We start from the raw sequence: 144,179 nt of genomic DNA on the forward strand, positions 1-144,179 counted from the left end.
CACATACTTTGGACATCTTAACAGCTGAGCATAGTCCCTAGAGAAGGATATCATACTTGGTAAAGTGGAGTGGTGAAAAAAAGAAGAAGGTCCTCAATGGGATGAATTGGCATACTGGCTGCAAAAATGGTCTCCAACATTAACTGTGAGGAAACAGGCTGTGGGTGCTATGAGTTAGAGCCAAATTAACAGTGTCTAACAATGACAACTCCCCTCCCGCGCCCCATCTGTCAATTTGCTGCACTGTGGTAGCTTGTGCTTTGCTGTGATGCTGGGAGTTAGTCCACTAGTACTTCAAATACCAGGCAGGATCACCCACGGTGAACAGATTTCAACACAGCTTCCAGACTAAGAACTGACAGGACGACAAAACAATCAGTCCACTTCTGAGGGATTCACCATTGAAAACTTTATGCATAGCAGTAAAATATTGTCTGATATAATGCCAGAAAATGAGTCCCTCAGATTGCAAAACAATCAAAATATCACCGAGAAAGAGAGCTTCCTCAAAGTAGAGTCCACCTTAATGATAACTCAAAACCTCACAACTAGAGCTGTAGATAACATCATAATAAATGGAGAAAATATTGAAGTTATCAAGGATTTCGTCTTGCTTAGATTCACAGCTAATGCTCATGGAAACAACAATCAAAAAAACCAAATAACATATTGCATTAGGCAAATCTACTGCACATAACCACTTTAAAGTACTGAAGATCAAGAATTTCACTTAGGATTAAGTTGCGCCTGGCCCAAGGCATGGCATTTTCCGCCACACCTTATGCATGTGAAATTTGAACATTGAATGAGAACGACTGAAGGAGAACTGGTGCATTTGAATTAAGGTACTGACAAAAAAATACTGAAAGTACCACGGGTGGAGAGAAGAACAAACAAATCTGTCTGAGAAGAAGTGCAGCTAAATGTTCCTTGGCAGATAGGATGGCGAGACTTCATCTCATGTACTTTGCAGATGTTATCAGGACAGACCAGTCCCTGGAGGACATCATACACATTACAGTGGAGGGGTTGCAAAAAGAGGAAGACACCCGATCAAATGGATCGAGACAATTCCTACAACAATGGACTCAAACATAACAAAATTTTTGAGTATGGGGCAGGACCAGGCAATGTTTCATTCTGTTGTGTAGGCATTATTATGAGACAGAACTGACTTGAAGGCATCTAGCAACAAAGTGTACTAAAGCTTCTTCTGGCACCTTCATTTGCTAATGGATTATAATTCAAAATGAGAAAAATCATTGCAACCATTCATTAATAATCAGAACATGAAACGTGCAAAATAAGAATCTAGGAAAATTGGAAATCATAAAAAAACATAATCTGACCTACAAAGATCAATATCCTAGGCATTGGTGAGTTGAAATAGTCCCTTTGAATCTTAAAATGATAAGAATGACTATGCTGACAATGACAAATTCAAAAGAATGTCTCTTTCATCCTCAAAAAGAGCATTTTTAGATCTATCTTGAAGTGCAATGCTGCCTGTGACAGAATAATATTTATCTTCATACACAAGGAAGGCCGGTTAATAGAACCATTATTCAAATTTTCTCACAAACCACTAAAGCCAATGAAGAATTGTACCAACTTCTTTAGTCTGAAATTGACCACACATGTACTGAAAATGCATTAATAATTGCTGACAATTGGAATGCACACATGGAAACAAAAAGGAAGGAAGAGTAATTAGAAACTATGGCTTTGGGGATCGAAAAGAAGCTGAAGACTGCATGAAAGAATTCTGCAAGAGCAATAACTTCCTCATTGCAAACACCTTTATTCAACAACAGGAGCGGCATATATACATGTGGAATACACAGGAATGGAACTGATTAAATCTGTGGGAAGACAGGATAGAGAAGCTCAATATCATTGAGACAAAACAAGACCGGGGGCCAACTATGTAAAAGACTATCAATTACTAATATGCAAGTTCAAATCAAACCTGAAGAAAATTAAAATAAGAACGCAAAAGAGCCCAAATACAGTCTATATTATATCTGTGGTCGGCTGGGGTTTCTAGAGAAACAAACCAGTGATACTGATACATGTAGAAGAAGGAAATTTATATCAATAAGAATTTTACATTAAGAAGTCCACACAACAAGAAACCCCAGTCCAACTCCAGCCCATAAATCAGATGCAAACTAGAGGCCCTTCCAGACTCCTGAAGCTGTTGGAGGAATAGCCCAAGAAACAGGAAAACCACAGGTTGGTGGAAGCAGAGTTGGGAGAGTCCAATGTCAACAGGCAGTTGGCAGGCCACAGACAGCTCTTAGGGTCAGCAGGTCTCATGGTGATTGCCATCCCAAGAAGCCAGACGTAGGGTCCAGGGTCATTTCATCAGGAAGAAAAAGAGTGAGCCCATTCTCCACAGTCTACTTATAGCTATGAAATAGGTCATACCCCCAAGGAGAGTGTGAGCTGCACCTTCTGAAGATCCTGGTCAAGCTAAATTGACACCAAACCTTACTATCACAATATCTCACCTGAATTTAGAGCCTATCTCAAGAATGGTTCGGACATATTGAACATTAATGATCAGCTACCAGAAGACTTGTGAAATAGCATAAAGGTCATCAATCTTTTTTTTTGTCATGTCACCTGTGGCTATTTATTTATTTATCATAAATCATTTTATTGGGGGCTCCTCAAAAAGATCATTAATAATACAGGAAAGAAAGAAAATACTACAGTGGATATCAGAGGAGACTGGGAAACTTGCTCTTGAACCTAAAGCAGTTAAAGCAAATGGAAGAAATGATGAAATAAAAGAGTTGAACAGAAAAATTTGAAAGGCCAGCTTGAGAAGATAAAGTAAAGAATTATATTGTAACGTGTAAAGACCTGGAATTAGGAAAGCAAAAGGAATGAGTACAGTCAGCATATCATAAATTGAAAGAACAGAAGAAAAAATCCAAGCCTCGGATTACAATGTTCAAGGATTATTTATCAAACTATTGAATGATGTAGGGAGAATCCAAAGAATATGGACGGAGTGTCCAGAGTCTCTGTTCCCAAGAATTAGTTGAGGTTCTACTAGTTCAAAAGGCCAAGAGGAAGTTGAAGCTGCAATGTAAGCATTAGTGAAAAGCAAGGAAGGGATAGGAATGGAAATATTTCAACACGCTCATGCAGTGATAGTCCATGTCAAGAAATTTGGAAGATAGCTATCTGGCCAACCAACTGGAAGTGATTAATTTTTGTGTCCACTCTAAAGAAATATGACGCAACAAAATCTGCAAATTAATTTAAAATAACATTAATATGACATGCAAGTACAATTTTATTGATGATACCTTTAAAAGTAGTTATAGCAATATGTCAACAGGAAGCTGCCAGAAATCCAGGCTGTATTAAAAGAGGGCATGGGGCAAGGTATATCAATGCTGGTTTCAGATGGACCGTGGCTGAAAACAGAGGATACAAGGAAAATGCTTACTTATGTACTATTGACTATGCAGAGGATTTTACTGTGTATCATAACAAACTTTGGGTAGCATATGAATACATATGAGAACAATGGGAATTCCCGTACATTTAATTGTGCTCCTGTGGTACCTGTACACAAACCAACAGGAAGTGGTTCGAATAGAACAAGTGGATAGTGCGTGGTTTAAAATCAGGAGAGTGTGTGTTGTGGTTATATCCTTTCACCATATGTGTTAGACAGGGTTCTCTAGAGAAACAAAACCAGGACATTTATGATTTGATAGATAGATAGAACACGAAGGAATATAACAACTAATTAGTCCACATAGCAGTACAAAGGACTCAGTTTAACTCACTTCCATGCAACAGTAAATATGGCAGTACAGCCAGGCAGCAAACTGCAGAACTAGGTAAGGCAGCCACACACTGGTCTGATCACCAGAGAGCAACTGAGAGATAGGTGTGGCTTGCTGAGCCATTTATCTCTTTGCCCACGAATCAAACTGCGAACTTATTAATCCCACATGTTCTTATTGGCCAGGTTGGCACTATAAACCTACCTATCTATCACACTATACTTATTCAAATAATCTGAGAAGCTGCTCTGTATGAAGAAGTTGAGGCATCTGGTTTGGAGGAAGAATCATTAACAACCTGTATTATGCAGATGACCCAATCTTGCTGGCTGAAAGTCAATAGGCCTTGAAGTACTTACTGATAAAGCTCATATAGTACACCTTCAGTATGAATTAGTCTTCAACACTAAGAATACAAATGTCTTCTCAACTTGACAAATATAAACACACAACATCATTACAAATAGAGAAATGTAGCTAAACTCTATTTTACTTGGACCCACAATCAATACTCACAGAAGCAGCAGTCAATAAATCAACGTATTTCATTGGAAAAATCTGTTGTAAAAGACCTCTTTAAAATGTGAAAGAGCAAATGTTTTACTCTGGGGATTAGCAAATTATGCCTGCTTTTAGCCTTGATATTTTTAATCACCTTAGATGCATGTGAAAGGAGTCTTAATTTCAGTGTCTGGTATGGGTTGAATGACTAACAGCAAGGTTGGTGGTTCAACCCACTTGCTGCTCCACAGAAGAAAGAGGAAGCTATTTGACCCTGTAAAGATTTACAGCCTTGGAAACCCTATATGGTCACTATGAATAAGAATAGACTTGATGGTAATGTTTGACATATGCATGTGAAAGATGGACCATAAATAAGGAAGACTGAAGAAAATATGATGCCTTTAAAATATGATGTTGCAAATAATATTGAATATGCCATGAATGCCCAGCAGAACAAAGAGGTCTACCCCGGAAGAAGTACAGCCAGAATGTATTTTAGAAGTGAGGATGGTAAAACTCCATTTCATATACTTTGAACATGGTATCAGGAGAAATTAGTCCCTAGAAAAGGACAAAATACTTGGTAGAGCATCGTCAAAAAACAGGTAAGCCCTGAATGAGATGGATCAACACAGTGGCTGTAACAATAGGCTAAAATATGACCATTGTGAGGATGTCACAGGACTAGAAAGGCTTTTATTCTATTGTGCATAGGGTCACTATAAGTGGCAGTGCGTGAGTTTTTGTTGATTAACAACACTGGGATATGAGCAATGTGCCCATGGCATATGCTAAACTGTCACCATGCTGGACACAGTTGATCTTTGTGGCTTTAGAGGGTAATTATTTAGAGGGTTATGATTCCACTGAATTTTTTTCTGTGTATTCAAACTATTCCATCCTAAGATTCCACAGATCTATCCAAACCAAGCTCACTGCCATTGAATCAATGCTAACTCATATCGACCCTACAGGACATGGGTAAAATTGTACCTGTGAGGTTCTGAGACTGTACCTCTTTACAGAGTAGAGTCCCATCTTTCTCCCGAAGAGCAGCCGGTGATTTCAAAATACCGACCGTGCAATTAGCAGCCCAATGTGTAACCAAGAACTATTCAGGGAAGCTAGAGGGAGAGCATGAAAAGAAATGAGTAGTTGAGGTGGTTGGATGCGCATCCATCCCTTTGTTCTACTCTCTATGACTTTTTCTGAGTTCATTCAAAATGTAAATTAAGACACAAAATAGAATTCTACCCAACCCTGCTATATGCCTAAACAGTATCCATTTTTCTCATTCTTACTACTCATAGAAGCTCAGTTTTGTTTAGGGTGATAATGTACCTACTTAAATCGCTCCCTCCTAGGCTCCCTTGCAGCTATGCATAAGCATTTGACCCAGTTTGGGCCAAATATGTGTGGCTGAAAGATACTGAGTAGGACTCCCAAGAAAGTTTTTGTTGTTGTTTAAGGCAAAACACTTGTCTGGCATAACCCATTTCATTTTTGTCCTTGGCTCTTCTGCTGTCATGCTCCCTAGTCAGAATATTGAAAGATGAGAGAGTCACATAGGTTGCATGAGTTTGGCAGACCAAAAAGCATGCATTCTCCTATATCCAAGATGAGTCCCTGAGCAAATACGCCAGACCTAGGCTACCTATTTCAAGACTTACTATTGTATAAGGCAAACCCCTGTGTGGTGCAAAGGGTTAACACAATTCACTGCTAAGACAAAGATGCCTTGGAAGAAAAACCTGGCAATCTACATTTAAAAATTCAGCCCTTGAAAACCTCATGGGGCACAGTTCTACCCTGAATCATATGGGGTAACTGTAAATCAGAATCAATTCAGTGGCAACTGGTTTGGTATTTTTGGTGTTAATATAAGAAAAATGAAGCTTTTGTGATTAGACCACTAGTGTCGGTTTGTTTTTTCCCATGTAGCCAGATGCAATTTGGACTGATAGAGAAATAATTAAAAGAATTTAGAGTTAAGTAAGTGTAATGATTATGGAACTAATCATTTAGCAATGGGCTGTTACGGTGTATCATATGAGGTCAGCCAGCGGGCCTTGGGGGCCCTTCCCATTATCCATAGATATTTGAAATAAATGGAGGCCCTCAGCAAGATGGGCTGCAGACACCTCCAGGACTCACTTGATCCTTGGGAAGCTCCCTTAGCCTTAGGACACCACCTGCTGGATCTGTGGCTTTGCTGCCTCTCCTGGCTCTCAACTTCCCTCCTAGAGGACTCCAGCCACCCTTCTCCTTCCAGATCCTTCCAGCAGGAGGCAGATATTGGTCTCTATGCTTTTGCATGTGGCCAGTTTTCTAGGGACAGATCAGCCTCTCCCAAGAATTTGGGTTGACCAGAGTGAGCGTGCCCACAAGTCTGCAGAGCATACAGCCAGGCCTCTGAAGAGAGAACTGCTGGAAGATTTGCCCCTTTTCAAAAGCGCTAATTCCATAGTTGAGAGCTCGTCTCCTGGGGACTCAGCTTGAGTCTTAAGGAGCACATCCCCTTTGACACTGCTGGCAACTCGAGGTGCTGTGGATCATTTTCTTGCCTTTGAGGAGTGCAAGGGAAATGTTACAATCTGTCCCTTCACATGAACCACCAATCCTTATCTGGAGAACTCTCCGAGATGACAGGGATGGGAGGGAGATGTTTCTGGGGCACGCTTTCACCTGCACATCTCTCAGGTGAGTCAAACATTTGACCCCCCAAAAGTTGAGTGTGATGGTGAGAGTTCAGGCTGGGAGATAGAGTGTCTGGGTTCAAATCAAGAGACTGCACATCTCAGCTCCCATGGTTCTCCTGCATAAAACCCAAGCCAAGCAGTTTATCACTTCCCTGCTGAGCATCCTACTGAGGCCAGCTAAACTCAATCTTTGCTGATGACAACGTTGCTTGTACCAAATGGCTTTGCCATGTAGCCCTTAGCAATGGCCAGAAGGGCTGCTCATCAAACCGCAGAGCAGGGCTTCTGGCGCACATGTTAAGAAGGGGGCTATTCACAACAAAGTCGGTAGTTCAGAACCCACTAGCTGTTTCTCTGGAGAAAAACTGTGGCTGTGTGCTTCCATAAAGATGCCCAGCCATGGAACCCCCCTGGAGAGGGCCATGATGAGCTGGAGTGAGCTCTACAGGAGTGGGATTTTTTACTGTGGATGTAATCCCACCCGGGCAGAGATTTTCTTTGTGACATTAAAGAGGCTGTACCTTACACCAATCACTTGGCTGATACAAAAGGATTCAATTCAACACTGAAGCAAACCAACTCCAAGGGAAGAAGGCAGAGAGCTCCAAGGACCACCAACCATGGAGGTTTTTGAAGTCAAAACAAGAATACCGCCCACGAGCCCTCAGCCCCCAGGGATGGATAAAGAGAGCCTGCCCATCAAGCTGGTGCACTGGCATGATGCTGTCAGCCTCCGGTGCTGTGAGAACATTGACTTTAGTGTGTTAAAGGCACCCACTTGCGGTATGTTTGTGATGTCAGCGTGTGGAAACTATGGCAAGCCCCCCTCCCTGCCTCACAGCAGCAAAGCCTTGGCATTAAAACCCCGTGCCTTCTGTGGCGCTTGCCAGCTGTGAGAGGGCAGTAAATGCCCTTGGCTTTTCTGCTCCTTGTTGCGAACTCCCGCTGAGGCAGGGAGCAGAGGATGTGAGGTTGGAATCTGTTTTGTTTCATCACTACCCTTTGTCATCTCTCTGAACACTGTCATGTGCTCCTCACCAGTGCTTCGCCCTCTCTATCACCAAGCCATGTGCTCTTTAAAACATGCACACACACACACACACACACCTGATGTTCACATTTTGAGGCACATTTGTCTTTAATTCACTAATAATAACCATAATTATTCAAGCCCCTTTACCATCTGAAAAGAAATCTCTATGCATACACTTAGATCATGGATGCCAACTGCCTTCTTAAGAACATTTCCCAATGAAATATTCAGCAGCGATTATATTAAGCCTGAAGCTGTTCATCCAGTTTGTGTTAATCAAAACAAAAACAAGAGACGAAGGGATCCAAAAGGACATGTAAGATCATAGACTGAAAGTAGCCCCCTCGAGCACCAAAGGCTTGTCCAGAAGGGCAGAGCCACAGGTAAAAGCTATGTCTCTCTGGAGTTGCTGGCATTTAACTAGATGCAAAATGTCAGCGCAGGAAATTGCTTGCCCAATGCAAATACTAACAAGGGAGGCATGTGTTCCTGTGTAAATGGAGCTTCTGCCACTCCGGGCCTTCAGGATCCAGCTCCCATCGCAGCATCCACGGGAAGCACCAGGGGAATGTTCCGTTTGCTTATTTTCCCTCTCTTTGCTAAGAAGAAAAAGAGCCTTTGTGGCCTAGTGGCTACAGGTTGGGCTGCTAATTGCTATAACAGCAGTTTGAAACTACCAGCTGCTTTGTGTGAGAAAGATAAGGCATTCGGCTCCCATAAAGAGTTCGAGTTTCAGACATTCACAGGGGCAAACTTACAGGGGCAGTTCTACTCTGCCCTATAAGTTGGCTGTGAGTCAGCATGGATTCGATGGCAATGAGTTTTCTAAGAGTAAGGAGTATCTAGGGGTGTAAACAGTTAATGAGCTCTGCTATTAAGGGAAAAGTTGTCATTCCCAACCCACTTAGAGGAGCTGTGAAAGAGAAGCCTGGCAATCTTCTTCAGAATCCTCGGCCATTGAAAAGTTTATAGAATGTATTGGCCTTGGTTGTTAAATAAATCCAGGTATATGGTGGAGCATACAGGGCCCAATGTCATAAAACTGGGTGGGGGTGGAAAAAATCTCTGAGACAGATGCAAAAACTGTGAGGGAATTAGTTGTTGAGCCTGGGGGATCAGGACCATCGTCTCTGGGATTTTCAAAGTTCCTGAGCAATCAGGAAAGGGGCAACAGTTGGTCTCTCCCCATCCAGAGGACAGCAGAAGAGGAGAACTGATTGAGAACAATGAATTAATGACTAGTGACTCAAGCAACGATCACCCTCCACCACTGGAGACCAGAAGAACTAGATGGTGCCTAGCTCTCACTATCGACTGCTATGAAAGAGATCACATTAGAAGGGCTTGATTAGAGTAGAAGGGAAATGTGGGGCAAAACTCAAAATCATGATAAAACACCAAGCTTACTGTTTGGATAAAGGCTGGTGAAATTGCAAGACTATGGTGCTTAGTTACCCTGCAGGTCTGGAACTGAACTCATCATGGCTCGATGTTCAACCAAACAATAGACAGGTCTATAATGGGAACAATGACATTAGAGACATACAAATACCGTAGAATAATTGATCACATGAGATCAAAAGACAGCATTCCCCCAAGAACGAAGTTCAAAAAAGTTGAGAATGAAGGCAGCTTGGAGACAAGAAACAAGAAGATGTGGGGGAAGTGATGGTACATTGTGGGAATTGCTGTCAATGACATGAAACAAAATGTGTATGCATTGCTCAATGGACAGCTGAGCTGCTCTTTAACCTTCACCCAAATCACAATAAAAATGTTTTTAATCAAACAAAACTTCATGGTTCACTTCTACTCTGACACACACGGGGTGATGAGGAAAGAGTGTCAACCGGGTTTGCTGTGGTCCAACCACCAGACATGTGCTTATGGGAGAAAGAGCATGATGACGCTGGCAATACCGAGCAGGACCAAGATGGTTTTATTTGCCTGCATCATGAAGATGGTAGCCTGGTGGTGAGATGATTCAGAGCTCAAGTGCTAACCAAGAAGCCACCCAGTTTAAACTCACCCAGCCCTACTGAAGGAGATTTCCCTCCTCAAAGGTGTTGTTGGTTGTTATGTGCCATTGAGGCGATTCTGACTCCCTGTGACGGGAAGGAAAGGCACACTGTGCTATAGTGTTAGGGTTTTCAGCGGCTACTTCCTCTGAAGTGGGCAGTGGGACCCTTCTTTGTATTCTGTTCTTAGCCTGGAAGTTTCCCTGACACCTCTTCACTTGGGGTAACCCTGCTGGCATTTGAAATACCAGTCACGTGGCTTCCAGCATCACAGTAACACACAACTCACCACAGCACCACAAATGGACAGACAACAACAGGCTAGGAGTCTTCATGGGAGCAGGCAGTCACGTCTTCACTCTCTCAATGGGGATCAGCGCTTTCAAACTGCCAGTCTCTCTGTTACAGCCGCACATGCAACCCCTTTTCTGCTAGGTACATTTCCTTAAAATTCTGCCTAGAAAAATCTGTGGAACAGTTCTTCTCTGTCACAGAGGGTCACTGTGAGCCAGGATGGGCTCTGAGACACACAAATGCAACACCATGAAGCCACCTTACTCTGTCCTGCTCTTATTTAACTCTATTCTTTTCTGAGCTATCTTTTCCATATATTCAGAAGAGACTGGCACTGAGCAGTGTTAATTCCACCAAGGCCAGGAAGGAGGTCAAAGAGTCACAAAGGACTATCTCTTTGCTCTCATGCCACTGCACTAAGGAGGCTTGGGTGGCAGCTGGAAGCTGCACATTTCACTCCCTGTCCCTACACTCCTGGCTGAGTCTCCTCAGAGTGAGACTGCCCCTTTACCCAGCTCACTGCATTGGCTGTCTTGCTCTGAAAAGAGAATTCGCACATGTGAGTCTGACTTGGTGACAGATGGGAATCTTAATGCTGCTCTTTGGAATATGAAAGGCCTCCGATCAGAGTGCTGCAGGGGAGTGATGTCTGCAGAAGACCTGCTGGTCTCCCAGTTAGAAAGAAGCCTTCCCCTTTGCCTCAGAGGTGCGTTCACTGTGGGTGGCAAGTCAGATCCTTGGGCTGGCACTCTCAGTAAACAGATCATATGGGCACCTTGAGAAGCGCTTGCTCACTGACCCAGCTCCCCAAGGATGTAAATATACCAACCAGGATGACTAAGGACACCAGTGCCAAGAATGATCACATTCTTTGCATGTGTACAAATGAGGTGGGCAGCCACCTTCGCTGATGGTGGCTGCACAGTGAGTGTCTGGAATCACACCTGGCTAGGTGGACCATTGAAAGAGTTGGTGACATGATAATAGGGAGTACACCCCCTTGCCAGTAAAGCTGAGGAAATGGCATTTGAGGAAGCAGGGGCAGCCGGGTCGCCAGAATGAGGTCAGCGAGAACCTTGCTTGTGCCTCCTTTGTTCACTGGTGGCTGCTGGCATCTGGGTAGTGAGGACACCATGGCTACTGCCAGAATTCTCCATGGTCCCTGGTTCCACTCTCAAGTCGCTGGCTTCATCACTACCACTGCCATCGAGTCGATTCTGACTCACAGCAACCCGAAAGGACAGAGTAGAACTGCGGCTGGTGGGTCTGCGGGGACTGTGGATCATTATGAGAGCATTTCTATCTCGCAGTAGCTAAAGGGTCCAAAATGCTGACCTTATGGTTAGCAGCCCAACATAACCCACTTGGTCATGAACCTTTGCCAGCTGATCCAGGGAGTCCATTCCCAAGTGCATATCTAAAAGAATGAAAGACGAGTACCCAGATGGATGCTGTACTAATCACTATGGGCAAAAGGTAAACAATAAGCCAACAATACCCATCAGTAGAAGAATAGAGAAAATATGATCTACACAGAGTGGGGTATACATATAGTCTGTCACAAGAAAACTAAGGCCTTTGATTCGGACAGACTCTGTAACACAGGTGAATGCAAGACATGAAGTGAAAGACGCCAAACACCAAATGCCATGTATTGTGAGTCCATTTAGAGGAAAAATGCTGGACAGGTAAATCCCGTAGAGCCATAGAGTAGATTGGTGGTTTCCCAGGGTGGGGTGGGAGGGGCAATGGGGAATGACTGCTTAATGGCTGCAGGGTCGATGAAAATGTTCTGGAACTGGATGGTGGGAAGCTTTCACAGTGTCCTTAAAACTACTCTTAAAAAGGGGAGAGAAATAATCTGCAGAAAGCACAGTTCTGATTGACTCACATGAATGTGATCACCAAGAATTGGAATCCACTAGAATTGGAATGGCAGCTAGACTATTGTTTCCTTGGGAGGTGCCTCCAGGAAGGACCAGTAGAGAAGGGTAATACTGATAGAGCAAAGGAGGGGGCCGATAAAGAAATATCATTGAGTAGGTTCCCAGAGACAGTATAAATCCTCTTGTAGTTGTCCCACCCAAAGGCTGAGGGAACTGGAGTGTGGCTCCACCTATCCTCATGTGTCATTGGTTAAAGTGGCATTAGGTCCTGGAGGATGTCAACTTCCCTGTCTGCTCAATGACTGTTCCCTGTGTGGGGAGTTACATGTGCTTCCTGTGAGACCATTGGCATTTATGGGAGTGGTGGATGCCAAGTGCTAATACATGGGCACATTAGCAGCTGCTACAGCAAGTGTTGTACATTTTTAGCTGCTTGAGTGACAGGTGGGCCCTACCTCCTGCCTATATTCAGTGGTAGGGTGTTCAGATGGGGGGCATTCGAAAAATAACAAGGCCCTATTCTTTGCAAATAGACATTATTATTATTTTAATCTGTCCCAACCCCCTTTCTTATCTGTCCCTGTGAACTACCTCACTGGCTGAAATATCAGTTCCCTGGGGAAGACACCACATTTCAATACGGTCACAAGGCTGTTTTCATTGGCCCAGTGGAGACACTGACATAAGATGGGTCAACTAGATGCTTTTTCTGGAGCATTTCCAACCAAAAAACGAAAAAGAAAGTCCCGCTTTTGAAAGTGGCCTGGCATCTAAGAAGCATAATTCAGAAGCACATGTCCTGCCACGTGGAGGAGGCGGTCTATGTTGCGAGATTACAGCATGTGCCCTGAGAGACAGACACAAAGAACACAGGAACATGCCAGTGGTGGTCAGGAACGGTCGACAGAGCCAGCTGTCCTCTTGTTCTCCCCACCTTTCCATTCTCCTAGGATTCTCTCTTCCAAGTATTGGTCTCTTTGCCTGTTTACAACCAAATGAGCCCCAAATAAGATCCAGATCATAGAAATAGAAGGAGGAAGTTGGATGGAGACAGCAGTTCATACTCACTGGAAGCCATTCAGACTCCCTGCAAGAAGGAGACACTGTGATGGAATTAGCTCTGGATTCCTGACATTTATTGAGGAATGCGCAGGGAATAAGCACCTGTGGGGGGAATCAAGGAAGGGCACAAAAGGGAAATCTCAACAGAGGTCTCAGCCCTACCTATGGAGAGTGTCATAGTCAGTGTTCCCTAGAGAAACCAAACCAGTTATATAGCTGTAACTGGAGATATCGATATATCCACCAGGGCTCCTATGGTTAACCACTGCACCAGCCACTCATTGCCATCAAGGTGGACTCAAAGTGACTGTGTAAAACAGTATAGAACTGACCTTTTGGGCGTTGGAGACTGTAACTCTTCAGGAGATAATGAAGCTTCATCTTTCCCTCAAGGAGCCCTTGGTGTTTTCAAACTGCTGTCCTGGCTGTTGGATGCCCAATGGGCCACCCACTATGACACCAGTGCCCCAGAGAGTGAGGCTTATTTCTAGGAATTGGCTCACATAGGGGAATGGCAAGTTCCAAATTCAGAGGTTAGGCAACAGCCTAAAGAGCTCTGTAGATGTTCATCCTAAAATCGATAGGTTAGGTGATGGGAAAAGACAAGAATAAGAATGGTCAGAACACACCCTAGGGAAACTCCCTTTCTGCGCTGAAGGCCTTTGGCTGAAAGGTATACCCCTTCCCACATTATGGAAGGTATTCTATTTTGCTTGAGACCAACTCCTTCATAAGAGCAAATAGATGAGGTGAACAAGCGGCCATCTAGCTCAGAAGCAATAAAGCCCACCTGGAAGAAGCACACCAGCCGGTGCGATCACGAGGTGCCAAAGGGACCATGTATAAGGCATCATGCAAAAATAAAAGAATATATATATATATATATATCTGTGTGTATATGGGTATATATATATACCATAGAGAATGAAGGGGGAAGTGCAGAGTGGAGACCAGAGCCCCAAATGTCGACCACTGGAGATCCCCTCATAGAGGGCTTTATGAGAGGAGATGGGTCAGTCAGGGTGCGATGTAGTACCGATGAAGAACACAGTTTTCCCCCAGATCCTGGATGCTTCCTCTCCCCAACTACCAGGATCCAAATTCTACCTAGCAGGACTGGATAGGGCAGAGGCTGTACACTGGTGCATATGGGAGCTGGAGGCACAAGGAATCCAGGGTGGACGATACCTTCAGGACCAGGGGTGTGAGGGGTGATACTGGGAGAGTGGAGGGTGAGTGGGTTGGAATGGGGGAACTGATTACAAGGATCCATATGTGACCTCCTCCCTGGGAGATGGACGGCAGAGAAGGGGGGAAGGGAGACTCCGGAAAGGGCAAGAGATGACAAAATAACAATCTGTGGATTATCAAGGGCTCATGAGGGAGGGAGGAGCGGGGAGGGAGGGGACAAAAAAAGAGGACCTGATGCAGAGGGCTTAAGTGAAGAGCAAATGCTTTGAGAGTGATTAGGGCAAAGAATGTACAGATGTGCAGACCTTCAGATAGGGCTTTGGTTAACAGGCTCATGGCCAAGAGTCTCTCTTTGTGAATAAAATTCTATCAGCACACGGCTATGTCCTTCTCTACTGCTTGCTGCTATTTTCACACTCCATCAGTTGGGTTCAGTAATAGTCTCCAAGAGTATATGACCAGTGGAATCATAAAGTATGATTTTCAGGCCTTTTTCAAAAAAGAAATTTGCTGATCCTTGATCTAGGGGAAGAGTCAGGAAGAAAAACAGCAAGACTTTCGGAAATATATAATTTTAAACTATAATGATTATTTGACAGAATATAATATTTTAAAATTTTCACTTGAATGGATAGGTAAGAACTACCTACCATGGTTGTACAGTGGTGACTTGCCCAGTAGTTAAATGAAAAGTCAATCATTCAGACCCAGCAACTGCTCTGTGGGAGAAATTTTTGGTAGAATAACCTCATAAGGAACTACAGGCTTGGTATTCTTATATGAGAAGTTCTCATCTGTCCTATAGGATTACTAGGAGTTGGAAATGATCAGTTTTAGCAGACTTTTAGTTTGGGTGAAAAGCAACTTTTTTCAATATATTATACTTGAATAAATGACACCAATTTTCAAACCACCAACTTTACAGCCATTAGTTGAGTCCTTAACAGTTAGCACTACCCAGGAACTTCACTGAGTCTGCCTGAAAGCTATTCGACTGTGGCAGTTAAGTGATTTCCTGTCAACTTGCAAAGGAATGAACTCTAGCCTGTCAATCAGTTTGCAGCTAAATGACCTATTTTGGAGGTGCAAATAAGATAAACATCTCACTAGAGGCCACATACATTCTCTCCATGCGAGGCATTCCTGTTCACAAGTCACATGGAGCTACGCAAATAGCAGCCAGAGCCTTGGAGCTGGAGGAGTCCCATGGAAACCCATGTTAGCACTAAGATGCTTTCAAGGCCACTGGATCCACAAGACCTTCCACCCACTAACTAGCCTGTGATCTGCCTGTACTCAGCGTTGTTGCATATGTTGCATGAATCGAGAGGAATTTACAGATTGGTGTCAGACATATGGACTACTATTGGACTTATAAGTTTGATCTGTCCTGGGCTGGTATGCTTTCTCAATTTACAATTGCTGCTTCTATAAAGCTCTTTCTATACACATAGAAGTGCCTATGAATTGATTTCTACAATCCACCCAGACTAACATACTGACCTCAAGACATATGCTGATCACCCCTGACAGAGTAATATACACTCCCTGTAGAACAAGCTCATTTGTTTGTTTTCCTCTCCAACAGAATGTTTTCTCTTCTTACAACTTTGAATCCACAAACATTAAGGGTAGGCACTGAATCATAAACAATATAGATTCCAAGTGGGAAACTATGAGATGAAGAACCCTGGATCAAAGTAAGAAACCTGACTTGAAACTCCCTCTCCAAATGCTCCAGAGTCAGAATGCTTCCTTCTTTTCAGGCCCTTACAGCACCCTACAATACACAGCTCCCTCCCTGCATGGGCGGTTCGTATCTGTACTCACACTGACTTCCCTCCGTGTGTCTTACCCACCGTAATACATGGAATTGTGATTGACTTTTAGACTGTCCATTCGCTGATACAGTGTGTTCTTGGCAATGTTTCTAGAGATGGTACACCAGCCTTCACGGAATCTACATAATATGCGATAGCAACAGTACTAATATGTGAAACCCACTGTAGGCCTGGAGCATGACTGATACAGGTCACAGCAGTGCTACTGAAAGTGAATCCAGAGATTGCACAAAAGAATCTCAAAGACATCTTAAGCTCCCTCAAGTCTCCTTCAGACCCAGCCGGTTGCACATTAGTGTTGACACTTGCAAACACAGAATATGCTGGTCATGAAAACCATGACATATTTCCAGTCTCCTGCTCCACACACTAGCTCTCAATAAAATGACTTGTTAAAATACCTGAGTGAGACAAGTCTGTGTTCATACAAACTACTGAATGGGCTTACCTGGGGACTCTGGTACTGAGGATCTTTTCCCAGAGCTGTATGGTTGGGAATGGTGTGGATTTTATTAGCAGAAGGGGGGGGGCGGTATTTGCATATCTTCCTAATATACAGTGGCAACTATGGCTGAATATTTTCAAAATGCTCACTGTTCCACCTTAAACGTAAATGAGTCTCCCAGAAGGATTCATTGGGATTATTACTTGGAAATGGTTCCTTATTATGTGATTGCGATACACAGAATACAGTCCTGTTCATATTGTTTCATACACAATAAGCGATTTATATATAGCTGATTTAAGACAGTATGTATGCTCATTTGCTTAACATATTTCACTCAATTTATTTCATTTATGTGGCAATAGACCCATAAGTTTATATCTAGTCAGCATGAAATGATTTTAATGCTTAACATCTTAGAGAAGGAACACGCATATACTACAATTTATCTCTTTTTAGACATTTAGGTTATTTCTCATTTCTGGTTTTATAATGAAAGTTACTATTTGGGTTGAAATAAAAGAGAAGAGAAAAAAGCATTCACATTAATATTACAAGAAATCACAGTAACAGACATGGCCTTACAGTAAACTTTTCTTCAACACAATTGTAATATTAACAATAAATATCATATTTTTAGTGAGAGCGTTCCCATTAGGACAGAAACACACCAAAGTCTTAACTTTGCTAGAGAAGATGTCTTAGATGACATTGGAACTGCATAAAGATTTTTCTAAAATATTTAATAGTTTAAAGCCTCTTGTGTCAAAGTCAATAGGATCTCCCAGAAGCACAGACTTACGACAATACTTGTTTTATTGCAGAACATATCTTAAGATGTAGATAACAAATGTGGCGAAGAAAGCTGATGTTGCCTGGCTATCGAAAGAGATAGTGTCTTGGGTCTTAAAGGCTTGAAGGTGAACAAGCGGTCATGTAGCTCAGAAGCAACAAAACCCACATGGAAGAAGCACACCAGCCTGGGCGATCACGAGATGCCAAAGGGACCAGGTATAAGGCATCATGCAAAAAAAATGTGTATATATATGTGTGTGTGTATATATATACATACCATAGTGAATGAAGGGGGAAGTGCAGAGTGGAGACCCAAGGCCCATTTACCGGCCACTGGAGATCCCCTCACAGAGGGGTTTAGGAGAGGAGATGGGTCAGTCAGGGTGTGATGTAGTACTGATGAAGAGCACAGCTTTCCCCAGATCCAGCATGCTTCCTCCCCCAACTACCATGATCCGAATTCTACCTTGCAGGACTGGATTGGGCAGAGGTTGTACACTGGTGCATATGGGAGCTGGAGGCACAGGGAATCCAGGGTGGATGATACCTTCAGGAGCAGGGGTGTGAGAGGTGATACTAGGAGAGTAGAGGGTGAGTGGGTTGGAAAGGGGGAACTGATTATAATGATCCACATGTGACCTCCTCCCTGGGAGCTGGATGGCAGAGAAGGGGGGGTAGGGATACTCCAGATAGGACAAGATATGACAAAATAACAATCTATAAAATATCAAGAGCTCATGAGGGAGGGGGGAGCAGGGAGGGAGGGGAAAAAAAGAGAACCCGTTGCAAAGGGCTTAAGTGGAGAGCAAATGCTTTGAAAATGATTAGGGCAAAGAATGTACGGATGTGCTTTATACAATTGATGTTTTTATATGTATGTACTGTGATAAGAGTTGTATGAGCCCCTAATAAAATATAAAAAAAAGAGGTAAGTAACAAACAAAATTGATTTCCTTCTAATCGCTTGATGGTGGCTAGGGTAGCCGGAGAGTAATCACTGACAAAATGCAACCAAACTTACTTCTCCTGAAACTCAACAGAATAAAATCACTGAAAGGCTAGGTGTACATTCATAAAAATCTATATCTGACACAGATAAGAACAAATCTGAAATTATGTCCAGAAGTTACTCTTCAGTTTGTTTGTGTATGAAGTCTTCCATTTCAAGAGGAACATAGACATTTGTAGCTGAAAATATTTTTCAACAAGGGAAAAAGGAAAGGGCAGGCACAGCTTCTCGACCTTTGCAGGAGGAAAGAAACAACGAGAAAGTCGTATCTCAGATGCAGGTTCTAAAAGGAAAGAAATGGGCTTACTTCAGGCAATGGTAGTTACCTGGACTTGAGGTGGGTGATCTTCAGTGGGGCCTTATACCCTGGGTACCATCAATCCTCCAAGGCCAAGCCAAGCAGCTCTTCTACTGAGGCATCTTGAGCAGGTTGCTCCGGAGGTGTAGTGGAATAAACTGTACCACACACTTTGTGTTCAGTGGGGCAGTCATTTCCCCAGCAACCTTTCTGTTCATACTATGGACATTACTATCTTGGAGGTAACAAATTAGGACATACATTTGCCCATGGCCCCGAGTGGGAGCATCTGAAGCAGGGTGCTCATGGTTCACTCGTGGGCGGCCCAATAACTAGTTTAGATACACCCACTCGGTCCTGGAGGGCACTTGCTAACATTTGAAATTTAACCTTAAGTCTTGATAGCTTATATAACTTTTCCTGATCCTCGCTACTGTTGAAAACTTTGAATGCTGCACTGCGATCTTGCTGTGAAGTCTGGGGTCCACAGTCTAACTTTTTAAGGTTTCTTTTAATGTCTGGAGCTGATTGTGAGATGAAATTTGAGTGACGTACAATGATCCCTTTTGGTGTAGTAGGGTCTACTTTCATGTATTTAAACCTTCTGGAAGATGATGTGACAGAAATTTGGCAGAATTTTCATTTGGTTCCTAAATGATTTCCCTAATTTTGTCATAATTGGCTGCTTTATTTGAGGCTTTTGGCAAGCCCTCAATGAGATGAAAATCATATCATTTTGAAGAATTGGGTGCTCATGATCATCTGATAATTCTAATTAGGGTTGTGCTTGGGAACTGCCTTGAAGTCCACGGGCTTAACCCAGTCTGGGCATACCCTTCATCAGCTCTCTTTGTGCAGCTATCCAGATTCTCTCCCGATCTTCAGGGGTCAAGGTAGTTGTTAAAATCATATGGATGTCATGGCAGGTAAGATCATATGACTGAGTGACATATTTAAATTATTTTATTGTTTATCTTTTATTTCATAATCATAAACTTAACTCTGCTTTCCAGCTGGACACAGGAGAAATAAGGAAAGTAGGAAACCCGAGTAACTGGAGGGAGAGCACAAGATTAAACGATACTGCAATCACATTGGGAACAGAAGGGTGATTTCTCAAGCTACAAAAGGAATGGTCTGGTGCTTAAGATAAAACATGAAAATTCAGATCAAATTTAATTAGAGTTGTCCACAGTCAGCAATGGTGATCTTCTTGCTGGTTTTGCCATTCATGGAACCAAAACGCTCCATGGCTTCCACAATATTCATGCCTTCTTTCACCAGACCATCCAACCACTCAGTCTTTGCGGGACAGATAACTGACTGGGAACCGTTCGTAGTGGGCCCAGTATTTGCATAGACAGGGTGCCAGGACTTGTGTGCTTCAGGATGAAGTTCTCATCTTCAAATTTCTCTCTATAGATGGACTTGCACCAGTGCCATTATGGCATGTGAAATCACCACCCTGGCAAATGAACTCTGGAATGCGCCTGTGAAAGAAGGAGCCTTTAGAACCAAAGCCTTTCCCCTCAGTACTCAGAGTGCGGAAGTTTTCTGCTGTCTTTGAAACTTGTCTGCAAACAGCTTGAAAGAGATGCAGCCGAGGGGCTCACCATTGACAGCTATGTCGAAAAACACAGTAGGGGTGACCGTGGCTGGACCAGAAACCCTAAAAATTCAAGCAGCAGCATCTGCAAAGCCGATATTTAAATTCTTTAATGTAAGTGTCTGGGTCCAATGTATAGCATCTAAGATGTTTTCCTAAGCCTGAAAAATAATTTAACAAAAAAGGGATCTGAATTTTTACTAGCCTCTCTGCTCCTGCAACATCACAGAGGGTACTGAGGGGGGATAGGATTGAGCATGGATGCTTTGGATTTGAAGGAGCTGTCTTTGTGCTGGAGAGGGCTGGACATAAAAGAATGAGAGGTGGAGATGGTGCTGGCAGTAGGGGACAGGTGTCAGATGTCTTATAACATGGCAAGGGTGGGAGGGGAACTGGTGACAGAGAGGTGGGAGGACTGGACAATCATGGTATGGACAAGGGAGGAGTTTGGGTAGAAAGTGTATGAGGTAACAGGGTAGGGGATACTGGATTACAGAGTGTGGGCTCAGAGGTGGTGGGAGGGTGTTGAAACAAGGCAGGAGTGGGAGGAGGTGGTGAGGAGGAAGGCTGAAGAAGAATGAGACACTATAGCAAGAGATATAGGGTTACAGTCTGGCAACTGGGAGAATGTAGCAGCATCCTGTGGGTTGGAGAAACCTGAAGGAGGTTGTAAAGGGGAGGGGAGAAAGAAGGCACAGCTGCAGTTTGGTCAGAGACAATAGGCACTGAAATTGGCGGCATATCATGAACAGAAGGATCACAGACTGATTCTTAGTCTGAGAGAGGAACATTCTCCTGAACCAGTAGGACTTGCATAGTGGAACAATTCTGAAATAAATGAGGTTGAGCACAAAGGAGAAAACTTGGATATACGGAATATCAGAATATATTTTGTAGATTAAAAAGAAATTATTGAGATCTTGAAAAAATTTAAAATCAAGTATACCACCTGGTGACCATCTTGAATTGTTGTCCAATTTGTACTGCAGTCATGCATTATTACATGAGAAAATCAATTTTCCCCTATGAATAACTGATTTAAGACCGAGTGAATTGAAGTTTGCCAGTACACAAACTAGAAGTATTTTATGCCATTGCTTAGTGTGGTAGTTATATAAACATTTGACAATTTGATGATTAAGACTGAAGGGGTGGAGTCCAGCCTGCCAATCAAAATATAACCAATGGCCCCTGTGTGGGTACGGCCTTCTCCTGACAATTTTGGAATTCCGGAATTTCCTTCTTGGAGGCAGGAGCCAGTCTCTCTCTCTCTCTCTCTCTCTCTCTCTCTCTCTCTCTCTCTCTCTCTCTCTCTCTCTCTCTCTCTCTCTCTTTCTCGGCTCACTCTCTTAGAGACGCTCTACTGACCAGACACATGATACTATGCTGATAGACCCCATGCCCTGGGAACTAGAGAAGCCACATGGAGACCCCTGCCAATGCTGAGATGCTTACACCACCACTGAATCCAGACTTTCTACCCACTGGCCTGTGATTATCCTGCATTCAGCATCATTGCATGTGTTTCTTACGTCTGAAGGGGACTTCATGGATTGGTATCGGACATATGGGCTAATATCAGACTTATGGGCTTGAACTGGACTGGGTGGGAATGCTTTGTTAATGTACAATTTCTCTTTATATAAACCTCTTATACACACGACTTTCTATGAATTTCTCTAGCCTACCTGGACTAACACACTGAGCAGTCTTACAACCCATTTTAAAATGCTGAGTGAAAATGTGAGCTCTGTTATATGAGGTAGTAAAACAGGAGAGCATCCTTACACTGGGTAATTACCACCTAAGCCCCCGGGGCTGGGAAGACAATCTGACTGAGCAAAGCTTTCTGGTACGTGGACATTTTCAGAAAGGCCAAGAGAAAATGAGCAGATGACCTTGAAGTAGGGAGCTTTGGATTTAACACTCACCAATGTGTTGTCAGAGGGTCTTTAGCTGAAGATGTGGAGATCCCTCTGTTAGGCTCACTGCCTTGAAGGGGGTCGAGGAAGGCTGCTGGGAACTTTAGAGGCTAGGGAAAGGAAAGTGCCACTCCAGTCCTAGCCTCGACAGCCCCCCACCTCCCCCGTGCAGGCCACCATATCTCAGGTTTTACAGAGATAAGAGACAGAGTGAGACCTTTAATTTATAGATTTATTGAGGGAGGTGTGGTTTGTAGGGAACAGGAAATCATAGGGGTTTAGAATAGTTAGGTAAGAAAGGTTAGAGCTGGCCCTTCATCTAAAGCCAGAGGATTAGCTAAATTAAAATGTGTAAAATCCATGAGACCCACTATTACATAAGAGAACATGAACGAACTACAGTAGAATTGGTGAGGAAGGGGTTAAACAGCTCTAATGTCTGCTGCAGAACCTGCAGAAAGAATCTAAGTGGGAGGGAGAGCCAGCCTTACAGGTAGAGAGAAGAGGTGAGAGCAAAAGAGGCCAGAGCAGCAGGAGGGTAGAAGGAGCCCAATCCAATCCAGGCTCAATTTGAGTGTGTAAGTCTTTGGGATATCTGTACTCTTTTTGATAGGAGGGTTCCCCCACATCTTTGTGGGTGGTCTGGATAACTCCAATGGACTGGCTGCCAGCTTCCACAGACTGACAACACAGCTGGGTGGCAAGATAGATGGAGGAAGCTTTGTAAACATAAGAAACCTATGCTTTCCTTAGTAAAGGCTTCCAACGAACCCTAGAAGGGTTCTGGCCCTTCTAGAGACCTATAAGCTTTTCCCCAAAATACTGGGTCTCCCTTTGACTGAGTTCCAGGTCACTGAACCCAATCTTTCTAGGGTGGGGTGTGTCTCTTCTTCTCCTGCCAGCTGCCAAGGTGTTCACTAAGAGCCACCGAACTGGGCCATCTCCTTGAGGCCCCATTCCTGGAAGGGCTTAGCCCAGCAACCTGGGAATGCCAATCAGTTTCAGTGCATGGTGGCTGCACTGGAATACCACTTCTACACCCACAAGGCTGAGGCTCCCTGCGGCCACACAACAGCTGGCACTAAGAGCCAGGGAGTTTCTAGAACTGGACCTTGGGTTCTCCCCCGGCCCTGCTTCAGAAGAAGGTACCGCACAGGTGACAAGTCTTAGCAAACCTCCGGAGGAAGCCCTAATGTTTTGCGCACCAGCTGCAGCCACTAGCTTCTGGAGACGCGTGCTCTTCTTCGTAGTGAGAGAAACAACAGACCCCAGGGCTCACCGTTGAGCTGATGAGGTGCAAAGAGTCTCTGGGAGAAGGTATCGATGTATGGAAACAATGAAAAGGGGGGTGAGCAGAAACCCACAAGGCAACGAACCTGGGAACCTCGAAGACAAGACCCCCAGCCTGGGATTACCTTTCTCCAACAGGGATTTCCACCAAGAACCCCAACCAATCCAAAAGTTGGCGGATGGGACACCAGCTCACCTCTCACCAGGAGAGGAGCGTCCCCTGGGGAAGGTGAGGAGAAGAGAAAGGTCGCTTACACCCCAGCAGGACTTCTGTGTGCACCAGGGTACCCCAAACTGGCTGCTGCCCACACGCACATACTTGGGAAAGAGCGCCCCTCACCTGGGAGCGCTGGCTACTACGCAGAGCTAAGGTACCAGGAGGTTCTCTCTCACCACATGCAGCGCACAGTAAGTAGGACGCTAGGACGCGCCCAATAAGCCACACTTCCGGCTGGGACATCGCCACTTCCACCCCATCTCTGAGCACCCGGGTTAGGAGGAGCCGGCGGGGTTGGTCTCTGCCTTCACTTCACCTTTGAGGCGGTTCTGGACCGGACCATTGGCTTGGATGCACACACCCAGGTGTCTGGGGAAGGGAAGAACCAGAGTGCTGTTTAGGCTGGGGGCGGGGCCAGAGGCGGGGCCTGGGGCGGCGCGGGGAGGAGCCAGTGATAGTCCTCCCACAACAATGGGCCCTCAGACTTTGATAATGATGGCCAAGTCACCTGAGGGCAGAAACGGTACTTTCTCCCAGCACCGAGAGTGTGCATGTGAGACATAAAACGATGTACAACGTACGTGGACTGTGTAAGCTTGTGATCAGATTCCCCAGATGGGGCATCCTCCTCACTAACATGAACCATCCAGCCATTCAACCCTGCCACGGTGTTAATGGTGCTGACGCAAGAACCGAAACTAATGACCTTTGAGGTGAAGGGCCATTCTGCTCCCCAAAGCATTGTCATGTATGAAGACTGCCTTTAGGAAAAAAGAAGTAGCTGCCATCAAATGCTCTAGGTAAATTTTATGTCAGAGTAACAAAATTTAAATATAAAACAAGCGGGAGCACTAAAACGTGATGGGAGAAGGGGGAGGGGAGTTGTTAAACTTGACTGTCCTTAGAGTTGGAGTTTGTACTTTTATCTTGTTTTATTTTGCTTGAATGCTATTGGGGCAGTTAAACATGACAGTTCGATTCAATTATGCATATCATGATTTCCCCACTCTGCTAATTTAATTTATCACTCACCAGAGGTTCTATCAATCCAATGGTTTCAAGTGCATGGGCAGAATATTTGTAGAGACTCTTCCAAATTGCGAGGTCTGGAATTTAAATTTAATTCCTCCAAGTAACTCTTGTCTGTTGGGTCTCTCACAACAAGTGCTTATGGGACAGATCAAAGTGAAGCATGTCCCTATTAATTTGCATCCATAAAGACTATGCTTCTTTTATGGCTGTTATACTAGATAATTTCATTATGAAAGTTCTAGTCAGATTCCAAAGTTGCTGGCTGAAAATGGAGATACAAGTATTTCAATATTGTTACATTTCCCAATTTGGTGAGATCATTCCACAGACGATGGAAAACTGTCGCCTAACTTTATAAGGAATCAAAAAAACAGTCACTTATCAGCAAATATTTACTGAATTAAACTGATTTATGTTGCCAGTTCTGATGGACTCGCCATATCTTTAAATCTTGGGAAACAGAGACTAGATTTTGCAAAGAAAAGGGGACTTCTCTTGAAATACCTGCCCTGTTCGACTGGGTAGGCTAGAGAAACAAATCCAGGGACACTCATAATGTATACGAAAGAGCTTTATATCAAAGTGTAATTGGATATCAAGAAAACATCTCAGCCCAGTCCAGACCAAGTCCATAAGTCTGATATTAGCCCATTACTCCAATACTAGTCCATATATTCCTCTTCAGACTCATGCACCACATGCAATGATGCTGAATGCAGAAGGATCACAGGTCGGTGGCTGAAAATTCTTGTGTATCCAATGGCAGTAGACTTTCTTAGTGCTGGCTCAGGTCTCTATGTGGCTCTTTTGGCTCTCTGAACAGTGTGAAGGTGAATCAGAGAGAAAGAAGTTGGCCAACTTCCAGGGAGAAAGAGTGGAAGTTCCCAGAATTCTCATGAGAAGGTCAAGCCCACCAGGAAGCATCATGGAGCTGTGACATGAATGACAGGCTAACCTTCACCCCTAGACTAATTTATCAGGTGAATATGAAATTATGTAACTACTACACCTGCTTTCATGTGAGGTTTTCTGCCCCCATGGATAAATCATGAATTGTCAAAAAAATAAAACAAGCAAACAAAAAAATCAATCACTGCGATCGAGTCAATATGGACTCAGAGGGATGCTTATAGGACAGGGTAGAACTGCCCTTGTGAGTTTCCAATTCAGCGTCCAAATTAAGTTCCCATGGTTCAGATGTTTACATATTTTTGCAGTAGTTGATTTCACAGTGCATGATTTTACATTTACCCTGTAATTATAATTCATGAAGTGTTGTTTTACTTCCAGTATTGCTGCTTCCAACCCAGTAGCTGCTTTTAACAGACTAGATACTTTCAACACAGCAGCTGCTCTCTACAAAGTAGCTGCTCTCTACACATGTGTTACTGGTAAGCAAAAGCACATTATGGCACTAACCCTGTCACACACACTTGCATTTGTACGGGGTGTATGTGATTGGGTTGGAGTTATGATATCATTATGCCAGTTACTCATATGTGGGTGTTTTTTGCATGTGGGAGGATCTGCCTGGAGACAGATAGAGGATTGGTGTCTTGGTTCCTAAGACCATCAGAAATATGTGTTTTCTGATGGTCTTAGGCGATCCCTGCAAAACGGTGTTTGTCTGGGTATTTTAGAGAAACAAATCCAAAGAAACTCGTGTATCAGAGAGAGTTTTATATAAAGGTTAAGTACACATCGAGAAAATATACCAACCCAGTGGTACCCAAGCCCACAAGTCCAAGATTAACCCTTATGTCTGACACCAATCCATTAAGTCCTCCTCCACCTCACAAAATACACACAATGACTGGAGGAAAGCCAAATCAGAGAACATGTAAACATCTCAGTGCTGGAAGGGGTCTGCCACGGCTGCTCCAGGGCTGTATTGGGGTAGGTCCATGCGACTTCTCCTTGGGGATGTCTTGCAGGAAGTGAACCTTGTCAGCTTAAGCAGAGAACTGGCCAAGGCCACTGCACCCTGGTCCGACCATCACAACGCAAGAGACCTGGGAACTAGAAAGGCAAGGCTCACCGAGTCATTTATCCCTCGGCCCTTCAAACAATCCCACATGTGTTTATCGGCCAGGTAGGCACAATAAACTAATTACCTTGAGTAGTTCGACCTTCAAAGGGGTATCGACCCTCCAAGTTGAGAACCAGTGCTCTATAGGGTTTATATCAGTCTTAAGTGACTGGACAGATGTGAATTGTATGTTTGGGGTCCAGCCTCTAGCGTTGCACCTGAGATAGACCCAAGGTAACAAGGACAATCACAGTTAGCCATGTGTTCAAGAGGAGCATCTCCCCACTCTCATGTCTGAATTCCTAAGGTACTCTCCTCTGGAAACAGCTCCCAGAATGGACTCACTTGATTTGATTTTTCTAAATATAAATCAACCAGTTTTTAGGGAAGAGGCTGAAAAGAATTTATTTCTACATAAGTCCAATGGTCACAAATCATAATATGCTTCATAAAGGAAAGGCAGATGAACCACTCAAGAGAGATTTGAAAACAGTTTCCCCTTGCAAATTAATGGATTGAAACCTGAGGACACAGGCTTGAATGACCCAGCAAACTATAGTGAAGAGCAGTCATTGTGAACTCCAATGAGGCTAACCCTACTCTCTACCCCTGGTTTTTCCAGCTTTCCACCTGACCACTTTTTAGCACTTATTTCATGGAATATATTTGTTTTCCCTTTCCACAACGTTTTACCTTATGCTACTATTTCCTTTCTAAAGCTTTACAGCAATCCCTTTCTCGTTGTTGTTCTACTAATTCTACTACTTCTGCTTCTTCTTCGTTTTCTTTTACATTAAGAGAAAATAGAATGGTTCCTACTGGAATTCCTACTAAATCTGTTGCTAAAATCCAAATTTTGTTTGAACAAAATAAACTAAAAACCACAGCAGACCATCCTATTTGTGCTCTCACTTGCACCTACTCCTGGATCCTGGGCCTGTGCTTTTGGGGCCTGAGCACACCCATTACCCTGAATTCCCTTCAGTTCAACCCCAACCCTGTGCTGCAGGGTGGTTTATATGGGAACTCACATTAACTTTCCCTCACTGTGTCTTCTTGCACAGTCATACGCAGCCGGGTCCTCCACGGTCACAGTGCTCAGGTGCAGGGAGAACTGGTTCTTGGATGTGTCTGGGTTGATGAATAGATGATCTCTGAAGGATGATGTGTATTCGCTAAACCACTCTTACCTGTAGAAGCTCCTTCCTATCCACCCAGGGCCTCTCCCAGGGCTGCCTGATCTGCTCCCAAATAGCGCTGGTTCTGGAGCCTGAGTCCCCAGTGATGGTGCAAGTGTGCGTGAGGGTCTGTGATGCCCTCACCACCTCATGGTCTGACTCCTGCAGCTTCACTTTGGACGGGACACAAGGAGACTTACAAAACAAGTATTAAATATCCCACCTGTCATTAAAACTGCTGTGACCTACTGTATCTCCCTGCCACTGACACGATGGGAGACACAGTACCATCAAAATGAGAAAAAGAATGCAAGCAGACCTTTCTGTATCAGAGTCTCCCTGGTACAGCAGGCTCTGGAATTCTGCTGGTTCCAGAGGGGAATCTTGAGGGTGGGGTGGGTGTTCATATCATTTAAATAATAAACCACACCAGGCTTTTGCTTATGAGTGTTACTGGCTGTTATCAGAGGGTCAGAGGATGACTATTAAGAGTGTGCTAATTGACAGGGCTCACAGCTCCACATGGAAGCTTCTCCAGAGCTGGTTCTTGAAGCACGTTGTATGGCAGTGATATGTAAGCAATGAGAGTGGGGTGGCCCACAGGCATACACTGAATTTATACCCTCCCAGATCCTAATATTTGCAATCATAAAATTATCCGAGTTCCAGTGTACCTTGTATTGTTTGATTTGAAAAAATGCATCCACTAGTGTGTGCATTAATTTATTCATTTGAGTTCTGAGAGCTATGAACACGCCAGACATTCTTCTGCACTGAGGGAAAATCAGTAAACCACGCAACTGAGCTAGGAAATGAATGATCTCTTCCTCAAAAACTAAACCCACTGCGAGTGCACCTGTCCTGATTCATGGGAACCTTATAAGATTGATTAAAGCTGCTCATAGAAATTCTCTGACTGTAAATAATAACAGGAAAAGACAACCTCATCTTACTTAGGAGGAATGGTTGGCTGGTTTGTGGTGAGCAACCCAATACTTATCCCATTACATCACCACATCTCTGTATATCTTTATACTAAGAAGCCCATATTAAGGGCTTTTTAAATGTCACTTTGAGAAGCCAAGTGGTGATACTTTCAATATTATTATATGAATATGAGCCCTGGACTATGAATAAGGGGGTCCATAACCAAATTTATGGCCATTCACTTACCTTTTGGAAAAGAATGTTGAAAGTACCATGGACTGGGCTATCAATATAACAAGCAGATCTCTTGTGAGGGAAACATAGCCTGGGAGTTCCTTAGAATGAAGGATGGTGAGACTTAGTTTCATGTACTTGAACATGTTATCATGACACCAGTCCATTGAGAAAGACATCATCAATGATAAAGGGGATCAGTAAAGAAGAAGGTGATGGACTGACACAGTGGCTGTAACAATGGGCTCAAACATTTATTGTGATAATGGTGCTGAACTAGGCATTATTCAGTTCTGTTTTGCGTTGAATCACTGAGATTTGAAATTGATTCTGTGGCACTTAACATCATCAAAATTAAATGAAAAGACACAATATTCTTCCAAAGTTGAATGACAGTGCTAGGGAAAGGATATATGTTTTATTTTCCGTAGCAAAAGGAAATATGTAACAGACTACACTCTTTATAATTGTTCTTATGTGGAATTTCATTTTGCCTTGGTTAAATATTGGTTGCAAAAGTCTTGTCTTCGTATTTATAGAACATTAAGCATCCAAGGTTGTTTGGGTGCAGGAACATAAAGACTCTTAGTGACCCTACATGAAAGAGAACTCTCTGAAAGGATTTTCTTTTCTGTAATAATGATGGGATAACCTTATCAGGTCTTTAACCAACTGAGTCACCATGTGGTTTTGAACTGCCAACCTTTTGGCTAGAAGTTGAGCATTTAATCATGCCCACATAGTTTCGTGGTCCAGGTTCTACTACATATAATTTACATGTATCTACTTTTACTTCCTACAGGTGAATATTTATGTGTATGTTGACTGGTCTTAAGACATTATGTAGAGTTCTTCTAGGTCAATACTATTACTATTATTTGTTCCTTGAGTGTTTAATATGGGATTCTGTCCAATGCATTGTGTGATTTTAGTAGTAACCCTGGGCACCGTCTTCAGTGCCAGAAACACCTCCCAGAATTGTGAAAACTAAGAGTGACTCCTGTAATGGCCAAATACCCCATAAGACATATCAAGGAATTGATGCATTTGGGTTATGTTGTGGCAGTTTCATCATCTCTTGTCAACTTGGGAAGGGATGGAGTCTAGCCTGTCAATGAGATCTCAGCTTGATGACTTCATTTGTAGGTGCAAAGGAGATGAATATCTCCCTGGAAGCCAGACCCAGATAGCATCTCTTCTTGTTGAGACATTCCTGTTTACAAAGCCACATGGAGCTACACTGATGCAGCTAGAGCCCTGGAACTGGAGGGGCCATGTGCAGACCCATGACAGTGCTGAGATGCTTCCATCACCATAAGAACCACAAGACTTTCCACCCACCGGCCTGTGATCTACATCATTGCATGTGTTTCATGAATCTGAAGAAGAATTTATAGACTGATATCAGACATAGGGGCTAATATTGGACTTATGGACTTGATCTAAGCTGGGATGTTTTCTTAATATACAAATACTCTTTGATATAAAGCTCTTTCTTACACACATGTGAGTTTCTCCCTGGATTTGTTTCTCTAGTATACCCAGAATAGCACATGGTGTTAGAGAATAATATTAAATCTGTCATGGGCTGCCTGAAGGACAAGCAGGTCTGTCTTGGAGTAAACACATCTTGTTTAATTCTTGTAATCATTCAAATAAGATTGTAACTCACTTATTTGGGCATGACATTAAGGAGAACCAGAACCCAGAGAATGATCTTGTACTTGGTAAAGTAGAATGTCAATGAAAATGTGAGAGACTTTCAATGGGACTGATTGTCCTAAGGCTGCAATGATGAGTCCAAAGAGAGGGATGATTGTAAGGATGGCGCACTTTCGGGCAGTATTTCATCCTGTTTGTATTAGTCTGGGTACTTTAGAGAAACAAATCCAACGAAACTCATATGTATAAGAGAGTTTTATATAAAGGCAAGTGCACATCAAGAAAACATCCCCAACCGGTGCTGCCCAGGCCCACAAGTCCAACATTAGCCCATACGTTCAACACCAATCCACAAAGTCCATTTCCATCTCAAAAATACATGTATTGACACCGACTGCAGGAGGAAAGCTGAGTCAATTAATGTGTAAGCATCTCAGCTCTGGCAGAGGTCTCAACATGGCTGCTCCAGTATCTAGGGTGCATTGGGGTGGGTTCATGTGGCTTCTTCTCAGGGATGTCTTGCAGGAAGTAACCCTTGCCAGCTGAAGCAGGGAACTGGCTAAGGCAGCTGCACCTTGGTCCAACCATCAGAAAACAAGAGACCCGAGAACTAGAAAGATGAGGCTCACCGAGCCATTTAGCACTCTGCCCTTCAATTAACACCACGTGTTTATCCGCTACATTGCACAATAAACTAACCACCTCACTGTTGTTCATGTGATCACTGTGAACTTAAGCCAACTTAAAGATCCCTAACAAAATATTATGCAGGTTATTGTAAGTTAAAATTATTACATAAACATATATTTGTGAGTATTCACTGGAAGGAAAATATTGGACATGCAGCTGATGGATTGGAGAAAATTTGAGGCTCACATAAGAATTTTATACTGCATTAATATTTTTATAAGGAGTTTTGGTGGCATAGTGGTTATGCATTGTGCTAAGATTTGCATTCACCAGTTTGCAACTACTAGCCACTCCATGGAAGAAAGACAGGGGATTCTACATCAGTAAAAATCAGAAACTCACTATAAATTGGCATTGAAATAATGGCAGTGGGTTTGGGTTTGGTTTTCTTTTAATATTTTTAACTTGACAACAAATGGCACTACTTAGTGTCCTGAATTGTAAACTGAGATCTGAGTACATATTGTTGTGAAGTCTGCCTTTGGGTAGATGGTAAATAAAGGCCATCCCTATAAAAAGAAGTATGGTCAGATGCCTGGAGATTCCCTAGAATCACACTCTGCACAATGGTCCCTAGAGAGGTGCTGACAAGGCGAGGGAACCACAGCTTCTGAGAGGAAAGCATCACTGACCTAAGTCTCTTGCATCTGCTTAAACCATGACCTGATGTACTAAGGTTTGTGTCTGGGCTCACACTGACTTCCCATCACTGTGTCTCTAGCACAGTAATACACGGCTGTGTCCTCAGGATTCACAGAGCTCAGTTTTAAATAAACTTGGCTCTTGGAGGTGCCCAGGTGATGCTGACTTGGGCCTGGAGAGCTGGATTATAGTCTGTGCTCCCATCACCCCGTATATCACCAACTCACTCCAGTCCTTTTCCTGGGGCCTGGCAGATCCAGTACACACCATAGCTGGTTAAAGAGAATCCAGAGACAGTACAGGTGAGAGACAGGGTCTGTGAGGGCTTCACCAGTCCAAGACCTGACTCATAATTGCACCTTGGCCAGGATACCTGGGTATAAAGACAAACACAGTGAGTCGTGTGCTCAAATGCTGTAATCTCAGACTTCATGTACGAATCTCTGAAGCACTCACCTCCCAGAGTTGCCACCAGAAACAAGAAAAGCCATACACAATTCATGTTCATGTGGCTGAGATTCATGATAAAGGAATGCTCTCCAGGGTGAGAAGGCATATGACTTTAAGTACATGTATGCTGTGGTTTCATCTGAATGCATATTAGGTATTTGCATGTGGGAGGTGCGGTTGTATGTAAAAAGGTGGAAAGGGCAGAATGGTGGTGTCCAAGTGTGTAATCTAAAAAGACTTTCCCCCAGCTTTGTCTTCCCTAAAAATATGCCAAACATTAGAGGCTATTTGCCAGCGTATTGTGGGAGGTAATTGTTTCCATGGAGAGCCAGAGAAGTGGTCAAACCTGCTCAGTGACATCCAAAGTTAGGCTGCCATCCTGAATCTGAGATCCGTCCATCTTGGCACAGGTATACCCCAATCCCTCCCCTTCCTATTGCCTGTATACCCCTAGATTTTCATCCTCTCATTACTGTATTACCTATAGTATGACCCCTCCCTGTGATGTGTGTCTTTACCTGAAATTAGGGGGCTTGCACACCCTCAAAGGTATATAAATCTTGGTTAGAAATAAAGAATCTCTCTCCCGTGGTGCTCTCCTCTGCGGTCCTCGCTTCCGTGTCCCCTCTCCCCTTGTTCTCCTTCCCCTCACTCTCCTGCCCTCAGGTCTCCCATCTCTATGGGAATCACCGAGCGGGGCTACGGTGAGCATGCTAACATGAAATTTGTCTGATTCCATCATTTTACTCTTTCTTCTATCGCCTGTATTTCTCTATGAGTTTACTATAATCTTTAATTATTATCACTGTACAATTGTGCCTACCAGACCTGGGATGATTTGTGAGGCGCTGGCTACCCTGACAGCCATGGGAGAATACAGTCTTCTCCCTGAGGTCTTCACTCTAGCAATCATACAAACATCTGTGCAGATTTCATGTTTAATGTAGCTTTATGTCATTTCCATCAAAATACCCAGATGTTCTATTGAAATTAAAGACAATCTCTATCCTCACGATATTTAGGTAACAAGACCAGGCCTACCTGAATCTTTCCATACATCTGAACACATAGGGAAACTAGAGTATGTCATCCATAAAGCTCCTTGGCCCTATGATATTTCAGAATATTTAGAAAGGAGTAAAAATACTTTAACCCTATCTTCTAGATTTAGAGTTGGAATAAAAGGTTTCCTAACAATATGGTTATTGTGTGGTTAAAAGAAACCACAGAAATAAGAAAAAGTGCATTTATCCTCTCATGAGTTATTACCGAGGGTGGGCATTGGGCTCAGTGTATTTTGAGAGGCGCCTGCTAACAGCGAGAGGCGTTTCCTGGACTTACACTGTCTTCCACAACTGTGGGTACCTCAGCAACATTCTTTTCTGGTACTGAGCTTTCAGACTCTTGGTCAGGAGTATTACCTGGAGTTGTCTCTGCAGGTTTCCTGCCATGGGCAGTAGAGCTACCATAGTGGTCAGCACAGCAGTTCTAGCTGACCAGGCACTGCAGTCCTTACCCAGACTCCTGTCTTCACTTCTATCTTCTCTTGGTCCAGAGCTGGTGGGTCCTTAGCATCCATGCAAGTCTGCTTTCTCCCTGAGACTGGTTTTCTGTCTGGACTCACACTGACTCTCACTCACCGTGAAAAGCTTGGGCCATAGAGAATGATACAAGTTGCGAACACTCTGAATTGGTTGCAGTGAAATGAAGTGAGATCGATTCATGTAGATATTTATATAGATATTGTTATGAGATATATGCCACAATAAAATATCAATCAAGAAAGACATTTGCCTGAAAGACAATCAAAGTATTAAACAGAGGTTAGGGTTCATTCTGTCCACAGAAATAGGAACCATACTTAAAGCAGATTTCTATTCAAAGTAATTCAAGCAAGAGAGTTATAGAGTTATTTATTCCATGTTAAGGAAGAAATTGTCAAGTGAGAATTCTTTTTATGGGTTTCTGTGATGCGTTTGGGAGGGAATTTTGCAGCTGTTGGTAATTGTTGAACACAATAATAATCTAATGCCATTTGTGTTAGTCTGGGTACATTAGATAAATGATCCACAGAAACTCATATGTATAAGAGAGTTTTATATAAAGGTAAAGTGCACATCAAGAAAACATCCTAACTCAGTGGTACCCAAGCCCACAATTCCAACATTAGCCCATATGCCCAACACCAATCCACAAAGTCTTCTTCCATCTCACAAAACATGCACAATGAGGCCGATGGCAGGAAGAAAGCCAAGTAAGAGAATGTGTAAGCATCTCAGCACAGGCAGGGTCACCCCTCAGCTGTTCTAGCACTCAGGGCTTCATGGGGGTAGGTCCATGCAGCTTCTCTTAAGGGATGTTCTTGCAGGAAGTGAGCCTTGCCAGATGAAGCAGGGAACTGTCTAAGGCAGCTGCACCCTTGTCTGACCATCAGAAAACAAGTGACCCTAGAACTAGAAAGGCGAGGCTCACCAAGCCATTTATCCCTCGGCCCTTCAATTGACCCCATAAGTGTTTATCGGCCAGGTTGGCACAATAAACTATGTACCTCTCCATTGAATTATGTATGAGAAGAATGTTGAAAATATTATTTTGTAGCACATATATGATAAAAATAACTTAGAATATGACATAGTTTTCATTTTTTACTCACAATTAGAAACTGATGGAGAGTGTTGCTGGTACAACATTTCAAAAGACTAGCTAAAATATTCAATCAGAAAAGAGATTATGATATAAGCCAGAAATTTGAATTTATAAAAAGTGTTAGCAATGGAATAAATATTCTTTATTTAATATTTTATTTATTGTCTCACTTTTCCTCCAAAACTGTTTTATTGGGAGCAAATGCAGTTGTCATATCCATCCGTAGTTCAAGTGCATCAAGCAGTATTATACAACTGCTACCCCAATTAGCTTGAAAACATCATCTTCCTTTCTCAACTAGTGGCACCATCTCCCTTTATTCCACCACCACCACCACTCCACTGTAGTCCCAGAAACCCCTATTCTACTTGCTGTCTCTTTATGTTAATCAATTCTGGCTTTCATCTACCATCAAAAAGAAAAACATATCGCTGAAATTCAAGAATGCTATCCCCCAATGACAAAATACATGAGATAAACTCCAATAAGAATTTAAATTGAGGAAGCAGGCAGTCCAAGTGCAGTCAGCAGCCCTTCCTCGGAATCCATAACAGACCTAGGTGTGCTTCGGATGTGTAAGTCTGGCTACTGGAATGTGAGGATCTTGTCAGTTGACTGCCTTTCTCAGGATATTCTGGATCCAAAAGCACTCTTTAGTAGCTGGTGTCCTGCAACACGCCCTGTGGCTCATGCTGAACACGCAAACTGCTTGTCATATGCATGATATTGAATACAGCAAGAAACAACAAAAAACACCTACTCCCTGCCTTCAAGGAGATTTCAGCTCACAGCACAGCCTTATTTCTCTATGTTTGCTGTTCTTCAACTGCAGCACAAAGGAGGGATGCTTGCAAACCTCCCTCCCTGCACTGGCCACAGAGTGAAACCACTGGCTGTGAGGACTGCTGCCTACTCTGATGGTGAGCCGGCTCTGTCTCTTCTCTGTGAGCAAACTACTGTTGCACACAGAGCCTGTGTGTGAGCTGAGCTTTTGTCAGTGACTTCCGACACTGGTTTAACAGAAATCAACAGTTATATGTGTGCAGTACACAAGAAGGGGAGTAATTCAACTTGAAGGGAGAATAAGGTTATTTTTTATAAAAGAACCTTGTAAATTGAAGCACAATCAGGAAAAATATATTTAAAAGGAAAACCATTAACATGTTAAGAAAGATTTTTAAAATAATATAAAAGATGTCACAGAAAAGGATGATATAATTAAAATGAGAATACGATATATGAAGTTTTGTGGAGACCAGGATGATGGAAAAAATAGAACAATTTTTAAAAATAGAACAATTCCTGATAATAATATGAAGTATGATTAAACACAATGCAGAATACACAGAAAACAAATTAATGGACATAAATAAACAAAACAAGATGCAAATTCAGAAATTCGATAACAATAAGCCATTGGCACCGTTGAATCCCGAATCACAGTGATTCTAGGACAGAGTAGAACTGCTCCGTAGGGTGTCAGACACTGTTAATCTTTTGGAGGAGCAAACAGCCTCATCTTTCTCGCTTGGAGGAGCTGGTGATTTCAAACTACTGACATTGAACTTTGCATCCCAATGTAAAATAGATAAAAAGATGGCAAAATGAAAACCTGTGCCAGGGGAGGCTAAGAGTTAAGTGAGAAAGCCCTAATTCCAACAGGAAATCCTCCCTGTCATCCATCTGTGCCTGTCTAAGGCTGGGTTCTCTGCGCCCCCTGCTGCCCAGTGTCTTCCCTGCAGGGGAGGTTTGTGTCTGGGCTCACACTGACTTCCCCTCACTGTGCTCCTTGCACAGTAATACGTAGCCGTGTCCTCAGCGGTCACGGAGCTCAGCTGCCGGGAGAACTGATTCTTCGATGTGTCTCTGGTGATGGAGAGTCGGCTTTGGAAGGACGGGTTATAACCTGTATTACCACCATAATCTATGCACCCCATCCACTGCAGCCCCTTCCCCGAGGTCTGGCGGATCCAGCTCCAACAGTAACCACTGCTTGTTATGGAGAAACCAGAGACAATGCAGGTGAGGGACAGCTTCTGGGACGGCTTCACCAGTCCTGGACCCGACTCCTGAAGCTGCACCTGGGACAGGACGCCTGCAAATTAAAAAAAGAAAATTCCATGTCAGTCACAACTATCTCCATAGACCCAGGTCGGATATCTGAATCTCTCACCTTGGGGAACTGTCACAGGCACAGCAGAACACACAGCAATAGCATCTTTAGACCACAGCTCTGTTTCCCAAGAGACCCACAGCCCTGTCTGAAGAGAACTGATAGTTTTCCCACCCCAAGGGTGAAATTGTACCCTAGTGCCTGAAAGATAATTTGCATATGAGGGAGTCCTGTCCTTATAAAACAGAAAGTGATAGAGGCCAGGCCCCCCTTTATCTTCTGAGCCCATGGTACGGTAACTGTTTGAACTCATATGTTAAGCAGGGACCCTCAGTTCTTGCTTCAGCCCCATTAACACTTTGGCAGAGTTGGGGGGTTGGGTGTTTCCAGTTTGTTAGGAGGATACACATCCACACCCAACGTACATGGTTCTATCTCAACCATGTCACCCATGCACTCCCTCTGCAAAGGGCCAAATTACTGGTGCCTCAGCCATTGTTATCTGAGTCTTTGCCGCTGGAGTTTCAGCCACAGGTGTGGACCCTTTGGCGTGGACCGCCTCTCTCCTCTCTGGCTCCTCCCCGAGCCCCGCCCCAAGCCGGCCAGGCCCCGCCCACCCCCTCACCAGGCGCCTGTGCTGGCATCTCAGCAGAAATGGGCGGGGAAAGAGCTGCCTTGAGAGGAAGTGAAGGCAGACCCCTACCCCTCTCTGACCCCGCCAGCTCCTCCCACCCCGGGTCACGCCCAGACAGGGCCGGAAGTGGCGGTGTCTTATTCTGAACTGCAACTCACTGCAAGGATTCCACTGTCGGTGCTCTGCTTGCGGTGCCAGAGAAGCGCCCACAGCCTGAGCACCCTGTTGCCGGCGCTCCCAGGTGGGAGGCTCTGGGCTCCGGGACATGTATGTGGGCGGAGGCTGTTTTAGTCCAGCTGACTAGGGTGCAAGCGCCCTTTCTCTCCCCCAGGAACCCTGCCAGCGCTTCTCTTGGTGAGAGGTGGGCGGGTGTCCCCAAGGCCGGTCCTATTTCCCTGCTTTCAGATTGGTTGTGGTTCATGGTGGGAGTCCCTGTTGGAGAAAGGGGATCCCGGCTGGGGTTTGGGGCTTCGGGGTTCCCTGATTCTCTCTTTGCGGGTCTCCTAACCCCCCTCCCTTGTTTCCTTCCGCACAGCGATGCCTCCTCCCGAGACTCCTTGCGCCTCCTCAGCTCAAAGGTGAGCCCGGGATCTTGTTCTGCTGACCTCTCTCTGGACCCGACCAGAGTCTGTTCTAGGCGCAAGATCTCTTGCTGGTCCGTGACAGAAACGTCTTCCCTGGCTTTAAAATATTGGTGGCCGCCCTTTCTTCTTACTCTTTGTTTTTATTTCTATCTATATATTACTAAGGTTTTAAAAATCATTCCCATTTCATTTCCTTTCTATTCTTCATTGTTTCTGTTGGGTTCAGTTTGTGAAGCACAAAAGGAGTGGATGCCTAGAGATGAAATAACATGCGAGTGTCTGTAAGGATGCCTGGGTGGGGTCGGGGTGGGTCGCTGGCGGAGTTGGGGAGGGTGAGGGGACTTGGGGAGTAAGAATGAAGGATTGAGGGGACTGAACACTACAACTGAAGGTGACTAATAAGTCTGCTTAAAGGCGATTTAATCATAGTGGGAAAATAGACGATGTGAAATCGATTGTGGTAATGATTGTGGAATGCTTAAGATGGCTGAATTGTGGGATTATGTGGGATATGTGGATTAAGTGCCCCAAAACATGTTAAAAAGAAAGAAAGATGCTCTCCATCACAAAAGTAATCTAACTAAACTATGCACAGAAGAATCAAAAACCAAACTGAAACAAAGGAACCAAAAACAAGGTAATGTTAAGGTGTTCAACCTCTATTTGGGGGATGAAACTGGAAGTGACCCTGAAATGGGCCCTTGGCGTTTGAACGTTGTGAGGCTGAAGGACAATTTATTTGGGGCTGGTGTAGTGGGCGTTGGCCCTGGGGCCCTTGGCCAAGGCGCCTCTGCCAGCTGTCCAGGCAGCAGCAGGCTCATGGTCACCAGGATGTCGCAGGCTGTGATGGTGGAGTAGTTTGGAATGTGCCAGTTGAGATGCCTGGTCGGCGATGTGCCCAAAGGTGTCTTTGATCAACGAGTGCACAACGCTCATGGCCCTGAACGAGATACTGGAGTCTGAGTGGACCTACTGGAGCATCTTGTGCACATAACACACAGTAGGTCTCCTTGCCGCTGCATTGGCATTTCTTGCTGTGCTCCCTTTGAGCCTTAGCTGCAGCCTCCTTGGGACTCCTCCCTGGAGCAGGCAGGGACTTAGCAGGGTCAGGTGGGTTGTTTGACTGGGACGGTACACCTGGTAAAGGTAATGTAGGTGTCCTAAGGCGAGCTGAGGGAGGACAGAAACCTCCCCTGGAGCAGAAATTGTTGAAGCTCACTGGATCTTGATTTTTAGTAGGAATTTAGACCATGAAAGAAGGACCTCTAGATCCCTCTGACCTGTTGGGGTTTCAGCAGGAAGTGTTGGAAAAGTTACCACAGGGATAACTGGCTTGTGGTGGCCAAGTGTTCATAGTGATGTCACTTTTTAATCCTTCAATGTCGGATGATTTGATCTAATCTTCCTTGTAAGATGGGGGTGGAGGGGTGAGGGGCAGGAGTAGAGGAGGGAGGACAGGAGAGAGGAAGGAGGTGAGAGGGAATGATTGGAGCTGCCTCCACACTCCCTGATCGCCCCTAGCCTTGAACCCCGGGCAGCCACCTGCTGGAAAAGGTGTGTAGGCCAGCCACTGAGTGGGGACTTGTTTTTCTCGACACTACCTAGGTGGTCAATGAGGAGGTCCTGTTAGGAAAATGGGTTGGAGATGCTCACATTGTGCACTTGTGTGTCAGCATGCCGTTTGGATCCCTGGCCCGCTGTCGGCACTCTCCCACCCTGGGGTCCCCAGGCTTTCCCACCTGTCTCACAAACTTGAATAGTTGAGTTGGATCCCATTTTATTTTTGTAGATCTTATCATTGTTTCAAAATGTTTCACACACAAAAATCTATTTTCAATTTCATTATTTATGTGATTTTGGTGTGTACATAAGTGCATGTGTGTGTACCATACACATGTTTTTGTAGTATCCTTTTTGATAACAACTAAGGATGTTTACCAGTAGTTTTGTTAGGGCAAAATGTGTGCTACCTGCTAACTGCATATATAAATCTCCTAGTACTGCTTTTGCCCATTTTAGCCCTGCAGGCAGGCTGGCCGGCTCTCCCTGCTCCCTGGCAAACAGCATCACCTCCTCCTCCTCTTGTGTTTTAGAAGGGTATAGGTGTGTTTGAAAGATGGTCAGCATCTTAATATGTAAGGGTTAATGGTTTGGGAGTTGGAGATTAGCAGTTTATCATTAGGGATTTAAGTACCAAGTATTTTTGTGTGTTGAAATGTTGCCTAGAACATTTTAACATTTACTACCTATATATAGTATTTATGACCTATTTGGCAACATTTAAAAAATTTAATAAATCTTTTTATTGGGGCTCATACAACCCTTATCACAATGCATAAATATATCAATTGAGTAAAGCACCCTTATACATTAGTTGCCCTCGTTATTCTCAAAATTCTCCTTCCACTTGGGTTCCTGGAATCAGCTCGTTTTCCTTTTTATCCCTTCCCTTCCCTCCCCGCTCTCCCCTCCCCCATGAACCCTTAATAGTTTATAAATTATTATGTTATCTTATACTTCCAGGCCTCTCCCCTCACCCACCTTCCCATTGCCCATCCCCCAGAGATTAGAGGAAGGTCATCACACAATGATGGTTTTTGTTCTTGGTGTCTGCCACCTGGTCCGTTCAACACCTTGTATTCGCTTAGGTTGCGCACTTCTCTGTGGGCTTTGTTGTTTCCGAGCTAGATGGCCGCTTGTTTGCCTTCAATTGGCAACTTTTTTACATGACATCTTCAATTTATGATGAATAAGGAATTTTCTTTTCTTCTTTTTGGAAGTCATTTTCTTCTTTTTATTAATTCTTTTTTTCTGATCAATCTAGCTAGTATCATTTTTAATATGAGTGGTGAAAATGGATATGTATGTTTATCCTGATTCTGCGATGGGGTGAACTTTTTTCTCTTTCTCTTACATGTGACATTTTCAAAGTTTTTTTTACAAGAATGTATATTAGCATATTGAGTTTTACCTATTTCATGTTAGATTTGTAGTTGTTTTTTTTTTAACATGAAAAGCTTTTTACTTTGTTTATTATTCATTCTGTGTCAATTTAGATAATTGACTTTTCCCCCATCACTAGGCATATTTGAGTGTTCATTTTCTTGTGTTAAATCAATTCTGGGATGAATTAGAATTAATCTTGATGCATGCTTATTTTAATATATTGTCTGACTCAGTTTCCTATTTTAAAAATAACTTTTTCATTCAGATCCATTATCAACACTCGTCTATAGTTTTCTTAAAATATCGTCATCTGACATGGGTATCAGGTTATTTCTTGTCTCATAGAAAATGTTACTAAGTGCTCTAAAAACTATTGTTATGTTGGAACCCAATAAGTTGAACTTAAGCAACAAAACAGTAAAAAAGTGCTTCTTAATCTTATGTGACTACTCTAGCTGCCAGAATTTTTAGTTTTCATCTATCTTACAGTTAGGCTGGAAGTTTCTCAAGAAATTTTATTTTGATTCAATTGATTATAGACCTTCTAAGCATCCTGCAATCCAGTGAGTAATTATTGTCAGTCTCTTGCTCTGCTGGATCCTCTGAACTTCCAGCTGAACCCTCAGTGTACAGGACTGCATGATTTACAGTTTCCCAGACAGACAAATAGCTGCTCACCACTTAGTGAGTGTGTTGTTTTAGACTAGAGCCCATGTTCCTGAAAGTACTCTGCCACCTGGCATGCTGTGAGGCCCTTAGAGAACTGCCTTCAGCTCACCAAAAGAATGGACTAATGAGGGGTGGAAATGCCTCAGTGATTTTGTTGTCACCTTGTTTGTTCCAAAATTTTTTAACTGAAGAAACCTCTTCCCTTTTTTTCATGAGAGAAATAATATCTTTTGTAAACATAAAACACTAATGTCTTTGTGTTTGCGCTGGGTGTATATTTGTGGTTTCTGAGACTGTTGTCATATCAGCTGTCATTGAGTCAGTGCCATCTCACTGGGACCCATTGCACAACAGAACAAAACATTGCACTCTCCTGTGCCATCCTCATAATTGAGGATGAACGCATGTTTTTAAAAAATTTATTTATTTTAACTCATTTTATCATGGGCTTGTACAGCTTGTATTACAATCCATGCATATATCAATTGTGTTACACACATTTGTACATGTTGCTATCATCACTTTCAAAACATTTTCTTTCTACTTGAGCGCTGTATCAGCTCATTTTATTCTTCCCTCATGAAGCCCTGATAAATTATAATTTTTTATTGCTTTTTCGTGTCTTATACTGTCTGATGTCTCCCTTCACCCACTTTTCTGTTGTCCATCCCCCTGAGAAGGGGTTATATGTAGATCATTGTGTTCATTTCCCCTTTCACCCCTCACCTACCCCTTACTCTCCTGGTATTGCCACTCTGATTATTGGTCCTGATGGGTTTATCTGCCCTTGATTCCCTGTGTTTCTAGCTCTTTTCGGTACCCATGTGCATTCTCTGGTCTAGCCAGTTTCGTACAGTAGATTTGGGGTCATGATTGTGGGGTGGGGGGAGCACTAAACAACTAGAGAAAAGTTGTATGTTTCATAGGTGTTATACTGAACCCTAACTGGCTCATCCTTGTGACCCATTCTGATAGGTTAGTTTATTGTGCCAACCTGGCTCATAGGAACATGGTATAAATAATGTTGCAGTTTGATTGGAGGGCAAAGAGATAAATGGCTAGGCAAACCGTGCCTCTCTCTCTCTTGCACTCTTCTCATCAGATCAGGGTGCGCCTGCTAGTTCTCTGCCACAACTTGTGAGCTACACTAAGTGTTGGCCTAACAACCTGTGGATCATGTCGCTAGAGCTTGAGGTTCCTTTGAGAAGTGCTTCATCATGTTGCTGATGTATGCATCACTTGAGCTTGGGACTGTTGGATCCTATCTTCTTGCTCTTTGTTGATGATCTGCCCTTTGTTTGCTGCCTGTGTCCAGACTGCCTGCATTGCCGTACATAAGACTCACCTGTCTGCTTCCTTGACCTTGGACCCAGTGGCCCTCATGAGTTGAAGGACTTCCAGTATATTAAATGTTTCACGGAAGTGAGTTGAACTGAGCACTCTGGACAGCTGTGTGAACAAATTAGCTGCTATATTCTTTTGTGCTTTATATGTCTATCCATTATATAGAATATATAATAATATATAATGATTATATATAATGGTTTTATATATAATGATTATATATTGTATATGTAATAGATGTATGTATGCACATATCTATATATATTCACAAGTGTCCTGGTTTTGTTTCTGTGTAACACACCCTTCTGTAAGGGGGTGTCCAATTGCCTACAGATGGACTTTGGGTCTCACTCCACACTACCCCTCTTTCAAATTGATAGGATTTTTTGTTCTGTGTCTCTGATGCCAGATTCCTGATCCTATTGACACCTCATGATCACACAGGCTTGTGTGCTTCTTCCATGAGGACTTTGTAGCTTCTCAGTTTGATGGCCTTTAGGACCCCAGAAGCTATATCTTTTGATAGCCAGGCAGCATCAACTTTCTACACCATATTTGCTTCTGCACCATTTTGTCTTAATCGATTGTGTCAGGAAGCTGAGCATCATGGAATGCCAGGTTATTAGAACAAAGTCTTCTTTCATTGAGAGAGTACTGGGGTAGAGGTCCAATGTCTATCTGCTACTTTTATACTTAAAATTTAAATATATTTACATAGATATGTTACCCCTTTGTCATATATATGTGTACATATGTAAATGACTGTATTTAGAACTCTATAAATGCCCTTTGTCTCCTACTTCTTTCCTCTATTTCCTTTTACTTTCCTCTTGTCCCACTATCATGTTTGGCCTTCATCAGTTTTCAGTAATTCCTCTCATTACATTGCCCTTGATCACGCCCTACCAGGCATCCTACACTCTCCTCAACGTCGATTTTAGATCACTTGTTGTGCCCTTGACCCCAGGCTTACAGCCACTTCCTTTCCCCCACTTCCCTGTTTCCTTTATCCCCCCCCCCCCCAGAACCATCAGCCCCATTGTTGTCTCCTCTGGTGTGTTTATCCTGCCAATCTTATCTAGATAGACATGCGGAGACAATAATAAGCACAGAAACAAGACAGAGCAAAATAACAACAACAAAAAAGGAAGCAACCACCGGAAAAAAAGAGAAAAGACTTAAGAATCATTCCAGGTTTGTTCGTTGATCATTAGGAGTATTTTACTGTTGGTTGAGTCTGATGTGGTACCATGCCTTGGCCACTCAGTCTGTTTTTTTGTATTTCCCGGGCACTTCATTGCTTTGCTCCTCTTGCTGCTCTGTTGCATGCCTTTAGAGTTTTGCCCCAGTGTGGTGAAGTCAGATCGAGCACATTTCCCACAGTGTGCCACAGTGTTGTCCCTCATAGCGCTGTGGGTCATTAAGGGATGCCGTGTCTTGTGATTGGGATGGCCCTATGGTCCTCTCTGTGCATTAGGCAATTTGAGCAGGAATATCATTCTTCGGGTTTGGTGAACCATTTGTCGCAGTCACTTTGTTAATCCATTTGGTAGTGGGATTCATGTTTTTCACTGCCCGTCATCTTTACCAAACAAAATATCCTTTTCGAGGAATGATCTTTTCTGATATATGTCCAAAGTATATAATATGAACTCTCACCATCCTTGCCTCTAAGTAGCACTCTGACATTACATCTTCCAAAACAGACTTGTTTGTCCTTTGCATGTCCATGGTATGTGGGACATTCTTGTCCAGAACTACAATTCTAATATATTCATTCTTCTTCAGCCTTCCTTTGTTCATCTTTCAAATGCACAAGAGTCAATTGACAATAGCCTGCTTTGGTCAGGTGAAACCAGTCCTCCAGGTAATATCTTTTCCTTTCAATACTCTAAAGAGGCATTGTTCAGCAGATTTATCTAATGCAATGATTGATCTCTTGACTGTTATACTTTCAGTATTCAGGATATTTGTTTGGTCTTTTTTCTATACACCAACCAATTTTTTTCTGGAAGGAGTTAAAATTTACTCAAGCTTTAGATTAAGAATTTTGATCAAGGAGGGGCTGTCGTAGCCAGCTCAGGAGTCAAACCGTCCTGAAAGAGGGGGAATGATTATTAGGGTAAAAAGAAGAGATTAAAAGTATTGGGAGGGCAACAGTGAATACTGAAGCTTCGGGTTTGTTTTACATACTCCTTTTATCCATGCAGAAACAACCCGGGGTTTATTATCTCATTGTTAAGCAAGCACATTTGCTACACATAGCAATTTTGTCTTCTGCCAAGGCAGACATCCCTGAGAAAATTAAACAACGTATCTTCCCAGACTTTGCATACTTTCTTGTTCTTTTTTTTTGTTGTTCTTGTTCTTAACAGTATGTTCAAAACGTAAAGTCACAGAAGAAATCAGCAAACACTGACACATAGTTCATGAGAGTTATCAGCTGTTTCAAAGCTGAGTCTTAATGGCCTTCAACAGCCCCCGCTTTTTTATTTACTGAAGACGTCTTTACTCAAAACGTCAGCAGATCACTGTGTCTGTCTTAGGTTGTGAAGTCCTGAAATCGCCCTTACCCGTCATCAGTCACTGTCTGCAGGAGACTATGACCTGTCTTAGGTTGGAATACTCAGACTCGATTTTACCCGTCTGACTAACCAGCCTCTGCCTTATACTCCTGTTTGGGGAGGGAGTGAAGTATGCAGGTGTACTTCCTGTAATTTTGTTCCTAAAGCCAATAATTCAACCATAACCTTGTGCAGTATCATAGGGAGTATGCATAAGATAAACAATACACACACTCCCGCTGTGACTAGAGAAAAAGCATGTGAGGTAGGCCTCTGAGATTTCCTAACGAAGGGAAAGAATTTTGAAAATGCTGGAGCCAATCCTCAGCAACCTTGTCGACATCAAAATAAAGAGACTTAGCATCTTTTATGGCTAATATTTCTTGATGGAGTTGTAATCAATCTAAAGACTCATTAGCATTGTGCCAAGTACCTTGAAGATGATTCTACACTTTAATCCAGCTATACTGACTGTTAGTGTACTATTTAGGTGTAACACAGATCCATGTATGTACAGCATGGCACTGTAGACTAGACCTGGCCTTAAGCCCCTGCACCTCGTCTCCTAAATACATGACCATGTCATAAAGAGCATTTACTTTTTGTTCTAACTTCCTGTCTATATCTTCTTGAGTACCCAAAACATTAGTCACATCTTTGGATAATTCATTTCCACAGTGGGCAGTTTGTAAGATTTGTGAAAGTACAATTGCTGCAGTAGTAGCAGTAGCAACTAAACTTAATATAGCTAAAATACTTGCTATAAGCAAACCTACAAAACACTTAAATCTGGTTGATGCCTTTTCAGTCTCTTCTAATACCTGTAACCCTCTTTCTGAATACCAAGGCCCAGTAATATTCACTGGCAGCATAACAAAAGAAGGTTGATATAAAATGGCGATGACAATACCTTCAGGGGACCAGGTAATACAATTAGACAAATTGCAGTTATTACAAGACCTGATAAACTTAGAGTCATCATGATCTATAGTAATATTCCCTGCCAAAAGTACATAAGGCGATGGTACGCAGGCAGTAACATTTCCCTGTGGTCTGGAGGTAGGGCCCATAAGCTTCATGTCCCCCTAAGCAGCCCCTATTTTCCACCACTGAGTTTGTGGAAAACCCAAATCTGACCACCAAAGCCCTGCAGACAGCCCCTTTTCCCATTTGGCAGTGTTTTTTTTTGAGTATTGTCCTGGTTGACAGACCAATCGATGATATATCTCTCTTTTGTGACGTTATACCTGATGGGCTTGTCTGTGAGACATGATCTCCACAATATGGTTTTATTATTCTTTTGAATCTCTAGTCTACATGAGGAAAAAGACTGTGGAGTGGGTGGAATAACATTTCCTTCACTTTGTACAGGGAGGGCGTGAGTCATTAACCCACATCTTGATTTCCAGACCTTCCCAGACAGCAGGAAGTAAGAGTGGTGGATCAGAAACTTAAGCCTAGTACTTCTCACTGAGCCATGTCCCCAGAAGCACTCTGAGGCAAATTACCATCTGCATGGTTTGCAAACTGCACCAACCATTCAGGCAGCCCCCATGCTCCATCAGCATCCTGTGTAAAAACCCAAACATGCCCTCCTCCCCATAATAATAGCGGGTTGGGGCCATTCCTCCAGGCAAAACAAGCCAATGATATCTCTTCATAGGCTCTTTGAAGTTGGTGGAAGGGACACTAAAGGCAAATCTTTTACAATATTTTGGATCCAAGGGCGTGGTATAAAAACAATCTTTTAAATCTAAAATGAACTTATATGTATTGGCTGGAATAGCAGAGGGGGAAGGGAGCCCAGCCTGCAGGGCTCCCATAAGTTCCATAGTATCATTAACCCTCCTTTACTGTTTTTCCTTACAAAGCAGCTGCTATCGCAAGCCCCTGAGTAAAGAAAGGTTCAATGTCTGAGCATAGTCTGATATAATCGGACAGGTTGCCCTTTTTTCCAAAAGGTCTCAGCGCTGCCTGGCAGGCAGTATTTGCATTTTCAAAAGCCAATTGTTTCCATTCTGCGGCGGGAAGCACCTCGAAGGACAGTGTATCTAATAAAGATTGAGTAAAAGAGGCAGTTGGGCCATATTGGGCACAAGCAACCTTGAGTTCTTTTAGCTGTTTGAAAGGAATAGGAGTAAGCCCTCTCCAATAGTTTGTGTTATTTTTCATCAGTTAACCTTATTTAGAGAGCTTGAACCCCATTCTCTGGGCAAAGATGATGGAAGATAAGTCATCCTTTTCCTTGATCCATCTCATTTACCTTTAAACTTCTGCATTCACGTTGGCTCTTGGCATCACCCATGTACCTACAACTAGACATCCTTTGAGTGTAGCGTGCATTCTTTTACAAAGGCTTTATCATTGCCATCCATAAACACAAGAGCTTCAGAGAGGAGAAAATAAACATCCCTCTGGGCCTGTTTCCTAGTTAAGGATGTCTCTGCATTGACTAGTTCACCTCTAGGATTTGCTGTTCATGTCCTTCTGTTTCTTATTGTCCACTTTAAAAAGAAGTTTCACTGATTAGCGTACTCTGCTGTGCATATTACTATGGGCCTCTAATGGATTCCCCCAAGCTTAGTAATTTCTTAACACTCAATAAAGTATTTTATTCAAGGAGATGTGAGCTCATAAAGTTTGAAGAGCTCACATGGGTTGGACTGAACACACGCAAGCAGGAAACTCACATAATGACATTTGTGTTTTAACAGTCATATTAACATACACATGCCTACTATGAACAAATCAGCACATATACTAGAACTAACAAATCTTCATACAATACCCTCAGATTAATAAATATACATGCATTTACTTAAGAAAAAAACCCACAAAGACACACTAAAATATACTAGAATTATAATAATAGAATCAATGCAGAACAGACTACAAGTTCTGTCACATAGTATAACATATTAAGGCACAGAGTAGTTCATGTGTACTAGCACATACAAAAAAACAAACAAAGTGCATACAAGAATATACACACTGAGCTACAAGAATGTGGAGGTGTGTGGCAGAGACATTTTCTCTGCAGGTAGAGGAAATAGGTACCTAATTTAACTAATCCTTCTTAGGCTCCTCTACATTTCTCCCCTGAGGGTCCCTGTTATCTGTGGGCTTGAGTGACCCCTGAGCCCCGCCCTCTCCCTGTATGGGTGTATGTGTCTGGGTTCCCATAGCCTTTCCCTCTGTGTGTGCCTGACTCAGAAATATGTGATCATAACTACAGCAGTCACAGTACTGATTGACAGAAAATCAGTCCCTGGGCATGTCTCTAGAGAAGGATATTCTGACAGAACTTGAAGGGAACCTGTGGGTGCCCTGTACAGAATAGGATGCTTATAGCCCATGCTTAAGGGGACATAGGGCAGGAAGGGAGGTGAGGTCTGGGGAGGCATGTTGAGACTAAGCATAAAATGTGTCTTATCTCCCTTTTCCTACTCTTGTATCAATATGCACAACTGCTAAATTAAACAGCCTTTGGAGAAAAAAAAACTGACTTTCAAATTAGCCTGTGGTGGACAAGGACAGACAGGAGCTGTGAATGAATAAAATGAATGAACTCAGAGAAGAAAGTCTCCGTTTGGATGAATGGAGAGAGGTGACTTGATCTAGGATTGGGCTACTGGTGGTAAGTTCATGTAGTATGTTGTGTGGAAATATATATATATATATATACACACACACACACATACAAAGATAATAAAGTGAGATCCTTTGCACAGCAGGGACTGTTATCCCGAGGAAGGAGGGAATACAGGAGGGTTATTGAAAGCAAGGGATAAAGTTTTTGATGAAGCCGATGATTTGAACAGAATTTGTCCTAGATGCAGGAATTACCAATTACATGGGAAATTTGAGACAATTCAAGGGAAAAATGAAACAAGCTAAGTTTGAAATCATCCTATCATCAGAGGGAGATTGGGTGAGTGTTTCAGAAAGACGGGAGGAGATGCACTGATTCCCTGAGGGATGCTGAGAAGGAGAAGAATCCCCAGACACAACAGGAAGCCAGTAGTGAAGCTCCATTTGGACCTGCTCCTGGGTCTGAGTCCTGTGCTCTGCAGATCCTGAGGGGTTCCTGCAGCCTAACCTCTTCCACTAGGGTACATTCATGTCTGGGTTAACTCTGACTTCTCACTGTGTGCGTTGGTCTGGGTAGACTAGAGAAACCAATCCATAGACACACGTATATTGTGTATAAGAGATTTAATATAAAGGGCAATTGTACATTTAGAAACCATCTTAACCCCAGTTAGGTCCAAGCCCATAAGTCCATTATTAGCCCATGTGTCGGATACCAATGTATAAATTCCTCTTCATACTTATGAAATACATGCAATGATCCAGAATGCAAGATGGTCACAGGCCAGTGGGCAGAAAGTCTTTGGATCCAGTGGCATTGTAAGCTTTTCAGTGGAGACGGGTCTCTACATGGCTTCTCCAGAACCCAGGGCTGCATGGGGTAGGTCCATGTGGCTTCTATTCAGGGATGTCTCACAGAGAGTCACCCTTGTCAGTAGGGTGTCTCCCAGGGATTAGAGAATCTCTCTTCCACCTCCAAGATGGAATACGGGATTTCCCAGAATTCTCAGAAGGCCATGCCCACGCAGAGGCTTCATTGGCTATGATCCAATTGACAGACTCCAACCCTTCCCTCTTTATCCTCTGAAGTCCCAAATTCACACCAGATTATGTAACTACCATACTGTGCATCTTTTGCACAGAAATACAAAACTGTGTCCTTGAAGTTCAGGTTGTCCATTTGAAGTTATAGTATGTCCTTACCATTGTCTTTGGAGATGGTGAATTGGCCCTTCGGAGAGTCCTACCAACACTATTCATGTATGAAACCCACTGCCGCCCCTTCTCTGGGGCTAGGCAGATCCAGTGTATATTATAAATACAGGCAATGAATGCAGAGACTGTACGGGAGAATATCAGAGAAGCCTCCGACTGCCTCAAGCCTCCCTCAGATGCCATAGCTCCACCTCACACTGGACACCTGCAAACACACAGACATCCTGATCCTGAAAATCATATTTACTGCCTCTCACTCATGCCCCCTCATGCACACTTTCTCTGCATCAAAGCATCTTTTGAAATTCCAAAAAGGAAAATTGAGCTCAATAGAGATTCCATTGTGACTTGATTTGTTCAGTCTTGAATGGGGGTACCTTGGAATTCCAGAGGTGGAGCAACTGTCCAAGAGCTTCAGAGTTGGGACTTGGATGGTTTTCCTCAGCAGGGGAGGGGTCTATTTGCATACCTTCTGCCTATATAGTCATAAGTAATGTTGAATGACTTCTAAGAGAGTCACTCCAAGAGTAGATAAGAATGTTCTAGATATCTTGGAAAGCCCTGCGTGTGGGGTTCATTATGCAGTGTGCTGCTAAATGCAAGGTCAGTCATTCTAAATCTCCAATGGCTCTGCAGGGGGAAGAATTCTCTACACACCCATGAAGATTTATAGACTCAGAAGCCTACAAGGGCAGCCCTATTCTATAGGGTTGTTAAGAGAAAGAATTGACTTAATGGAAATGTCAACCTACAGTTAGAGACAGTGCCTTGAAATGTGCCCTCCTCCTCTCCACCCCTTAAGTGTGGTGCTTATTCATTTCTTGATGCAGTTAAATAAATATTCCCCTAGAAATATATATTTAATCTGACACAAGCTTCCCTTGTCTAATTCTCTTTTAAATTATCTTTTGGAAAAGAAAATTCATATGCTAAAAGTAAAACCCTCCCCAGCCCCTTCTAGACCTTCCCTTAATTGTCCCCTTGAGCTGAATATGACAGCGGCTCCTGAGTCTCGCTCCTTCCCTGCAGGTTTGTCTTGCCTTGAATCAAGCTTGCCTTCCCTTCACAAATCTTTTGCACACCAAGAATTTTAAGGTACTGAGTTAAACTTAGAAGTTCTGTAGATGCTGAAGGTCTCTACATACCCAGAGAAGCCAATGCTATCTGTGAATTTGCATAACACATCGGGACGTTTCCAGGGCATCTTCCAAAAACTAGAGGAAGTCTCCCATGCTTGAGGAGTTGATTGTGCTCTCCAAATCTAGGTATTATGCTTTACAATACTAATGCTTTCTTTTTTATTAAATACTTTTATTGGGGGCTCTTAGGGCTCTTATCACAATTCATGCATTCATCCATTGTCAAGCACATTTGTACATATGCTGCCATCATCATTTTCAAAGCATTTGCTTTGTACTGGAGCCCTTGATATCAGTTCCTCATTTTCCCCTCCCTCTCCCACTCTCCCTCTTTCCCTCTTTCATGAACCTTGATAAATTATAAATTATGATTTTCATATTTTGCATTGTCTGCTGTCTCACTTCACCTACTTTTATGCTGTTTGTCCCACTGGGAGGGAGTTCTATGTCAATCCTTGTGATTGATTTCCTCTTTCTACTCCCACCTTCCCATTACTCTCTTGATATCTCTATTCTCATTGTTGGTTCTGAGCGGTTTATCTGTCCTGGATTCCCTGTGTTGCGAGATCTTATCTGTAGCAGTGTAAATATTCTGGTCTACTAAGATTTATAAGGTAGGATTGAGGCCATGATAGTGGGGAGAGAAGCGTTAAAGAACTAGAGGAAAGTTGTTTGTTTCATCGGTGCTGTAGTGCACCCTGACTGGCTCTTCTCTTTCTTGTGACCTTTCTGTAAGGGGATGTCCAATTGTCTATAGATGGGCTTTGGGTCGCCACTGCACACTCCTCTTCATTCACAAAGATATTATTTTGTTCTGGGTCTTTGATGTCTGATACATGATCACGTGTACACCTCATGATCATACAGGCTGGTGTGCAAAGAATGTACAGACGTGCTTTATACAATTGATGTATGTATATTTATGGATTGTGATAAGAGTTTTATGAGCCCCTAATAAAATGTAAAAAAATAATTTGACAAATCCTGGTTAAAGGATATGTTTTTCTCAAGAGAATAATTACCTATTAAAATAATAAATATTGACAAAAATAATATACAACTGTCAATTATTTCAGAAATGGTAAAATCAGGTTTGGTTTGGTTTTCTCTTCACAGGAGATACTTGGGCTGGGATTCACACACATACAATTTCAACCTAAAGTAATTTGGAAAAAATAATTAGGATGGAGAGAAACTGATTGTGTTGAGTGAAGCACATGGAGGTCAGAATTTAACGGCATAGAGAGACTACCAGTCCTTCTGGGATTGATTTCAACTTGTCCCAAGTGTGATTTCTTTCTCCCCTGTCTTCTGAGGAAGAATATGGGCTTTTAATTTTTAGGATCTGCCCTCCAGGAAAATAAGAGGCATGCGAACCTAGTTGCTGAAGGTTCCTTGAAGTGGTCTTCCACATGGGTGAATTGGAAAACTCCAGACACAAGAGCAAAGAAACACTTGGCACCCCCTGCACCTGCTCCTGTGGCAAAGATTGTGTCCCATGTACCCTGAGCTCCCTCTGCTGCCCAATTAGGGTTGTGATGCTTGAGATGTTTGACCATTAAGCCTTCATTGTGTCTCCTAGTACGTTTCCTACATTTTACATGTCAGTGTCCTCAGGTTTCAGATTGTTAAAACACATGCAGCTGGTTGAGCTATAGTGGTTGCAATGCATCAATATGTGAAAACTGAGTTGTTGCTAAGACTCATCACAAGGCTTCTGTGCCACCTAACACAGGTCGTGTTTCCCAGAGCCTTTTAGATCTAGAAACATTGATATTTTCAGACCTGGAAGCTAGACATAGCACTTTGAGACATAGCACATAGCTTTCCCAACTCATGACTGGTCTGTAGCAGCTCTACCTGCACGATCACACCTAGGAATACGGGGGGAAATATAATTTAAAACCATTCTAAGATGAAAAGAACTGCTTTTGACATGAAGGTGCTTACAGGGTAGGACATTCATGTCACCAAGAAGAATCCAGAAGGGTGTCACCTCCACAGGCATCTCTGTTTAACATGGTAAGGATGAAGGCCTAAGATACCTGACTTTCATGTGTGACTTGGAGCTCTGTTACCATATTTTACTGTAGGCGATCCACGTGTGCTGTGCTTGTGGAAGCAGAAAGAGGATGGCTCTGAGGAGGAGCAGTAATGGCCTCTAGAGGGGATTTTCCTGACCTGTGTTCTGTGAGGTCAATCTCTACCCTTCATCATTTGCACTGACTGTGGACAAACAATTTCTTCCTGAAAACCATGGGTAGATTTGTAGAAATGCAGACAGTTGGCCTGAGGTGTGAGCCATAATGAAGGGAATTCCTGGGGATACTATTTTCCTAGGAATGTTCCACTTTCTCTCTGGGCAGCCCAGTTCTACCCTTAGGACAAGGGTAGCCCATGAGATGTGCAGGCTGTTGAGTTAAAGTGGAAGGTAAAATGATGAACATTTCTGAGCATCCACTTCAAAACAAAACACTTTTATTAGAACTTTCCCCCTTATATAATTCAATACTTCAACCATATCAAGAAGAGTTGTATAATCTTTACCACAGTCAATTATAGAACAATTTCTCCCCCTCTGTAATCATTATTCATGTAATATATTTCACATACTTGCAAAACTGTATGCAACAAAACTTTCACCGATTCAACGCCTTCTACATGTGTAATTCAGTGCCATTGAGTATTCTTTTCAGGTTGTACAACCATTATTTTTATCCCCCTGCATATTGTTTCACTGCAGTTAAACTTAATTTAATGCCCCCCTAAGCCAAATCTCTTCCCACTTCACACATGGTAACCATAGATCGTTTTCTTTCTTTCTTCCTTTCTTTCTTTCTTTCTTTCTTTCTTTCTTTCTTTCTTTCTTTCTTTCTCTTTCTTTCCTTCCTCCCTCCCTCCCTTCTTTTCTTCTTTCCTTTTCTTTCTTTTTCTTTCTTTCTTTCTTTCTTTCTTTCTTTCTTTCTTTCTTTCTTTCTTTCTTTTCCTGATATAACATTCACATTTCCATACTTAAAACACTTCTAAAAAAAAGTTGTATGCCCATTTTCAAAATAAGCTTAATGCTCCCTCCTGCTTCACAGATCCACTGATTACTCCTCCCCCTTCCATATAAACCATTGCCTCAGTTATGGTCTCTATTCATCCACTCCTTTACTTCCAAACTTGGAGATAATAACAAAAACAATTAATAACAAAGATATAATTAAACATAAAGAAAAATTATAATGACATAAAGATACAAATAAGAGTAGAGTACAAAACAAATAGAGAAGGTACCTACTTCGCTTTTCCTGTCCTGCTCTTTATCTGCCTCCATGGTTGCTGTGGTAGTTGTATAATCTGCTGTCAATTTGAGACTTAAGATGAAGGGATGGAGTTTAGTCTGTCAATCTGGGTGCAGTTTGATGACATCATTTGGAGGCACTGAGGAGAAAAATAGCTCGCTGGAGGCAGGACACAGTCTCATGCCCTATGAGACATTCCTGTCAACAATGCACAAGGAGCTACGCTAGAGCCCTGGAGCTGAAGGAGCCACGTGGAGACTCTTAACAGCTTTGAGATGTTTCCACCCATCTCCACTGGATCCACAAGACTTTGCACCCACTGGCATGTGCTCTTCATGCATTCGGCATCATTGCATGTGTTGCATGAGTCTGAAGAATTTATAGTCTGGTGTCAGATATCTGGGCTAATATCAGACTTATGGACTTGAACTGGACTGGGCGGTTATGCCTTCTTAATGTACAATTTCTCTGTGATATAAAGTTCTCTCTTGTACACATATGAATGTCTGTGAATTTTTTTCCCTAGTCCACCCAGACTAACATAGTTGTGGAGTTTCACATGTTCACTTTCCAGGCACTAGGTAGAGGTGCCCATGGTATATGACAGGATTTAGCTAGATCCATCCTCTAGGTGATCATATTCTGGGTACAGGATCTTAACATGGCTCTGCTCAATACTTACCTTCATTGAAAAATCAATGAAGATAGGGGCATTACAGCAAAGTGGGGTGAAGAAAGCAGATGGTACCAGGGTATCAATTATCTGGGATCTAAATGGCTTGTCTTCAAGCAGCCATCTAAGTCAGGTGTCAAGGAAGTCCACAGTGAAGAAGCACACCAGCATGTGTGACCCAAAGATAGTGACAATTCAAATGTGATGAAGGAAAAACCTTCAGAGCTCAAATTATGAACATCCAATTTGTCGAAGGGTAGGTGAACAGTGAGAACTCAAAAAAATCCATCTGAAGAATATTTAGTCATATTAAACCTCTGGCAGATCCCCTTGAAAAGCTTTACTCTCAGACAGAGATAACTGCGAACTTGATCACGGTGGATCAGACCATGGCATAATATGACAATTGGTCAGTTGACCTACCTCTCGATCCAACCTGTACTTGCTCTAAGGTAAAGCATTTCTCACTTGTTCCATGACAGGATTTTTTTTTTTTTGCTGAACTTTAAAATATTGATGGTAGTCTTTCCTTCTTTATTCTTCATTTTCATTTTTATCTTTATATTATTATTATTTTCTTCTTGCTGTTTTATTTTGGTTTTGTTTTTTGTTGTTTCTATTGGGTTTCAAAGTTTGTAAAGCACAGAAGGCGCGGATCCCTAGAGACAATAACTGATGCAATGGTCTATAGGGCCCTAGGGGAGTAGAGGAGTAGGAAGGGTGAGGAACTTTCGGGAGCAAACAATGAATGTGGGAGGGGGAGAGAACCAAAGAATTCATTATTATATATATGCATATATACATATAGTACAACATTTTAAACATCTATGTAAATGAATACTATTTTTAAAAAACATTTTATTAGGGACTCAGACAACTCTTATGACAATCCATACTTACATTAATTGTATAAAGCACATCTGTACATTCTTTGCCCTCATCATTTTCAAAGCTCCCTCCTCCCTCATGTTCCCTTGACAATTTATAAATTATTATTTTGTCATATCTTGCCCAGTTCAGAGTCTCCCTTCACCCCCTTTTCTGTTGTCTGTCCCCCAGGGAGGAGGTCACATGTAGAGCCTTGTAATCGGTTCCCTCTTTCCAACCTACTCACCCTCTACCCTGCCAGTATCACCCCTCACACCCTGGTCCTGAAGGTATCATCCTCCCTGGATTCCCTGTGCCTCCAGCTCCTATCTGCACCAGTGTACATCCTCTGCTCTATCCAGACTTGCAAGGTAGAATTTGGATCATGGTAGTGGGGTGGGGTGGGGTGGAGGGAGGGGTGGAAGCATTTATGAACTGGAGGAAAGCTGTATTCTTCATCAGTGCTATATCACACCCTGACTGACTCAAGTCCTCCCCTAGACCGCTCTGCAAGGGGATCTACAGTGGCCAACAAATGGGCTTAGGGTCACCACTTTGCACTTTCCCCTTCATTCACTCTGGTAAGATTTTTTTTTTTCTTATGATGCCTATACCTGATCCCTTCCACACCTCTTGATGACACAGGCTGGTGTGCTTCTTCCATGTGGGCTTTGTTGCTTCTGAGTTAGATAGCCGTTTGTTTACCTTCAAGCCTTTAAGACCCCAGACACTATCTCTTTTGATAGCCGGCACCATCAGCTTTGTTCACCACATTTGCATATGCACCTGTTTGTCCTCGGTGATTGTATCATGGAGGTATGCACCCAATTATAAAGATTTTTTTGTTCTTTGATGCCTGATATGTGAATATTATATACATCTATTTTTAAAACTATATAAAAACAAACAGAGCTTGACCAATGGTTACCATGGGTGAAGGTGAAATGGTTGTTGCTTAGGGGGAATTCAGTTTATATTATTGGTGATGGGATAATTTTGAAAAGGATATCAATAATGGTTGTAAACATGAAAAGTATCATCAAAGATACTTAATTGTACATATAACAGTGGTTGAATTGGAGAATGTTTTCTTGTGTACATTTTGCCAAAAATGTAATGATATGAACAAAAGGAAGAAAAAATTTAATCGATAGTGATGATGATTGTATGCCCCCCACTTTTTTTTAAAAAAAAGAAGCATCTTTATTAATACAGTATTTATTTGTCTCTGTCAAACCTTGAGCCAATTATTTTCCCCAGGCTGTCCGGGGAGGTGCAGGGAAGGGAAATTTTGGGCAGAGAGACTTGGGACAGAGAAATGTGGGGGGTAGATATGGCTCCTTCACATGGTAAAAAGGATGAGGAAGGCCACCATCAGGCAGAAAAGCCCGAGGGCCTTCGAGAAGGCAAAGCCCAGGATGGCATAGGAGAAGAGCGGCTGCTTCAGAGAAGGGTTCCTGGCATAAGCAAGGATGAGGCTCCCAAACCCAGTCCCAATGCGGGCTCCAGAGATGCCACTCCAACTGTGGCAGCCCCAATGAGCTTGGCTGCTGTGTCAATGTCCTTTGAGATATGCTGGTTTGGAAGCTGTGACTAGGGATCAATCAAGTCAGGGAATGTAGGGATGCCAAGCTGCTGAAGCGCTCTTCTGTCAGTGTCTAGGATGTTTCTGCGCCACAGATGGGACACCTCATCAGCTGGGAGGCATTCCTGACCAAGGGATGAGTGGAGAAGAATTTGGCACTGGCAAAAATTTTTAGGGGATGAGGGGTAGTGGCAGGCAAGCTGCTCCTACTGCAGAGAAAATCAAGACAGGTATATGCCTCTTCTTGATATGATTGAATTATATCATGTGCATGAAATTCCAATAAAACTGTTTTAGAAAAGAAACAGAAGATCATCTGTTACTTACACAGACCCTCATTGAAGGGCTTTGGTTAACAGGCTCATGGCCCAGTGCCTGTCTTTGTGAATAACATTCTATTAGCACACAGCTATGCCCTTTTCTCTTTCCTGCTGTTGTTTTCACAATCAGTAAGGTTGAATAATTGTCTCCAAGTCTATATGACCAATGGAATAATCAATTATAGTTTTCAGAGGTCTTTTTGAAAAAAGAAATTTACTGACCCCTGATCTAGGGGAAGAATCTGGATGAAAAACAGCAAGGCTTGATGAAAAACATAATTCTAAACTATGAAGATTGTTTGACAGGATATAATATTTTTAAAAAATAACTGATAGATAAGTAAGAACTACCAATCCTAATGGGACAGTCATGACTTGCCTAGCTGTTAAATGAAAATTCAGTCATTCAGACCCACGAACTGCTGTGTGGGAGAATTTGTGGTGGAATAATCTCATAAGGAAATACAGGCTTGGAAATCTTGTAGGAGCAGTTCTAGTCTGTCCTCTAGGATTACTATGACTTGGAACTGATCAATGTCAACAGAATTTTAGTTTGGGTGAAAGCAACTTTTTACAATATATTGTACTTGAATAAATGACACCACGTTTCAAACCACCAACTTTACAGCCATTAATTGAGGCCTTAACGGTTAGCACTCCACTGAGTCTTCCTGAAAGATATTCAGACTGTGGCAGTTACATGATCTCCTGTGAACCTGCGAAGGGGTGCAGTCTAGCCTGTCAATCAGGTCACGCCTTAATGACCTCATTTGGAGGTGCAAAGGAGATGAATAGCTCACTGAAGGCTAGATACACTCTCTCCCTGTGAGGCATTGTTGTTGACAAGCCACATGGAGCTATGCTAATGGCAGCCAGAACCTTGGAGCTGGAGGAGTCACGTGGAGGCCCACGCCAGCAGTAAGATGCTTCTAATGCCACTGGATCCACAAGACTTTCCACCCACTAACCTGTGATTTTCTTGCACCTGGCATTGTATCATGTATTGCATGAGTCTGAAGAGGAATTTACAGAATGGTATCAGACATATGGGCTAATATTGGCCTTATGGGTTTATTCTGCACTGGACTGGGGTGTTTTCTCAATATACCGTTGCTCTTTATATAAAGCTTTTTCCTATACACATAGGAGTGTCTATGAATTTGTTTCTCCAGTCCACCAGGACTAAAACACTGACCTTCTCAAAATACACGCTGATCACCCCTGGAAAATTTCTACTCCCTATGGGACAAGCTCATTTTGGTTGGTTGTTTTTCTCTCTATGAGAATGTTTTATTTTCTTACAATACAACTTTGAATTCACAGATATTAAGGGTAGGAACTGAATCATAAAAAGAAAACAAAACATAAATTCCCGTGTGAAATAGTGAGATGAAGAACCCTGGATCACAATAGAGATCCAGACTAGAAACTCCCTCTCCAAATGCACATGATCCAGAATCATTCCTTCTGTTCATGCCCTTACAGAGCCCTGCAACACAGCTCCCTCCCTGCATAGGAGGTTTGTGTCTGTACTCACTTTGACTTCTCTCTGTGTTTCTTCCCCACCATTATACATGGACGTGTGTTTGACTTTTAGACTGTCCTTTCGCTGATACGGTGTGTTCTTGGCAATGTCTCTGGAGATGGTAAACCAGCTTTCATGGAATCTGTACAATATGTGATATCAACAGTACTAATAAGACACCCTGCAGGCCTGGAACTTGGCTCATACAGGTCAGGGAAAAGTTACTAAATGTAAATCCAGAGTTTGCACATTAGAATCTCAAAAATGTCTTATGCTCCCTCAAGTTTCCTTCAGACTCAACCAGTTGCACATTGCAATTGCCATTTTCAAACAAAGTATATACCGGTCATGAAAACGATCACACATGTCAACTGTGTGCAACTCATACCCACTCACACACACTTGCTCTCAATAGCATTACTTATTAAAATAGCTGCCTGAAAAACCCAGCTTAGTACAGACTCCATGATGATTCTGTGTTCATACAAATTTCAGAACAGCGACTCTTGTAGATTATGGTACTGAGGATCTTCTCCAAGAACTGTTTTGTTGGGATTGGGGTGTTTTTTTTTATCAGCATAAGGAGGGCCTTTATTTGCATATGCTTCTCCTGGAGAGAATGAGCCTGATTCACAGATAAAGCAGTCACAAAACCCCATGCTTCAATCCCTGAGCGTTTCACCTCTGAGAGTTTCCCCAAGAAGAGGAAGAAACTGACATATTGGCAATGAGGCCTATTTTCCCAGGTGTATTAAATCAGAATAAGAGCTAAATTTGAGTAAATACATCATGAGACTATATCCAATGGACTATGTGCAGATTTGCATGTGAGTGGTAACTTTGTAATAAAGTTTAAAAGGGGTCAATCTGAGATGAGAATGTTGGCTGCTTCCTCATAGAACACATTCCCTTCCGTGACTTCTCCATTCTTCAAGAACAAGGCCTATTCTTTCAGGCCACAGAAAGTGATGAAGAAGATGGTTGAGGAGGGAGACACAAATTAAGTTTGAGAACAGCTTTGGGAATAAAGGCAGTAGTCCTCTCCTCTCAGGGCCTTATATCTTTCTAAGATACTCAGAACAAAACCAAGAGCATTTAAATTGTCAGATACTCATTTTCTCTCTGCAATAGATTATGTAAAATTAGATATTCAAATATTTGAAGGTCAGCTAAATCTAGAAATCTCATTGAATTCAGCCAAAAATAGCTCCCATTCAATGTGTGCTGTAAATAGGAGTGGCTTTTGTAAGTCACTAAGAAGGAAGAACTTTTCTTTGACAACTACACTCCTACATCTACTCAAGAGTTATTCTAGTGTGGAAAGAGTACATGCAACACTAAAAAAATTACCTTTGACACAGGAAGACATGTAGTATCCACAAAGTCATCATTAATAAAGTTATTGACACCTAATCTTACATTTCATACAGGATCTTATACCAAAATAGCTGAAATTTTTCACTTAAGGTTGTGTGTCAATGGATACTGGGAATGTTACCGGTATCAAACAACAAAATACTAGCAAAGCCACTAGGAGGAGGATGAGCTCATTAATAGGACAAATGTGGACCCTCTGGGTGAAACCAGAAGGAGTGGCCGACATTCTTTGGGGCTGTGAAGGTGAAGATACAACATCCAGCATGAAGAACTGAATGATCCCGTTTGGCCCTAAGCTCTCCCTGAATCCTGAATTTTCACAAAAAGGTAGTGTGTTTCCTGGACTATCATGGGCTGCAGGTTCTGAAGGATAGACTGATATAGGATATTAACACCCAGATATTAAAATGCAGTTGGCGAATTTATGTATTTTCAGATGGGATTCCAGAAAAGATACACACACACACACAGCCACAAAGGTTAGGAAAAACAACCAAAGCTGTCCTGACCCCTGAGATTTCCCCAAATGTTGGAAACTTGACTGAATAATTTGTGGTAGTAGAGCCCTGCGTTTGCACTCTACCCTGGGGTAAAAAAAAGGAAAACAAAAAAAGCAAAAATCAGCAACAACAAAAATTGTGTCATTTGAAGAAACAATTCAATATAAAATAGGCAGACTGCCTATCTTTTATTAAATTATTAGCTAGATGATTGCCAGAATTCCTCAGAGTGTGCTGAAAGAACATACTGTTAGACTTTCAGCCAATACTCAAACACTTAATAGATACCTTTACCCAGGCACCATTTTCCTGAAGTATGATTGGAAAATATTTTATCTGAGCGTCTTGAGAACTCTGATGCAGGGACCGCTGGCAAAGTCATTTCCTGTCCTTAAAGGTTAAGAAGCGGATTGTTGCTGTGGGGCAGAATATAGTTTTGGTTACAATATAACTTTGAATTCACAGATGCCAGGAGTAGGCACAGAAGTATTATTTTTTAAATTAGAGATTTCCCACAAGGAACTGAGATTTCTGAGAATCCACATATAACCACAGGAAACCAGCCTTGAGCTCCAGCTGCTCCTGGGTCTGAGTCCTGTGCTTTGTGGGTCCTGCGCACCCCCTGGAGACCAATATCCTCCCACCAGGGGAAGTTTGTGTCCGGGCTCTCACTGACTTCCCCTCACTGTGTCTCTTGCACAGTAATGCATGGCTGTGTCTTCGGCTTTCAGGCTGTTCATCTGCAGATACTGCGTGTTCTTGGCGTTGTCTCTGGAGATGGTTAATTGGCCCTTTACTGAATCTGTATAGTATGTACTAACACCAGTACTAATGCCTGCGACCCACTGCAGGCCCTTCCCTGGATACTGGCGGGCCCAGCTCATCCATGGTCACTGAAGGTGAATCCAGAAGCTGCACAAGAGAGTCTCAAAGACTCTCCAGGCTTTCTCAGATCGCCCACAGACTACACCAGGTGCACCTCACACTGAACACCTGCAAACAGACACTCTGATTAGATGACTTACATACAAACACATGCACTCACAATTATACACACACACAGCAAGCTCTACAATGATTACCATGTAAAATGGCCAAAATGAAAGCCACGTTTGGTACCAAATTCATTATGTGTCCTCTGGACTAGCTCTTGCTTTCAAAATATTAACAGCAGAGATCCCAGAAACGGGTACTGTCCTCTGAGAAGTCCCACATCAGGGCCTGTGGTTGTTTTATCAGCAGGCAGAGAGCTGCATTTGCATGTCCCCTGATATTTAGAAGCAGATGAGTAGAGAATATGGACAAGAGTTCTCCCTCAGACTGAACGAGCACTCCCAACAGAAAACAGCTCTTAAGCAGGTTGTTTATCAAGCATTGCTTTAATTGTTATCAATTATCAATCTTTTTAAGAAATAGTTTTCAATTTGTAAACTTTATATTACATACATAACAAACTTTCTAATTGAGTGGTATGAGCATTCACAATGCATCCTCTCTGATTCCCCTTATGGTGTGGATTCACATGATGATAGTGGACCGTTCTATTACCTGTTTCTTGTGTGGGAACCTTACTGATTTTCTTTCCTTCTAAGCATTTCCATATTTCAGTGATATTTGTACAGTGTGGACAGGAAGTTCTTCATAAAGCATGTCCACAAAACATGCAGAATGGTGTCTCCTCTCCGGTTTCTGATCTGAGAGATTCCAGTCCTCCTGCTTTTGTGATAATCAGGAAACCTGGCTATTTATCACTTTTCTTCATCTTCTAAAAGAGTCAGTTTTCATATAATCAGCTTACTGGTTGTGTTCCTGTTATTTCATTTACCTTGGTTACTTTTTTATTGTCTCTCCCAGGCCCGTGCTACCTATGCCATGGATATTACCTATGCATACTCACCTTTTTCTAGTTCCATTAGTGGGAAACTGAAGTAATCAATCTCAGAGTTTTACTTCTACACTATACAACTGTGTGTTGCTATGAATTCCTCATTAAGTTCTCTTCAGATGAACCCCACGGTTTGTTGTCTTGTGATTTCATTTAATCCAGTACAGCCATCCAGGATGTGAAAATCATTAAACACATGTTCATGACACAAATAATATAGTATATATCCATATATTCATCACTCACACTCACTGCCATGAGCCAGTGCAGACTCATCATGACCCTATAGACAGCGTAGAATTGTCCTTGAGCACTTCTGAAACTGTAACTCTTTAGGGAGAAGAAAGCCCTGTTTTTCTACTGTGGAACAGCTAGTACTTAAGAACTCCTGAAATTTCAGGTCGCAGCTTAATGAGTAACCAAAACACCACCAGGATTCATTTATGCATACATATATTTAAATGTGTTTATGCATACAACATATAAATGAATGAATATTGAAATTGATGTGGTGTTTTGTAATATTTAGGAAGACAAGATTCTCAGAGAAAATGTTTTGGAGAGAAAGGAAACCCTAGATACTAAGAGGAAGCTCCTTGCTCCCATGCCTCCCCCATTGCCCTTGCCCAGAAGTCTGGCTCCTGTGCTCTGTGCAGCTCATGTGATCCCTATAGACTAAGGTCATTATTACAGGGAAGGTTGTGCCTGGATGGCACTGAGTCCTCTCACTGTTCCTCTCACACAGTAATGGACAGCTGTGCCCTCAGTGGTCATTGCGCTCAGCTGCGGGGAGAACTGCTTGGTGGATATGCTTTTGGCGCTTGAGAGTCAGCTGCATTAAGGCAGGTAATTGTTTCCTGATGCTCAAACATATTGATAACAAGTGCTGCAAACTTTTCTGCTGGTTGTGGTAGATTCAGGTCCAGAAATATGGAGCCACAAGAGACAGCAAATCTTAAGGAGAGGATTTGTGAGGGATTCATCACTCCTGGGCTCAAATCCTGATGCTGTACCTGTCACAGGGCACCCAGGACAGGGAGGAAAAAAATCCATGCTGACAACTAATGTAAGTCTCTTTTATGTTAACCCATTTTTGGATTCTCTTGCTATTACCAGAGACATAACTTCCAGGCCAAAGAATATATGAAAGAAAATAAAAACTTGCGGACAAGTTATACAGTTTCTGGAGAATTGTGACCAGTGTGGTGCCTTTCACCATGTTTTGAACTTTAACCTGGAAATTGAAGGAGTGATCTGCATGTTAGAGCCCAAGGAGAACAAAGTAGAGATACTTTCAATCTTTTCTCAAAAAACCGTAAAGAGAGTCTAATGTCTTCATATTCTCTGGAATTGGCTTCCATTTATTGAGAACTCAAGTTCCTTACACCAAAGAGTGGAGAAAATGTCTGGACACAGAAAGCTTAGAGAGTGTTAAGAAATTCTGATTTCATTAACCCCCAGCTGACAGTGGATATTACTTCTACTGTGTTCTCTCATTTCTCTGAATAGTCTCTTGAAAATTCAGTCCTCTTTCTTTAGCCTAACATGTAAATTAGCACGAGTTGTGATGGTGGACATGTACAGAGTTTTGAGATGCAAATGGGCAAAGGACATGAATAGATACTTGACTAAAGGGGACATTCAATTTGCAAAGATACACATACAAATATGTTAATTCCCATTACTCATTGGTGGTGTTATTGTTTATTTGGTTGACTTTGTTTTTGAGATCTTTTCTTGGAATGGTTACAGAATACCTGGCCATATTTTCTGGAAAACATTTTAAGCACTTTCACGGAATATTTTTTCTAAAACATATATGTTTAATACAACCTGTAGTGTGGTTTGTTTGTTTTTTCCATGAATTTTCATTGTGCATCACAGTAATACAGAATCATTGAAAGCTGTAGTAGTTTCTCTGTGCAACACGCTGTTCTGAGCAAATAACCTGAGAAGCTGTACTAACTGAAAACTATGACATCAAGATTGAAGGAAGCCAGGTTCATAATCCGGCACATGCAAATGACATAAAACTACATGTTGTAAGACAATATGACTTGTAGAACTTACTGATAAAGAGCAGGGATTACTGCCTTCACTTTAGATTAAAATTCAATGTAAAGAAAATTAAACTCCCTAATATGGGACCAATGGAAAGTATCAGGATAAATGGGGATAATATTGAAATTTGGAAGAGGTTCATCTCTCTTGGATCTACAATCAATATTCATGGAAGCTTGACTCAATCAACTGCTGCATTTAGTTGAGGAAACCTGCTGCACAGACCTCGTCAAAGGTGAAGAGCAAGGAAGTCTCTTTGAAGACTCAGATGTACCTGGCCCAAATTATGAGGTTTCCAATTGTCTCATGTGCATGTCAAAGTCGGACAATGAATGAAAAGGATGAAAGATCAAACGATGTACCTGAATTATGGTACTGGAGAATAATTTGATGGTAGGATGGACCACCAGAAGAACAAACAATTGTATATTGAATGATGTGCAATTCTTAATAGAAAGAAGGGAGGAGGTGATTACTTCATCTCAAGTACTTCGGACATTTGTTAGGAAAATCAGAACTTGGATAAGGACCTAATGCTTTATGAAACATAAGGTTATTAAAAAAGGTAACCTTTAACAAGCTAGATTGGCACAGTAACTGCAAAAAAAGGCCTCATACATCACAACTGTGAGAATGAAGCAAGACCTACGCTTCATTCTGTTTTCTCTAGTGTTGCTGTGGGTCCAAATTTATTTGATAGGACTTAAAACAGCAAAATGCAAGGTCAATGACAAACATTGAACTCAATGCAGAGTAAGTGAAGGCATTCACCTTTCAAATTGGAATCAGATAAGGCTATCATTAAATACCAATCTTAATTCGTATTGTGCTGAAACTGTGGTAGTTAAATAATCTGGTGTCAGCTTGAGAATATTGAAAGTGAAGGGGTGGAATTTAGCCTGTCAATCGGGTCACAGCTTGATGACCTCATTTGGTAATGCTATGGAAATAAATAGCTTGCTGGAGGAGGGATACACACTCACTCTAGTTGTGGGATACAAAATGCCCCCCAGCTTTGTCTCACACAAATTTCTGACAAACAGAGGTTATTTGAAAGCTCATGGTGGGAGGTCAGATGCTTAGACATATTCCTCCTGCAGGCATCTGTTCCACTCTAGGTGGGGTACCCACCCAACTGTTAATGGTTTCCATGGAGAGCCAGGAAACAGGTCAAACCTGCTTGGTGACATACAAAGTTAGGCTGCCATCCTGAATCTAGGATCCACCCATCTTATCACATGTAAACCCTTAATCCCTCCTCTTCCTATAGTGTATGTACCCCTATATCACCCCCCCTACCACTACTGTATTACCTATTCCACAACCCTTTTCTCTGATGTATGTCTTTACCTGTAATTCGGGGGCTTACATGCCCCACCCAAAAGAAGATATATAAGCCTGGGTTAACAATATAAAGCCCTCTCCCCTCACTCTCCCTGGCTCTCAGCTCTCCCTTCATCTCCCTCCATCCTTGCTCCCCTGTTCCCTTTCCCATTGTCCTCCTTCCTCTCCCCCTCTCTCCTGCCCTCCTGTCTCCCATCTCCACGTGGACCACCAAGTGGGGCTGAGGTGAGCATGCTACCAGGAAATGTGTCTGACTCCATTATTTCAATCTCTCTTCTAATCTCTCCGTATTCTCTAGGATTTTATTATAATCTTTATATATCTCAACTGTACTATTGTGCCTATCAAACCTGCAATTAGTTGTGGGAGGCTGACCTTTACCTCACACTCCCTGTGACACGTTCCTGCTGATAAGACACATGGAGCTACACTAGATTCCTGCAGCTGGAGGATCCTGTAGAGACCCCTGCCAGCATTGAGAGTTTCCATTGCCTCTGGATCCACAAGTCTTTCCACCTACTGGCCTGCGATCTTCCTGTATCCAGGGTCATTGCATGTGTTGCATGAGTCTGAAGCGGTATTTTTAGATTGGTATTGGACATATGGGTTAATATAGGACGTATGGACTTGGATAGGATGTTTTCTCAATATACAATTGCTCTTTTATGTAAAGGTCTTTCTTAAACAGATTTGAGTGTCTATGAGTTTGTTTCTCTAGTCCACCCTGACTAACACAAACTTTGAACAATAGCTATCAGTCAACAAATGAAAACCAAATGCATCCTAAATGGCAACAAAGAGGTAAAACTCTCTATAATTGCTGATGACAACTCTCTGTAATTGCTGATGATTTTCTAAACATAGAAAATCCAAAAGCCCTAGAAGAAAATTGTTGAAAGCTCTGAAAAGGAAATCAGAAAATAATATCATTTACAATAGCTACCTAAAAGATAAAATAAATGGAATAAACCTAAGAGAACCAAAGTCTTGTAGAAAGAAGTCTATAAGAAAAACACTACTCCAAGTTACCAAAAGAAATGCAAATAATGAGACTAATGGACCATGTTCATGAAGCAGAAGGCTCAGCTTTGTGAAAATAACACACTCTAAGCAATCTATAATTATAATGCAATTACCATTATAATTAACTTCTGACCAAGATCCCAGTGTCTATCTTCAAGGACATGGAAATTACTGACCATATTTTAAAAGAAATGGGAGGAGATGAGTCACTCAGGGTTCAGTGTAGCAACAATGAAAATCAAAACCTTCCTCTAGTGCTTGAACGCTTCCTCCCCTCAATTCTCATGATCCCAATTCTGCCTTGGGGACCTGGTTAGACCAGAGGATGCACAGCGGTGCAGTAAGGATCTGGAAACAGGGAATCTAGGACGGATGAACCCCTTAGGACCAGCGGTGAGAGTGGCGACACCTGGAGGGAAGGGGGTATAGAAAGGGAGAACCGATCTAGGGGATCTACATGTAACCTCCTCTCTGGGTGATGGGAAACGGGAAGGAAGGTGAGGGGAGAGACCGGACAGTGTAAGATAAGATAAAATAATAATTTATAAACTATTAAGGGTTCATGGGGGAGGGGGGAGAAAAGAGAGAGGGGTAGGGGAAAAAGGAAAATGAGATGATTCCAGGAACCCAAGTGGAAGGCGAATTTTGAGAATGATGAGGGCAATGAATGTATAAGGATGCTTTACTCATTTGATGTATGTATGGATTGTGATAAGAGTTGTATGAGCCCCAATAAAATGATTTATTAAAAATTACTCTTCAACTTAAAAAAATGAAACAAATCCATCATAAAAAGGCCAAAACTACACAGACACTCCATACCTAGGAGATCCAGTGGTGTTGCAGATTACAAAATAGACTACTATTTGCAAGTTCTGCAGTTCAAGACCATCATCTAATCCTCAGGAGAAAGACAAAGCTTTCTGATCATGGAAGGTTTTACAGTCTCAGAAATCCAAAGGGGCAATGATGGTTTGTCCTGTACAGTTTCTATGAATCTTAATTGATTCAACAGCAGTTAAGTTGGGTGTTTGGGGGTGGGGGGACAATCCCTATAACTGCACCTGAGATTGACCTATGGGAAAACGGACAATCACAGTTTAAGTGGATCATCGCTAGACTTGTCTCTGAGTCCCTAAGACAGTCTTCTCTGGAAATGTCCACCTGGAAAAAAAATCACTCACTTGTGTCTCAGGTATTCTGGATGTGAATTAGCTAGTTTCTAGAGAATATACTAGAACAGATTGATCCATATATAAAGCCAAGGGTCACACAGTAGAATATGTTTCACAAATCCAGGCAGATGAACTACCTCAAGAAATGATTTCAAAATACTTTCCCTATGCAAATGAATGGATTGAAATTGAGGACACAACCTTGTATGAGTGTGCAAGATAAAAACAAATTTTAAAAAAATGTCCCCAAACAAAGCAACACACTCAGGGAATTAAAATAGAGATAAAATGACTCCAGGTGGGAATACACAGTTAAAATGGAGTCGGCATAAGTCTAAACATAGGACAAGCTACTAGAAACTTCTTCAGAGGAAACAGAAATTTACCTTTGGGCAATAAATAAGCAGGAGCAGCTCCCACACTCCCCCGGCTTTGTAAAAATTAAAGAAACAACGCAAAATTCTTGAAGAGTGTATGTGGGAAGGGAGATCTTCCGTACTTGGCTCTTGCCCTTCTATCGAGACCAATACGCTTTCCCAAAGAAAGACTGGCCTTCACTTTGGCTGAGTTCCTGCTCACTGAACCCCATCTTTGTACAGCTGGGCCTGTCTCTTTCTCCTTTTACTTGCCACCTGCCAGACTGTTGACTGATAGCCACCAACCTGGGTCACCTCGCTTGAGGCCTCCAGTCCTGGAAGGACTTAGCCCAGCTACCTGGGAATGCCAATCATGTCTCAGTGCGCCGTGCGTGCGCTGGAATATCACTTCAACAACCTCAAGGGTGGGTGTACTCCCCGCAGACACCCTACTGGCTGGCAAGGAGCCAGGGCATTTCCAGACCTGGGTTCTCCCCGCGCCCCGCTCCCCGGGGAAAGTTACTGCACAGGTCACAACATTGGGCAAACCTCAGGAGGAAGCCCTAACGTTCTGTGCACCAGCTGCAACCACTCGCTTCCTGAATAGCGTTCACTTCTTCATAGCGAGAGAAGAAAGGGACCCGGGGCTCATCTTTGAGCTGAAGATGTTCCAGGAGTCTCGGGGAGGTGGCACACTGTATGGAGACAATGCAGGGGGCTTAGGAGAGACCTGCAAAGCGACTAATCGGGAACACAGACGCCCAAAGCCAGTCTGGGATCCCCCTTTCTCCAACAGGTTTCTCGCAAGGAATTCCAACCAATCCCCAAACAGGGGGATGGGACCAGTCTCTGGGACACCCTCCCACATCTCACCGTACAAGGGGAGAGGTACTGGATAAGAGGAGGTGAGGGGAGAAGGGTGCTTGCACCCGAGCCAGGCTGCTGTGTGCGGCAAGGTCACCCCAACTGGTCACCAACACGACCCCAACGTGGGCGCGCCGACTACACAGAGCTCAGGCTGCAACACTTCTCTGGCTCCACACCGTGCACAGCAAGTAGGAACCTAGCTATGACCCTCACTTCCGGCTAGGACACTGCCACTTCTGTCCTGTCTCAGCGTGACCCGGAATAGGAGAAGCATAGTCATGGGTGTGATTGGGAAACACATAAGTGAAAATTCAGTCAGGACAGACTTCATTAAGCACAGATATTCAGGAAAATATGGATGTGGCAGAGACATCAAAAACAGTAGTTCCTGGTGCTTAAATTCCCACCAACGTATCTGAAAGTTTGTTCTTCATAACACTGACCATACAGGAAATAATTCAGATGAGTTGGAAATAATGCAATGTGTAGGTCTTAGTGGGGAAACCCCCCCCCCACCAGATTCTTATCCTGAAAAACGGTTAGATTAGTATTACATGTATGATCAAAGTCACATATCCCATACAGCACTGAGCTAAAAGCACCAACCTGTGACATTCAGTATCCACATCGGAAAAGGTGACGCCTGAGTCACTGTGATAGTGGGTCAGGATGTCATTCTCTTACAACCAGAATCTCACAGCTGTGCTCAGGGCCTCATAAAACAATTAACAATACACTTCTACCATATCGACACAGTTGTATACAAAATAAACTGAATATGTTCTTCAGCTCTTGGATAGTCGAGTACATTTTAACTTCCAGGTGGTGCTTATACATGTCTGAGACTGAGAAAATCAACCACTGCATCACCTGTCTAGTTTTGGACTATTGTCTATAAGGACACTACTTGCTGTGGTAAAGATGAAACATGTTCTATAAAATGTAAAACACAAAAGCCTAAGGAGCTGTTTCTCTGCTCTCTGTGGTTCTATGAGTCAGAATTCACACAACAGCTCTGACTTTATTGTTCTTCTTTTAAATGTATTTTCTTATTCCATATATGTAAAACCTTTAGAGTTTTGTGTATTTGCAAACCGGAGGCAAAAACAAGAGATATATCACTTCAACCATGGAGCTTGGTAAACAAGAGGAAAACTTTTTAGATTGAAAGAGGCTGAGACAATGGGCTCAAATATAAGAACAATTATGAGGACGGTTTAGGGCAAGCCAGTGTTTCTCCCTGTGGTGATATGGTCACTATGATTTGGAACTAACTTAGTGACACCTAACAACCTCTCTTGTACAGGGACTGTATGTACAATAAGTACTGAACTGTTAGAGTGTTTCTTTTTAAAATAAGCAGTAAAGTAATAATCATTCCAGAATCTTGTTGAAAAAAAATATAATCATGGTTTTAATATGTATACCTGCAATATGAATCAATAGTAAAGGACAAAATTGAATAAATATAGATTTGTACAAGAAACCTTTTTATTAATGCATGAGAAACTTTAAAAGAAAATTTTATGACTACAGAGAATATGGGGTAAAATTATTTATAAAATACACTCTACAACAGAATATATTATACTAATATTTTAACAATAAAGGAACATATTTGATGATTACATAACTATTGGTTTAGGTGAGTGAGTAGATCATACATCAGACCAGTTTATCTTTACATTTGTGGAAATGGGATGGATTGAGTTAGAGAGCGCCTATCCCTGACTTTGAGTTCATATTTCAACTTGATTAAGTGGGATTATTACCAGGGATACAAGAATGTTTCGATATTAGAAAAAATTAATGTAACCAACCACATAAATAGGACAAATAATAAGAACCATATCATATTAATAGATGCGTAAAAGGCATTTGACAATATCTACTACCTATTCCTGATAAAAACCCTCAATAACATAGAAATAGAAAGGAGAGACCTCAACACATGAAATATATTAAAGGAAACATTCTGTGTAGGACAATTAGTTGACTGTAACTTGGTCAAAATAGACACTTGTTCACATAGAAAGGTTTCATAAAAACCTATGTGAACATAAGAACCCACAGATTGGGGGGAAATAAATCTTAAGCAGTGCGGGGAGAGAGAGAGAGCAAGGGAGGAGAAGAAGACAACAGGATAACTGGCATTTTCAGGGATTCCCCATCTTGATGCTCACCTGATCATACACAGGGAGCAGAGCCTGAAGCACAGGGAGCAGAGCCTGAAATCAGTGTCTGAGTTTCAGAGGCGTCCAGGTGAAAAGCAGGAGAGATGTGGTCAGGTGGAGCAGATGGCAGCAGATGCTGTCAAGTGTGTGTCTCTGTGGCCCTAGCTGCTGGAGTGTCTCTTGGGGAAATTCCCACTTGGGAAGCATGCCTTCCACCCATCACTTTTCTTTCAGTTTGTCTTTGTGCCTGGACTTGTGTGGTGTTGGGATTCAAATGCAAATGCTTTTCAAATGCAAGCTGGGCCACCCAAAGTGCTCAGATTTCAGCAGGGCTTCCAGACTAAGAAGAAACTACTAAGAATGAATCCTTTGCCTTGCCAGGCCCTGAGCCTCACCTCCAGGAACCTCCCTCCACGACACCCTCATTACCTCCAGGCCCCGCCCCTTCCCACAGAGACCACCCCACCCCCTCCCCAGGTGATAGTTTCCTGCTGAACCCATTTCCTCTGAGTGAGAAGGATCCAAGAGTGTGGCCCAAGAACTTCTGTGGGTGAGTTTCTGTGTTTCTGTGCTGATCCCTGGCGCGGAATCCCCTGCAGGCCTGGAGTCCCAGCTGTGTCCGGGTTCCCGTGGACGTTACACTTCCCGCAGCCCATACAACAGTGTTCCAGGTCGCCGCGACCCCCTGGGACATTTCCAGTTAAATCCTTATTGAATTGGTTGCAGGCCTTTGCCTTCGGGCGCGGGAATACTCTGGCCGCTTTCTCTGCTCAGAGCTCCTCCGTCCAGAAAGGCGCGATTGCGTGTTTTTTTTTTTTTTGGGGGGGGGGTTGCCTGGGGCCTGTCCCTTCGTGTCAGGTCGCGGGCATGAGAGCATGGGGACCCCAGAGTGGCCTTTACTGAAAGGAGAGGCAGCCTTGCAGTCATCAGGCCACCCCACTGATGACCGAGGTCTGTATTAGAGCTTAACTTCTCAGCACCCTGCTTTGCAAAGGGGTACCAGAGCAGTGACAGCCCCAAATCCCCGCACAGATCTGGTCCTTGCATAGATTGCAGAGCCCCACATGGAGTGAGCCTCTATTGAGTGGTTTCTGCCCAGGAACCAAGGTAGTAGGTAATCTGACCCTCAGGCTTTGCAAGGTGGCTTTGCTTCACCTCTGCAGGCAGCCCATGGAGAAGCAGTTTCTCTTGGAGGTTTGCCTGAGTGTGTGTCCTTGATGGAGGTCACCAAACTGGAGACAGTCCAGGGGACTCCTAGTCAGGAGCCACTTGCTTTTAGCCTTTCCCTGACTGCATTGGTCAGGAGGCCCTGGACCCATTTTGTAAGCCTGCTATCTAAGGATGGAATGTCTGCCATTGAGATGCATGCTTTTGTGAGTTTCCTTTGCCCCGCCCCTCCCCCACACCCTCTTTGGCTCACATCTCAGTTGTGAACCTTGGAAGCCATTTCCACCTCCTGTTGGTGGCTTCCTTCATTCAGATGATGTGTTTGTGCCCTTGTGCTGTCTTTGTCTCATAAGATTTAATAGATGTTCTCTTTAAACTATATTTAAAACGCGGTCTCCTTTTTACTCTACTGCATGTTCTTAACCATTTCTGCCCATCAAAAACTAGCTTGTGCTCTGATTTGGACTACAAAAGGAACTCCAATCTCAAATATAATTTACGGAGAACATTTATTAATTATTAAAAGAGACAAAGAGAATACAAAGACGCGGACCCATCACCGGATGGAGATCATAGTGCAGTTCAGGGAAACAGTCAAGTCGGGAATCGAATGAAATAAGATTGCAACAGAGGAAACGGTCACACGTTTCTGATTGGTGGAGCATCAGTACAGCATGTTATAAATGGGACTACAGAAGCAGGGACAGGACTGTAACTGAGCCACCTTCATTGCCAGATAGAGCATTTTACAAGATTGTTCCAAGTCCTTCTGACCCAGGCAGTCAGGGCTCAACTGCTAAGGCATTTTGGGCTCCTGACTATAGGACCCTCTGCATTACCTGGAGATCAGTGAATGGTGTTCACCTTCCTAGTTCCTCTGTCCCTGGGCCAATTTAATCTATTTCCTTGCTTGATGATCAGAAAGAATTCAATGGAGGCTTAATCTACAGCCATCTATCCTAAAGCGCTTTACTCACTGGAGTGCTAAGACTTTAATCTCTAATACAGCTCCTGAGATTTGTGTCTGCGGATGCTGGACTTTTCCACTTGGAGTGTGAAGAGCCCCAGGGGGGGATGTTTCCCCTATAAGCCTCATCTCAGAGATTGGTTGCATTGATGGCTCATCTCTCTTTAAACTGCCACTTTCCCCCCTGCCGCCACCCTCTTATGATCCTTCTTGGCTCTTAGAGCTTGCTGGCCCAGATTTAATATCCACTCATATTTTTAATAGGGAGTTTTGGTTTCCTTTTACATCCTTTTGATTTGCAGGACCCAGCAATTATTTTACTTACTTATTTTCAAGTCATTTTATATATTAATGTGGAGAAATAATAGGTCTTCCCCTGTAGTGTTTCAGTTTTGAAAATCCACAGGGCAGTTCTACTCTGTCCTCGGGGGTCACTGTGAGTCAGAATTGATGTAAGTTAGTGGCACATGTGGTCAAGGTCAGCACTTTTTGGTAATTTCAGTTATTTTATTTTCACAGTGACATAGATTGAAATCCATCATTTATCCTACTGGATACAGAAAGCGTTTGAAATATCCTGATGTTTATTAATTAACCAGATGAATTTAGCTTCTATATTTTCCAGCTTATGCTTGAGTTGGTCCCCATCCTCCCCAACCCCCTCTCCCCACATGATTTATTTTGAAATCATTAATAGTGGACATACATCCACATCCTAATGGCTGCATACTGTGACTGAACGACCCTAAGTCTCATTTGCTAACCTGCTGACACTCGCCTCTATATTTCCATTGCTTCAGCTTGCTATTTCTGCATTGGTCCCCGGACCCACCAGATTCAAAATGTTAGTGGGCTGCTGCCCATGCCCATGTTGGATATCAGCAGGAAGTTCCCTAGCTGCTCCACCCACCTTAGTCAGCGTGTACAGTTGTGATCAGAGGAGAAAAGTATTCCCGCCCGTTCGTGGTTTCTTGCTGTATAAACCAGAGTTCAAGTAGTGCGCTTGGGGCCCGATGGATTGAGCGCCAGCTGTTTCCTGGCGGCCAGCTCCAGTGAAGCTTTGCATTTGATCCTTTTCCCTGTGGCCCTGATTAATCTTTTGATTTACTTTTTTTTTCATATGTTAGCTCTTCAATTTGTTTGCATTAGCTGTTCAAGAACAGAGTCCTACTAATAGCTCCTCCTTTTAAAATTTGTGTCATGATTATTTCTAATAGAAGGCAACCTCCAGATATATAACTGTTATATATAGTAAGATAGCATGTTATTTTCTCTGTGCCCCACTGCATGGTAATGCTTGAATGTTCTAGCCTTTTATCCACGCGTTCTTGATAAGAGGCTTGTTTTGTCCACTGCGCTACAGTGGATTCTGTGAGTGATGTCACAGCACCTTCCACTCCTCGTTGGGGTTTCTAGGCTATAATCATGCGTTACCAGATGGCCACTTCATGGAGCTGCTAGTCCTTTAACCACTGGAGCAGTGGGGCTTCTTCACGGACTAATTTAGATGGGCCACACTGACATGTTATTCATTGCAGACATGGTGATTCTTAATGGGAATTATATTTGTTTTTGATTTAGTCATAATTTCAATGTAATATCCATGTGTATACATAGACAAGAATATGTGATCATGTTCAATTTCCCCTTTGGTTAGGTGTCATGGAGTTAGTTCCATCTCATGGCTATGTCATGTGTTATAGAGCAGAACTGTTCCATAGTTTTTCTAGAGCATCATGTTTGTGGAAGCAGATCTCCTGTTCTTCCACAGTAATGCGGGCTGTTTACCCCCATCAAGCCTCAGGGGAACAGTCTAGTGCAAGCTGTTTGTGCCACCTAGAAACTTTGTCCCACCCCCCAAAACAAACTCACTGCCACACAGTCAATTCTGACTCATAGTGTTCCTCCATAGGTATCTGATAACAAAATCTATACAGAAGCAACCAGCCTCATTTTCCTTTTGCAGATGTGCTGGTGAGGTTGAACTGCCAGCCTGCAGAGTAGCAAATGATACCAGAATTCATTTTTCCCCCAAAGGAATGAACCAAATCAAGCATCTGCCATCAAACCCACACCAACTCCTGGGGACTCCATGTGAGTCAGAGTGCAGGGATGTTGCCGAGGGGTTTCAGTGACTGGTTTCTCAAGTGCATCACCCAGGCTTTCTTCCCTGGAGACTGAGTAGACACAAACTTCCAGCCTTTCCATGAACACCTATCCATGGTAACCATTATCATGCTCAGGGACATAAAAAACTAAGCAAGACACACATGTGTGTATGTACACACATGCCAGAACCTATGAAACCTGGCAGTCTATCAAAGAAGGAAAATTCAAAACTACAAGGAGATTGAGTTTCTAACTATAACATGAAAAACCACACAGTTGAATTTGTAAAATTTGCAGGACCCAGAAAAATAAAGTCATTCTGTAAATTTTCAGCTCTCAAGTTTTTATGTGTATCGTACATATATACGGTAACCTAACTGGTCTCTTTACCATAGATAGAGAATAAAATTAATATCAGCTTTAATAGATCTTTAAGAGAGATGCTATATGTAAATAGCTTAGTATTCTTTCTGAATTATCATGGAAGATGAACAGGGATCCTAAATACTTTTAAGATGTACAATATTTGAGGAATTAAAAAAGATTTATGACATTATTCTATTTAGCATAATTTTGCACTGTTTAGCATAATCTATTAGGAAAAGATATGCAGTAGCTTCCAAATGGAAAAATTCCATTATTTTTATTCCATTTTCCCATGGCCTTTTTCAAAAACCCCTTGTGCATTCATGGCATGAAGGATTGGCTACCAATGAGCTCCTTGTATCTCAATTAAGTAATACTTGTTAAATATCAATCATTTTGCCTACCATTGGGTTCCATATGGTGACCGTATGTGGTTTCAGAGTAAAACTATGCTCCGTAAGATTTTCATTGGCTAACTTCAGAAGTTGTTGATTTCTTCTAAGGTTGCCTTCAGTCTCTAATCATTTGTTTGGTAGCTGAGCACTCTGTTGCTCACACTACTCAGGGACTCCATTTAGGGACCTGCATCTTGAAGTGTGAGTGCTTGCAGGCAGAGCCCTGTGTAGCCTGATGTGTCAGGAATTAGCTTCCCTTACAAATTGGTGGGCCTTTCTGGAGCTGCTTTTCTTTTTCTGTAGGTCTTTCATGAGTTCCTGTAATGATACTTTATTGTATGTGGGACACGTGAACAAAGGAGTCCTTTTGTCCAGTGGGTTAAATATTGGGCTGCTGACTGCAAGGGCAGCTGTGCACACTCACCAGAAATGTGCAGAGAAGATGAGTCTGCCTGCTCCACTAAAGATGTGCAGGCGTGGGAGTCCTACAGGGAGTTCTGCTCTGTGATAGCTCTGCTGTGAGTTGGACCAGATGTGGTGGCAGGGAGTTATGTGCGGACAATGCCAACCCTTGTTCTTGACCCCTTATTAGCTATTTGAGGCTAAATGCAATTTGATTCACATTTTTTGTGGACTCTTGTGAAGTGCAAAAAATAAAATATTTTTTGTTGACAGCTTTGGGAACTGATATATTAGTGGAGGAGAGTTTTTTGGAACATGCTATTTTTTTTAATCATTTACGTTGGGCTCAGACAACTCTTATCACTATCCATACATCCATCCACTGTGTCCGATGTCTCCCTTCACCCACTTTTCTGTTGTTCATCCCCCATTTGTCTTTAGTGATCTTATAGGGAAAGTGAGCACACAATGGTATGAAATTTTGGAACATGCTACTTTTTTATTGATTTCAATCTTTTTGCATTTCTTCATTGAAATCCCAACGACACACCTTTCTGACTTCCTTTATCCTTATAAAAATGTATTTGTTCAACCTGGGCTTTGACTATCCTTAAAACATAGCAAGTACATTTCTTCCTAATACCCTGTGGTCTGGTATTTTCTCCTCTAGGAACAAACTCTTTTGGACTACCCATTAGTTAATCCCATCACATCCTTCAAATCACTGTTTTCAATGAACGCAATTGATTAGACTACTAAGGGCAGATAAGGAAAACCACTTGTAAACAAAAGGGCCCCATAGGCAGGTACACAGAATGATTTCACAATGAAATCAGCTGAGAGAGTACCTGTTTTCACCGCCCCTCTGTATTGAGGACAGATGTTTGCTCTGGGTCCTAACTAGAGTAATTAATTAGAGGCATTTAAAAGTATGCTTTTCTTGTTGTTAGTTACCATCTAGTTTTCTCCAATTTATTACAACACTGTGCACCCATGGTGATGTAGTGTGCTATGCGTTGGGTTGGTACCCACATGTTCAGCCATTCAAAACCGCTCACTGGTCCACAGTAGAAGATGAGGCTTTCTACTCCCTTAAAGAGTTGCAGTTTCAGAAACGCGCAGGCCCTGTTCTACTCTGCTCTGTGGGGATGCTTTGAGTCAGAATTGACTCAATGACAGTAATTTTTTTAAAAAATGTACACCAGAAAGAAAAACATGCCCTGTGACCTCCGTACTCTGACTTCAACATGGTCAGCTTTTATCTCTGAGACTGGAATGGTGACTTTGAGCTCTTCACATATTGGTCATAAACCTGAACGTCCTCATTTGCATTTCTTTTAACTATTGCCTCTTTTGTTTTACTTTCTTGCTGGTGCTTCTTCATGCTCCACTTATTTTCCAGTGTGGGAAGTTCCATGAATGCTTATTGCTAACGAGCTTTTCATTTAGTGGCTGACCATGGAGCTTCCCTCTCCGGCCCCTGAAGACCTGGGTGCTCTTTGACTCCTTAGCCTGTATGTTTGAGAAACGGAAATCGAACTGAGCATTTGCAAATTCATCACAGAACCTTCCTATGTTGTTAGAATTTCCTTATCATGCCAGGGTTCTCTGGCTAGTGTTTCCTAAAGTGATCATTTTATTTCTCCCTACACTAGCTCACGAAATGTAAATATGTATGTGTTAATGCTTAGACTCCACCTCTGTTGCATTTCTCATAAGAGTTATTATCATTTGGCCTTGTGCTTTTGTTCTTGTTATTTACTGTGGAGTGTTTTCAACTCATAGCCACCTCATGTGTCCAGGGTTGAACTGTTGGTTTTGGAATGGTGTGCCCTCTCAGAACACATTGGTCTGGTTTTGTTCTGATTTGCTCAATGGTTTTTTATTTGCTCAATCAATCTAATAATTTCTTATATGCAAGAGCCAGTTGTACGGCCCTGAGGTAAGCAGTATTGTCTGAGGGTCCTGGCTTTTCCAGGACAATGCGTTCCAGTTATCTGAATTGAATAGATTGTTTTCTTCGTCTCCTCTTTGTACTACACAGAAGATCCAGATCATCTCTGTAACTGATGACTGACAGAATAAAAAGCTCTGGGCATATGAACAGAAATGTAATTGCCAGGCATTTAGTTGTACACACATGGACCTGCATGCTGACCTGGTTCAACAAGTTTTCATTTGAGCAATACTGAAATTGTGAGTAATGTTGGTGACTTCAGCTCTATCCCATTGGGAGCAACATCTGCTTAAAAGTGAGTGACAAGAGGACTAAATGAGCCAATGTGGCCAAATCTTTTTGGAAATTGCCTCAGAATCGTGGTTGCTGAATAAATGCAGTGTTTTATCATGAACATGTTGTGTGAAAGAGGCCCTAGTGGTTCACTGGTTTAATCGATGCCGCTGGCCAGACCCTTTGTGGCTCCAGCATTCCAGGCCCATCAAGGGAGGCCAAGGAGGCTGCGTGGGCCCGTGAAGATTTACAGACTTGGAAACACTAGCGAGCAGTTCCACTCCCTGTTTTATGGTCAAAATGAGTTAAAATGTACTTGACCGCAGTCCATTTGGTTTTGGTTCATCATGAAGGAATGGGAAGGCTTTAAAACCCGGCACCCGATGCACTGCTATGGATGAGATTTTGAAAGGCTTATTGGATCGACACTAGGTTACACTGTTGTAGCAGAATTGTGGAGTGACCGTGACAGCTCATGCGACTTTATGCCATAGCTAGTTGGCCATGCTGTGAAATCTTAGCATAAAGTGCAACCTTTTCTATGTTGTTGTTAGGTGGCTTCGTGTCCATTCCAGCCCCTAAAGCCCTCTATGTAACAGCGCGACACACTGCCCTGTCCTGCACCATCCTCACATGTTCCCACGTTGGAGCCATTGCGACAGCCCCTGTGTCGATCCATGTTGGTGAAGGCCTTTCTCTTCTTTGCCTCTCTCTCCCTCACCAAGCACCATGTCCTTCTCCAGGGACTGGTCTCTCCTGAAAAGATGCGGGAACAAAAGTATGACAAGTCATGGAGGCCAGTCCCACAGCTGAGAGAATGCTAGTGGTCATCATGTTCAGCTAGTCGTCCTTCCATGATCTGCAAATGTGAAAAAATCTTTAAAAATCTAAAATGTGAAAAACATCTCAAAGCCTGGTATGTAAGTCCTAGTATCCTAACAGTTTAACATTGAAATGCACTGAAGTTCAGTCAACTTATAAGAAAATTGGAACCTAAGTACATTTTCCCAATCAGCAAAAAGGACATGCTATTATGATACTGAATATATTGTGATCTTTTGTCAGTATATCCTATGAGCTTAGTGTGTATTGATGTGCGTATCCAGTATTTTTTGAGGGGAGCAGTCCATAATAATTACATGACAGTAGCTTTGTCTCAGTGGGAAAATTTTCAAGATATCTGCATATATTCTTTTTTTTAATCATTATATTACAACTCATCACAATCCATACATCAATTGTGTAAAGCACATTTGCACATTCATTTCCATTATCAATCTCAAAGCATTTGCACTTCACTTAAGCCCCTGGCATCAGCTCCTCATTTTTGCCCCTCCCTCCCCACTACCCCCTCCCTTATGAACCCTTGATAACTTATAAATTATTATTTTGTCATATCTTATACTGTCCAAAATGTCTCTTCACCCACTTTTCTGTTGTCAATCCCCCAGGGAGGAGGTTATATGTAGATCCTTGTAATCAGTTCGCTCTTTCCACCCCACCCTCCCTCCATCCTCCTGGTATCGCCACTCTCACCACTGGACCTGAATGGATCATCCACCTTGGATTCCTTGTTTCCATGTTCCTATCTGTACCAGTGTACAGAGGGTATCTATATTCTATTGTTACCTTTCACTCTTGCCCGGTTTCCCTTTTCAATAGCTTGTCCTATCTCATTGAAAATACAAAATACACAAGCGTGCAACTGCAGAGTGACTGGAAAGTAGGCGAGTAACATAGACACTCTATAGAAAATTTCATAATTCCCCAAATAATCATCTCTATCACCAGGTAACACGTCAGCTCTTGATCACGTAGAATTCTCCAAGAGGATACCATGACTCCAGGGCTTTGGGTCCCTACTTTGTTAGTTCATACCAGCAGCTCTCCAATGGCTAAGGAGGGGCGACAGGGAGAAGCACAAATTCTGCAGTGTTTCCTAGTTGTCATCTTCCTTTCACCCTGTGCTTCCTGTTCTGATAAATATTCTAATTTCAATCCTCCCTCCAATGGAAGAGAGGATATGAATTTGGAATCGAGGCTTTTATTTTTGATCATTCATCTGATTTATGTGTTCTGACTGTTCTCTATTCTGAAACAGCTAGATAGAAATAAGGCTGCAGTTGGTCACAGACAAACTGTACAGAGATAAACTCATTATGCTAGAAGCATGCAGTCCTTGGGATAACATGTAATTAGTGAGGGAGTGTGTCTAGTGCAGTGTTTCTCAACCTTCCTAATGCTGCAACCCTTTAATACAGTTCCTCATGTGTGCTCACCCCCCAACCAAAAAATTATTTTCATTACTGTAATTTTGCTACTGTTATGAACGGGAGAACCCTTTGAGAGGGTTGTTCAACCCCCAAAGGAGTTGCAACCCACAGGTTCAGAACAGCTGATCTAGTGGGTGAAGTGGGTTAGCTAAACCCTGATGGAAATCCTTAGAGCAAGACCCCTGTGTCTAATGCCCATGTGAAGTCTCTGTTTCCCCAGGACTGTCTTCTTCATCCTTTCACATAGTGGAATGCATGGTACCTTGCCAAGCCAGAATATACGGGATGTTTTAGGACACTGTGGCTGTTGAGGAGGTGGCTCTGAATTTCTCCGAGGAAGAATGGGCATTGCTGGACCTTTCTGAGAGGAAACTATAGAGACACGGGATGATGGAAACTTTTAGAAACCTGGCCTCAGTAGGTATGAATATTTTCATTAAAAACGGAAAGATGTGTGCGTGCGTGTGTATATGTATATTTGTGTATGTTTCATACTCAGTGATGCTATTGCAGTATGTGAGCTGAGTAATGGGAATACTTTGTTATATAAACAAGTGTAGTACTTTCCTCTCAGGAGCATGATGTCATGTTTCCCCATGAATATAAGGCTCTTAGTGTTATACTGATTTCTTATAGCAAGTGTGACTATGAGTCTACTAAGTTTCCTTACGTGTTATAAATGTGAGTGTTGACCTTTGGTGCAGAGAGGCTATGTGTGCATTGTGCCTTGTAAGAGCTCTGTGTTTTTTCAAGGTTAACATGATAGCTTTATCTATTTATTATCTATTTATCCATTGTGTGTCAAGCACAGTTGTACATGTGTTACCTCATCATCCTCAAAACATTTGCTTTCTACTTGAGCCCTTGGTATCAGCTCCTCAATTTCCCCCCTCCCTGCTCACTGCCTCTCCATCATGAACCCTTGATAATTTATAAATTATTATTTTTTCATCCTTACACTGTCCGATGTCTCCCTTCACCCACTTTTCTGTTGTCCATCCCCCAGGGAGGGGGTTTTATGTAGATCCTTGTAATGGGTCCCCTCTTTCTGCCCCACCTTCCTTTCACCCTCATGATAGCACCACTCTCACCACTGGTCCTGAAGGCATCTTCTGTCCCAGATTCCCTATGTTTCAGGTTCCTATCTGTACCAGTGTGCATCCTCTGGTCTAGCTGGATTTGTAAGAGAATTAGGTTCATGATAGTGGAGGGGAGGAGGAGCATTTAGGAAGTAGAGGAAAGTTGTATTTTCATTGTTTCTACACTGTACCCTGACTGGCTTGTCTCTTCCCTATGATCCTTCTGTAAGGGGCTGTCCAGTTGCTGACAGACGGGCTTTGGATCCCCAATCTTCACTCCCCTTCATTCACAATATGCCCGATACTGATCCCATCGACACCTTGTAATCAATCCATAGGTTGTGTGCTTTTTCCATGTGGGCTTTCTTGCTTCTAAGCTAGATGGCCACTTGTTTACCTTCAACCCTTTAAGATCCCATATGCTATATCTTTTGGTAGCTGGGCTCCATCAGTTTTCTTCACATTTTCTTTGCACACAGTTGTCTTCAGCTATCATCTTAGGAAGGTGAGCATCGTGGAATGCCAGGTAATAGAACAAAGTGTTCTTGCATTGAGGGAGCACTTGCATGGAGGCCCAATGTCCATCTGATACCGTAATACTAAACCTATTAATATATGCACCTAGATCTATTTCCCCACCCTAATATAAATATATTTACATATGCACATGCTTGTATTTAGACTTCTGTAAATGCTCTTTGTCTCCTAGTTCTTTCCTCTATTTCCTTTTACTTTCCTCTTGTCCCACTATCATGCTCTGTCTGTAGTTCAGTAATTTCAGGGTTTCAGTAATTCTTCTCAGTTACATTGCCTTGATCAATCCCTACCAGGCATCTTACACCCTCCTTGCCACTTATTTTGTGTCAGGGGAAAGGCCAGACCCTAACACATCACAGCGGGTCGGTTGGTGCAATTGTACAGTGATAATAAATAAAGATTATAGTAAAGTCATAGGGAGCATGAGAGATAGAAGAGAGATTGAAATAATGGAGTCAGACACATTTCATAGTTGCATGTTCACCTCAGCCTCACTTGGTGGTCCACATGGGGAGAGAAATATTTATTGCTAACCAAGGCTTTTATATCATCTGGGGATGTTCAGGCCCCCTAATTACAGGTGAAGAAATCCATCACAAGAAAGTGTTGTGCTATAGGTAATATAGTAATGGGAGTGGGATGCTGTAGGGGTTCATATGCTGTTGGAAGAGGAGGGAGTAAGGGTGTGCATGTGACAAGATGGGCAGACCCGAGATTCAGCATGGCAGCCTAACTTTGGATGTCACTGAGCAGGTTTGACCTGTTCTCTGGTTCACTGTAGAAATCATTATCAGTAAGGTGTACTGTAAACCCACCTTGCAGGGTCTAAATTGAAGCCTTTAGGGGGAAGTATCCCATTGTCCTTAACAGCAGGGATGGGCCCTATATGTGGTGGGACTAGACAGTCCTCTGACAGCTGATTGCCTTCAGGGAGGTAACTTGACAATTATTTACCATTAATTGTGAGCAGTGTCCTTAGTCTAACATATATTTGGGGGAGATGACTTGGAGAACTCTTTCTGTTTCCCACTATTTTGGATCACTTATTGATTGTTCCCTTTTCCCTGGGTTGGTTAACACCACTTTCTTTCCCCCACCTCCCCTTCTCCCATGTCATGCTCCCCGCCCCAACCATGGATCCTGTTGCTTTCTCCTCCAGATTGTTTATCTGGCCTATATTATCTAGTTAGAAGTGCAGATATAATATGCACACACACACACACACACACACACACACATACACACACACAAGCACACATACACACAAAAGAGCAAAACAAAATGACAAAAGAAAACAAAACAACAGCAACAAGAAAAAAAGGGAAAAAAGAGAAAAGCCTGTAAAAAGTTAGAGGTCTCTATGTTGACCTTTAGGAGTGCTTTTCTGTGGAGTCTGATGGGGTGCCACGCCCTGGCCCCCGAGTCTAATTTTGGTACTCTTGGGACTTCCTTGCTCTACTTCCCTTGCTGTTCTGTTGCACAACACCCTTAGTGTTTTGCCTGGGTGTGGTGGGGTCAGATCGGATGCAATTCCCAAACTGTCTCCAGTGTTGTCCCCTATAGGGCTATAGGTCAGTGAGGGATGTCATGACTCATAGTCGGGGCAGCCATAGTGCTTCTTTTTGCATGGGCTGCTCAGAGCAGGCATATTGTCCTCAAAGCTTGGTGGGCCAGGATGTGTGCTCCACTCTCTCTTCCTCCCCCTTCATTTTCTCCCGTGTGCTCTGATCAGACATGTCCCTTTCCCTGAGCTGTAGCTTCAGTGTTGTCCTCTGAAGTAAATTCTTCTGGGGGAAGGGGCAGCTGTCCTCTTAGTTGGGATTGGGGCTGGCCCCTCTGATATTTTTGTTATAAATAGATTTTCTTCCACCAAAATTCCACAGACCTAGAGGAGCATAGGACTGGCTCAGTGTCAGGGAATTGTTGATTATCTTTTCACACTTTCCTTGTGATGTGTTTTTCTCCAAGAGCAGCATGTCAGGTACACCTTTTCGCCCTCATATGACACTAATGTGATGGGGATCTGCCTTAGGCTGGGTTCTCTAGAAAAATAAAACTATAGACACTGACATATGCATAAGAGAGAGCTTTTCATCAAGAGAACATCCCAGCCCAGTCCAACTGAAGCTCATGGGTCCAATGCTACCTAGAGCATCCATGGCTCAGTGTGTTCAAGTCCCCAAACTTCAGTTTTTGGGTGAGCATCAATCCTATCTGTTGTCCAGCTTGATATATGTGTGTGTATCACATACATATATGTGTGTGTATCACATACATATATGTGTGTCTATATAGTCACTCTAATATTATATGTGCACACGAATGCCTTGGTTTAGTTTATTAATTCATCAGTATATGAGGACCTTCAACACTACAGAAAACTACAGGACTCTAAATTCATGCTTTCATCACAGAATGGGTGGAAACAAATTCCCTGTTTCAGGGTTTTAATCTGAATACATTTGTACTTCCTTTTCTGTAAGATAAATGCTATAATTTTGATCATGCTGTATTTCTTTTTTTATTAAATCACTTTATTGGGTCTTGTAGAACTCTTATCATAATCCACACCTCCATCCATTGTGTCAAGCACATTAGTACATTTGTTGGCATACTCATTCTCAAAGCATTTTCTTTCTACTTGAGCCCTTGCTGTCAGCTTCTCATTTTTATTCCCCCCTCCTCATGAACACTTGATAATTTGTAAAGTATTATTTGTTCATCTCTTACACTGCCCTATGTCTTCCTTCACCCACTTTTCTGTTGTCTATCCCCCTGGGGAGGGAGTTATACGTAGATCATTGTGATAGGTTCCCTCTTTCTCCCCCCACCTTCCCCTTTCACTTCTGATTAACAATTAATAGTTAGGGAGTTAAGTACCAAGAGTTATTTCAGCGTGTTTAAATGTAGCCTACAATGTTTTAGCATTTATTAGCTATTCATGGCATATCGTGAATATTTTATGGATGTGATAATTAAATTATGATTAAAGGAATTTTTATGTCTTTTTGGAAGCCTCTTCCTTAAAAAAAAGTGAACCTGGTAGCTCTAGTTAGAACATACAGTCAATTTTTAATATCACTGGTAAAAGTGGACATTTATGGTTGTCCTTTTTCTGACGTGGGGTGATGTTTTTTCAAGTATGACTTTTTCTTTTTAGGAATGTATATTAGCATATTAACATTTTGAACTATATTTGTTTTATGTTAGATTTGTAGAGTTATTTTTCCTTAGCATGAAAAGTCTTTGACTTTGTTTAGTAAGTTTTGTGTCTATTTAGATTATTAATTCTTTTTTACATTAATTGGTATATATTACAGTGCTCATTTTCTTATATTAAATCAACTCTAGGATAGATTCTACTTAATTATCATGTGTAATTATTTTCATGTGTTTTCTGACTCTATTCCCAATGTTTTCAAGAACTTTTTCATGTAGATCCATTATCAATATTGCTCTACAGTTTTCTTGAAGTATCATTATCTGACCTTGTTTACAGGTTATTACTGGTCTCATAGAAAATATTAATAAGGTTACTCTGACAATTATTGTTATGTTTCACCCAATAACGTGAACTTAGACAAAAAGAATAAAGCGTCTATTCATATTGCGTGAATACTCTCCTGTCTAGCTGCCAGAATCTTCAACTTTAATCTGTCTTACAGTTAGCCTTGAAGTTTCTCATGGAATTGAATTGTGATTCAGTTGATTGTAAACTTTCTGAACATCCTGAAACCCACTCGACTCTCATAGATCACTTGCTCTGGCTGGATCCTCTAGAGTGATAAATGATTTACACCCCTCTTGACGGGACAAATCGTCACTCACACCTGAGACTATGGATGGGACATCCTTGAACCCAAGCCAATAAGCCCACTACTACAGTGTGTGTTGTTTGCCATCAGTCAGCATTACCTAGAAAGCTTGGAATCCAGAATTTAGGTCAAGATGACAAAATGGTTTGATCAGTCATCTCTTTTCTGGATACATCTTGCATTTTTAAGCATCTTCCCTCACCTTGGCTCTTACCATGACCCCTTGCCATTCCATGACTGTAAGCTGCAGTCTTTCCCAAAGGCTTTAAAATCGGACAACTGTAAACACAAGAGCTTAAGAGAGTAGCAAATAAGGATTCCCCTGGCTTGTTTTCTTGTTTAGAATATCTCTATCTTGGCCAAGGTACCTCTAGGATGTGCTATTGGTGTCGCTCTGTCTCTTGTTGTCCACCTGTACAAAAACTTTCTCTAGTTACTACACTATTGTGCATAAATGGGCTACCCAACCATAGGGATTTCTTCACACAATAGATATTGTAAAGAATACCCAGGATGCAAGGGAATTGGAGTAGGTTTTACTTAATGAGAAGCTCAGCCTGAGTTGGAGTGGCAGATATGAGCGTGATTCAGCTTGATCACTTTCACCAGATATGTCAAGGGTTTTGGTCTGAGGTTCCGTTATGGGCTTTTAAAGAACATTCTTCATAAAATATTCCGTTCTTCAGTTAGATTGCTGGTGAAAAGAAGATATTTACCTTCAATGGAGCTTGAGAAATTTGAGGCCTTAAGTACTTCCACTTTGTGGATCCAAAGTTGATCATGATATTTGGGAAATTAGTAAAATTGCTCTGCAAAGATAGAGTGGACCCTTGTTTAATGCAAACCCTCAGCTTTGAGCAGGATTTTGATCCCAGGTGGTGGGGGTGGTCACTATTTAGCGCAAGAAGTACAGGCCAAGAAAGTGATATGCCTTTTTCAACATTGCCTCCTCTTCTGTTTCAGAACAAAGATTTGCCACAGAGAAATACAGTCCAGTCTAGGGAGCTAGAAATCTGGTACTAGTGTCTTGCACATTGAAGCATGACAAGGAAGGACTTCAACTTCTGACTGGGTCGTGAACCAAATCCATTCACCTGACTCCAAGCAGGGTGAGCATCCCTGGGGTTCCTGGGGTCAGCACTGGGCAGAGGAGTTTGAGGGGAAGCAGGAGGGATCTGAGCTTTCTGGGGTCTGAACCCAGGAAACACCAGTGTACAAGAACCCAGGCTGCCCCATTGGTCGGGGTCCGAGCAATTTGCGCATCTCCCGGAATGATAGAATTTGCTGATAATGTAACCATGTATAATTGTATTAGAACTTAAATTGTGAGCACTCCAATTTGCAAAAGGCGGGTGGCATAGTGGTTACAGATTGGACTGCTAACTGCAAGGTCAGCAGTTCAGAATTACAAGTCACCCCTGAGGAGAAAAACAAGGTTTCCAATCTTGGTAAGAGTTATAGTCTCCGAAATCCACAAGGGGCCATTCCACCTCCCTTTAAAGGGTCACTGTAACCAGAATCCACTCTGTGGCACTGAGTTGGGTTTAAGGTTTGCATTGCTGATGACAGTGACAACTCTGTCCATTTGCTGCCTCCCCAGTTTGATTAAGCCTCCATTGAATTCCTTTTGATAATTAGCCAAGAATGTAGATCATCTTACCCTTGCGGAAAATGCCTTACAAAATAGATTGCCTGCACTCCTCTCCATCCATCCCCCTCCAAGGGCCTGCCTAGATGTATCCTTGATGGAGCTCACCTAAGCGAGGACAGCACAGGGGCCATTGTTATGAGTCTGGCCTTGATTGCCTCAGTTTGAAGGCCCTGGACCAATCTTTTAAGTCTTTCTATCTAATAATGTGCATGTCCCAATTATGGTCCCATTCCTGCTGCTGCAGTCCCACCTGTATCTGATGTATTGCTTTGCCACCAATCATGATCTGTGACATGGCCTTTTGTTCTGTGTCCTATTTATCTAGGGTCCCGACTCTGAATCCTCAGTTGCATTTGAACTGCTAATGGCCTCCCTTATCCATATGATGTGTGTGCGTATCTTTTGTTGTCTCTTAAAGTTCAATAAATGCTCTCCTCAAATTATGTTTGACAAAGAAGTCACTTTTCCACCCTAACACACAATTTAGCATCATCAGTGCCTCAAGGTACAGTTCTCTGGGACAGCATCTTGACAGCCGTACCTGCAGGTGAGGTCAGGCCCTACAACCCCCTGGCTTCTGTCCTAAATGTACAAAAATTACAAAGTTCTCTTAGTTCTGCGGATAAATTCTCTCTCTGCACCTTAGCCTTATACCAGACACACTTAGCTCTATGTGGGTTGGCAAATCTAGTTCCCCAGATAAGAACTCAAATGTACCCCTATTTCACCTCTAACCTCCTGCCCAAAGGCACTTAGCTCTCTTGTTCTGTGGTCTGGGAATGCCACTGCTCTGTCTCAGGCTCTTGGTTCTGCTGCCACCATGTCTCTGTTGCTGCTTCTTCCCTTCATGTCCACTCTTGTGTCACAGCTGCCTGTCTGCTGGATTGAAGAATTTCTGTGAAAGAATCTGGGATCTAAAGGCCCCTACTCCTGGTTCTTTTTTTTTTAAAGTCATTTTATTAGGGACTCATACAACTCCTAATACAATCCATACATATATCAATTGTGTAAAGCACATTTTTACATTCGTTGCCCTCATCATTCTCAAAACATTTGCTCTCCACCCAAGCCCCTGGCTTCAGGTCCTCAATTTTTCTTCTCCCTCCTCACTCCCTCCTCCCTCATGAACCCTTGATAATTTATAAATTGTTATTTTGTCATATATTTCTGTGTCCCATTTTTCTGTTGTATGTCCCCCAGGGAGGAGGTCACATGTAGATTCTTGAAATAGGTTCCACTTTTCCAACCCAACCTCACTGTGCCCTTCAAATATCACCACTCACACCACCAGTCCTGAGGGGATTATCTGCCATGGCTTCCCTGCATTTTCAGTTCCCATCTGCACCAGTGTACATCCCCTGGTCTAGTCAGACCTGCAAGTCAGGATTCAGACCATGACAGTTGGAGGGGGAGAGGAAGCACCCAGAAACTTGATCAAAGTTGTATTTTTCATCGTTGCTACATCACACCCTGACTGTTTCATCGCCTCCCCAAGACCCTTCTGTAAGGGAATGTCCAGTGGCCTACAAATGGGCTTTGGGTCTCCACTCCACACTCCCCCGCTGATTCACTATGGTAAGATTTTTTGTTCTGATGATGCCTGATACCTGATCCCTTGATACCTTGTGATTGCACAGGCTGGTATGCTTCTTCCATGTGGGCTTTGTTGCTTCTGAGCTAGATGGCCGCTTTTTTACCTTCAAGCCATTAAGATCCCAGATGCTATATCTTTTGATAGCTGAGCACCATCAACTTTCTTCACCACATTTGCTTATGCACAAATCTGTCTTCAGTGATCATATTATCGAGATGAGCGTGCAATGTAATGACTCTTCTCCATCTATCTTGATTGATAATTTGGCTTGGTAGCGTATTCTTGGGTTTGCATTGTTTTCCTTCAATTTTTTGAAAATGTTACTCCACTCTCTCTTCTTCATAGTTTCTGCTGATAGGTCTGATCATATTCTTATTTGGGAACCTTTATATATGATTGCTTGTTTTCCCCTAGCTGCTCTCATGATTTTCTCCTTTTCCTCAAAGTTGGATAATTTAACTATTATGTGCCTTGATGACTTCTTCTTGGGATCCAGTCTTGCTGGGATTCTTTCAGCTTCCTGAATGGTTGCCTTGTTTTAATTCACTAAGCTGGGGAAGCTTTCCTCCAAGAATTCTCTCACTACTGTTGCAGATGACTTCTTTGTTGTGTCTTCCTCCAGTAAGCCAATAATTCTAATGATGTACCGCTTCATAGCATCAGACTTAGTTCTTAAGTTTTCTTCAGCTTCTCTGATGATCTTATTAGATTTTTGTTCTCGTTTGTTGAAGTCTGCTTGGCTGTCCTCCAAGTCACTGATGCGGGCCTCTGATTCTTCCAGTTGCTTGTCGAGGTCCATGAGTGTGCTACTGGTTTTTGTTATCTCCTCCCTAAGCTCCTGTATTTCTCTTTGATTTATGGTTTTTACCTTTTCTATCATTTCATCATTTTTCTGTATTGTTTCCCTCATATCCCCTGACTCCAAGTAACATTCTGAAAATTTCTTTCTGTGGCAGCTCAATGTCTGCTTCCTCTATGCATGCATTATGTTCAGGACATCTTCTGGCTTTGCCTTTTGTTCCTCTCCTTTTTTTGTTGAGGTTTTTGGGGCTGATGGCTGCTTGTGTTGCGTTGTTTTAGATGAGCCAGGTGCCATTTTCCAGGGAGTCGAAGAGCACTGGCTCTCTCTGGGAGACTTTGAACTGCCTATAGCTTATTTCACTATGGAATTAACCTACCACTTTGTCCTCCTGTGGCTTCCCTCTCGGGGGAGTGACCCAGAAGGGTTGCCTGCTTTGGTGTTGCAGAGGTTGGGCAGAGGCTCCTGCAGTAACTTTTGTTGAGGAGTGTTGGCCGAGCTGCCTTATGCCCCACAGGCACAAAGGCTGGAAGGAGTTCCCCAGTCAGAAGTTGAGCAGAGTATCCCCTGTTGGGGGCCAGCAGGGATTTTTCCAGCCTGCTAACTACACAGGGTGGAGCTCACCTAGCTGCGTGTGGCTCAGGTGTAAATGCCCTAAGCTAAGGGAGTGGTCTGGAGGTTAGCAGTAGAGTGTGAGAGACCAAGAAAGAGGAAAAGAGGAGAAAAAAAAGTTAAAAAGCAAGCCAAATGTGCCCATGAGGGGCGGGGGAGGGGGAATATAGTGAAGAGATGGATAGAAAGCAACAATGTAGCTGAGCCCTTATCCAGGCCAGAGGAGCTGCAAGGGTTTAATCCTTGTTCGGAGGTGGTAGCAGCATGCTGTGGCTGTGTTGAGAAAAGGCTGCTGCACAGCCCTCCAAGACTGATAGGGTGACAGAGAGGAGATGCAAAGGTCTAGTGCCTGCCCCAAGGCAGGTGGTGGCAAACTGTGGCTGTGTTGAGACCAAGCAGCCCTACAGGCTCCAAATGGTCCTGGCTCTGGCAGAGACAGTGGCGGGGCAAAGGTCAAGCCCCAGCCGGCCTCCACTGAAGTAAACCAAAAGCCCCCAGCCCCTCAAAACCCCATGGGTCTGTGCCTACTTATCTTTATGATGCTCCTCCTGCATTCCAGCAGTGTTCAGTTATCTCTAAGTAACTCTCCTAGCTTGAATTCTGTGGAGTTCCTCTGGTGTTTGTTACTCCTTCGCCATCTTGCCGGAAGTCCCCCTGGTTCTTCTTTTTTGTTGGTAGTGAGATCCCAATTTCTGTCTCTGAAATAACTCAATTAGTTGTAACATGAATTCCAAAGTAACTAATCTGTAGGTTAGGTTTCAGACAGTTTATTTACATAACCACAAGGCACAACGGGACCAATGTATTGTTGGCCAAGCTGCCCGATTGTCTTATATGAGACTGTAACTTTATAACGGAGTAAAAAGCCATGTCACTCATGCTTTCGAGGAGAAATTGGTGGTTTCCAATTGCTGACCTTGCAATTAGCAGCCTGACAGTAACCACTATGAGGGACAACTTTTCCTCGTTCACATTGGCAGGCGACAAACCCAGGTAAATAATTTGGAGGAAGTTAAGGGGGCATAGCTAGACTGTGTACTTGTATAGACCACCTGTCTGACTCAGTGATTCTCAACCTTCCTAATGCTGCGACCCTTTAATGCAGTTCCTCATGTTGTGGTGAAGCTCCAACCATAAAACTACTTTTGTTGCTACTTCATGACAGTAAGTTTACTACTGTTATGAATCAGGCAACCCCTGTGAAAGGGTCCTTCAACCCCCAAAAGGGTCTCAACCCATAGGTGGAGAACCACTGATCTAACTGCATTAGGTACTACAAATAATGGTATATTAAAAACATTATCTATATTGGGATTCAAAAGTGCACTCATTATTGGGGGATATATACTTCTTCATTTACATTTATATGTAATTTATATATGTATAGATATAAATTTCAATCTAATAAATGTCATATAAATGTTTATTATGGAGCCTTGTTTTTGACATGTGTTAAGTGTTGGACTTCTATCCTCAAGGTCAGAGGTACACACCCATTAGCATCCTGTCATGGCTTTAGAATCTTGGAAGCTCTGTACAGCAGTTCTCCTGTGTCCTATCTGCAGCTTATATGTCTAACTCTACTTGATGGTGAGTTTAAAAGTGTTTCTAAAGTTATTTTACAATTTATAGTTCTCCTATAAAATAATCTTTAGTTTATAATAGCTCTTTATATATCCCATGTAAAATGTTTCCAGATGCTTTAATTAACATAATCATCTTAAAGGTTCATTGATTTGTCATTCTCTTTGAGAGTCACACAGCAAGGAATTGGTAGTTTGTATGCTGTGGGGTAGGGATCCAACTCTTTGTTTATTTTTTTATATTTATATTTGATTGCCCAATCTCTATTTGTTATAAAATAATCTTTTATTCACATGTGTGAACATTATGAGTTTTAGATTTTATTGCTCATGGTATAAGCATGTTTCCCATTACTCAGTAAGGGCACCGTTAACAGTATTGGGGACTTTGGGTGTTTAGAAGAAGGAAAGAACAGTAACAGCACCTGGACCTATTGGTTATGTGTTACACTGTATTCTCCCATCAGCCTGCCGATGGTGCATCACCAGCAGCTTAGAGGAAGGAGGAAGAGTGCCTTGTATTATTACTTTTGGGATTTCCTCACGAGAGATTGAAATTTGTGAGCATCATTAGAGCTGATCCAGATAAGACAGAGCATCCCAGTTGCCTGTAGTGTCCTAAGGACCAAAGAAAATGGCCAAGGCTCAGGTGCTTCTGATGTGTTTTATCCTTTTCTGTATTTTCTACTGGAATTGTAGGAGCCTGTATAATACTGATTCAGTTCATTGGAAAAGCAGAAATTTGAAATAGTAGAACTTAGAGCTAAACTTTTACTCTGATTTCAACATTTGGCTGGAGAAGATTAGGAATATATTGATCATAGGATTAACAATAAACTATTGACATTGAACATAATATAGCACTGAGGATTCTTTGGATAACATTATCTTCCAGCTCATAATTTATTATTCTATGGCCAGCATATCTTTCAAATTATATGCTATACATGGTTTTTAAGGAGAAATAAAATCACTTCTTTAGGAGAGTTCAGTAGTCCATGGGATTTTTGTTTGAGTAACTTTCTTTAATGCTTATTTCTGAAGGTGATATGTTAAATACTCTCCCACACAGCAGCATTCTCATCAATGCATCTAAAATGGGTCTTGTTGCATTAGTGGTTTAAAAATGAGACAGCATCTCACCTCCTCTAACTAGAGATGCAGGAGAGAGAATTAACTGTCAACATCAGCTCTGATTCATATGAGGCAGAGCTTAGACAGACCTGTACCCTCCAATGGTTTTCCAGTCTGACACCAGTATCTTTGCCACACTCCTCTCCTACTCAGCTTATTCTTTTTTTTTTTTTGCAGTGGCCATGGACTAATTACAGTCCAGAGTCACAGGTACAAGTTTTACTCAGTAACAGAGTATAATTTGGTATCAGAATTAGTAGGCTACACATTGACTTTCATATTAAAGAACCATGTAGGCACATTTGCTCTTCTTCAGGGAAGGCCTGTTTTCCCTGGCCCCTATCAGACATTTTTCCTTCTAAAGATAGGCTCATTTCTTAGTTCCATCTTTATATGGTCCTCTCAACTACTTTTGGATATCCTCTTCTTGATCTTGCCTGCCTGTCCCACTTTCTTGGCTGAAAAGCCCTTTCTGGACCTGACACCATTGGCTCTGTCACTCTGTCCCTTCTGCCCTGGTCATTGTCTCCATTGGTGCAGCTCTTGACCCATGAATAGTACAGTTCATTTTGCAGGAGCAGCAGTAGACCCATCCCTATGTGGTAGAGGTTCAAGATGGTCCATGATTTGCTCAGCAACATCTCACAAAACTCAAAAGTCAACAAGTAAATAAATCGCTCTTCAAGATGTGGAAGCTGGTGAGTTCCAGATCTATATAAAGGTCAGGAATCAGTCTGTAGGGTTTTCCTCATTGATTTGTTTATAAACGCTGATGAACCAGATCATCAGGTCAGACCACAGTCCACTGCCTCACAAAGAGAAGTTGTTGAATCTCGTCAGCTAATAGGTTGCAGGGGCTGAGGAACCCAAATTGGAAGGTCAGACAGCAAGCTAATGGCTCATAGAGTGGAGGAAGCTCTCAAGTCAGGTCACACAGGCAGCTCATAGTTGCCATTCAAGGAAATGCCACATTAATTTTTTGGAAGCTGCAAATCCTTAATCCATGGGTTCATTCTGAACTGTGTGGCTGCAGGGGCTAATAAACCCAAATCAACAGCTCAGATGACAGGATAATGCCTCACTGTCTCCTCTCAAACCATGCCTGCAGGCAGTTCTCTCTCTCCCTCTTAATAAGATGGCTTCTTGGGCCAACCCAGCATCTTCCCTGCCTAGGCAAGATTAGGAAGGCTCCAGAGATCCACCCAGCAGAATTAGGCTGGGGGCGCCTTGGAGAGCATGTGGTGAAAGATGGCAAGTTCAAGAGGACCTTGCAATTAAAGTTAAGATAATTCACTCCAAAGGTGGCTGAGGAGAATTTGTCCTAAGGTTGTCAAGAGGAGCTTGTCCTAAGGTGGCCTTTAAGAGCTTAGAAAGTTGTTCTGCACTCAGTAAGGGAGATAATGTCTATGAACATTCTGATCTTGGTTCTGACTTATAGCTTCTTGTTCCTGATCCCGAGTTGTACCTTGTTCATTAATAGACCACTTTGATCTATTGAGTGTTGTGTGACCACAGCAACAGATTATCAAACCCAGAAGTGAGACAGAGTGGTGTGGAAGGATTGACTTGTTTTAGAGTTGACAAAAAGTGTTGGAGAGTTGAGGTATGTTTGACCTCCCCCATCTGCACTGTTCCCAGTACTTATTGCCACTGAAGGTACCGAGCCTCTAATAATGGTGATGCTGGTAGAAACCCTAATGCCATTTAATAACAAATAGGTCTTTATCTACCTTGTGTGATTATAAAGCTGAGCTATTTCTAGAACATTCAGATAATGTCACTGGAACTCAAAATTCTAATGTTAAGAGTGGGTGCATTATTTTCAGGCACTGGGGTCCCCAACACTCCAAAAGTGATCCTCAGGAGTGACATTGCAATTGTGAAAATATTAAAAGACAGAGAGCAGACAGCTGGACACAGGGGCTCTCTTCCCATGTCAGGCCTGAGAGAGTGAATATATTTTCCAGTGGGTATATATAATGGAGCTTACAGGTCTTTCCATAAGGCGTTCGTGTCATGCAGTTAGCATGTACATAGTTAATGGGTCATATCATAAGCGGGTAAAATTCTAAACAAGCAAGATGCTGAGTTACCATCTTGACCTAGTGTTAGTTGACTTCAAACCGGCCCTGTGCCCTCCCCAGGTGTTTGCTACATTTATGTTGGGCTGGCTCTAGAACCTGATTGCTCAGATATACAGATAACCTTCAGGCATAGTGAAGTAGCCAGGTACAGAAATGATTCCTCTACTATGGGAGCTCCTTTAAGCCTGCTCCTTAATGTGGAGCTAGCTATTGTGGGGGCACTGTATTTGACCTGGAGAATGTATTTGAAAACATTTATTTCTCAGAACACTGGAGATCTTTCTAAAATTAGGGCTAGTTTTCTCGGCTGATGGTCGTGAATGTAGAAATAAGGTAAAATATTTTGTACCAAGTCCTCAGTTAATGACGCATTATGGAATGAACTACCACAATAGTTTTTATTATTGTTTTCCTTTTTTTACTGTAAGATATATTTTTTTAAAATCTTCAAATGGAAAATACTTCATTAAGTAGACCCCTCTTACTACAGGAACCACTGACATTCAACGATGTGGCTGTAAAGTTCACCCGGAAGGAATTGTAGCTCCTGAACTCTGCTCAGAAAACCCTATATCAGGATGTGATGTTGGAGAACTATCACAACCTGGTTTCCATTGGTGAGGAGAATTCTCAAGTCATTGACCTCGTCACTGGCTTTTCCTGTCTTATATGTTAAAAACTTTGCGGTGTTTGTGGTATTCTCAAAGAGGTAGATTCTCATTGCATTTTCTCATCCTAGGTTAGTGGGTTAGGTCTTCTACCCTTGAAAGAATGCTATTTACTTTGTTCCTTTGAACATTATTTTTCTAGAAATACAAAACTGCAGTCTTTACAAACTTTACGTTAATTTTGGTGTGTCCAAGATTCTGTAATTTCCCTTAAACAGGTTATCTAATTGTCACCCCAGAAGCTTTCTCTCAATTGGAACAAGAGAACTGTGTTTGGTATTAGAAGCAAGCTATAGTGGAATTTTCTCAGATGCATGGTCAAAACACCTTAAGGGGAATTGGCTGGGGTAGTTGATTGAACAGGGAGAAGGCCTCATATCTATGAAAGGTGTCAGAAAATGCATAAAAGTGTGTGCTACTTTGTATGTGAGAGTTCACTTGTCCAAGATGTTGAGGGAAGTACACCTGTAGCTCTTATGAGATTAGATTTCCATTTTCTTGTTTTACACTAAGTGTGTTTGCTTCCATAATTTTCTTTAACATTCTGAAATTTTCCCTTCTTTTATGTTTCCACTTTACTATGAAAATCTGTCTTGCACGCTTCTCTCCAAACAGAGAACTCTGAATTAGTAACTGTCCTCTGAATACAGCACATTCCTCCCCTACTGAGTAAGAATGGATATCCATTTGCAGTATGCAGCACCATCTTGCATCTTGAGCTCCCACCATAAACGGGTCTCCTTTGTGCTTCCTTAGCTTCCCCCCTTGGAGTTTCTCTAAAGATTTGGTGTCCATATTCTCATTTGATGTCCTGTTCCTTTAAAGTTTTCTTCATGCAGGTGATGTCAGTTCTTTCTGTTTTCTTAGAGAGATGGTCAATTTGCCTTCTCTGTTGGAATTCTTTAACAGACATATTTCCCCATATTTTACTCCTTTTGGTGAAATATATTTATGACTTCTGTTGTTTCCAGGTATCTAAAATCATCTTCCTAGCAAGAAAATTATCAGCTTAAAGTATACTTTAGCACTGTACCTTACATTTTTTTCTACCTGTAAGATTTTTTTAAGTTGTCTGTTCCTCCAATAATTTTTGTAAGTGGAAAGGGCATGTTTTTTTTTTAATTAAGCAATGTCTGCTATATATTTCTTACTATGTAGTGTCCCTTCCTTAGGCCCACCCCTTCTTAACAGGTCCAATACACGAAAGATGACTGTTGCTGCTTCTAAAGAACATTTTTGCAGTATATTCCAATAGGTTTTATTGCTGTTATTCAAACAATGCATAGTACATTCAATATTGCTCTCTTTTCTTTTCTGTCTCTTGAGTAGCCTTTTGGTTTCCATGTGTAAGTTGCCTTTCATGTCATCCCACATCTCATCTGGTCTCTGTCATTAGTCTTCAGTCAGACTTTTATTCCTCATGTTTATTCTTTACATAGTCTCTAAGCTGTGCTCTAGCTACTTTGGCTAGCTTCTACTTGGATTTGAGCAATTTATGATCTGTTCCACAGTTAACCCCTGGGCGTGTTTTGACTTATAAGCTTCTCCACCATTTCTTTCTGTAGATGTGGTTGATTTGATTTTCATTTGTTCCATTCCGGAAAATCCATATGTGTAGTTTCCATTTCTGGTGTTTAATAAGGAATTTGCTATGAATTCATCATTAGTCTCAAAATGTTATCAGTGAACCTGTGTGTCATTTCTGTTACTAAGGTCACATTTTCCAACTACTGCTACTTTCCCCAAATTTTACACTTATCAGTGTGTATGATTGTTTGGTTGATCAATGTCAGGCTGAAAAATTCATGTGAAAATTTCAATATATATTTTTAAATATTTTATTGGGAGCTCTTATAGATATCATAACTTCCCATAGTTCAGTTACATGGAGCAGTCCTGTACAATAGCTACCACAGTTTGAACACTTTTTCTTCTTTAATTCCTTGATATCAGCTCTCCTTTATCCCTTCTCCCCTCAATTTCATTATTGTGGTGGTAAACAGAACCTGGATGAAAGTGTGAGCAGCAGCCTTATATCTGTACTCCTGACCACAGGGCTTGGAAGACCAGTTCTAGTGTTGGAAGAAAACCCCCACAAGTCCCAAAGCTAGAACTGCTAATGAGCAATCTCCAGACAGAGATTTCCCCCCAACTGCCCTCCAGGAAGATGTTAGTATACAGCTGCTACAGGTGCCTGACTTCTTGCTTCTCAGCTGAAAGATGCCTAGCTTTGAAAGCAATCAGGTTCCCTTTGTTGCTGTCACTTAAGGAATCAATTATCTCTTTCTCTCTTAAATGCCCACTGGATGGGTCCTAAAGGACTGGTGTGTAATTGAAGGGCAGAAATAAAAAGGCTTTGCATTCTTTCACCAATTTATATAATCTCAGGGCATGCAGCTCCCCCGCCTCCCACACAAACACAGGCAGACACCTAGCTACCTAACAAGGTAGGCAGGATCTTTAGCCTCGGGATCCCTGAAATAATTGGATGAGCAACTTAAGACCAGTGCTGAGGGTAGGTGGAGTGGAGTAATTGTCTCCTGAGCGGGGAGAACAATAACAACAACATGTCTGCTCTTGTCGTTAAAGCTGCTGGCAGATAGTAATTAGCCATGCGCTTGTATGAGGTATCATTAAGGTGGCACTACAATGAAAGGATAGTGTGGCGATGATATTTAACTAAGAGTATGTGACTGGGACTCTTCTCCAACTTTGTGAATGCTTCTATGTTTGCTTTAATTGGTGCACAAAACTGAATAACACTTGTACTAACTGGTCTTGCTTGCAGGCATATGAATATTAGCCTACCACTGACAAAATTATACATCAGGGAAGATATTGCAGTGTGCTTTTGGATAATGAATATGATGCCAATCTTCTTGAATTTGTCGATCTCAGCCTTATAAACCACTTGATTATCTAATTAAAAATAGCCAGTACCAGTCTATTAAAGTTGAATAATGCATACACTATCAATTTTTACCATTCCATTTTGTTTTGACAACTTGCAATTTTTCATGACAATATTGCATGTATGCCATTTTCCATCCTCTAGTAAGAGGATATTAGCAGCTATTTTTTCTCATTTTCAGTCATGCCATGTCAAGCACTGAAGGTCCCCAAAGCTTTTCCTCCATCTACATCATTATGGTTGACTGTACTTTGAGGATTTAGTACTTGTTCAGTGTTATTTCATTGCCATTAAACCTGAGGGGTTCATGTTCCAGAAGTCGATCACCAGATCTTCCTCCCAGTCCCTATTTCTGGAGAATCCATTAAGACCTGTGCACCATGGGTGGTCCTGCTTGTATTTGAAACACTGGGTGGCAGTGCTTCTGGCATCACAGCAACCTGCACGCCACCACAGGACAGCACTGTAAGAGGAGTGCTGTGAGCTAAAATACAGGCTCCACAAACATAAGGAATGTGTTTCTGTACCATAATCCCTTTCATATATACCTGTAAAAATTGTTTTCTCCCAAGTAGAATATTCGCCATGTTTCGCATTCCCAACTTTATCTAGCACTTAGTTGTCTTTCAGTAAAGATTGATTAAATGAATACATTTAACCTCTACCAAATGGAATTAGCAAGTCATATCACTCCTGTGGTCTATTGGTCTCATGTCTTCCTTCTGTTATGTTTGTTGTATGTATTCATGTACCTCTTTAAGCAAATATCAAACCTGTGTCCATTTATCACTTTCATATCCAACCTGATTTCTATAGTAACTATTTTTACCATTTGAATTGTTTACATGATTGTATTTCGTCCAATGGGCAATAAACATTAAGCATAGTGTTTTATTTATAGTCATAAAAGAGGGTTGTCACTAAAGATCTACTTTATATCAATGTGTATTTTATGGGGTCCATTGAAAACCAAGATATTTAAAAGAGTCAATGTTGTGTTCTTTTATAGAAATCCAGAAAGATGATGATCATTTGCTTGAGCACTTGCAATGTGAAAGATGCATTGACAGAATGGAGTGGTGCTACAAATGTAATACATATTCTCAGCATAAAAATAATTTTCCTCCAAAGGAAACTTATGAGATGTTTGGATTACATGAAAAAAATGTAAAATCAGATTTAATCATTCTGGAATTAAATCAGAACAGAAGCAACAAAATACAGAAGATGAGAAAACTTTTCTCCACAGTGAACAAGAGCAATTTAATACTGAAATGAAATTCCCTGAGTGTGAACCACCCAGGTTCATGAAGTCACAGTGCATTCAGCATCAGGAGTCTGATGAAATTGAGAAACTACACACAGGCGATAAATGTGGAACAACCTTCATTGAAGACTCTGTGTTCTATGAACACCAGATTATTGGTATACTAGATAAGACCTACGAATGCAGTCAGTGTGGGCAAATATTCAAGAAAATGTTCAAACTCAATGAACATTATCAAAAAAGTCATGAAGGACAAAAGCTAGGAAAATGCTTGCAATGTGGGAAAAATTTTCACAGTGTATCATACCTCAAGGGACATCAGGAACCTCATGTGGCAGGAATGTCCTATGTATGCAGTGAATGTGGGAAAGGCTTCACTAGGAAGAGTGATCTCACTGCTCATCAGCAAACTCATACTGGAGAGAAACCCCACATATGTGGTGAATATGGAAAAGCCTTTATCAGGAAGACTCTTCTCACTGTTCATCAGCGAACTCATACTGGAGAGAAACCCCATGTATGTGGTGAATATGGCAAAGGCTTTAGCCAGAAGAGTAAATTTACTGTTTATCAGCGAACTCATACTGGTGAGAAATCCTATGTATGTGGTCAATGTGGAAAAACCTTTCTCACGAAGAATGTTCTCACCGTTCATCAGTGAACCCATACTGGAGAGAAACCCCATGTATGTGGTGAATGTGGAAAAGCCTTTATTCGGAAGCATGCTCTCACTGTTCATCAGCGAACTCATACTGGAGAGAAACCCCATGTGTGTAGTCAATGTGGAAAAGCTTTTATCAGAAAGAGTAAAGTTACTGTTCATCAGCGAACTCATACTGGAGAAAAACCCCATGTATGTGGTGAATGTGGAAAAGGCTTTATCCAGAAGACTGCTCTCACTATTAATCAGCAAACTCATAGTGGAGAGAAACCACATAAATGTAGTGAATGTGGCAAAAGCTTCATTCGTAAAGGAAATCTCAAAACTCATATAAAAATTCACAGGAGTAAAACCCTATATATGTGGCAAAGGCTTTATCCAGAAGATTTCTCTCACTGTTCATCAGCTAATTCACACTCGGGAGAAACCCCATGTATGTCATGAATGTGGAAAAGCCTTTATCTGGATGGCTTCTCTTACTGTTCATCAGTGAACTCATACTGGAGAGAAACCCCATATATGTGATGAATGTGGAAAAGCTTTCAGCCAGACACAATGCCTTACAGCACATCAGAGATTTGACAAAAGGAAAAAAGCCCTTTGCATGAATTAAATGTGGAACATCTTATATGTGGACATCAGATCTCGTTAATCATGAGAAATTTTCAACAAGAAAAACTTTCATTGGAGTTAGTGTAACAAAGCTTTCAAAACAAAGGAAGAGGTGCTGGAGTTTGGCCTGGGCCAAGTGTGTGAACGGACAGTTGTGACTTACCATATGGGTACCCGTGTTCTGTGTTGCTGTCCCTCTACTGACATGGCCCACCATCTTGGCGACAGATGACCTTCCAGACTTCCACAGAGTGCATGTTCTTCCTCAGATGCATGAAGGTTCCCTAGACTATACACGGTAGTCCCTGGAGAAGTGCTGACAAGGTGGGGAAACCACAGCTTCTGAGAGGAAAGCCTCACTGCCTTCATTCCCTTGTCTCTGCTGAAACTGAGTTTGTGTCTGGGCTCACACTGAGTTCCCATCACTGTGTAACTTGCACAGTAATACATGGCCGTGACGTCAGGATTCACAGAGCTCAGTTTTAAATTAACCTGGTTCTGGGATGTATCCCTGGTGATGCTGACTCAGTACTGGAGAGCTAGATTATAGTTTGTGCCCCCCATTCTCCCATATTATCCCAATCCACTCCAGATCCTTTCCTGGAGCCCGGTGCACCCAGGTCACATGATAGCTGGTTAAAGACAATCTAGAGACCGCACAAGTGAGAGATAGGGTCTGTGAGGGCCTCACTAGTCCAGGGCCTGACTCTTGTACCTGCACCTGGGCCTATACAGCTGGGGATAGAGAGAAACCCAGTGAGTCATGTGCCCCGATTCTTCACTCCCAGACTTCATGTCTGACTCCCTGAACCACTCACCACCCTGAGTTGCCAGAAAGAGGAAAACCCACACATGCTTCATGTTCATGTGGATAAGATTCGTGACACCCAGAAAATGCTCTCCAGGTGAGAAGGATTATGAATTTAAGTCCTTGCATGTTGTGGTTTTATTTGGGTTCTTGTCAGGCATTTGCGTGTGGGAGGTGCATGGTATGTAAAGGTGGAAAGGGCTGAATGGGGCCTCTGCCTCTGGGACTCACACTAGAAAAGTGATGCTGGTGGAGTCCTTGAGAGAACACAGCCCTCTCTTTGAGGTCTTCACTCTACCAATCATGCGGACATCTGTGCAGATTTTAAGTTTAATGTAGCTTTACATCTATTACCATCAGAAGTACACAGATGATCTGGTGAAATTAAAGACAATCTCTATGCTTACCATGCAATGGAATCAAGACTAGGCCTACCTGAATCTTTTCATTCCTTTGACCACGTAGGGAAACAAGTATATGTCTCCCTAAAACTCCTTTCCCCTATAACATTTCAGAATATTTGGGAAAGGATAAAATATACTGCGTTATAGTCCATGTTTAATATTGGAAAAAAAGTGTTTCCTACCAACAAGGTTATTTGTGGGGAAACAGGAACCCACAGAAGTCTTAAGAAGGTCATATTTCTTCCCATGGATTAGTACCCTCTGTGGGTGATGGGTATTCTGAGCCCCCTGCTGACAGCAACCCATCACATACAGGAGAGGTGTTTCCTGGGCTTACACAGTCTTCCAACTTCTGTGGGGCACACAGTAACATTTTCTCTGGTCATAAGCATTCAGATTGTTGGTCAGGAGTGTTACCTGGAGTTGTCTCTGCAGATTTCCAAACACGGGCACTGGAGCTACCATAGTGGTCAGCACAGCAGCTCTAACTGCAGTCTGTATCCAGGCTCCTGTGGGGCCTAAGCACCCCTGCAAGTCAACTTTCTCCCTGAGGTTATTTTTACCTCTGGTCCCTCAGTGGGAAAAGCTTTAGAGGTAGAGAGTGCTACAAGTTGCAAACACTGTGAGCTGGATACAGTGAAAGGAAGTATGATCTACAGACATAGCTCTTTATACAGATTTTGATATTGAGATGTACGCCACAAAAAATACTGGTAAAGAAAATCTGGCTCAAAGACAAAGATATTCTACAGGATTTAGGCTGCCTTCTTTACAGAGGAACGGGGAAGTATTTAAATCAGGCTTCTATTCAAAATAATTGAAACTGGAACGTTTTAGTTAATTATTTGATGTTAAGGGGAAAGTTTCTAGTCAGAATTATTTTGGGGGTGGTTTTCTGTTATGTTTGATGGGAAATTTTGCAGATGTTTTTAATTGTTGAAAACAATACTCTAATGCCACTGAACTACACCTGAGAAGAATGTTGCAAATAGTATTTTGTTGCATGTTTCATGAGAAAAATATGTTCCAATACATGATAGAAAGTTTTGCACACATAGCTGCAAACGGACAGAAATTCTTGCCAGTACAATATTTCAAAAACTTTAAAATATTGAACAGGAAAAGGGATTGTGATATAAACCAATAACTGAATTTACAATAAAAAATTTCATAATGAAATAGTCTATGTTTATTATTTTATTTGATTATTTGTTTTTTGCCCAAACCATCTTATAGTTAGCTGTGGTCGTCATATAATCATTTGTCAATTTCACAGGATTAAGAGTGAAGGGGTGGAGTCTAGCCAGTTAATCAGATCATAGCCAATGTGGCCTCTGTGTTGGAGTGGCCTCCTGAGGATTCTGGGAACTCCTTCATTCCTCCTTGAATGTAGGAGTCTGTCTCTCTCTGTCTCTTTCTGTTGACTTCCTGGGAGACATTGCAGCTGACAAGATATGTGGAACTATGTGAGTGCTCTCAGCTGGAGAAATCACGTGGACCCATGCGAGCGCTGAGATGCTTACAATGCCACCAGATCCAGAAGACTTCCCACCCACTGGCCTGTGCTCTTGCTGCATTTGGCATCATTGCATGTGTTTTGTGAGTCTGAAGAAGACTTTAAAAATACGTATCGGACATATGGTCTAAGATTGGACTTAAGGAATTGATCTGGACTGGGCTGGGATGTTTTCTTGATATTTGAGTTCTCTTGTACATAAAGCTATTTCTCAAGGACGTGAGTGTCTATGAATTTGTTTCTCTAGTCTACCCATAGTAACATAGATATCATATCATCCCACCGTTCCATCACATCAAGCAGGAGGAAAACATCTTTCTTGAACTTTTTAATATCGGCTCCCTTTTACCCCACCTATTGCCCCACTGTATCTCCAAGAAATCCTTGTTTGTCTTGCTGCCTCTATACATTTATCAATTCTGGGTTCGTATACTGTTAAACAGAAAGACACATAACAAAACTCAAGAGAATTACCCCCAATTGCAAAATACATCTGAGGTGAACCCAAAAGGAATTGCAAGTTGAGGAAGAAGGCAGTCCAAGTGTACTCTTCTGTCCTTCCCTGGAGTCCAGGACTGAACCAGTTGTGTTTAGGATCAATTATGTCAGTCTGGCTCCTGGGATGTGGTGACCTTGCTGGATCACTGCCTTTCCAGGGGCTTCTGTGTTCAAACATACTCTTTAGGTCTGGTGTCCTACAGCCTGCCCCTTCTACCTTTGGTTGAACACATGCTAACATTCCCCAAACTGATTGTTAAATATATTACAAGGAATACAAACGACGACGACAAAACTAACTCCCTGCCTTCCAGTAGATTCTCCCTCATAGCACAGCCCTATTTTGTCATCTTTGCTGGTGAGGAGGGAACACTGTTCTTTTAGCAGCTCAAACGAAGGATGCTTACAAAACAACATCCCTGCACTGGCCGCAAAGTGAGACTGCTGGCTGGGGGTAGTGAGACCCGTTACTGATGAGCCAGCTCCATCTCTTCTCTGTGTGTGCAAAGTACTGTTGCATGCAGTATTTGTTGGTAAACTGTGCTTTTGCTGGGGACCGCAGACAATGGTTTAACAGATTCATGCTGTTAAGTTGACCTTACATTACAATAGAGGGGGATACTATTGGAAGGAAGAATAAGGCTATTTTTGTACATCTACCTTTAAATTGAAGCAAAGCAAGTGAAAAAATATATTTAAAAGGAAAGCTAAGTGTTGGATCGGCCCTGTGAACAGCTCACTGCTGTGGGATTGCCAAATTTGCAGGTAGGTAGCTGGGTTGGGGCCTGGGATATAATACCAGGTGTCCTTTAAATTGGTTTATCCACAGAGAGCACAGCTGTGCTCTCAATCATGCCGTCGGAGTTCATAGCACCTTCCTGTGCTTTGCTTCCCTTGCAGGTGCTGTGGCAACTCCCGGCCGAACTGTTGATACTTCAGGATCATCCCACAGAAGCCTGCAGAGACAACTGGAGGCTTGATGGTGAACCACAAGGTCTGCAGAGGGAGGAGAGCTCCCACTGGTGATAATCCCTAGCTATGCCCAGCTCCTTCCTGCAGATGATTAGATCAAGCCACGTGGAGAGAGTCTCAGCACTGGGGAAACAGGAGTGCTTGGAATCTGCCAGGTGCAGGGCTAGGTGTCGGTGGAGGTGTTTCTATATTGCTTTGAGAAAGGAATCACAAAATGCCTCACCGTGCTAGTAGAAATAGGACCTGGTATTTCCAGCTTTCCGGCACTTGTCCTGCACAGGCCAGGTACCTTTCAGAACTGGTGCCCAGACTGTAGCCTGATCCACTTCTGAATGTACACTCCTCCCTGGGCCATTCATTGTAATAGAAAATTGACACCCCAGGACCACGCATAAACAGCGGATAATTCTGAGCTGTTTAGGAAACCACTGTTATAAGCACAATAAAAGTGCACTCTTCTAAAAATAATTCACAGGGTACATAAGGGACTGTAGTGGATTGGTTATACTCCTCCCTTGCCCCAAACCACAATAACCTCTGGAAATACAGACTGGTATCTCTCATGAATATAGATGCCCAAATCCTCAACAAAGCCCTGGTCAATAGAATCCAACAGCATATAAATTTATTTTAAAAGACCAATATTCTCAGGTCAATGAATCAGGACAGAAAACCCAACAATAAAAACATCCACATATAATTGATTTTTACATTGGCCCAAAAGACATTAAATGGGAAGCAGGTGCCCTCCTCAATAAATGGTGCTGGAAAATCTGGATAACCACCTGCAGAAGAATGAAATGAAATATCTCATTCTATGTACTAAAATAACTCCAGGTGGATTAAACACCTACATGTAAAATCCAGAGCTAGCAGGATCATTAGTCCAGGGAATACATGGGTTGGCAGAATTAACAAAAGAAACATACTCCATAGAAGGTAACATAGATGAATGGGACCTATGAAAAAGAAAACACTTGTGTAAATCAATAGAGTTTATTTAATAAAAGAGTAAAAAGAGAGCCCACAGACTGGAAAAGGATATTTAGTAATGACACATCATATAAAAGACTAATGATTAAGATCCACAGAATTTTACAAGGTTATAGCAAGAAAAAAACTTTTGATAAGATGGGCTAAAGACCTGAACAAACAATTCATACAAGATGATAGATAAATGGCTAATAAACACATGTGGAAATGTTCTAGGTCTGTAGTCATTCAGGAATTGGAAATCAAAACAACAATGTGATACCAACTAAAGCCCAGTAATGTATCCCAATTTAAAAACAAAACATAACAGAACAATAAAGGGTGGACAGGGTCTGGTGGGATAAGGACTTTTGTACAACTGCTAGTAGTCATGTAAATATGTACAGCCACTATAGAAGGAGATATGGCGATACCTAAAACATATGGAAATTGAACTACCATCTGACTCACCAATACCATTACTGGGCATATACCCCAAAGAAATAAGAAAGAGATGACGAACAGACATGTGTTCCCCCATGATCATTGCAGCACAGTTCACAATAGCACGAAGCTGGAAACAGCCTAAATTCCCATCAAGAGAAAAGTGGATACATTAAAAAACAACTCTGATGTAAACACACAAATAATATGAATCCCTAAAAAGCAGCATTGAAACACTTCAAGTCGTGGAAGGATCTGGAAGACATGCTTAGTGAAGTTAGTCAAGCACAAAAGGACAAATGCTATTTAAGTTCACTCCACTTGGAAAAAGTCGCAGAAAGGGCACAAGCTCAAGTTTGCACGTCATCAGGCCCTCTGGCTAGGAGCTAGATCGCCTGGGAAAGAGCTGGACCAGTGCCATGAACCACAAATCCTCTGGTCAAGGTAAGTATAGTGGAGGTCATTTGGCCAGAGGACACTTCCTGATCTCCTGATAGCTGGGATCCATTGGTGGGGGAAAGGGGGCAGGATGCTGAGTAGTAGCAATATGGATCTGGGGTGAGGTCCCCTGGAGAGGGTGGTGGCCCTCTCAAAGGGGTGAGGCTTAGTGATGGTAGGGCGTGGGCAGCACTGAAGAGGGGAGATGGAACAGTCAATTTTGGGTGAACGTAAGTGCGTGTCTCCTCGGGTGTGGGAAAGGAGAGCTGACAGCCAAGTGGAGTAAGGAGAGACTGCAGGTGCTCTTCGGATCAACAGGTAGGGAGGGTATTTCATGACTTGCACTCGGAGAGCAGAGCTGACTTAGGACTCTGGGGTTACCTGGGAAGCCAGGTCAGATGTCACAGAACAGTGGGAAACTGAATCCTGACTCTCAGAGTACAAGTCATGCTGCAGAGCTGCTTCTGTGGGATCCCCAAATGGGAACTCCACTGGGGGAACTGGATTCTACCCCAGACTCACTGTAACCTGAGGAATTAAGCTGGAAAACACATGGTGTCTGGGGTTGAAGAAAATAGCTGTACCAAGAGCTGTCTACTATTGGTTGTCTAACAAACAAGTCTTGGTACAGCAAGTGTGCTGTGTTAAGACGTATTATCCTGGCAACTGTGTGGCTGTTCTGTTGCAGTCTGCTTATACTCATCTACATTAGGCTGTTTCTCACAGGTGTGCCGCCATTGGAGCTCACCGTCTTGAAGCAGTGTAATTTGTTTGGTTATTTTTCAGAAAATGAAACCTAGGGATGTTGTGCCCACAGGGAAAGAAAGCATAACAAGGTTTTAGGGTGCTTGAAGGGTGGAGGAGAAAAAAGGGAGATGATTTCAAGAAGTCTAGGAAGGAACCCTATCATTTGGAAAACATGTATGAGTATGCAAGAAATTGCACAATTCGTTTGGACAGAATTGAACTATGGAACAATATGACCTATACAGTGGTTGCCAAGTTAAATAATTTTAATTTTATCAAATAAAAGGTAATAAAGTAATAGATCAAGGAATGGGTTTGGGGCTTGCACTAAATCCTATCCCCAATTTAAGGACTATCAGTTCGAGCCCACAGGACGATGGCAACGTAGTGACACATGCCAGGGGGACTCTGCAGAATCCAGCCCAGGAGAGTTGCTTAGAGGGAAATTCAACGCTGCTGGATCGCAGGAGGTGCATCATAAAGATAAGTAGGCGCATATCCACTGGGTTTTGAAGGGCTGTGGGTTTTGGCTTACATCACTGGAAGCCGCCGGGGGCTTGACCTTAGCCCAGCCGCTGTAACTGCTGGAGCCGGGACCATTTGGAGCCCAACCAATGTATCTGCCGGAGCCGGGGCCATTTGGAGCCTGTAGCAGGGCTTGGTCTAAACACAGCCACAGTTTTCCCCTGCCTGCCTCAGGGCAGGGACAGGACCCTGGCAGCTCCACCAGCAGGGATCAGGGTTCAGCTACATTGTTGCTTCTGTTTATATCTCTGCTCTCTATTCCAACACAGCCGTGGAGGGCTGCACAGGAGCTTTTTCATGTCATGGCCACAGCTTGCGGTGCCTACGTGGTCTGAGCAGGGACTAAACCCAACACCCCACAGCCCAACAGGCAGGGATCAGGGTTCAGCTACACTGCTGCATCTGTTAACATCTCTGCTCTGTGTCCCCCCACTTCTTTGGGGGCTGCTCAGCAGCTTTCTTGCGACTCTTGGGGCTCAGCTGTGGATAGCAGCTGGGGCTTGGGGCAGGGAGTAAGCCCTTGTAGCTCCACAGGCAGGGAGTGGGACTCAGCTACATAGTTGCTTTTGCTTCCCTCACTTCCCTATACCCCTGCAGAGTCTAGTCTAACATTTTAATTTTTCTCCCCCTGCTCTTTATTCCTACCCTGCTCTCTCATGCTCCATTGCAGACATATGGGGCACTCCCATTGCCCTAGGGCATTTGCGCCTTGGCCACACCCAGCTAGGTGAGCTCCACCCTGCTTAGATAGCCAAAGGCTAGGGAAAGGCCTGCTTGCTCTCTAGGGGATACTCCTCAGACTTCTCACCAGGGAGTTCCTGCCTGAGTACCTGGGGACATAAGGCAGCTCAGCCAACACTTTTCAACATTCAAACCAATAACAGGAACATCAGCCCAGCCTGTGCAACACTGGGGCAGGCAGCCGACCTGCCATCTGGGGTACTCCCCTGATAGGGAAGCCACAGGAAGATAAAGTGGTAGGTTAATACCATAGCAAAATCAGCTGTAGGCAGTTCGAAGAAGCATTCCTGTAAGTCTTCCAGAGAGAGACTAGAAAATGGCACCTGGTCCCTCTAAAATAACTCAACGCAAAAAGCCATCACCCCTAACGACTTCAACGAAAAAAACAGGAGAAAAAAAGACAAAGGCAGAAGATATCCTGAACATAACAACATACATAGAAGAAGCAGACATTGAGGTGCCACTCAAAGAAACTCAGAATGCTGCTTGGAGCCATGCAGGATATGAGGGAAACAATACAGAAAAAGGATGAAAGGATACAGGAGCTTAGCGAGGAGATAATGAAAAACAATAGCACAATCATGTTCCTTGAAAATTGATTGGAGGAATCAGAGAACCCTATCAGTGTCTTGGAGGACAGCCAAGCAGACTTTAATAAACGTGAACAAAAATCTAACAAGAGCATCAGAGAAGCTGAAGAAAACCTAAGAGCTATGTCTGATGCTATGAAGCAGAACATTAGAATTATTGGCCTACCGGAGGAAGACACAACAAAGAATCATCTGCTACAATAGCGAGAGAATTCTTGGAGGAAAACTTGCCCAGCCTAATGAATGAAAACCAGGCAACCATCCAGGAGGCTGAAAGAACACCAGCATGACAGGACCCCAAGATGAAATCACCAAGGCACATAATAGTTAAACTATCCAACTTTGAGGAAAAGGAGAAAATCATGACAGCAGCCAGGGAAAAACAAGCAGTCACATATAAATGTTCCCACATAAGGATATGTTCAGACCTATCAGCAGAAACTATGAAAAAAAGGAGAGAGTGGAGTAACATTACTCCAAAAATTGAAGGAAAACAACGCAAATCCAAGAATATCTACCCAGCCAAATTATCGATCAAGATCGATGGAGAAGTAAAAGTCTTCCCAGACAAGGAAAAACTCAAAAATTACATTACAACAAACCCAGCCTTACAAAAGATCCTCGCCGACTCAGTATGGGCAGATGAACAACACTCACCAAGCACAAATAAGAGACCAATACATAGAACAACTTCACCCAGAGCACAACAAGGAGAAAAGAGACCCCAAGATAGCATTGGTTTAAGGATGGAAAGAAGTCAAGAATGATACACACAAAAAACACACACTAATGAGAAAGGAAAGTAGGAAAACTCCCAACACAAAAGGTATAAAATGGCATCACAGAGTCCACAGATGGAGATAATAACCCTGAAATCAGTGGCCTGAACGCAGGCATTAAAAGACTGAGACTAGCAGAATGGCTTAGAAAACACAACCCATCCATTTGCTGCCTACAGGAGACACATCTCAAGGCTACAGACAAAAATAGGCTGAGAATCAAAGGCTGGAGAAGGACCTACCAAGTACACAGCAATACAAAAAAAAGCAGGGGTTGCAATCCTAATCTCGGAATAAATTGACCTCAAAGTACAAACCATAAAAAGAGATAAGGAAGGATACTATCTAATGCTCAAGGGAATCATAGACAATGAACCACTAAGCATTGTAAACATATATTCCCTGAATGAGAGACCAGCTGAATATGTCAACCAAACACTCCAAAAGATTAAGAAAAAATCACAGACCCGACAATTATAGTGGGTGACTTCAACACACCACTCTGAGAAAGATAGATCACAGGGAAAGAAACTCAACTATGATGCACATACCGGCTTGGGAGGAACTGGAGGAAATCATGCTAAGTGAAGTAAGTCAGGTACAAAAGGAAAAGTAAAACATGATCCTGCTGAGGCAAATATTTAAAAAAAATGCTAATGTGGCATAGGGGAAAAAGTTACTATATACTAACATTTTTGGGTTGAAGACTGTGTAGTATGGCAGAGACCAGATCAAAACCAGGGATGCACATAGTAGACAACTGGGGAGGAGGTGGGGAAAGAAAAATAAAAGGATGAATATAAGGAAGAAAAGGTGAGCTGGGGCATGGGGCACTAACCCACCCAAGGGGAGGGTATTGTTTATATCTCCACAGGGAAAGTGGGACCAGACTTCCACCCAGTGCCGCGAGGTGTGAATGCAGCATTCCGGAGTGGAGTAGGGAACCAGTGGAGAGGTCTGGGAGGCTGGCCCCAACACCAAAAATTAAGTGGATTCCTGCCCCTCCCCCAAGAAGAATTTGTTTCAAAGGACGACATTGATTCTACAGCTCGGGCAGAAGGATATATCGGATCAGAGCACACGGGCGCAGATGAAGGGGAGGAGGAGAGAGTGGAGCACAGACTTGCCCACCAGGCCGTGAGGATGATGTTCCTGATTAGAGCAGCCAGTCCACAGAGAGGACAACATGGCCCCCACTATAAGACATGATACCCCTCAGTGACCAATGGCGCTACCGGAGAAAGCATCAGAGACACAGTGTGCAGATTGCACCTGACCTGATCCGACCACACTGAGGCAAATCACTGGGAGAGTTCAGCGGAACAGCAAGGGAATGGAGTGGCAAGGTCCCCAGGGAATGCTGAAAGTGGATTTGGGGCCAGGGCGTGGTGCCCATACAGACTGGACTGGAAAACACTCCTAAAGGCCAACAAACGAACCTTGAACTAACTACAAGCTTTTCTATCTTGATGTGTTTTGTTTTGTTCTTTGTCAGTGGTTTGTTGTTGTTTTGTTGTCTGACTGTATACTGTTGCTTTGTTTTCCTCTGTCTTATTTTTGTGCATGTTATTATCTCCACAGGTTTGTCTACATGAGACAGGCTGGATGAACTATCTGGAGGAAAAACAAAGGGACCGACAGTTCTGGGGGTACCTGGGATAGGGGGAGATTGGGCGTAAAGAAGTGGTGTTAACAAACCCAGGGACAAGGGAGCAACATGGGATCCAAATTGGTGGTGAGGTGGGGAGTGGCTGGCCTGGTAGGGAATGATAAGGGCAAGGTTACTTAAAGAAGAGGTATAGCTGTAAGCCAGGTGGGGATGGAGCATGATAGTGGGGCAGGAGGAAAGTCAAGGGAAATAGAGGAAAGAACTAGGAGGCAAAGTGCATTTATAGAGGTCTAGACAAAGACATGTACATGCAAATATATATATGAGGATGGGGAAATAGATCTATGTGTCTATATTTATAGGTTTAGTATTAAGGTGGCAGAAGGACCTTGGGCCTCTACTGAAGCACTCCCTCAATACATGAATAGTTTCTTCTATTAAATTGTCATTCTATGATCCTCACCCTCCCGACACAATTGCTGAAGCCAAAGCATTTGAACAAGTAAATATGAAGAAAGTTGATGGTGCCCGGCTATCAAAAGAGATAGCGTCTGGGGTCTTAAAGCCTTGAAGGTGCACAAGTGGCCATCTAGCTCAGAAGCAACAAAGCCCACATGGAAGAGCACATCAGCTTGTGTGATCACGTGGTCCCGAAGGGATCAGTTTTCAGGTATCAAAGAGCAAAAAATCATATCATTGGCTGTACAGCTCCATGATACGATTGTCGAGGACAAACGGGTGCATAAGCAAACGTGGCGAAGGAATCTGATGATGCCCGGCTATCAAAAGAGATAGTGTCTGGGGTCTTAAAGCCTTGAAGGTGAGCAAGCGGCCATCTAGCTCAGAAGCAATAAAGCCCACACGGAAGAAGCACACCAGCTTGTGTGATCACGAGGTGCCAAAGGGATCAGGAATAAGGCATCATCATAAAAAAAAACCCAAAAACTTAACATCGTGAATGAAGGAGGAAGTGTAGAGTGGAGACCCAAAGCCCATTTGTCGGCCACTGGAGATCCCCTCACAGAGGAGACTAGGGGAGGAGATGAGTCAGTCAGGGTGCGATGTAGCACCAATGAAGTATACAACTTTCCTCCAGTTCCTAAATGCTTCCTCCACCCCACCCCCCAACTATCATGATCTGAAATCTACCTTGATAGAGCAGAGGTTGTGCACTGGTGCATATAGGAGCTGGAGGCACAGGGAATCCAGGGTGGATGATACCTTCAGGACCAGGAGTGTGAGGTGCGATACTGGGAGGGTAGAGGGTGAGTGGGCTGGAAAGGGGAAACCGATTACAAGGATCTACATGTGACCTCCTCCCTGAGGGACAGACAACAGAAAAGGGGTGAAGGGAGACGCTGGATAGGGCAAGATATGACAAAATAATAATTTAAAAATTATTAAGGGCTCATGAGGTAGGGGTAGCAGGGAGGGAGGGGAAAAAAGAGGATCTGATGCAAAGGGCTTAAATGGAGAGCAAATGCTTTGAAAATGATGAGGACAAAGAATGTACAGATGTGCTTTATACAATTGATGTATGTATACGTATGAATTGTGATAAGAGTTGTATGAGTAATAAAATGTTAAAAAAAGAAAATAATCTAAGAAGTTGTCCTAAATATAGAAGAGCACGGAAATAATATTTGTGAAAGCCTTATTAATTCCCTGTAGTGTGAAGATGCCTTAATACTGCATGCCATAAGGTAGTCTGACTTGAAAAACGTACTGATGAAGATCAGAGACTGGTGCCTTAACTACAGAATACAGCTCGATGAAAGAAAACCAAAATCCTCACTATAGGACCAATACAAATTACCATGAAAAATGGAGATATCATTGAAGTTGTCAAGGATTTCATTTCACTTGGACCTCAATCAATATACACAGAAGCCATAGACAAGTGATGTGTTTCCCTGGGCATATTTGTTTCCCAGGACCTCTTTAAACATTTAAAAAGCAGTGTCTATTTGAGAACTAATATTTACCAGATCCAAGCTATTTTATTTTTAATTGTCTCATATGCCACTGAAAGTTGAAAAATGAATGAGGCTGTTTAAAAGTAAAATGATGCATTTTAATTATAGTGCTAGTGAAGAACTTGATAGTTTGATGCACTGTCAATTGTAGCTTAGAAGTTGTACAATTATAATGCTTGTCATAAATGGATACTATGAAAATTTCATTTTAAGTATATTAGAAATTTGTTGAGAGATCTGTCCATTAAAGGACATCATGCTTGATAAAGCAAAATATCATTGAAAAAAGGATGAACTTCAACAACATAGAACATCACAGTAACTGCAACTAAGCCCAAACTTGACAACTGTGAGAAGGAAGCAGGACCCATATGTGTTTCATTCTTTTTTTTCTCTAACATTTCTATGAGAGTGACATGATTTAATTTGACTTAAACAGCAAAATGCAATGCCAATGACAAACATTTTGCTTGATGCATAGTTAATTAAATTTTTCCCTTTACATATTGGCACCTGATAAGGATACCATTTAATACCACTTTTATTTAATAATATGCTGCAAGTCTTTATGGCAGTTATTGATCAACAAGTGTCTAATAAAAGCTGACAATGGTAGCAAAGATGTAAAACTGTAATTGGAGATGGTATCACTCTAAACATGGACAATCCAAGGCCCTACAAGAAAATCATTGCATCCAAATGAAATGTTCAGCAATTTCACAGGCCATAGGTCAATATAGAAAAGTCCATTTGGATTCCGTGTACCAACAGAGAACGCTCTGGAAAGGAATTCAAGAAAATAATACCATTTACAAGAGCCACCTATAAGATAAAATGGAAAAAACCTGGGCAGAAAAACAAACATCTGTACAAAGAAAACCTTAAAAACAGTACTACAGGATACCATAAGACATAAAGTGAAAAATTAGCCATACTCTTTAATAGGGAATTTTACTTTGTGAAAATATCAAACACACCACAAGTGATCTATAATTATAATGCAATTCTGATTCAGATCCCAGCATCTTTCTGAAAAGTTGAAAAAGAAAGGGAAGAGATTCTATACCTAGAAGCTCTGATGGTGTAGTGGATTATACAATGGGCTACTAGCTGCATGGTCCTCAGTTAAAAACTGCCAGCTACTCTTTCGGAGTAAGATGATCCTGAAAAGTTTTATGATCTCAGAAATCCAAAACGGCCAGTTAGCCCTTGTCCAATAGTAGTGGTTCTCAGCCTTTCAAATGCCATGACCCTTTCATACAGTTCCTCATGTTATGTTGTGGAGAACCCACACCATAAAATTATTTTCTTTGCTACTTCATGAATGTAATTTTGCTACTGTTAAGAATTGTAATATAAATATCTGATATGCAGGATGCATTTTCTTTGTTACAAATTGAACATAATGAAAGCATAGTGATTAATCACAAAAACAATATGTAATTATGTATTGTGAAATATTTATTTCTGATTACAAATAAATGAAATTTTGTCTTGAAGCATGGTGTAGCATGGTTAACAGTCTTTAATATAATGATAATAAACTGCATTGCTACATTTTGCGACTGTATGCATAAAAAGCCAGCGTGCGTGCAAATGCTGAGAAACCTTCCTTCTCACCAGATCAGAAGTTCTCAGTCTTTGCAAGAGCACAACGAAGTCTACTTTGGTATTTAGACTTGATAACCAAAAAGCTGGAAAGCCCTGTTTCACAGATATGTTGTTGGAAATGGAAGAAGATGGTCTCAGATAGGTATATGACTGCCAACACTTGATCCAGAATTTTGTAACTGGCATTGTAGCGAAATCAGTTTGTGCTGACTCACTGTTAATGAGTTCAATGAACACTTCTTGAACTGTCTCCGGAGCATCTTCATCTTTGACTGTGAATGGGTGTCTAGCAAGTGCAAATGGAATGTCAGGTAGATTTGGAAAGTACAATGAAATTTTATCTGCAAGCATGTGCAAGTGTTCTTTCATAGGAATGACCATCGTCATTCTTTTGTATGGTTCAATGTCATGTTCCTCAAAAAAAGCAGATACAACATATAAATTTTATTTTCATCCTTTTTTTTGTGCCAAAGCTAAAGTTTCATTTGGAATGATCAGATCTTTTCAGAAAATCAAGTCATGTTGCATTTGTTCCTCACAGTGATCAATTTAACTCATTCAAGATGGAAAATGTGTCAACCAAGTAAGCTATTTTCTGTAGTTTACTTTGATCGCTGAAAAGTGCTTTGAACTGCGTTGTTGCCTTCTGATTTTAAAATGCTTTGAGTTCATCACAAAGCTCAAAAACACGTTTTAAAACGTTTACTCTTAACAACCATCTTACTTCCGTGTTAAATAGCAGAGCATTATTGTGCTCATCCATCTCGTTCTGCAGTTGCAGTCAACTGTTTAAAGTGCTCACCTTTACAAAATTGACAGAACTTATGACACTATTCATTATTTCTTGTAACTCTTGTGGAAGCATCTCATTGCTAATATTTGCCAATGAATCATACAGTGAAGTCCGTTGACTTTTAGTGACTCATTCAGTACCAAACGTTGAAATGCAGGTAGGCATCCTAGCATAGCTGGAGCACCATCTGAGTAAACTCCATAAACTTTTCCCAAGAGATCTTATGCTCTTTCAGAAATGAACCTACTGTGTCAAATACATCATCTGCAGTAGTTGTTGTTTCAAGAGGTTTGCAAAAAAGAAACTCTTCTTTAAAGTTGCCATCATTAATATACCTCAGGTAAACCAGTAACTGGGACCAGGTTGCAATGTCTGTAGATTCATCAAACTGGATGCTAAATATTGGAAGTGACTGGATGCTAAATATTGGAAGTGGAGCAGATTTAATTTCCGGGATGACCTGATAAAGGATATCAGCAAACTTGTCACCTATTCTTCTGCGGACAGTATCATTAGATAAGGAAATTGACTCAATTTCATAACAAGTTTGTGTCCAATCATAACTCAAACAATGACTTTGGTCACTTGCAACAATAAATCCTCAGCAATGGTGTGAGGTTTCATAGCTCTGGCAACTCTGAGTGCCACCAAGTATGAAGCTTCATTGGCTGTTAACGTTTGGTTTGTGGTTTTGCCACCAGTGTCAAGTCTGGCTTTCTTGAGTCCATGAGCTTTGCTTCTAAAATAGTTGGTATAATTGTTGGCAAACACAGATGCTTGCTAACAAAATGGCGTTATAGTTTCTTTGGCTTCATATATTCAGCTGATAGAACTTCACAACAAATAACACATTGTGATTCCTCAATTCCTGCTGTAAATATTGAGATAAATACATACTGTAAAAAATCCTCGCTATATTTTATTTTGTTAACATTCTTCTCTACATGATTCATTGTCATGGCATGGTTTTCTAATGAAAATAATATAAAACAATCGCTTTAATAATACAAAAGGTGATACATGGCACAGTTCAGTCAATAGAGTTCGTTAAAGTTTCCTGTGATTTACCATTCTGTGGTTTTGGTTTGTTTGTGTTTTTTTACATACCTGTTACTCTCACAAGGGAGTAGTATTCATATCAACCATAGCTGAATTTAACAAGACCAATCAGCATCAGGATTAAGTTGCCATGGTACAGATATCCCATATTTTTGCAGTAGTTGATGATTTCACGGTACAGGATTTTACATTTACCCAATAATTATAATTCATGAAGTGTCGTTTTACCTCCAATACTACTGCTTTCAACACAGTAGCTGCTTTTAGCAGAGTAGCTAACTGCTTTCAACAAAGCAACTGATCTCTACAGAGTAGCTGCTCTCTGCACATGTGTTACTGGTCCGCTTAAGCACATTATGGTGCCAACCCTTTCACATACACTTGTATTTGTATGGGGTAGGCGCGATGATGTCATCACACCAGTTACCCATATGTGGGTGTATCTGCACGAGTGCATACCCACCTGGAGATGGATGGAGGAGTGGTGTCTTGATTTCTAAGACCATTGGAAAATGTGTTTACTGATGATCTTAGGTGATCACTGTGAAAGGGTTGTGCTAGTCTGGGCACTTTAGAGAAACAAATCTACAGAAATTCATGTATAAGAGAGAGTTTTATATAAAGGTTAAGTGCACAGCAAGAAAACATCCCAATCCAGTGCTACCCAAGCTCACAAGTCCAAGATTAACCCATATGTCTGACACCAATCCATAAAGTCCTCCTATATCTCACAAAAGACAGGCAATAACACTGACTGAAGGAGGAAAGCCAAATCAGTGAACCTGTAAGCATCTCAGAGCTGGCGGGGGTCTCCACACGGCTGCTCCAGCACCCAGGGCTGCACTGCAGTAGGTCTATGTGGCTTCTCCTTGGGGATGTCTTGCAGGAAGTGAGCCTTGACAGCTGAAACAGGGAACTGGCCAAGGCAGCTGCACCCTAGTCCGACTATCGCAAAGCAAGAGACCCAAGAACTAGAAAGGTGAGGATCATCAAGCCATTTATCCTTCAGGCCCTCATTTAACCCCACATGTGTTTACCAGCCATGTTGGCACGAGTAAATACCTCAAATGTCGTTTGCTCATCCCCCTGCCCCCCCCCCCAGCAAGTGGTCTCGAACCATAGGTTGAGAACCAGAGCCTTATAGGGTTTCTAATATTCTTAAGTGACTGGACAGCAGTGAGTTGGGTGTTTGGGGTCCAGCCTCTATACCTGCAACTGAGATAGACCCAAGGAAACAAGGACAATCACAATGAGCCATGTGATCAAGAGAAGCATCTACACACTATCATGTCTGAATCACTCAGGCGCTCTCCTCTGGAAACGTCTCAGAATAGACTCACTGTGTTTTGATTTTTCTAAATGTAAATCAACCAGATATTAGGGAAGAGGCTGGAAAGGATGTATTTCTATATAAGCCAATGGTCACACAACATAAAATGCTTCATAAAGCAAAGGCAGGTGAACCACTCAAGAGAGATTTGAAAACAGTTTCCCTTTGAAATTAATGGATTGAAACCTGAGGGCACAGACATGAATGACCCAGCAAACTGTAGTGAAGAGAAATCATTGTCCACTCCAATGAGGCCATCCCTACACTCTACCCCTGGTCTTTCCAGTTTTCCACCTCACCACTTTTTAGCACTTATTTCATGGAATATAATTGTTTTCCTCTTTTCACAACTTTTTACCTTACTCTACTATTTCCTTTCTAAAGCTTTACAGCAATCCTCTTCTTTTTCTTCTTCTTCTTCTTCTTCTTCTTCTTCTTCTTCTTCTTCTTCTTCTTCTTCTTGTTGTTCTACTACTACGACTACGACGACTACTACTACTACTACTACTACTACTACTACTACTACTACTACCACTACTACTACTGCTGCTGCGTCATCTTTTTTTTTTAAATTAAGAGAAAATAGAATGATTCCTACTGAAATTCCTGCTAAATCTGTTGCTAAAATCCAAATTTTGTTTTAACAAAATAAACTAAAGAACACAGCAGACCATCCTATTTGTGCTCTCACTTGTACCTGCTCCTGGAACCTGGGCCTGTGCTATTTGGGCCTGAGCACACCCATTGCCCCAAATTCCCTTCAGTCCAACCCCACCCCTGTGCTGCAGAGTGGTTTGTGTGGGAATTCACATTGACTTCTCTCTCTTTGTCTTCTTGCACAGCCATACACAGCTGGATCCTCAGTGGTCACAGAACTCAGGTGCAGGGAGAACTGGTTCTTGGATGTGTCTGGGTTGCTGACTAGATCTCTGAGATTTGGTGTGTATTCGCTAAACCACTCTGACCTGTAGAAGCTCCTTCCCATCCACTCACAGCCTCTCTCAGGGCTGCCTGATCTGCTCCCATGTGGCACTGGTGCTGGAGACTGAGTCCCCAGTAATGGTGCAGATGAGAGTGAGGTACTGTGATGGTCTCACCACCTCAGGGCCTGACTACTAAAGCTGCACCTGGGACAGGACACCAGGAGTCTTAGGAAACAAGCTTTGAATATCCCATCTGTCCATAAATCTGCTGTGACCTAGTGCATCTCCCTGCCATTGACCCGATGGGAGACCTAGGACCATCAAAACGAGCAAGCGGATGGAGACAGACATTTCTGTATCAAAGTCTCCCTGGCTCAGCAGGCTCTGGAATTCTGGTTCCAGAGGAGAATCTTGAGGGGAGTGAAGGTGGGTGTTCATATCATTTGAGAAAATAAACCACACCAGTCTTCTGCTTGTGCTAATGGACAGGGGTCACAGCTCCACAAGGAAGCTTCTCCAGAGCTGGGCCTTGAAGCAAGTTGGATGGCAAAAATATGTCAGAAATGTGAGTGAGGTGGCCCACAGGCATACACTGAATTTTTACCCTGCCCAGATCCCAATATTTGCAATCACAAAATTATCAGGGTTCCATTGTATATGAATTGTTTGATTTGAACACACGCATCCACTAATGTATGCATTACTGTATTCATTGTGAGTTCTGAGAGCTATGAAGACACCAGACAGTCTTCTGCACGGAGGGAAAATCAGTAAACCAAGCAAGAAACGAATGAGCTAAGAAACGAATGATTTCGTCCTCAAACTAAGCCCACTGCAAGTGCACCTATCCTGTCTCATGGGAACCTTATAAGACTGATTATAAATGTTCCTGAGAACTTCTTTGACCATAAATACTTACAGGAAAAGACAACCTCATCTTACTCGGGAGGCACAGTGGGCTGGTTTGCAGTGAGCAATCCAATACTTATCCCACTGTGTCACCATATCTTCATATATCTCTACACCAAGAAGCCCGTATAAAGGGCTGTATAAATGTCACATTGAGAAGCCAAGTGGTGATTTTTTAATACTATTATGTGACTATGAGCTCTGGGCTATGAATAAGGGGGGCCATATCCAAAATTATGGCCATTCACTTACCTTTTGGAAAAGAATGTTGAAAGCACCACAAACTGGGCTATCAATATAACAAACATCTGTTTTGAGGGAAATACAGCCAAGGAATACCTTAGAAGGAAGGATGATGAGACTTTGTTTCATGTAATTTGGACAGGCTATCATGACACCAGTCTGTTGAGAAAGACATCATCCACGATAAAGCATGGGATCAGTGAAGGAGGAGGTGATGGATTGACACAGTGACTCTAACAATAAGCTTAAAAATATTCGTTATGGTTATGGTACTGAACTAGGCATGATTTAGTTCAGTTTTACATTGAATCACTTAGCGTTGCAATTGTCTCTGTGGCACGTAACATCATCAAAACAAATGAAAAGACACAATGTTCTTCCCAGATTGAATGACAGTGCTGGGGGAATGGGTATATGTTTTCTTTTCCTTAGAAAAGGAAATATGTAACAGAATACACTCTTTATAACTGTTTTTATGTTGAAGTTCCCCGTGCCTTCGTTAGTTATTGGTTGCAAAAGTCTTGTCTACATATTTATAGAACATTAAGCATCCAAGGTTGTTTGGGTGCAAAAACAGTTAAAGACTCGTATTGACCCTACATGAAAGAGAACTGTCTGAAAGGATTTTCTTTTCTGTAATAATAATTGGATAACCATATCAGGTCTTTAACCAACTGAATTGCCAAGGTTTTGAACTGTCTACCTTTTGGCTAGAAGTTGAGCATTTAATTATGCTCACATAGTTCTGTGTTTCAGGTTCACCTATGTACAATTCATATGCATCTATTTTTACTTTCTACAGGTGAACATTTCTGTGCATGATGGCTGGTCTTAAGACATTATGTAGAGTTCTTCAATGCAAGTACTGTTACTATTATGTGTTCCTTGAGTATTTACTATGGGATTCTGTCCTAGGCATTGTGTGATTTTAATAGTAACCCTGGGCACCATCTTCAGTGCCAGAAACACCTCCCAGAGTTGTGCAAACTAAGAGTGACTACTATAATAGCCAAATACCCCATAAAACATATCAAGGAATTGGCGCATTTGGGATATGGTGTGGCAGTTTCATAATCTCTTGTCAACTTGGGAAGGGATGGAGTCTAGCCTATCAATGAGGTCACAGCTTGATGAATTCATTTGGAGGTGCAAAGGAGATAAATCGCTCACTGGAAGCCAGACCCAGATAGAATCTCTACCTGTTGAAATATTCCTGTTTACAAAGCAACATGGTGCTCCACTGATAATAGCCAGAGCCCTGGCACTGGAGCCCTGGCAATGTGAAGACCCATGCCAGTGCTGAGATGCTTCCAGCACCACCAGATCCACAAGACTTTCCACCCACTAGCCTGTGATCTTTGTCACTACATGTGTTGTGTGAGTCTGAAGAAGAATTTATAGATTGGTGTCAGACATATGGGCTAATATTGGACTTATAGATGTGATCAGAGCTGGGATGTTTTCTTAATATACAGTTACTCTTTGATATAAAGCTCTTTCCTATACACATGTGAGTGTCTCCCTGGATTTGCTTCTCTAGTCTGCCTGGACTAACACATGGTGTTGGAGAATAATGTTAAATTTGTCATGGGCTGCCTGAAGTTCTGTCTTAGAGTAAGCACATCTTGTTTAATTCTTGTAAGTTTTCAAGTAAGATTTTATCTCACTTATTTGGGCATTACATTAGTAGGAACAAGAACCCAGAGAATGGTCTTGTGCTTGGTAAAGTAGAATGTCAATTAAAATGGGAGAGACTCTCAATGAGATGGATTGTCACAAAGGCTGCAACGATGAGTCCACATAGAGCTACCATAGTGGTCAGCACAGCAGTTCTAGCTGACCGGGCACTGCAGTCCTTATCCAGGCTCCCGTGCTCACCTCTTTCTTCACTTGGTCCAGAGTGGGTGGGTTCTTAGCATCCTTGCAAGTCAGCCCACCCCCTGAGGTTAGTTTTATGTCTGGACTCCCACTGACTCTCCCTCACTATAAAATACTTTGGACATAGAGTGTGATACAAGTTGCAAACACTCTGAATTGGTTGCAGTGAAAGGAAGTACGATATATACATGTAGATATTTATCTAGATTTTGAGATTGAGATATATACCACAATAAAATACCGATCAAGAAAGAAATTTGCCTGAAAAACAATCAAATATTGAACACCGGTTAGGCTTCATTTTTTCCACAGGAAGAGGAAACGTACATAAAGAAGATTTCTATTCAAATTAATTAAAGCAAGAGAGTTATAGAGTTATTTATTCCACGTTAAGGAGGAAATTGACAAGTCAGAATTCTTTTTTTATGGGTTTCAGTGACGTGTGATAGGAAAATTTTCAGCTGTTGATAATTGTTGAACACAGTGATAATCTAATTCCATTTGTGTTAGTGTGGGTATATTAGAGAAACGAGTCCACAGAAACTCATTTGAATAAGAGAAAGTTTTATATAAATGGTAAGTTTACATCAGGAAAATATCACAACCAAGTACTACCCAAGTCCACAAGTCCAACATTAGCCCATATGTCTGACACTAATGCACAAAGTCCTCCTCCATGTCACAAAACACATGCAATGAGGCCAATTGCAGGAGGAAAACTGGATCAGTGAGCAGTGTATGCATCTCAGCGCTGGCAGGGGTATCCACAGAGCTATTCCAGCACCCAGGGCTGCATTGGGGTAGGTACATGCGGTGTGTCCTTGGGGATGTTCTTGCAGGAAGTGAGCCTTGCCAGATCAAGCATGGCACTGGGTAAGGGATTTGCAATCTGCTCCAACCATCAGAAAGCAAGAGACCCCAAAACTAGAAAGGCAAGGCTCACCGAGTCATTTATCCCTCCGCCCCTCAATTGACCCCACATGTGTTTATCTACCAGGTTGGTACAATAAACCACCTCCCTCTCCATTGAATTATGCATGAGAAGAGTGATGAAAATATTAGTTTGTTGCACGTGTATGAGAAAAATAACTTTTAAAATATGACATAGTTTTTCAACCACAATCAGAAACTGACGGAAAATATTGCTGGTACAGCAACACTTCAAAAAGCTAGCTAAAACATTGAACCCAAAAAGAGATTATGATATAAGCCCAAAATTTGAATTTGTAAAAATTGTTAGCAATGGAATAGTCTTTATTTAATATTTTAATTATTTTCTCACTTTTTTTTCCCTCCAAAACCATTTTTTGGGAAGCAAATACTGGTGTCATGTTCATCAGTAGTTCAAGTGCATCAAGCAGTATTGTATGACTGCTACCACAATTAGCTTCAAAACATCATCTTCCTTCTTCAACTAATGGCATCATCTTCCTTTATTCCACTCCCCCACCCCCCACTGTAGCCCCAGAAGCCCTTATTCTACTTGCTGTCTCTTTATGTACATCAATTCTGGCTTTCATCTACAGTCAAACAGAAAAACATATCACAGAAATTCAATAATGCTATCCCCCAATGACAAAACACATGAGATAAACTCTAATAGGAATTTAAAATTGAGGAAGTAGGCAGTCCAAGTATAGTCTGCGGCCCTTGCCCGGAATCCATAACAGACCTAGGTGTGTTTCAGATGTGTCAGTCTGGCTACTGGAATGTGAGGATCTTGCCAGTTGACCGCCTTTCTCAGGATTTTCTGGAACCAAAAGCACTCTTTAGTAGCTGGTATCCTGCAACACACCCTGTGGCTCATGCTGAACAAGCAAACGGCTTGTCCTTCACATGACATTAAATACACCAAGCAACAACAACAAAAACAACACAACCAACTCCCTGCCTTCCAGGAGGTTTCAGCTCACAGCACAACCCTATTTCTCTATGTTTGCTGTTGAGGAAGGAACACTATTCTACAACTGCAGCACAAACAAGACATGCTTGCAAACCTCCATTCCTGCACTGGCCACAGGTGAAGCCACTGGCTGTGAGGACTGCTGCCTACTTTGATGATGAGCCGGCCCTGTCTCTTCTCTGTGCGAGCAAACTACTGTTGCACACAGAGCCTGTGTGTGAGCTGAGCTTTTGTCAGTGACCTCACACACTGGTTTTACCGAAATCAACAGTTATATTTTGTGCAGTACACAAGAAGGGGAGTAATTCAACTTGAAGGGAGACTAAGGTTATTTTTATAAAAGTACCTTGTAAATTGAAGCACAACCAGCAAAATATATGTAAAAGGGAACCATTAACATGTTAATAATAATTTTATAAATAATATCATAAAAGGTGTCACAGAAAAGGATGATATAATTAAAATGAAAACACGATGTATGAAGTTCTATGGAGACCAGGATGATGGAAAAAATAGAACAATTCCTGATAATATCAAATATGATTAAACAAAATACAGAATACACAGAAAGCAATTAATGGACATAAACAAACAAAACAAGATACAAATTCAGAAATTTGATAACTGTAAGCCATTGGCACCAAGTGAATCCCAAATCACAGTGACTCTCGGACAGAGTAGAACTGCTCCGTAGGGTTTCAGACACTGTTAATCTTTTGGAGGAGCAAACAGCCTCATCTTTCTCCCTTGGAGGAACTGGTGGTTTCAAACTACTGACCTTGCACTTTGCATCCCAATATAAAATAAACAAAAAAGATGGCAAAATAAAAAAAAACACTGTCCCAGGGGAGGCTAAGAGTTAAGTGAGAAAGCCCTAATTCCAACAGGAAATCCTCCCTGTCATCTATCTGTGCCTGTCTAGGACTGGGTGTCTGTGCTCATGAATCCTGCGTGCCCCCTGCTGCCCAGTGTCTCCCCTGCAGGGGAGATTTGTGTCTGGGTTCACACTGACTTCCCCTCACTGTGTGTTTCCCTTGCACAGTAATACATGGCCGTGTCCTCAGCAGTCACGGAGTTCAGCTGCAGGGAGAACTGATTCTTCGATGTGTTTCTGGTGATGGAGAGTCGGCTTTGAAAAGACGGGTTATAATATGTATTACCAATAGAGCATAGCTCTCCCATCCACTGCAGCCCCTTTCCAGAAGTCTGGCGAATCCAGTGCCAGCAGTAACCACTGCTTGTGATGGAGAAACCAGAGACAATGCAGGTGAGGGACAGCTTCTGGGACGGCTTCACCAGTCCTGGATCTGACTCCTGAAGCTGCACCTGGGACAGGACCCCTGAAAACAAAAACAAATGTTCCATGTCAGTCACTTGAAGTCATAACTATCCCCATAGACCCAGGTCAGATATCTGTATCTCTCACCTTGGGGAACTGTCACCAAGCATAGGAGAACACATAACAATAGCATCTTAACACCACACCTCTGCTTTCCCAAGAGACCTACAGCCCTGTCTGAAGAGAACTGATAGCTTTCCCACCCCAAGGGTGAAATTGTACCCTAGTGCCTGAAATATAATTTGCATATGAGGATGTCCTGTCCTTATAAACAGAAAGTGATAGAGACCAGACCCCCTCTATCTTCTGAGCTCATGGTAGGGTAAATGTTTGAACTCATATGCATATTAGTCTATAACAGAAGAAGTTTTTACCAAGAGGTGTGTGGGAGAGGTCAAAGAGTGCCCAGAATTTCTGAGCCCAGTGTTCTTTCCTTCCCGGTCCTCATTGCTCCTGCCCTGCCTTGGGCTCCTGTATATCCTGTGCCCCAGAGAGTGGGCAGAATATAGTTTGTTAAAACCATCAATTGGACCCCAAGTCATCTTCAGACCTCACAATTTCCAAGGTCCTTTTTTTCCTGTATACCCTGAAACTTCTTAATTAACCTCCTCAGAGCCTTAATAGTTTTCCTTGTGTGGGAGTGACATCTTTGAGAAGCATGAATATCACGTTAGTCCCAAGGAGTTGTGGTTGATAAGATCCCAAAGGTCCAACTCTTCTATGAAGCCATTCAGTTCCAATTTCCACCTACTCCACTCTTGAGGAGATTCCCTTATGTTTCTGGATTCTGTGAATCAATGAAAAATCCAAAAGAAATTAATGAAATTTTGAGGAAAGGAATCACGTGGCGGTGGGTTCTGTTCAGTCCAAATTCTGACACTCAGGAAAGGGTAAACCAGATGCTGTGCCCAAAGGACAAGCTCCACTCCCAGCTTTGCAGTTTATTTGCACACATCTGACCTGAAGCCTCAGGCAGAATGTTTCCAGTCAACATTGTCCCTCTGCTAATCTGTTGCAGCCAGGATTTCCCAAACTTGGGCCATGGTCATCACCAACCCCACTACTCTTACCTGTAATACCCACACTACATCCCAGAGCCCAATGATCGAGGTCAACCTCAGTGTAAGTAAAGTGATTCAAGTGTTACTGGGTCTCAGGGAAGAACGTGACACCTGGAAAAGTTGGGCCCCAGGCAAGACAATATTTTAATTCAGTAGCCTCTAAGAAATGCAAGATTCTGAATAGAAAACCACTCCCTTGTTTGCTAGAATATCCGGAATAGTGAAAAATCAGTCGAGTCATGATTTCAAGTACAAAGATGGAGAAAACCAGTAAATGAAAACTAATCATTTAAGAAAAGGTTCAGAGTAAGAGTCAAGTACAATATTGTCGACTTTGAAACCAAAGACCTTTTCCTGAAACCCACGAGGCACTCGTCATTATAATTAGGTCTATCCATCCAACTGATCCTCGACATTTCGAGATTAAACAGACACTCTTGTAAATGTCCCTTGCCCTGGGACTCTGGTTCCATTGAAATGTGAGCATCTCCAACCACAGACAGCCTCTCCATTTGTGCTCTGGGCACAGCCACATCACAACTGCTCTTGGGTCTCACCTGACATTTATTCCCTAAACTCAAAGATTGTCTAATTTTGGAAAATGGTACATATTATTGGCTCTAGAAGCTGTGACATCTATAAACATGTACTTTATAGATTCTTTCCTCATAAAGTTTAAAATATTTTCCTCAGACTGAGGGTTGACAACACTCATTTGCTGATTAATTAGAATCTGTACACCTCCAAATTAATGTTTCTTTTTACGGTGGGGAAATCCAAGCACTACGTGGTGGTCACCTGGACTTCTTTGTGCCAGAATTTGCTGAAGGGCTTAATCAATTACTTTAAAGTGAAGACACATTGTACTCACTACAATCCAGGGGTGAAAGCACAGGACACTCTAGCATTTTTCATTTGGAGATCATTGAGTTGGTTCACTTTTCATATGCACACTGGCAGAGCATCACTTGATCCTGTTCATTTCATCAAACCCCCATCTCACTCTTTGCTCTTGGTGCTTGTCTAACCGATTCAAGCTTGAGACCGTGATGTAGCTTGTGTTAATCTGGGTAGACTAGAGAAAGAAATCCATGGACACACATATGTGTATAAAAAAGATATTTATATACAAGAGCAATTGAACATTGAAAAACATCTCAGCAAAGTCCAGATCAAGTCCATACATCCGATATTAGCCCATATTTCTGATATCAATCTGCAAAGTCCTCTTGAGATTCACACAACACATGCAATGATGCCAAATGCAGAAGATCACAGGCCAGTGGGTAGGAAGTCTTTGGATCCAGTATCATTAGGAATATCTTAGCCCTGGCAGAAGTCTCTGTGGCTTCTCTGGCTTCTGTGGTCTGGTTCTGTCCATGTGGCTTGTCTTCTGGAATGTCTCCCAGGGAGTAGCAGAGAGAGAGAGGTGTCTTCTTCCTCCAAAGAGGAAGTATCGGAATTCTCAGAAGGTCATGCCAACAGAGGTCCCTTTGGCTATCTTCAGATTGACAACCTAGACTCCACCCTTACACTCTCAGTCCTTAAATTGACACCAGATTAGGTGACTACCACATAGCTGCACACTAGTTCAGGTCACTGCCATGATCATATCATAATTTCATAGCAGTGATTAGTAGGGGTCTTCTTAAGTGTCAACCACATGACATTATTCATGTACACATCACTATCCTAACAGGTTTGGTACACATGTTCTCAATGATCTCCTATCTCCCTGTACTCTGAAGGAGCAACACATCGAACTCTTCTAGACTCAGATGTCTGGGTTTCTTTTGAAGTCCCCTATCTCATGAGGTTGGGCTTGGTCAGTCACTTAATCAAGGTGCACTGCATCTCTCAAAATTCTGAAAGATGGAAATAACAGAAAATATGGCTTAAGAAAAATGCAATAATATTTGCTCCAGTTGTCTATTGTTGTACAAGGAATCGATATACATTGCAGCTTAAAATTGAAAGAGCTTTTTGCTTTTTATTTGTTGCTTGATTTCCCTTTTAACTCTTTTGATGCACATAAATGTCTGATTTTTAGATCACTCTCATCTATGTTGCCTTCTTTGTGTGTACTTCCTTTGCTGTGTTTGACAGCGTATGAACGTCCTGAAATGGGGCACTAACATGTGTCCCTACTTCCTTATAAATGGTCTTCATAGCTCTGGGATTCATATTAGGTCCTTGATCATTACACTTAAAACAACAAACATCGTATTTTGAGAGAAGAGCTGTTATCAGGAAGGAAAAGGAGCAAGTTCTTACCTTCTCTGGAGAAGATGTCTTGGATGATATTTAAACTCAATAAGATTAGTCTGAAACATTTAAGAAACAGTTAAATGTTCCTTGGGTTAAAGTAAATAGCATCTCCCTGGAACACAGACTTAAAAAAATACTGTTTTCTTGCAGAAAAATCCCTTACGCTGCAGATAATAAACAAAACCTTATTTCCTTATATCCCTTGATCATGGCTACAGTAACAGATGAAGAGTCACTGCCCCATGCACCAAGATCCACCACTCCTGACTCTGAGAAGAACAAAATGACTTTAAGGCTCAATATCAATTGGTAAAAATCTATCTTTTAAACAAGCGGCCATCTAGCTCAGAAGCAACAAAGCCCACCTGGAAGAACATACCAGCCTGTGTGATTGAGTGGTCCCGAAAGGATCAGTTATCAGGCATCAAAGAACAAAAAAATCATATAATTGGCTGCACACCTCCATGATAGGCTCGCTGAAGACAAATGGGTGCAGAAGCAAATGTGGCGAAGAAAGCTGATGGTGCCCGGCTATCAAAAGAGATAGTGTCTGGGGTCTTAAAGGCTTGAAGATGAACAAGCGGCCATCTAGCTCAGAAGCAAAAAAGCCCACATGGAAGAAGCACACGAGCCAGTGCGATCATGAGGTGCCAAAGGGACCAGGTATAAGGCATCATGAAAAAAAAAAGATATATATGTATATATATATATATATGTGTGTGTGTATGTATATGTATATATATATATACACACACACACCATATTGAATGAAGGGGGATGAGCAGAGTGGAGACCCAAGGTTCAAGTGTCGGCCACTGGAGATCCCCTCATAGAGGGGTTTAGGAGAGGAGATGGGTCAGTCAGGGTTTGAGGTAGTACCGATGAAGAACACAGCTTTCCCCCAGATCCTGGATGCTTCCTCCCCCAACTACCATGATCCGAATTCTACCTTGCAGGCCTGGATAGGGCAGAGGTTGTACACTGGCGCATATGGGGGCTGGAGGCACAGGGAATCCAGGGTGGATGATACCTTCAGGACCAAGGGTGTGAGGGGCGATGCTGGGAGAGTGTAGGGTGAGTGGGTTGGAAATGGGGAACTGATTACAAGGATCCACAAGTGACCTCCTCCCTGGGAGATGGACGGCAGAGAAGGGGGGGAAGGGAGACTCCAGATAGGGCAAGATATGACAAAATAACAATGTATATATTACCAAGGACACATGAGGGAGGGGGGAGTGGGGAGGGAGGGAAAAAAAAGAGGACCTGTTGCAAAGGGCTTAAGTGGAGAGCAAATGCTTTGAGAATGATTGGGGCAGGGAATGTGCGATGTGCTTTATACAATTGATGTTTGTATATGTATGTATTGTGATAAGAGTTGTATGAGCCTCGAATAAAATGTAACAAAAGAAAAGGAAAAAAAAAGGAAATGATTAGGACAAAGAATGTACAGATGTGCTTTATACAATTGATGTATGTTTATGTATGGATTGTGATATGTGTTGTATGAGCCCCTAATAAATTGTTAAAATTAAAAAAAAGTGTCAAAAAATAATAATAAAAGCCACCGTAAGACAAAAAAAAATCTACCATTAAAAGGACAAGTCTAAAGTCATGCCCCAGACCACCTCTCTATTTAGGCATGAAGTCTTCCATCTGAAGAGGAAGAGCTTAATGATTAGTAGCTGAAGGCACTGGGGAAAACCTTTGCACCAACGGAATGAACAACTTGGAAGAAAAGTTCTCTGCCCAATGGGAAAGGGTAGGCAAAATGTGTAGATCCGTAGAACCTTCGCAGACTAAAAGGAACAGGTAGAAACCACATCTCAGAGCCCGGTCCAGGAGGACCCCCTTGGAATGAGGCTCAGTCAAAAGACCAGAGAAATGCTCATGGCCCACACCCTGCCACAACAGTGACCCGCACTCAGTAAAAATAACAGCAGGGTGCATCAGGGAAGTTAATATCGAGATTCTCTCTAGCGATAGAGCAAGTGAACACAAAGCAAACACATTTTAAAAAGAGTTTTATAGAGGAATTTGAGTCCTTTAGTATTTTAAATAAAAACCAAGGTTAGCAGTGATGTACATTGTTTGTAGTTAACTACAAATGGATCCATGACTATATTTTAACAAACTCTGACAATTAAAGCCTAGCAGAACTTTGGTCATAATCAGTCCTCAATAGAAAACATCATACAGAACATAATATGCTGATATATATGGACATATTGAACATGCCCATCTATCCACAAATATTATGGGTAATACAAAATAGTAAGAAACGGTTGTAAGTGATACACATCAATTTTGGATACATGATTGACACAGAGATGGGTATTATAAAATTAAATATGAAACTCTAAAATTATGATAAAAAATCTACAGGAAAATGTCAATAAATGTGGTATAAATAGTATCGTTAACAAGGTCACAAAGATGACCTGATACAAAGAAAAACATAAAGTGGGTATTTATTTTTGGAGACTATTACTATAGAAAATAAAGAACATTCTATCCAATAATGTACATTACGTGTAAGAAAAAACAAGAATACACAGAAACGGAGATCATGTAGCATTATGCAGCTCATACGCCTTTCTTCTCCTGGACTTCAGGAGTCACATTGCCTTCTCCCCCACCTCCTTTCACAGGGATGCACGGCAATGGCCTGCGCAGCAATGGAGCTCAGTGTTCAATGAATATGACTATGAACAGGGTCACTGGGGATGTGTACTTGATATATGGGAGGAGGAGTATAGTCTGCACACACCACTCCATAATACGCTGACTCGTAGCTGATGTAAGAGAATCAGGAGACAGAATAGTGAGACAAAATGTATACACTTTATACATTGGTCCAACCCCAGCACATTGGCCTGGAGACAGAGATCCAGGTGCTCAGATGAAGTATTGCCAAACCTTCTCATTTCAGTCTCTGACCTACTCACCTCTGAGAGCTGCCCCAATATGACGAAACTGACATATTCTTGGGAATGAGGTCCATGGTTCTGAGATATATTATAAAGAGTGAATGAGACCTAAATTTAAATAAATACATCATGAAACTATATCAGGTTGGAGATTTGCATATCATTGGTAGCTTTCTAATATATTTTAAAATGGGTTCATCTGGGTTGAGATTGTTGACTGTATCCTCAGAGAACACAATCCTGTCCATGACTTTTCCATTCACCAAGACGAAGGTCCCATTCTTCCAGAACACAGAAAGTGATGGGGAAGATGGCTGAGGAGGTAGACTTGGCTTAGCATTGAGGATGACTTTAGGAATAAAGTCAGTAGTCCTCTACTATCGGGAACTTATATATTTATCAGACACACATAACAAAACCAAGAACATTTAAACTGTCAGATACACATTTTCTCTTCTCCATTAGATTATGGTAGAATTATTCAAAAGTTAGAAGATCAGCTAAATCTAGCAATCTTAGTGAATTCTTCCCAAAGTGGCTCCAATTCAATGATTGCTGTAAATAGGAATGGCTTTTGTAAGTCACTAAAGAGAAAGAGCTTTTCTTCAACAACTACACTGCTATGTCTACTTAAGAGTCATTCTACTGTGGAAAGAGTACATATCACTGTAAAGCAATTTACCTTTGTCACAGGAAGATATTTCTCATACAAAATGTCATCGTTAATAATGTCATTCACACCTAATTTTACATTTAATACAGATTCTTATACTGAAATATCCGAAAATCCTCACGTAAAGTTGCATGTCACTTGATACTGGGAATGTTACTGGTATCCCAATACAAAATAGTAGCAAAGCCACCAGAAGGAGAGTGACAGGTATGGACTCTCTGGGTGAAACAAGAAAGAGTGGCCAACATTCTGTGGGGCTGTGAAGGTGAAGATACAGCATCCAGCATGAAGAACTGAATGATCCCTTTTGGCCCTAGAGATCTCCCTGAATACTGAATTTGCACAGATAAGTTCGTGTCTCTCTGGATTATCACGGGTTGAAGGTTCTGAAGGATAGATCAACACAAGACATTAGCACACAGATAATAAAATGCAATGGATGAGCTTGTGTGTTTTCATATGGGGCTCCAGAAAAGACACACACACGTAGGCTACCATCCAGATTAGGAAAACAACCAAACCAAACAACAGCAGCAACAAAACCTGTGTCATGTGAAGAATAATTTCAACATAAAACATGCTGACTGCCTAGATTTTAACTACATCATTAGCTAGATGATTGTCAGAATGCCTCACAAATTGTGTTGGAAGAACATGCTGTGAAATTTTCAGCAAATAGTCAAACACTTAAGACTTAACTTTGCCAGCTACAATGTTTCTAGAGTCTGATTGGAAAGTATTTATCTGAAAGTCATGAGAACTCTGATGCAGGGACCCCTGGCAGAGTCATTTCTTGTCCTTAAAGGTTAACAAGTTGATTGTTGCTGTAGGACAGAATATCTTTTCCTGTTACAATATAATTTTTTAATATAGATAACAGGAGTAGGCACAGAATTATTATTTTTAAATTAGACGGAGATTCCCCGAGGGAACTCTAAAATTTAGAGAATCCACACATGACAACAGGAAACTAGCGTTGAAGCTCGCACTGCACCTGCTCCTGGGTCTGAGTCCTGTGCTCTGAGGGTCCTGAGTGCCTCCTGGGGACCAGTCACCTCCATGCAAGTGGGGTTTGTGTCTGGGCACACACTGACTTCCCCTCACTGTGTCACTTGCACAGTAATACATGGCTGTGTCCTCAGCTTTCAGGTTGTTCATTTGAAGATACAGCGTGTTCTTGGAGTTGTCTCTGGAGATGGTGAATCGTCCTTTTACAGAGTCTGTGTAGTATGTACTACCACCATCATAGCTTATGGTTGCCCCCCACTGCAGGCCTTTCCCTGAAACCTGGCGTACCCAGTTCATGCCATAGTCACTGAAGGTGAATCCAGAGGCTGCACAGGAGAGTCTCAGTGAACCCCCAGGCTTTCTTAGGTCATCCCAGACTCCACCAGTTGCACCTCAAACTGGACACCTCTAAACATAGAGTCACTGTGATTAGACGACACACATAAAATCACAGACAATCGCAATTATACAAACATACAGCAAGCTCTCAGCAATTGCCATGTAAAATTGTCAAAATGAAAGCCAACTTTGGTATAAAATTCATTATGTGTCCTCTGTACTAGCTCCTGTGTTCAAAATAGTAACTAAGACCCCGGAGACAGACTGTCTTCTGAGAAGGCCCACATCAGGAACTGTGGCTGGTTTATCAGCAGACAGTTGCATTTGCATATCCCCTGATATTTAGAAGCAGATGAGTAGAAAATTTAGGCAATAATTCTCCCTCGGACTCAGAGAAATACAAACACTATCAAAGAAAAACTGCACTTTAAAAAACTGTTTATCAAGCATTGCTTTAATTGTTCTATATTATCAATATTTTATAAAGTAGTTTTCTATTTGTAAACTTTATATTACATACAAAACAAACTTTTTAACTTTGTGGTATGAACGCTCACAATGCATCCTCTCTCATTCCCCTTAAGATATGGATACACATGATCATAGTGGCCATTCAATTATATGTTTCTTGTGTGGGAATCTTACTGATTTTCTTGCCTTCCAAGGCATTCCCACATTTCAGTGACATTTGTACCCTGTGGACAGGAAGCTGTTCATAAGGCATGTCCACAAAACATGCAGAATGGTGTCTCTCTGGTTTCTGATCTGGGAGATTCAAGTCCCCCTTCTTTTGTCATGATCAGGAAACCTGGCTAATTTTCACTTTTCTTTATTTTCTAAAAGAGTCAGTTTTCATATCATTGGCTTACTGATGGTGTTCCTATAATTTCATTTATCTTGGTTCCTTTTATATTGCCTCCACCCCTCTGCTACCTATTCTATGGATACTACCTATGCATACTCATCTTTTTCTAGGTCCATTAATTGGAAATGGAGGTAATCAATTTCAGAGTTTTGCTTCCACACTATTCAAATGTGTGTGGTTATGAACTGCCTTCTAAGTTCTCTTCAGATAAACCCCACAGTTTGTTGTATTGTGATTTCATTTTCATTTAACCCAGTACAACCATTCATGTTAATGATACAAATAATATAGTATACATCCATGTATTCGTCACTCACACTCACTCACTGCCATGAGTCAGTGCAGACTCACAGTGACTCACGGGGACAGGATAGAACTGCCCGTGAGCATTTCTGAAGCTGTAACTCTTTATGGGAACAGCAAGACCCATTTCTCTACTGTGGAACAGCTGGTGGTTCAGATCTCCTGAAATTTGAAGTCTCAGCTTAATGAGCAACCACTATACCCTCACGATTCATGTGTGCATGCGTACATATATTTAATTGTGTTTATGCATACAACTTATAAATGAATTAACATTGAAATTGATGTGTGATTTTGTAATAAATATTAAGGAAGCAAAGATTATTGGAGAAACTATTTTGGAGGGAAAGGAAACCCTAGATACTAAGAGGAAGCTCCTTGCTCCTCTGCCTCCCCCATTGCCCTTGCCCAGAAGTCTGGCTCCTATGCTCTGTGCAGCCCATGTGATCCCTATAGACTGAGGTCATTATTGCAGGGAAAGTTGCGCCTGGGATGGCACTGAGTCCTCTCACTGTTCCTCTCACACAGTAATGGACAGCTGTGTCCCTCAGTGGTCATTGAGCTCAGTATTGCGGGGTGAACGACTTGGTGGATGTTCTTCTGGAGCTTGATAGTCAACTCCTTTGAGGTGGGTAATTGTTTTCTGCTGATCAACATATTGCTTACAACCACTGCAAACTTTTCTGCAGGTTGTGGTAGATTTAGCTCCAGAAATATGGAACCACAAGAGACAGAAAATCTTAGGGGGAGAATTTGTGAGGGATTCATCACTCCTGGGCTCAAATCCTGATGGTGTACCTGTCACAGGGCACCCAGGACAGGGAGAAAAATCCATGATGACTACTAATATAAGCCTCTTTTATATCAACCATTTTAAAATATCTTGATATTGTGAGAAATACATAACCACCAGGCCAAAGAATATCCGAAAGAAAATAAAAACTTATGGACAAGTTAGGTAGTTCATAGAGATCTCTGACCACAGTGTCATGTCTTTCATCATGTTTTGAAATTTAACCCAAAAATTGAAGGTGTGATCTGCGTGTTAGAGTCTCAGGAGGAAAAAGTAGAGAAGCTTTCAGTCTTTTCTCAAAAACCGAAAAGAGAAAGTGTAATGTCTTCATCTTCTCTGGGATTGGCCTCCATTTATTGAGAACTCAAGGTCCTTAAGCTGAAGAGCAGAGAAAATGTCTGGACACAGAAAGCATAGAGAGTGTTAAGAAATTCTGATTTCATTAAAACCCCCAATTGACAGTGGATATTAATTCTACTGTGTTTCCTCGTTTCTCTGAATATTCTCTTGAGAATTTAATCCTCTTTATTTTTTCTAACATCTAAATCAGCCCAGTTGAGACAATGTACATGTACAGTTTCGAGACACAAAATGGGCAAAAGAAATGAATAGATACATGACTAAAGGAGGCATTCATGTTGCAAAGATACACATACAAATATGTTAACTTCCATTACTCATTGGTGTTGTTATTATTTGGTTGATTTTGTTTTTCAGATCTTTTCGTGGAATAGTTAGAGAGGACCTGGCCATATTTCCCAGATAACATTTTTAGTACTTTCATGGAATCTTTTTTCTTCTTCTTTTAAACACATACCTTCAATGCAATCTGTGGTGTATTTTTTTGTTTCCATGGATTTTCAGTGTACATCACAGTAATATAGAATCATTGAAAACTTCAGTAGTTTCTCTGAGAAACATGCTATACTCAGCAAATAACCTGAGAAGCTGTACTAACTGAAAACTACGACATCAAGATTGTAGGAAGTCATGTTAATGATCTGTCATTTACAAATGACACAAAACTACATATTGTAAGGCAGCATGGCTTGTAAAACTTACTGATAAAGAGCGGGACTGCTGCTTTCCCTTTAGTTTAAAATTCAATGTAAAGAAATTAAACTCTCCACTATGTGACCAATGGAAAATATCAGATAAATGGAGATAATATTGAAGCCGTGAAGGAGTTCATCTCGCTTGGATCTGCAATCAATACTCATGGAAGCCACAGTCAATTAAATGATGCAGTTCGTTGAGCAAACCTGCTGCACAGACCTCCTTACAGGTTGAAGAGCAAGGATGACACTTTGAGGACTGCGATGTACCTGGCCCAAACTATGCGGTTTCCAATTGTCTCATATACACGTGCAAGTCAGACAATTAATGAAAAAGATAGAAAATCAAACGATGTACTTGAATTGTGGTACTGGTGAATAATTTGATGGTAGGGTGGACCACCAGAACAACAAACAATTGTATATTGGATGATGTTTAATGCTTAATAGAAATAAGTGAGGTGATTACTTCATCTCAAGTACTTTGGACATATGTCAGGAAAATCAGAGCTTGAATAAGGACCTAATGCTTTATAAAGCATAAAGTAATTTTTAAAAAGCTGACCTTTAACACAATACATTGGCACAGTAACTGCAACAAAGGCCTCATGAATCACAGCTGTGAGGATGAAGCAAGACCCGTGCTTCATTCTGTTTTCTCTCATGTTGCTGTGAGTCCAAACTGATTTGATAGGCCCTAAAATGCAAAGTCAATGACAAACATTGAACTCAATGGAGAGTAAGTGAAGGCATTCTCCTTTCAAATTGGAACTAGATAAGGCTACCATTAAATACCAATCTTAGTTCATATTGTGCTGAAACTCTGTGGTAGTTACATAATCTGGTGTCAACTTGAGAATTTTGATAGCGAATGGGGTGGAATTTAGCCTGTCAATCAGGTGATAGCTTGATGACCTCATTTGGTAACACTATGGAAATAAATAGCTTGCTGGAGATGGGATCCACACTCACTCCCTTGTAGGATACAAATGCCTTCCCAGCTTTGTCTCCCCCAAAGATATGCCAAACATTAGAGGCTATATTCCAGCACATGGTGGGAGGTCATATGTTTAGAGATATTCTCCGTGAGGAAATCTGGTCCACTGTAGGTGGGGTTCACATCCTACTGATAATGTTTCCATGGAGAGCCAGAGAACAGGTCAAATCCGCTTGGTGACATGCAAAGTTAGGCTGCCATCCTGAACCTAGGATCTGCCCATCTTGTCACATATATACCCTTAATCCCTCCTATTCCTTTAGGTATGTACCCTTAGATCACTGCCCTCCCATTACTGTATAACCTATAGCACAACCTTTTCCTCTATGTATTAATCTGTAATTAGGGGCTTGCACGCCGCGCCCCCCCCCAAAAAAAAAAGATATATACGCCTGGGTTAGCAGTAAAAAGCTCTCTCTCTTCGCTCTCTGGCTCTCTCCCCATCCCACCATCCTTGCTCCCCTGTTTCCTTTCCCCTTGTCCCCCTTCCCCTCCCCCTCCCTCCTGCTCTCATGTCTACCATCTCCACGTGGACCATCAATCTGGACTGAGGTGAGCATGCTATCATGAAACGTGTCTGATTCCATTATTTAAATCTCTCTTCTATCTCTCCTTATTCTCTATGACATTATTATAATCATTATGTACTTCAACTGTACGATTGTGCCTATCAAACCCGTGATTCATTGTGGGGGAATGGCTTTTCCTCCACACTCCCCGCGAGACATTCCTACTGATAAGACACATGGAGCTACACTAGAGTCCTGCAGCTGGAGGAGCCTGTAGAGACCCCTGCCAGTGTTGAGATGCTTCCATTGCCACTGGATCCACGTCTTTCCACATACTGACCTGTGGTCATTGCATGTGTTGCATGAGTCTGAAGAAGAATTTGTAGATTGATATCGGACATATGGGTTAATATAGGACTTATGGACTTGATCTGGATTTGGTTGGGATGTTTTCTCAATATACAACTGCTCTTTTATATAAAGGTCTTTCTTAAACAGATTTGAGTGTCTATGAATTTGTTTCTCTAGTTAATCCTGACTAACACAAACTCTGAACAATAGCTATCAATCAACAAATGTAAAACAAATGCATCCAAAATGGCATCAAAGAAATAAAACACTCTATAATTGCTGATAACTCTCTATAATTGCTGATGATTTTCTAAACATAGAAAATGCAAAAGCCCTAGAAGAATAATATTGAAATCTCTACAAATTAAATCAGAAAATAATACAATTTATAATAGCTACCTAAAAGATAAAATAAATGGAATAAACCTAAGCAGAGAAACAAAATTCGTGTATAAAGAAAACTATAAGAAAAACACTACTCCAAGATACCAAAAGAAATGCAAATAATTAGAATAATAGACCATGTTTATGAAGAGGAAGACTCAACTTTGTGAAAACAACACACTCTAACTAATCTATAATTATAATTTTATTATCATTATAATTAACTTCTGAACAAGATCCAAGCATCTATTACTGATCAAATTTTAAAGAAATTACTCATTAATTTAAAAAAATGAAATATATCTGTCATAACAAAGGCCAAAGCTACACACACACAAACCAAACTTAGGAAATCCAGTGGTGGTGTGAATTACACAATAGACTATTAATTACAAGTTCTGCAGTTCAAGACCACCATCTAATCCTCAGGAGAAAGATAAAACTTTCTGATCATAGAAGGTTTCAGAGTCTCAGAAGTTCAAAAGAGCAATGATGTTTTGTCCTTTACAGTTTCTATGAGTCTTAATTGATTCAACAGCAGTAAATTCGGTGTTGTTGTTTTTTCTTGGGGGGGGGGCAATCCCTACAACTGCACCTGAGATTGGCCTGAGGGAAAAAGGACAATCACAGTTCAAGTGGACTACTGCTAGACTTGTCTCCGAATCCCTAGGACACTCTTCTCTGGAAATGTCCACCAGTAAAAAAAAAACAAAAAACACACACACTCGTGTTTCAGGTTTTCTGGATGTGAATTAGGTAGAATCTAGAGAAGATACTCGAACAAATTGGTGCATATATAAAGCCCAAGGTCACACAGCAGAATGTTTCACTAATCCAGGCAGATTAATTACCTGAAGAAATTATTTCAATTACTTGAGAGGACGGCATTGAAGCTGCACCTAGGGGAGAGGGGCATTTTTGATGAGAGCAAATGGGAGCAAAGAATGGGGAGGAAGAGACAATGGAGCACATCCTGGCCCATCATGCCTGGAGGACGATATCCCCACTCTGAGCAGCCAATGGACTGAGTGGACAATATGGCTGATCCCACTAAGAGACACAGCATCCCTTGATGGCCCGGGCCCTAAGGGGTCAACACTGCAGACTCAGGGCCAGGACTGGCTAAGACTGACTCTGTGACAAACCACTAAAAGTGTGCTGCAGAGCAACTGTAGAAGCAGAGCAGGGAGCCCCCGAGGAAGTACAAAGGACAGACTCGGGTCCAAAGCATGGTACCCCATTGGACCTGACTGGGGCACATACCTAGAGATCAAAAATCAGACCTTGATCTATTTACAGGTTTTTCTCTCCTTTAAAAATTTTTTTCTTTTAATTAATTTACTCTTGCATGGGTAATTGGATTCCTTTTTTTGTTGTCCTAGCTGTCTTCTCACTCATCGCCTATCTTGCTATGACTTGATTTTGGTGCATATTATTATCTCTACAGATCTATCTAAATATGATAGACTGGATAAACAGTCTGGAAGAGAAAA

General features: G+C 42.1%; 1 long non-coding RNA gene across 1 annotated transcript; it reads left to right on the plus strand.

Moving 5' to 3' along the window:
• The first annotated feature begins 38,237 nt into the window (after nt 1–38,237).
• On the plus strand, nt 38,238–106,784 carry LOC142462397 (uncharacterized). Its single transcript, XR_012787253.1, has 6 exons — nt 38,238–38,400; nt 38,695–38,737; nt 89,534–89,679; nt 94,705–94,816; nt 98,518–98,644; nt 102,616–106,784. It is a non-coding gene; the product is annotated as an uncharacterized LOC142462397 (long non-coding RNA).
• The last annotated feature ends 37,395 nt before the right edge of the window (nt 106,785–144,179 follow it).

This window comes from Tenrec ecaudatus, chromosome 12 (genome assembly GCF_050624435.1).
Source record: "Tenrec ecaudatus isolate mTenEca1 chromosome 12, mTenEca1.hap1, whole genome shotgun sequence".
Lineage (NCBI taxonomy): Eukaryota > Metazoa > Chordata > Mammalia > Afrosoricida > Tenrecidae > Tenrec > Tenrec ecaudatus.